The following is a 133251-nucleotide window of genomic DNA, read 5'->3' on the forward strand; positions in this document are numbered from 1 at the left end:
CCCACCTCCCAGCACAGGGCTGAGGCAGGTGCTGTCTGGGGGCGAGGCGGCCGCACAGAGGGAGCACTGGGCTGCACAGAGGGAGCACTGGCTGCACAGAGCGAGCATCAGCTGCACAGAGGGAGCACTAGCCTGCACAGAGGGAGCTCTGGCTGCACAGAGGGAGCACAGAGGCGGGCAGCTGCTGCCTGGGCCAAGGTTGCACAGTCCCTTTCACGCCTGCCTCTCTGTCAGCAGATGAGGAAAGGGGCACCAGAGAGGGGCACGGCTTCCCCAAGGTCGCTGTAACCCAGGACAGTGAGGGGCAGAGGGCAGGAGCGGCTCTGGGACCCTCCCTGGCGATGTTGTCGTGGGGGCAGAGGAAGCCACGGGGACCCCTGTTCTGGGGTCTGTTCTGTGTTGTCCAGAGTTGCTGAGGGGGGCAGGATGGCTTCTCCCAGCCCTGACCGCGGCCCCGGAGCACCTTGGGCTGATGGGAAGCCCCTGCTGCCCCTGCTCTCGTCTCTCTCAGGAGCCCGTGGGTGACTGTCCTCCCCAGAGCAGCGGGCACGGAGGCGGCGGCACAACGGCCATGGTGCGCAACGTGGAGGACCTGGACTTCCACCTGCCGTCGCACGCGCAGGACATGCTGGACGGGCTGCAGCGGTTGCGCACGCAGCCCAAGCTGACCGACGTCACCCTGCTGGTGGGCGGCCGGGAGCTGCCCTGCCACCGCAGCCTCCTGGCGCTGAGCAGCCCCTACTTCCGGGCCATGTTCGCCGGCGACTTCGCCGAGAGTGTCGCTGCACGCGTGGAGCTGCAGGGCGTGGAGCCCGGTGTGGTGGCGCAGCTGGTGGACTTTGTGTACACGGGCCGGCTGACGGTCACGCAGGGCAACGTGGAGGCGCTGACCCGCACGGCCGCGCGCCTGAACTTCCCGGCCGTGCAGCAGGTGTGCGGCCGCTACCTGCAGCAGCAGCTGGACGCCTCCAACTGCCTGGGCATCTGTGAGTTCGGGGAGCAGCAGGGGCTGCTGGGCGTGGCGGCCAAGGCCTGGGCCTTCCTGCGGGAGAACTTCGAGGCTGTGGCACGTGAGGACGAGTTCCTGCAGCTGTCCCAGGACCGGCTGGCCACCTGCTTGGCCAGCGACCTGCTGCAGGCGCGGCCGGAGCAGAGCCGTTTGGAGGCGCTGCTGCGCTGGGTGCGCCACGACCCCCCAGCCCGGGCCACCCACCTGCCCGAGCTGCTCAGCCTCGTGCGCCTGGACGCCGTGCCCCAGCCCTGCGTGCAGCAGCTACTGGCCACGGAGCCGCTGATACGAGAGTCAGAGGCGTGTCGGGAGGCCCTGTCCCAGGGCCGTGACGGGGTGAGCAAGGGCAGGGAGCGGGGCACCCCGAACGGGCACAGGCCGTGGTGCCCCACCTGCGGGTTCACCTGTTCTGCGTGAGGGATGTGCAAGGGCCCCGCTGTGCACCCCGCGGTGCCGCCCTCCCTGGCCAGGGCAAAGAGGACCCAAGCCTGCAGGTCCCGACACCCCCCCAGCCCCACAGGAGCCCACAGCTCAGAGGCACCAGCCTGAGAGCGACCTGAGCCCACGTGAGAAAGGCCAGCCTGGGCCGGGCACCACGCAGGGCACTGGGTGGCTGCGGGGGGGCAGGGACAGGCGCTTGGACAGCAGTGGCCGGGGACTGATGGAGTGACAGCGGCCGTGGCTGGAACGGGAGCCTGTCTGCGGCCCGATGCCCGCTTGGCCTTGCTCCCGAGGACGCCTGGAGCCAGCCCAGGGGGCACTGGCCTGGCTCGGGCGGGTGGTGTGTGGCGGCAAACTGCTGACCCAGCACCCCTGGGCTCTGCTGGGCCCTGCCAGCTGCTGGGGCCGGGGCAGGCCGAGCTCTACTTACTGACCACAGGGGACCCACCCAGCCCTTCCACCACAGCGGGGCCAGCCTAGTTGGGGCGCTCCCTGCTGGCCCAGGGAAGAGCAGTGTGCAAGGGGCTGGGGGAAGCTTATGCGGAATTGGGGAGACCACCAGGGGGCCATTCCAGGAAGGTGGGTGCAGGACTGTCTCTGAAAGGTGTGTGGTGGCAGCTGAGAGGGGACCAGCTCTCACACTTGGGGTGCACAGTGGCCTGCTGTCCCACCTCCCCTTTCTGAGCTTTGCCGCCGTCAGTGGTCCCACGGCGACCATGGTGGGTGTGTGTGCCCAGCTACACACGGGCACACACAGGGACACACATGTGCACACGGACACACTCCAGCACATGGCACACTCCAGCACATGGCACTCTCATGAACCCAAGCTGGCCCCAAACATCCAGCCCCCACCTGCCTCAGACCACCCGAGGCTGCCCACACCCGGCTGGACACCAGCCCCTGCTCTGAGCCCGGCCTCTGCCCACAGGCCCTGCCGGCCCTGCCGCGGAAGCTGGAGGAGGTCCTGGTGGTGGTGGGCGGGCGGGCGCTGGAGGAGGATGAGGAGGGCACGGAGGCGCCCGCCCCCCTGCCCAGCAACTTCGCCTTCTACCACGCCCAGGCCAGTGAGTACCTGGGCCTGCCCCACGGGGCCGCCAGTGCCCACCCAGTGGGGGTGGCAGGAACAGGGCCCACCCGAGCCCCCCGCGCCGTGTGCTGGGTCGCCAGGGGTACAGGGAACTGGGGGGCACACGGGGGAGGGGAGGCTGATGGTGGGGAGCATTGCAACCCCAAAGCCACAGTACCCGATTTCCAGGGCCCCGCTGCCCGAGCCTTTGCGGGGTTGGCTGTTGGCCCCTGTGGGCCGGGGCTGCTTCCTCGTGGAGAGCCCCGCCCTTGCGTGGCCCCCGAGAGCAGAGGCTGGGGTGCGGCAGCTGGGTGAGCGCTCAGGCCCTGGGCCAGCCCGGGGGGCTCCTCACAGCCGTGCCGGGCCAGCTGGTCGCTGCTGGGACACGGTCTCCTGCTGCGTCCTGCCCCCGTCAGGGAGGAGGGCCCTGCGCGGGCTTTGTGGGCCGCCTGCCCCGGCGCCTTTGGGAAGCAGCTCAGGCTGGCCGGGCGCCGGGCCTGCCAGGTCGCGCCCACCGTGCGTCAGTGCTGGAGGCCCGAGGAGGTCGGGGCTGCCTGTCCTGGGTCAGGGGTGACGAGGGGGGATTTGGAGGCTGACGTCAGATGAGCGGAGCTCCGCCCGGAGCAGCTGTCTCTCGGACCCGCGGGGAGGGTGGCGGGGAAGCTGGCAGCGAGTGGCTGGTGGGCAACCCCCCTGGGTGACACAGACATGAGTCAGGGGGACAAGCCGTCCCTGGCGCGGCAGGTGGCCAGCAGGCCCGGAACCTGCCTGCCCTCAAGCTCCTGGCACGCCCAAGGCTGGGGCTCCCCACAGCCCCACGAACCCAAACATGGGGGTACATGAACATCCCCACGCTGGTGGTCTCCTGGTGATCCTTCCAGGAGCTTCCCTATTCTTGCCTCAGTTTACCTCCCGGCCTCCATGATGACAGGTCCTCCCTGGGCTCACTAACCTCGAAATAGTGACAGTGAGCCCGTGGCCTCGTGGCTGAGCAGCTGCGTGCCCGTGCGTCCTTATCACCCCGCGCTGCCCCGACTCTACAGACGGGAAGCCGAGGCTGGAGTCAGTGCGAGGCATGCAGCTGGCGCATAGGGCGTGCTCTGACCATGCCGCCTGCGGGGGCCATGCCGGCCCGCTCCCCACTCGTGGCGCGTGGCCCGGGTGCCTGGACCAGGGGGCCGTGGATGACTGAGGACTGAGCCAGTGATGCCCGTGTGCCCGCCAGTGACAGCAGACCAGGCCCCTGTCCAGCCCCTGCCCAGGTCGCACCTGCCCGGTGGGACCTGACCAAACAGACACTCAGGGTCAGTGGGTCAGTGGCCGCTCACGGTGAGGCTGGCCTCTGGAGCCTGGGGGGGAGGTGGCCCCAGAGCTTGGCCTGATAGCTGTGGGGGTGCTCCAGGGCCCCGACACCCTGCCCACCAGGGCCGCCCCACCCCCGCAGCCAGCAGTTGCCCCTTCACCCTCCTGCCAGCGAGGGGACATCTCTGTGGCCATGGGGTGCAGGGGCCCTCACCCTGCTCTCTCCCCAGAGAAGTGGATGGCGCTCCCCGACTTCCCCGACTACCACAAGTGGGGCTTCTCCCTGGCGGCCCTGAACAACGTCGTCTACGTCACAGGTGGGCAGCCGGGGCGCGCCCTCGCAGAGCCCCAGCAGCGTGGCCGAGACTTCCAGAGCACTGATGTGGTGACGAGGGCATTCCCGTCCCGGCAGAGCCGCCCGAGTCCCCGCTCCGTGGACGCCCGGCCCGGCCCTGCCCGGCTCCCCAGCCTGGGTCTCCCCGGGGGAGCTGTGTCGTGGGGTTACGTGGTGCTTTTATGGCTTAGAAGTTGGGGTCCTTGTATGAATTGGCACAAACACCCACTGGTGGGGGTTTAAAGCCGCTGGCCCTGTCGCCCTCGATGGTGGCACATGAGGGATGCCCCACTTCACACGGTGCCCCCACCTCTGGCAACGGTGACCGGCACAGGGAGGGGGGACCAGACCCGGGGGTGGGGGGAGGGAGCAGGGCCTGGGGAGGACATGGGGCCCCGGGAGGAGGACGCGGGGCAGGGGTGGGGGGACCCGGGGTCCTGGGGGAGAGGACGCGGGGCCCCAGGTGCCCGGACCCCTCTGGCCCGGACACCCAGGCTGGGGGCGCCAAGCAGACACACCCTCCCGGCAGGAGGCTCTCGGGGCTCCAAGACGGACACCTGGTCGACCACCCAAGCCTGGTGCTTCCCGCTGAAGGAGGCGGCCTGGAGGCCCGTGGCCCCCATGCTCAAGGCGCGCACCAACCACGCCAGCGCGGCGCTCAACGGGGAGATCTACGCCGTCGGCGGTGAGGCCCCCCCCGGCTCTCCCTGCTAGTGGCCCGGGAGCCCCAGTCCTCACCCGGACCAGAGAGCCGCCGGCCGGCCGGGACCTCGAGGGGCGGCCGCCCACTCCGGCCCTCGAGAGGGCACGTCTGGGGTGAACGAGCCCCAGACCAGGGTGCCCCGCGGGCTACACGCCGGATGCTTGCCCTGGGCCGCCCGCCTGGCCGTTCTGGGGGACGCCAGGCTGTTCCCAGGCTCCGGAGCAAACAGGACCCGGCAGGGGCCTTGGAGGCGCTGGGCCCACCTGCCCAGACCCTGGGGCCCGCCCTCCGCCAGGGTCGAGACCCCGGGGTGAGATGACCCCCGCGGGCCCCTGCGAGCCTACCCAGCCCAGGTTGGGCCCCCCGGCCCCCGCAGGGCTCCCCGGAGTGGCCGGGTGCTGATGGCTGGAGGGCGGACATGCGTGCGGCGGGGGCGTCCCAAGGACCAGCCCCGACTGCCTGGACCCAGCGTGTCTGCCCCGGGGCAGGCCCACACCGCCGGCGCCTCTGACTGCTGGGGTGGCACGTGCCTGCACGACCCCTGGGCTGGGCTGACCCCCCCAGGCCCAGCCCCCGCTGGGGCTCCCACCAGGTCCTTTCCAGGGGCCCACCCCAGTTCATGCCTCAGGTGACTCACCTGCCCCCTGGGTGCTCTGGCCCTCCCGGCCACCCCGACCCCCGCCCTGCTGCCCGCAGGCACCACCCTGGACGTGGTGGAGGTGGAGCGCTACGACCCCTACACGGACGCCTGGACGCCGGCCAGCCCGGCCCTCAAGTACGTCAGCAACTTCTCGGCCGCCGGCTGCAGCGGCAGGCTCTACCTCGTGGGCTCCAGCGCCTGCAAGTACAACGCGCTGGCCCTGCAGTGCTACCACCCCGGCACAGGTGAGGCCCGGCCCAGGCGAGGCCCCGCGGTGCTTCCTGCCCAGCGCAAGCGGGGGGCCCGGGGAGCAGGAGTGGGGGTCAGAGGTCGCAGGTTCCTGCCTGCTGTGCTCAAGTGCCAACAGGGCCGGGGCTTGGAGGGAACCAGGGACAGGGGACCCCAGGCCCCTCTGCTGGCTACAGTCCTCCCAAGGGAGAGCCGGGGGGCGCCCCGGCCAGGCGGAGCGGGGGGCAGGGAGGCACAGCCCTGTCCCAGCCCAGACGGGCCGGGGGGGCACGGGCCACACCTGCAGGAGCCGGCCCGGCGGGGGAGGGCAGGCGGGGGACGAGGAGCTCCGGGGAGGCCCCCCGGCTCGCCCCCCCGGGCGCCGCCCCCAGTGAGTGCCCGTGCCCCGCAGATGCCTGGAGCGTCATCGCCTCGCCCTTCCTCCCCAAGTACCTGTCGTCCCCGCGCTGCGCCGCGCTGCAGGGCGCCCTGTACCTGGTGGGCGACAACACCAAGAAGGTCTACGTGTACGACCCGGCCGCCAACCTGTGGCAGAAGGTGAGCCCACCCGGCTCTGCGGGGCAGCCTGGGCCGCTGCGGGGCGCTGGCGGGGGGCAGGGAGGGAGGGCGGTGCTCAGCCGGGCAGGCCCCTGGGACTCGGACAAGCGGCTGCGGGACACCGGGGTGCCGGCCCCCGCGGCCAGGGTGCATCAGGGACGGCGTGAGCGCGACGCCGGCACTTCCCCCCTGGCCAGCCAGGCCCAAAGGGAGTGAGTCTCCCGTCCCCAGGAGTGGTCAAGCGGGACCAGGGTCCCTGGGTGCCCCGTTTCCTGGCAGCACCCGCCAGCCACTCCCTTCCCCACCCGACGCCCACCTGCCCGAGACGCTGGGTCCCTGGGGGCGGGTGCTGGTACCGCAGCCCCCGCGAGGCCCCACCCGCCAGCTTGGGGGGCAGGGCCTGGGCCACCCGCCGCCACAGCTGTCCCCTGCGTCAGCACTCAGCTGACCGGAGGCCCGGGACGGCCGCAAACAGGTGCAGGCTGCACCCCGCCAAGCCAGCTTGCTTTGGGGGCTTTCCCAAGCTCAGGTCATGGTTATGAGTGGGGTCCCCCAGCTTGTGGGGGTCCCAGCCAATGAGACTCCTCTGGGCCCCTCCAGGCCTGCGGGCGGGCGCCTGCCGCCACCTCACCTGCCGGTCACAGGCTCTTCCAGACACACACGCCCCCTCTGGCCCCTGGGAAGCTCCTACCCTAACTCTGTGGCCCCCTGGCGGGCTCCCAGGCAGTGGGCCCAGGAGAGGGGTGCGGGGAAGGGTGAGGGGCTCATGGGACAAGCGGCCCCTCGTGTGCGTGCATCAGGGCTGGGGTCACATCTGCCCCTCCAAGACAGCCCCATGAACGGAGGCCCAGCCAGCCTCGCCCACCCATCGTGACTCCCAGCGTCAGATCGGGGCACATCTGGGCCTCGGAAAGCAAGAGGGCCTGGACACCAGGGGCAGCTGGAGAGGGGGCCGCAGGGACACCCCACAAGAGGGGGTGCCTGAGGGACCCTGGAGGGTGCGGGCAGGCCTCAGCCACTCGGCCCTCATTGGACCTCGCCCGCAGGTGCAGCCCCTGCACAGCCTGCATGAGAACGGGGCGCTGGTGCCCCTGGGCGGTGCGCTGTTCGTGACAGGGGGCCGCTGGCAGGGCATGGAGGGCGACTACCGCGTGGAGATGGAGGCCTATGACCGCAGCCGCAACGCCTGGGTGCGCCACGGCCCCCTGCCCCGCCTCTGGCTCTACCACGGGGCCTCCACCATCTTCCTGGACGTGTCCAAGTGGACCCAGCCCTTCGGGCCCGCGCAGGAGCACTGAGCATGGGCGTCCGACCCGGATGATGGCCCCCTTGTATTCTTGCCCGTCCACTCAGCGCCGCTGGCCCCTGGGGCACGACGGGCCCTGCAGCAGGGACACCCCAGGACGCTCCGTCACAGCTTCTCACCAAACTCTGAGCCGAGGGGTACAAAGGGCTGGGACCCCGGTGCACTCCTGCCCCCGCGGCAGCCTCCGGGGAGGGAGCACGCAGGAGACACCGCCTTCCTGCCTCGGCCCCATGCACCGGCGCGGGCGGCGGAGGGCTGGGGCTCTGAGCTGGGGGAGCTGGGGGCCGACAGGGGCACACTGAGCGGACGGCCCGGCGGCCTGCCTGACCGAGCTGTGCGGCCATGGCCACGGCCTCTACTCCCAGGCCAGAAGAGGAGGCCTCGCTCACCTCTCCCACCTCCTTGTCACCCCCTGGCAGCACCCACACGGGCCCTGGAAGCGGTGGGGGGCAGTTTGCTTCCGAGCACCCCCGGAGTGACAGGCCCGGCAGAAGGACCTCGAGACGGGCCTCCTGCAGCATGTCTGGCTGGCTCTCGGGTGTCCCGGCAGCTTGTCTCCTGAGGCTTTGGGGCAAGGGGACGCCCGAAGGACCATCCTGCCAGCACATGGGGAGCTTCAGGGTGGGGGGCTCAGGGCAAGCCCCCGGTGCCAGCTCAGTGCCCCTGCCTCGCTCCTGCACGCGGCCCGTGCTGTGAACCTGGGGGCAGCGAGGGCCTCTGGAAGGGGCGACCCTGCCTTGGCCACACTTTCACCAGGAGCCGGGACGCAGGGTGGGCCTGGGGAGCCAGCTCCTGCCCGGTACTGCCCGGACGCTCCTACAGACCCCGGAGCGGGCAGAGGGGGGAACCAGGCGGAGGAGTCCGGATCCCTGGCTCTTTCTGTATGACAACGTGAGATGTTTCTAGACAATTCTTAAAGGCACTCGGCCAAGTGCTGATTCAACCTACGGCCTCCGTGTCAGATGCTCTAACTAGCTCACAGGCGGGCGGTGGAGGCCATGTGCCGGCATAAGGCCTGCCTTCTGCTGACCCTCATGGCCACGAGGGGGCGGTTCCCGGGCTGGGGGAGCAATCCACTCCGGGGTCTGTTCCCCAAACGTGGACGCCAACAGCCCCTCCCCGCCTCAGCCCAGCTGCCCGTGCAGAGATAACGGTGCCTGCAGGCACCGTTCTCTCCATTATCGGAGGAAAGAGACACCCCGAAAATAGGCCACGGGAGAGACTACAGACTTTCCACAGGGGCAGTGCCACGTCCCCGGGCCACCAGGGACAACGCGCCGGAGCAGACGCCCCCAGCCTCCGGAGAGCGCCTCCCGCTGGCCAACCCAGCAGCATCAGGGAAAGAGCCCATGGATGCCCCCAGCACCAGCCCAGGGGCCGGAGGGCGGGCGGGCACCGGGCGGGCATGGGGCCAAGCGCTCGGGAGTGTCCCGAGTTCACACCAGGACGTCTGTGCTCCTCCCTGTCAAAGCCCCTGAGGAAACCCTGGCTTGTGAGACAGCTTGGGGCTGGTCCCCTAAAAAAGGAGGTTAGAACCAGGGAGCCCCACAAGGCCCCCCCACCCGCCAGGCGCTGGTCTCGGCCAGGTGCACTGCCTCCCCCGCAGGCCTGGGGGGCGCTGAGACGCCGGGACAGCAGGGCGGCAAGGAGCCACGGGCCTCTCCCTGCACCACCCACCGGCGGCCCTGGGCTCTTGCCTGCCATGGCGCCATCGAGACCACGAGACAACCAGCAGGAAGGAACGGGGGCGGCTGCCGAGAAGCGCAAATAGAAAGGGGAACCTCGTCCGGGTCATACCCGCAGAGTCACAGCCTAACCCCGGCCCCCCACCCTGCCCCGGCCTGCACCAGGGGCTCAGCTAGTGTTCGCGGGGTTGAAGTGAGTTTGGGGGTACCCCGAGCCGTGGAGGCTGCACCTGGCTGTGTCAGGTGCTCCGTGGCCCGGCCGTCCCGAGGCGCCGGCCTCAGTGTCCTCATCTGGGCCACGGTCCCGGGATCGGGCCATGAGATGACGTCGTGAGCCCGGCGGGCCTGGCCAGAGGAGGCCACGCTGCGGAGGCCACACAAGCTGACCTCGGGCTCCCGTTGTTTTCGGGTCCGGGAGCGTTCGTTCCCATGACCTCACCGGGAAGGCCCCTCCTCTGGAGGGAGGGGTGGGAACAGCTTGAGCCATCAGGGCCCGGCCGTTTGGGCCAAGAACGAGGATCGGGAATCGGATGTCAGCCAGGCTGGAGGCACGTGGGGCGGCCCCTGGAGCATGTGGGGGGGCCCTGCTGTGACCCCAAATCGTCCCTCCACCCTGGGGCGTGAGGTCGGCCGCCACCCCACTCCTGAGTCCCCGGGCGGGAGCTGCGGGGAGGGGCTCCGGCGCTCTCAGCCTGTTCCGGGGGGGCCCTCACCTGGGTGTCGCTCCGCTCAGCTCCCCCTTTTCTGAGTGGAGGATGTTTTTGAAATATGACCCAGAAACAGGCAGGGAGCCCCACCTGCCGGCTCAGCCCAGTCCGTACCCTCCTGCCAGGGCCAGGCTTAGGTCATCCCCGGCAGAGCTCCAGGACGCTCGGCAGCACCAGGAACGATTTGATCCGGGTGCCGGGGCCGGCCCATGACCTCACCAGGCTGTCGGCTGTTTGGGAAAATAACGGCTTTCACATGGCAACAGCCCCGTCCTCGACACGGGCTCCAGGCAGGCAGGACCCACGGTGAGGGGGGGTGATGTCACGCCCACACCCCAAGGATCAAGTCCCTGAGTCGGGTCCCTCCGTCCACGCACGTGCCCAAAGGTGACCGAGCCCGAGGTCCCCTGCCGGGGTGCAGGTCAGGCCCGGAGCTCACGCCCCGGAGGGCAGGGTCCAGGCGCCACCCGTCCTGGGGCCCCGCAGCCTGGCCTCCTGCTGGGCGTGAGCACCACGGCCACCTGCCCCTGGCCTTGGCCGAGTCTGCTCACACCTGGGGGCGGGGCTCCAGGCGTGGACACGGGCTGCCCGCTGCTGCCCCCGGGACCAGCCAGCAAGCAGGCTCGGAGGGCTGAGGCCCGGGCCCTGGACGTACCTCCTACAAAGCCTCATCTGGCCTCCACCCAGATGGCCAGGCAAGGGCCTGACCTGCTGGACTGTCCAGGGCTCCAGCCCTGCACGTGCATGGCACAGTGCTCACAACCTCGGCCAGGCCCCTCACCCTCAGGGAGCCGAGAGGCCACCAGGCCCACCGCTCCCCTACAGCCCAAGGGGAGTCCTCAAGGCTCCGGGAGTGGGGAGGGGCTGGCCACCCTCAGGGACAGGGCCCGTGAGCCCCTGTCCTCCCACCACGTCAGGACTCCCCAGGGCCTTCCTACCCAAGGGGGGATCCGGGGACAAGCCCCCGCCTTCCAGAGTGGCCGGTGAACGTGTGTCCCAGGCTTCCCTCAGCCACACCCACACAGGGTCCCACACGCGGGAAAGCCCAGGGTCGGGGAGCAACCTCGGGCGGCGGGAGGGCCTGGCTGTGCCCCAGCCGGGCCGAGTGTCTCGGCCGCCACAGCTCTGGGCGCGGACGCAGCCTGCGCAGGAGCCGCGGGGGCGCCTGTGTGCTGTGCCGGCCCGAGGCGCCACCACAGAGGCGCAGGTGGGAGGCGCAGGGTGGCCGGCCGCTCGCCTTCCCGCAGAAAGCAGTGGCGGGAGCATCGCACAGGTCAAGGGTCGCCGAAGACAGCCCTGAGCCCACCCGCACGGGGCCGTCCCGAGCCCGGCTCCCGGCAGTGCTCATGGGACCAGGGCAGAGAGCCCAGAGCCCCCCGCAGGCTCCCCAGCGCCGCCTCTCCTGCAGGCAGGAGGTGGGCCACGAGGGTGTGGGCCACGAGGGTGTGCTGGCAGGCGGGCGGGCCAGCGCTCACGCCAGGCTTCCCGGGGGGCTGGGAGAGCCTGCCGCTCAGGGGGCCTCTCCCCACCGGACCCCTCCTCTGCACCAGCTCTGTTCACCATGGAAAGACCCCCCGAGTGAGCTGTGGACACGCTGCCCCTGCAGGCAACTGATCTGTCTTTAAACACTTCCCCCGAAGACATAAGCACCCCCCTGGGCCTCCTGGAGGAAAAGCGGGTGCCCCGGGCTCAGTGGGTGCGGGCACAGCTCCCCACAGTCCCTGCTGGGAGGGGCCTGCGTGGTCCGGGGGACCAGGGGGTGCCAGTGAGCTCCCAGGAGGGTGGCCCTGCACACTGCCCCTGCTGGGGGAGGTGGTGCCTCCCCGACCTGGAACCCCCTTTGGGTGGTGGTGCCCCTCTGAGAGAGAGGACCAGGGCTGCCCCCCTCTCAGCACGGGGGCCCTGGGGAAGCGCATTCCAGGAGTCTTTTCACCCCCCAAAGACAAGCACAAGTGCCCCCCTGGGGCCACTGCTTCCAGCCGGAGGGGGCCGGCACCCGGAGGAGAGCTGGCACTTCCGCGAGGGGCCAGGGGCCGGGCCTTCGGCTCCCCTCACACTGTCCAGCCCGGCGCCTGCACCGACCCGGTGGGCAGAGGCGGACTGGACCCTGGCGGTGGGCAGGTGTGGCCTCCTGAGGGTCCCGTCTGTGCAGGGCGGTGGCACCTTCTCAGTGGGGGGCACTCCCGGCCCTGGCCTGCAGGTGCCCCGGGGTGGGGAAGGGCCTGCTCAGTGCACCCCAGACACCCTGTCACCCCCACCTCCCAGCGGGCTCTGCTGGGGAGGGAGGGGGCTCCGCTCCACTGGCTGGGCCGTGTGGGGAGCCTGGAGCTCCCGGGGAGGGGCCTGGGGCCGGCAGAGCGGGGCAGGGCAGGGACCAGGGGAAGGGGCGGGATGCGCCTCCGGGTGTGGCCAGGAGGGAGGCTGCGGGCGCCCGGGGCGGGGCGGGCCGGGAGCTGGACGGGGCGCTGGACGGGGCGCTGGACGGGGGGCTGGACGGGGCGCTCCCGCGCGGCCCCTCCCCGCGCCCTGGCCGTGCGCCTCCTCCCCTCGCACCCCTGCCGCGGCCGTCCCCTCCCCCCGCGCCCCCCCCCCCCCCGCGGCAGGGCGCGCCCCTCTCCCCCCCCAAGCGGCGGGGCGCGCCGGCAGGGGGCGCGGGGCGGGGTTCTGCGCCCATAAGGGCCGCCCGCCGCCCGCCCGCCGCGCCGCCGCCGCCCCATGGCCCGCGCCCGCCTGCTGCTCGCCTGCGCGGGGCTGCTGGCCGCCGCCGCCCGCCCGGCCGCCCCCGAGCCCCGCGCGCCGCCCCGGAACGCGCTGCCCGCGGGCCCCGCCGCCCGCCCGCCGGTGAGAGGCGCCGCCCGACGGGAGGGCCGGGGCGGGGAGACGCGGCCCGGCCGCCCCGCCCCCCGCAGCGCCCCTGGAGAGACCGAGGCGCCTCCGCCGGCGGGCGCTGGGGCCGGGGCGCCCTGACGGGACCCGCGCGCGGGGTCGCTCCGCGGGGTGAGGGGCCGGCGGGAGGCGCCGCGCGCCCTGCTCGGGTCCCCGGGCCCCCACCCCGCGCCTGCCCTGGGCTGCGCCGAGCCGCCCTCCCAGCCGGCGGCCGGGGCGGGGGGCTCCTGTCCCGCGGGGCGCCGCCAGCTGGGCCTGAGCGCCTCTCCCCGCCCCGCAGCCGAGGCCGGAGGGGGGGAGCAGGGCCCCGGCAGTGGGGAGCAGGGCCCGTTGCCCAGGGAGATGTGGGGGTGCCCGGACAGGGCCGGGACACTGCAGGCCTGTCTCCCGTGGATCCCAGTTTCTTGCCAGAGGGGACGCCCCTGCCCCACAGCGCACGGTGGGGGAGGCCCCAGGCCCGCGGGTGTCTGGGGGCCCCCAGGAGGGCAGGACCACCAGGCTGAGCTGAGCTCCAGGCTTCCCGCAGCCCCCCGGCGCCCACAGCCTCAGCCAAGCCTCCTTTCCCGCTGGCAGCCTGGCCGGGAGCCCAGGAATCCAAGCCCAGTGGGCCAGAGGCCTCTGCCCGCACGGTGCCCCGGGACTGCCCTCGGTGGGGGCAGGATGGGGAGCGGGCAGGGGAGTGGGCATTTCTGGAACTGGCAGTGCCCTTGCGTGGGCCAGGCTTCCTAGGAGCCCTGAGAGGAGCAGCTCAGTCCCCACGAGGGACCGGAGCTGGGGCAACTCTGTGCCCGGCCGGCCTGTACGCCGCTGGCAGCCCTGGGGTCCCCAATAATCCTGAGCCCCTGTGGGTCCTGGTGACTCCCTGGAGGGTGCTCACGGGGCTCCGGCGCAGCGGGTTGGAGAGGCCCGGTGGCCCAGCCGCGGCCTCGCCCCCACTTCCTCTGCCCAGGCCCTTCCCGGCAGGTGCAGCCGCTCCCAGGGCTCGCCGCCGAGCGCCAGGACACCTGTGTGAGAGCCGGGGCCGGGGGCGCCGAGGCCGGCCATGTGCCGTGACCGCCGTGGCCTGTGTTCCAGGAGCCCAGCGCCCAGCGAGCGCGCGTCGACCCCCGGGACGCCTGGATGCTCTTCGTCAGGCAGAGCAACAAGGGCGCCAATGGCAAGACGGCGGGCAGAGGCAGGGCCAAGAAGCTCAAGGTGAGCAGAGAGCAGGGGGGGTGTGCGGGGGGGGGGGTCCCCCTTCGCGTGTGCCTGGGGGGATCTGAGCGAGGGCCTGCACCTGCAAGCTCCCCTGGGCCCCAGCCTCAGCGCCCGCCCCGGCCAGGCCCCGCCCCTGCATAGCCTGAGCATCTCCCGCAGACCCTCGCCCTCCGCCGGGGGCCGGAGGTCACAGAAAATGCCAAGCTGGGGGCCCAGGCAGCCCTGAGCTTGGGGGCTGGCTGTTCTCTCCACTTGTCCTGCACCCCTAGAGTGCCAGGCAGCCCGTTGCTCCCCACTTTGTCTTGCCTCTGCATAACTGCGTGGGAGTACACTCAGGAGCCAGGCTGCAGGGGCCTGCAGCAGCCTGAGTGGGCCACTGACCTGCTCCCCAGTGGGCAGGGAACATGGGGCGTGGAGGCGGTGGGGTGACCACTTGCAGCCTTGGGCCTGGCCAGGGCCCTGGTCCCCACAGCTCTCTTGCCGCGAGCCCAAAGAAAGCACCGTGTCCTCTGGGGGGGAGCGGTGGGTCAAGGCGGGGCCTTCTGCATGAGGTTGGGGTGAGTTCACCGCAAGGGCTGACCTCCGGCCCCTGGAGACCCAGGAGAGTCCATCTGAGGAGTCTGAGGCCCTGGCGGCTGGCCTCCCCCCTGGAGGTGAAGGGGAGCCCCTCTCACCTTAGTGCAAGAGTCAAAGAGGGTGCAGCTGGCACTGGCCTGCCTGCAGAAGTGTCCTCACTGTGCGGATTCCCGTCCAGCTTGGCCTGCCAGGGCCCCCAGGGCCCCCCGGGCCCCCGGGCCCCCGGGCCCCATCATCCCCATGGAGGTCCTGCTGAAGGAGTTCAAGCTGCTGCTGCAAGGTAGGGATCTGCCCCCGCTTGGCACACCCCCAAGTGCGCAGCGCCCAAGGAGGCCTGCCCAGCCGACCAGGGCCATGGCTGGGGCTGGGAGGGGTGCAGTGGACTGGGAAGGTGGACTTGGCCACTCGAGGTCCAGAAGGAGCTCCAGGACCAGCACCCACGCCCCAGCCGGGAGTCAGGAGCTCCCCGAAGGCTCCTCTGACTGCCATGAGGACACCCTGGAGATGAGGCTCACCCCAGTTACACCAACACCCCCATAGTGCCCCCCACCCCGGCGCCTGCCTCCTCCGGCGTGGCACAGCAGGGGGTGGGTACGGCTGGCCGGCGGCCCTGGGCTGCTGACCTCAGCTAATGTGTGATGACCCCGGGCGCCCCCGGCCTCGCGGTCACTGTGCTGACACCACCTACGCCCCGAAGGCCCGGGCTGCGCCCAGCGTAGCCACGGCCGATCTTCCCCAAATGACAGGCTGGCTCGCGGGCCAGGGCTGCTGCCATGAGCGTGTGGAGGGGCCGGGGGGCGGGGGCGCTGGTGCAGGACTGGGTGTCGCGGGGCTCGGCCTTGGGCTTGGGCCCCGAGAGTCCCGGCGACCCGCGCGGGGCCCCAGGACGGGGCGCTGGGCCGGGCTGGGGGCGGCGGGCGGGGCGCGCGGCCACGGCTCCTCTGTGCCAGGCGCGGTGCGGCAGCGCGAGCGCGCCCCGGGCCCGGCCGCCGCCCGGGAGGCCCTCGAGGCGGGGCGCGGGCCGGCGCTGCTGGCCCCCCCGGCCCCCGGCCCCCGGCCCCCGGGGGCCCGCGGCGCGTCGAGGCCGCCTTCCTCTGCCGCCTGCGCCGGGACGCGTCGGTGGAGCGGCGCGCGCTGCACGAGCTGGGCGCCTTCTACCTGGTGAGGCCGGCGGGCGGCGGGCGGCGGGGGGCGGGGGCCCCGTGACCGCTCGGCCCCGGTGACCGGTGACCGCCCCGGCCCCCAGCCCGACGCCCAGGGCGCCTTCCGCCGCGGCCCGGGCCTGGACCTGACCAGCGGCCGCTACTCGGCGCCCGTCGCGGGCTTCTACGCGCTCGCCGCCTCGCTGCACGTGGGTGAGGCCCGCGCCCGGGCTGGGGGGGCCCGACGCGCGCCGGCCCTGACCGCGCCCCGCCTCCCGCGCAGAGCTCGGGGAGCCGCCCCGCCGCCGGGGCCCCGCGCGCCCCCGGGACCGCCTGCGCCTGCTCATCTGCATCCAGTCCCGCTGCCGGAGCCACGCGTGAGTGCGCCCCGCCCCGGCCCCGGCCCCGGGCGCCCCGGCGGCCCCTCCTCGCGGTCCTGCCCGGGCCCCGGGGGCACCGGCGCGCCCCGCCCCGCCCCGCAGGCTCCAGGCCGGCCCTTCCCGGAGGACCCGCCCCAGGCGCCCTCGGAGGCCTCGGGAGCTCTCCGCGCCCGCCGGTCCGCCCCCGCCCGGGGAGCGCCCTCAGGCTGCCCTGCGCCAGCCTGCAGGAAACAGGCTCCGAGCCCGGCCCCGCGGGCCTCGCGCCGGCCGGGACCCCTCCCGGCAGACAGGCCTGCGCTCAGCTCCCCCAGCGCTGGGCCCGCAGGCTTTGCCCGGCACCCTGTGGGCCACGCGGGCTGCGAGGGTGCGTGGGAGCGGGTGGGGAGCTGCTGCAGTGGGCGCAGCCTGTCCTGCCCTTGGCAGTGCTCTGGAGGCGGCCGTGGGCCTGGAGAGCAGCGGCGAGCTCTTCACCCTCTCGGCCAGCGGCGTCCTGTACCTGCAGGTGTGTGGGGCGCCTGGGCGGGGAGGGCGCTGGGCGGCCCTCAGACTCAGCCGGGGCGGGCCGGGGCGCCGGGGAGGGGGGATACTGCTTCCTACACAAAACCCTAAGTGACCGCCTCTCCAGCGCGCGGGCACTGGGCAAGTGGTGAGAAATTCGGGTCACAGTGGGGTTTCCTAGGAAGCGCCCTGACCTGCAGCATGGACCCCGCCGCTCCGTGGCACGACCATGCGGCCGCTCTGGGCGCGGCGTCAGCCCCCTACTCACCTGGCGATGCTGGGGTGCCGCCGCTGCCTGCTCTCCCCGCCAGGGGCTGGGCTCAGCGCTCAGGGCTCCCAGGCCAACTGGCCCCCGGCTCCGCGGCGGTCACTGGAGGCCTGGCATCACCTGCTGTGTGACGCCAAGGTCACGCTGCCCATCTGGGTCTTTAGAAAGATTCTGCATTCTGGGGTGCCCAGGGAGCGCTGACCAGCCAGGCCTGAGTACTGGCCAGGGTATCTGCCGGAGGCGGGGCAGGGCTGGGGAAGGAGCGTTTCTAGCCCAGGCCCAGAAGCCTGCTCCACCCTGGGGCCCCGACCGGGCCCTGCGCAGGGGGTCTCCCCACTCAGGGGCTGTAGGGAGCCGTCCCCGGGGGGAGGGGGCTGGGAGACAGGGGTGCGGCTTTGGGGGTGAGGCCGCCACGCCCTGGCTCCCTGCCTGCAGACCGGCCAGTACGCCTCCATCTTCCTGGACAACGCCAGCGGCTCCTCGCTCACCGTGCGCGGCGGCTCCCACTTCAGCGCCGTCCTCCTGGGCGTGTGAGTGGCCACCAGGCCTTGGTCTCGCTGCCGGGGAAGCGAGCTCCGGGCAGCACTGGAGGGACAGGCCACATGCAGGAAGAAGCCAGTGGAGCTGCCCAACCTGGCCACCACGGGCAGCCCCACAGCCAGAAGCGGCTTCAGGACGCCAACCCTGGGGGCACCTGCTGGACGTTGTCGGGGAGGCTGCCTAGTGGGGGGCGGTAGGGCCCTTGCCAAGTCAGGCCTCCAGGCCCCACTGGGCTGCTTACCTGGCCGGCCTCAGCTGCTCTCTGCTCTCTGGGGCCCAGCCTAGTGTTCCTGTGACTGACCACTGGGGCGCCAGCCCACTGGGCGGGGGGAACATCCCACTGAGGGCCCAGTGCATGGGGGAGGGGCACCCCGAGGGGGCTGAGCCTCAAGGCCAGGCGGGCTTGATAGAGCGAAGCTGCCACGGCCCACGTCCTGCCTGCTCCTCCTCCAGCTATGCCTCGGGCCGGCCCAAGGACAGCGGGGGAACCTAGGCCGGCTTCCAGGAGCCTCCCGAGTGTTGATGCTCAAGTTCATCCGCAGTTCCGGGTGGGGGTGCTCTCTGTGGCACCGGCCCTTCCCCCCCCCACCCCAGGGCCCACCCGTCAGATGGAAGACCTAGAACATCCCTGCAGCGCACAGGCAGCCGGCCCTGCCCACCCATCTGCACAGATGGTCAGGGGCGCCCCACGACAGGCCAGCTCCTGACGCCCACCCCTGCCCGGCGGCCCCGCCAGCCCTGGGCTCTCCAGAGCCTCTTCTCCTGGGGGATGGCGGCCCCCAGCTTGGCCGGTGCAGAGCAGGAGCTGGTCTCGGGAGGGCAGGGGCCCCCGGGAGCTGGGGTGTCAGCCTGCACACACGTCTCCGGGGGACAGGTCTACCCCAGAGCAGTGGTCCCTCTAGCAGGGATTTCGCCCGACCCCCACGCCACACGCAGGGCAGCCCCCCCTGCTTCAGGAAGCGGCCCTCGCCCCACAGGCAGGTCAGCACCTCCCTCCAGGCGGCCCCTCGTGCCCTGGCCAGGTCCGGCGCCCATTCTCAGTAGGCCTGGCCCCCCCCCGGCGGGAAGTGTGGGCTGGCTGCGCCCTGCCTGCCCGGGCTCCCGATGAGGGTGGGCCTGGGGAGCGCCCTGTGTATCTGGGGGGCCGAGGTGCCTCACGGAAGTTATCTTTTACCCTGGAACAGCCGCAGACCTCCCATTCCCCCGTCCTAAGTATTATGTAGCGGTTGCGACATATTTATTGTACCTGGCCGGGCGGGATGTAGTTATGTGACGGGGAGAATCGCGCGCGGTGACTGTACAAGTTGTGACAATAAAAAGGGCAGAGCTGGGAAACTCCTAACCACTGGGCCGGGCTCAGGACGGTGTGAAGGAGAGGTGGGGTGGGGTGGCGGCCAGCCCCTGGGGACCTCAGACCCCATGACTCAGATGGGGGCTCCCAGGGACGCTGCCCCCCGAGCCAAGGCCGCCCGCTCTGGGACAGTGGCACTGGGGGACTCGGGGGGTGTCACAGACCAAGGCCTGGCTTGCTGGAGGAAGCTGTCCGCGGGCTCGGCTGTCCTGGCCTCCGCCTCTGCGGCGCTGCGTGCTTTTCTCAGAGGTGCCTCCCTGTGCAGTCAGACCCCAGAAACAGAAGCAGCTCTGCTGGGGGGCTGGCGTGTGGGACAGCCCCTCCCAGGGACCGCTGAGGGGCCAGCCCGCTAGCCGAGGTGACAGGCGCTAAGACCCTGGGCAGGTCCAGCAAACACCCAAGCAGCTTCTTCAAGGCAAATTTCTAGACTCTTACATCATCGCAGGACATCACACAGCCAGGAGCTGCTTCCCCAAGACTAGCTGGCGAGGTGGGGAGCACCATCTCCCAGGAGCCTGGGGGCACTTTCAGGGGTGCTGTGGGGAGCTGGCCTGCTTTTCTCCCTCGAACAGAAAAGCGCCTGCTCCATGCAGCCCTTCACGCACAGCCCCAGTGCGAGCCGGCCCGGAGGCCATGCTGAACAGCAGCCCAGCTGCTCCCACGGTCTCACGTGACACCCGGGAGCCAGGGCTGAAACCCAGAACCGTGGTTCTCCCCACAGCCTCGGCCACTTGCACCCCGGGTGCGTGGAATCAGAACGCGAGGTCCAGCTGTTCTGAGGGTGGGCCAGACGCACAGCGCTAGAGGCACAGTGTGTCCAGTGGCACCTGCAGGGGACCACGTGCCGGTCGGTGGCTCGTTACACAACCACAGGGCCAGGCCCTTCTGGGAGGGAAGGACACCAGAGCGCAGCCGTCGGCTCCGGCCCGGCCCATCTGGCTGCGCAGGTCCCCGCAGGGCAGCAGCGGTGCGTGCGCTCCAGAGGGCGACACTGCAGGCCACGCGCAGGCTGCACTCCCAAGCCAGGCCTCTAACCAGGACGGGCTCTGCACAGCCCCCGCAAACACGGCCTCTGCAGGCCAAGAGAGGCGCTAAGTGCAGTAAGGCAAAAGGACTAGAAAAAAGAAAACCCTTTATTTACACCGGAGCCCAGGGCGCGCAGAGCGGACGTGCTGGGCACTCACTCCTGCGCCGGCTCCGCCCCTCAGCGCCCGACCCGCACCAGCATCACCGTGACGTTGTCGGCGGAGCCCCGCTGCACCGCCTTGCTGGCCAGCCTGTTGCAGGCAGCCTCGTAGCGGGCATCGATGGCCGGTTTCCCCTCCCGGCTCTGGATCTTCTCGTCCTGGAGGGCAGGACAGTGCGGTGAGCAGGCACGCAGCCCCAGCCCGCCTGCCCCGCAACAGTCCCCAGGTCTATGCCATGGGCCCAGGGAGGCCGGGAACCTGGCACGGCCCCGGCCTGCGGGCACCTGCTCAACCTGGCAGTGCCCGGGAGTGCACACAGGCCTGGCTCTCGGACCCAAGAGGCCCCGGCAAGTGGCCTGGCCTGGCCAGCACCTGGGGGGCACAGGGGCTGCCCACCCACACCCCCGGGCACAAGGGAAGGTGGCAGGACTGCCTCGTTGAGACCCAGGCGAGCTGGAACGGGCATCCCCGGCAGCCGTCTCACCTCCAGGCAGGAGAGGATGAAGTTCACAGCTTCTTCTGGGGTGAAGACCTTGAAGAGCCCATCACAGGCCAGCAAGATGAACCTGCAGTGTGGGGCCAGAACACAAGCGGCTCAGCGGCGGACCCGGCCGAACGGCCTGATGGGACACACCTGTGCATGTGCGAGGCTGACCCACAGGGCGCAGCAGACTCTGTGCCCCGCTGCCCCCTCAGCAGTGGATTTCAGCGGATCTGCCTGTTCTGCTCCCCACTGTGCTCTGGGGAGTCCTCTCACCCCGCACCTCTGGCCTGCACCCCAGCTCTTGTAGCATAAATAAATAAATCTTAAAAAAGAAAAAACAAAACCCTCCGCGATGGTCTGACCTAAGGGGACCTCAGCGTCCTGTGCACCGAGCAGCAGACTCAGGCCCTCGTCTGCCCCGCCTGAACAGAGCCCGGCGCCCCCTCTGCCAGAAGCCCCCCCTGCTCATCAGGGTCGCCTCCCTGGCCATCCCCACGCACAGCAGCGGGTGGAAGCCCCCACCCCCTGCGCTCCCCGACCAGGCCGAAAACAACACCGCCCCCCAACACCACCGAGACCAGCTGTCCCCGCCCTCAGGCCGGCTTCGCGGGAGACAGGCCCGGACCACAGGTGGCGATTACCTGTCGTTGGGGGTCAGCTGGCAGCGCCTGATGTCTGGCACGGAGGTGACCCCGCAGCGCTTGTACTGCCCGTCCCCGATGGAGCGGGACACCTCCAGCACTCCCAAGACTCGCCCGTCCCTGAAATGAGGGGGACACGCAGACGTCACCGCAGAGACCCCTGCAGGGCCGCGGGCTCGGGGCTAAAGCAGAGAACGGGGCAGAGAACGATGCAACTAGGGCCACGATCCACAGCTGGAGGCACAGGGGTTTGGCCTGGGCTGGGTCCAGCAGTGCAGGGAGCCAGTGCTCCGCACAGCACCGCACCTGCCTGCCGTTTCCAGGTGCGGGCAACACCCCGGGGTGGGGGCGACGGCAGGCTCAGCTGGGGTGCCAGTGCCGGGCTTCGAGGACCCAGAACACCCTGGTGTGACCTCGGGCAGCCTCGTTCACAATGAGCCTCAGCCCCTGCTGGGGAAGCTGGGAGCGCCCACCGGCAGGTGTGTTTGGCAACCCCAGAACTGCACGGGTGGCTACACGTGGCAGGAAGTCCTTGCTGGGGCACCGGCGTGCAGCCAGAAGCAGCCCGGCCTCCCCGCAGACAGCCGTGCCGCCGCATGGTGTGTTATGGAGACCACAGCAGAGCAGCCAACACGCAGAGCCGAAGGTGGCTGGAGGGCCCCTGCGCCCCAGAGCGCCCTGCACAGGCAGCTTAGGGCTGCCCCGCCCCACACCCGCTGGTTCTGGGGAGCCTCTGGCCTCTGCTCGGCAGGTCTATGCCGTGGGCCCAGGGAGGCCGGGAACCTGGCACGGCCCCCAGCCTGAGAGCACCCGCTCAACTTGGCAGTGCCTGGGAGTGCACACGGGCCTGGCTCTCGGACCCAGGAGGCCCCGGCGAGTGGCCTGGCCTGGCCGGCACCCGTGCACCACTAGGACCGCACGTGCCCCCCCGACTGGGGGCCAGAGACCGTCCTTGCTGGGCCGGGATGAAGCCCACACAGGCGCCCACCACGCCCCCCGCGGGAAACAGCCGGCCCCACCACCGCCGCGGAGAGCCCACAGGGCGCAGACGCAAGCGTGGATGTGTTTTGTCAGAGGGTCAACACACAAGGATGAGGGGACAGACGTGAAAGCCTCTCCCAAACACGCTTTTTATTTAATTTAGATATTTACCACGTAAAAGAGTTTTTTGGTTTTTAAGTTGTGACAGAAACTATGACTTACTGGGCCTCCCTGGTGGCGCAAGGGGTTGAGCGCCGCACTATGAAGCATCCGCAGCCTCTGCAGCACGAGTTCCATCCCTGGCTGGCCAGGGAGCAACCCACATGGCACAGCAGACCCCTCCTGCCTCCCTGCTGCTCCCCTCAGCAGTGTACTTTGGTCCATCTGCCTGTTCTGTTCCCTGGGGAATCCTCTCACCCCTGCATCTCTGGCCTGCACCCCAGCTCTTGCGTGCATACATAAATAAATCTTTAAAAAAAAAAAAAGAGGGCCTCCCCAGTGGCGCAGCGGTTGAGTGCTGGGTAGTGAAGCTGCCCGAAGCCTCTGCGGCGCTGGTTCGATCCCCGGAGGGTCCCACATGGCGCGCAGACCTCTCCTGCCGCCCGCTGCTCCCCTCAGCAGTGTCCTTCGGTCCTTCTGCCTGCTCTGCTCCCCGCTCTGGCTCTGGTGGATTCTCTCACCCTCCCGCACTTCTGACTGTACCCAGTGCTTGCATAAATAAATAAATAAATCTTTAAAAATAAATAAACAAACTCGTGCCTGAGTGGTGTTTGTGAGCTTGACCCTTGCCGGATCCGGCCTCCCAGCACCAGGTGCTTCAAAGGCCAAGGCAGAGTATCCACGGGCGCAGGCCAGCCCGAGCGGTGCCCATCACCCACAGGCCCATCTGAGGTGACAGCACAGCACAGATGCCGCAGCTCTGATCCGACCAGAGCAGCCAGCAGAGGAAGCCCCTGCACCAGGGAGCAAGGAGGGGGGAGGTGGGCAGGGAGGCGTGGTTGCGGCGATGCGGACCCCAAGGGGTGGCCCCCTTACTCTGCAAGCTGGCACGGAATTAAACACCTAGCCTCCTTCCGGGGAGAAGCTGGTTGGCCCCCACCGTGGAGGAAAGCCTTTCTAGCAGGCCTGAGGGTCCCGGAGGACGCGGAGCACTAGCTGGAGGGCGGCAGGAAGCGCGGCGGCCCCAGGCGCCAAGGCCCGTCTCCCCAGCCCACCCACTGCTTCCCAGCAGGCGTGTCCTTTCCCTGGGTCAGCTTCGCTGCAGAGACCGTGCGCACCGATGCCGTGAGGGACGACCAGGTGCGTAACAGCTCCCGTCAAATATTTCCGCTAAGAAACGTTTGCTCTGAACCCGAAGAAGCCTGTGGGCCCAACCTCCCGTTTGTGGGCACACGTGCCAACCTCGCATCCAGGACCATGGAAACATGGCCTGAGTCACACACAGGGGCCGCCAAGCTCAGGCTGGGGCTGCCGACACAGCGGCCAGTGCGGGGAGCCTGTCTGCACCCCACCCCGTGCTCAAGGTGAACAGGAGGCCAACGGGACCCTGGTCTGCAGTGAAGACGCTCTGGGGGTGGGGGCGGGGGGCTGTGTGGAACCCAGGGATCCACCTCAGGCACCATGTGCAAGGAGCGTGCCAGTACCGCAGCCTCGCCCGCCGCAGCACAAGCCCGGCAAAGGCCGACCACTGGCACATTCAAAACGTTGCTAGTAGGAAGGGGGTGGGGGGTGGCGGTGCAGAAACCGGGCCACGGCGCAGGCAGGAGGAGCGTGCCCGCCTGCACATCCGGCTGGCACCCTCTCCCCTGATGGGCGCGCCCGGGAGCACTCACGGCCTGGAACTGGCACAAGGTGGACTGGGACGAAGCACAGGCCATGCCCGGGTGTCACCACCCCAAGGGGTCAGGCAAGAAGGCAGAAGCTGAGTGTCTGCAGAAAAGCCGCAGAGCTCACAGGCCCCCACGCCCGGGCGCAAGCGCCACAGCAGTGCTGGGGGCCGCCCCCAAGACCATAATTGGGACCAAAGTCCTCCTGCCGCCAGGGGGCCCCTGAGCGCCCCAGGAGCGGCTGCCCTGCGGCAGAGGTCCCGGGCCACACCCAGCCTGCCCCCCCACCCCCCCACCCCCGATGAATAAGAGGCACAGCCACCCTGCCAGGACCAGGCAGTGGTGCGCGGCTGCTTCTCTCGGCCCCGCAGAAGCAACATCTCAGGCCACTCTAGGACGTGAACCAGGAACACCCAGTCAGATGCCACCAGTGGTGACTTTGGGCAGAATCTGCTGCGGTGAGCAAGGACACAGCCAGCAGCGCCTCAGCAGGGCAGAGGGCGGCCCAGCGAGCGGCCGTCCACACGAGGGGTGCCCAGGAGCCCGGCCACGGGCCACCGCCGGCTCAACTCGAGGCCCTGAGAGAGCACTGCGCATGTGCCCGAACCCGGGCTGGGCTCCCTCCCTCTGCAAGTGCAGAGGCTCATTCCTCATCCGCCCTGCCCCGCATGGACACACAGCGCTCACCCTGCTGGCCAGGCCAGAACTCCACCCGCCTCCGTGGGAGCCAGCAGAGCCGGGAAAGCTCCGCCTGCCCGTACCTGACGTTGCCCCCTGCCTTCTGGATCCTCATGCGCTCCTCGTACTGCGTGGGGTTATGCTCTCTGCTGAGGCTTAAGGCCGTGTGCTTCTGGCTCTCCTCGTTGTAACGACACAGGATGGCCTGGGAGGATGGAAACAGCAGAAAAGGTGAGGTTCGGGCACCAAGACGAGGGCCTGAGCCAGCCTCTGGCTGACCAGCAGGTGCTCAGAGGCTCAGCAGCGGGCCGCGTCACACAGCACAGGGCCTGCAGAAGCAGCCGCAGGGAGAGGAGCCCGCCAGTGCCCCCTCCAGGCTGCCGCCACCCTCTCCCAGAGAGCAGGGAGGTCCCAGAGTGGCCACCCCCGAGTCTAGCGTGCCGGCCACGCGGTGCGCAGGCCTCAGTGAACTGTCTCTGCAGAGGAAGCCGGGCCGGGGGAAGCCTTGTGCTCAGGCGCTTGGCGGGCCCGGGACTCGAGTCTGCGCCTGACTACACAGTCTGCGCTCAGCAGTTTTACTCAGGCTGCTGTGAAGCCGTCTGGGCTGACCCCCACCTATCGGGGACAGTCCACGCTGCGAACTCCACCGGGTGGACCTCCAGGGACATTTGCTGCCGTGCCCCAGGGACTGGACCCACCTCACGGCAGGGGAATGACCGCCCAGGAGGGTGGGGCGGGGCAGAGCCCTCCAAGTCTGAAGCTGCTGCTGGAGGGGAGGGCGGCCAGCAGGGGGCAGGAGGTGCTGGCAGAGGGCGGCAGGCGCTCACCCGCGGGGGCCGGCTGGGCCGGAGAGCTGCCCGCCAGCTAAGGCGTCCCCACGGCGGCGATGGGACATGGTGCCACCAGCGGGGACGCTGGGCTGGACAAACACCACACCACCCTGCTCTTCCCAGGTGCAGCTTTGCAGTTTTGAGACCGAAATGACTTTGAGGGCAGGGGCTACTGCCTTTATCCGCCACGTCTGAGGTCAGAGAAACGAAGTCAAGGCTGTGATGCCACGTGCGGGCGACCAGGCTCTGGCCCACAGCGCCGGGCAGACGCGCGCACACAGGGCGACGACGGGCAGACGGCCAGGGCGGTAAAGCACAAGACGCCAGTCACGTGACCACCCAGACCCCAGGCTGCAGCAAGCCCCGCAGCCGGCGCCCGTCGGGGCGTGGCCCCCAGCGCAGCTGCCCGAGCGGGCGGGCGCATACCCTGCTGTCTCCCAGGTTGGCGATGTACAGAACGTTGTCCACAGCCAGGACGCAGGTGGCCGTGGACCCGTCTTTCCAGGCAGGCTTCCTGGGGAAACAGACCAGACAGAGTCACCCCTGCACCCGCACTGGGCCGCCGAGCTGACGGGTGGGGGGACACTGTGAAACGCCCGGGTCCCCAGAGCTCGCTTCTCCCGCGCGGAGCAGGGTGACCGCGACAGGCTCATGCCCTGCCGGAGCTGCAGGCAGCCGGAGCGGCGGGGCTCCACGCGCGCCCCCCACCCGCGGCCCCACTTACTGGCTCGAAGCTTGCTTGAGGAACTCCTCGTCCGTGTGCTTGAACGTGTCCAAAAGGCACCTCTTCACGGTCTTCTCCACGCTGACCACGTCGCCTGTGGCAGCAGGAACAGGGGAGGCGCGTCCTTACCGGGAAGGCGGCCCCCCAGCGCCGCTGTGGCTTGGCCACCTTGCCAGCTGCTGCCTGAGCACACTGGCCACCTGCCCTCCCTTGTGCGAGGGGCACCGGAGTCTGGGCGTCTCCCTGGCGACATCCCCCACCCCCACGCACCTTCCCCAGGGGCCCTCCCGGAGACACCAGGCCCTGGCCCCAGGCCCACCCTGCTCCTGCAGCCGCCGCGGCCGGACTGGGAGAGCCCCAGACAGCGCACCCGTTCCCAGAGGCGAGGGACGCGCGCCCAGTCTCACCTTTAGGAAATTTCCTGATTAAGTTTTGATGCAAATTCTGAGCAGCAAATTTTGAGGCTCGAATTCCTCCATGGCCATCAAAAACAGCAAAATAGGAAACCCGTGTGCTGGAAGGAGGAGGTCAGAGTCGAGACCCTCACAGAAGCCCGCGCCTCCGAAGGCTTCCAGGCTTCACCTCAAACGGTGACAGTAATTAAGAGGAAGCCCCACTGGTCAGAACCCGCCACCTCGCCACAGACGGAAAGACGGGCCGTTAACCGAGACACGCTTAAGTAACTTCCGGGGCATTTTAAAACTACACATTGAAAACTCACGTTTCAAAAATCAGGCTCTGCTAACTAACACCGGCTTTCCCACTGGTGAAACACCAACACACAGAACCTTCTCCTCTCTTAGCCAGACGAGCTTTACCCCTAACACACCGGCGAGGCGCCCGGCCACACCGACCTGAAGACCGCCCAGCTGTCCCGTCCCCAGCCCCCTCTCGTTTTGCCAGAAGAGTCACCAGACAGGGCCTCCCCGGTGGTGCAGCGGGTTGAGCGCAGCGCTGTGGAGCTGTCCGCAGCCTCTGCAGCGCCTATTCGATTCCCGGCCGGCCGGGGAGATGCCCACATAGCACGGCAGACCCCTCCTGTCTCCCCGCCGCTCCCCTCAGCAGTGTCTCCGGTCTATCTGCCTGTTCTGTTCCCCGCTCTGTCTCTGGTGAATCCTCTCACCCCTGCACCTCTGGCCTGTACCCCAGTGCTTGTATAAATAAATAAATCATAAAAAAAACTGGAAAAAAAAAGTAAATTATTAAAAAAAAAAGTCACAAGACAGAGGACGGCAGATGATAAACTCGCCCAAGAAGGAAAGAACAAAATGCCCACGGGAAGGGACGTACTCTGCAGAGCTGCTCGTTTCCCTAACGCTTCTGGATCTCCTCCTCAATCTGGGACACCGAGTTTTAACTTGGGACGCGCCGAGTTGTAAAAAAACAAGGTCCACGTGACCTAAACCGCAGGACGCCAGAAGCATCAGCGCTGCCGGGCCAGCCCTGAAGGCCGCCTAGCGGCTCTGGAGCCCGCCTCAGGCTTCACTCTCAGCATGGGGTGGGGGGTGGGGGGCCCGGCGCCCGAGCAGTGGTGGGAGCCGTGCCAGTGCCGGCCCAGGCCCAGGCCCAGCCTTCCTCATGACTGGAGGCGGCCGGCTCTCCCCCGCAGCACCCCGAGGCCCCGCTGGGCGCTTAGCCACTGGTCTCATCCTAGTTCCCAGACATTTGCAGGGAACTTCTATCTTCCTTCCCATTGATGCCATTTCTGCTCTCGCTCTCCCTGGTGGCCACACTGCTCCCTCTGGGAGGAGAGGGCCGCATGAAGGCCCGCCCGTGGGGAGCCACCTTCCGGCCGGCAGGGCTGGCCACCTTGGCAGACTGCGAGCCTCGGCTGGGGCTGTCTTGTGTGCTGGAGGCTCCTCAGCAGCGCCCCGGCCCCCAGGCAGAAACCCCAGGTACGCGCCCTCTGGGGAGAGGCCGGAGAGTCGGCCAGTCAGCGGACACCACCAGTGGGGACAGGCGGCTGGCGGCCCGTGTCAGCCCCCCGGGAACCCCCAGAGACTGACACCACCGGCCGGCTGGGGTGGACACTCACATGAGGGAGGACGGGGGGCCGCACTCCTCCGTGATGTCGTTCAGGATGACGTGGGCGTCCTGCATCTCCTCCCGCTCGCCCTTCCGCTCGGCCACGTAGCCTTTCAGACCAAAGACGGCTGCGGATGCTGAGGGGAGGAACGGAGCCAATACAAAACTGTGCCCTCCCCAGCAGCCCCGGCCGAGCAAGCAGAGGGGCTGCGGCTGCTTCGCTCAGCGGCCCTTGTGGGCGCGCACACAAGCTGGCCCGGCCCTCCCAGAGCCGACGCGGGACAGGCGGCCTCGGGCCGCACAGCAGAGAGCAGAGAGAGCAGGCAGCAGAGGCCTCGAGCAGCAGGGCCGGGGCGTGCAGCTCCCCAAGGGAGGAGGACTGAACCCCAGGGAGGAGCGATAGTCTAGTCTTGCCAATAATTTTAATGCGACAGGTAAATGCCTACTTTAGAGAAATGCAAGTAAGCGGTTTCCCCAAACGCCCATCAGACTCCCTGGAAACGTCTCCCAGCAGCTAGAGCTGACGAAGGAGCGGCCGAGGGAGCCGACTCAAGCTGCAGCAGGACGGGAGTGAGGACCCCGTCCGGGTGGAGACCCGTGGGCCTGGTGGGCAGACTAGGCCTAGCCCCTCTGACACTGGGCACCTGCTGACGGGTGGCTGCTCTGGCCTGGAGGCCGGAACCAGCCGGCTGCGGGTGGGCGCTCTCCGCAGAGCCCAGGGGCCTGTCCCTTGTTGCCGTGCCCACAGCGCTCGGCCAGGTGGCCGGCAGGGCCGTGGAGGCCACTGCTTTTCCTTAGCTGATACTCTGTGCCCTCCCAGCCTCTCTGGCAAGTACAGAGCCGGCTGCAAGTTCCAGCTGCTTTTCCAGCTCTTTAGGGAACAGCCGCTGAGCTGCTCGGGGTTTCAGGTGCTGGTCAACAGGTGGTCAACAGAGGCGGGAAGGCAGGTGGCCGGCTGGTCCTGTGCCTCCCACCGCGACAGACGCTGAGTAACAAGTGCCCAGGACCCGTGGCCCTGGGGACGACCAGGCTTCCCAACTGCCCGAGGGTAGGGCCAGAGACGTGCACGCAGTGTAGAGCGGAAGGAAGCAGAGGTAAACCCGGGCAGTGTTTGCGCCAAGAGAAGCTGCCCGCACCTTAACCGCGGGCATGAAAAGGGGGCAGCAGCCCCGGGAAGCGGAGCTGGGCGCTCAGGCGGTTCTGAATAGGAGATCTAGTACATTTGTTTTCAAACTGTCTGAAAACCTTTACAAACTTTCTTTTCCCCAAGCTCTTCGCTGCCATTCTTCTCTTCTTCGGAGGTTTTTCTCTTGGCTCCTTTCCCTTCATTCTTTGCCGTCTGGGATAGCGAAGTCTCAAGAGAACCTGGAAGGAAAGCAGAAGCCAGCAGAACACAGCTGGAGGCGCGGACACGAGCGCCCTGACCCCCCGCCCAGTGCTGAGACAGGCCGGCGGCGACCGGGACGCGGCGCCGGCTCGGAGGGCGGGAGCGCGTGGGCTGAGACCGGGCCTCCTCCGGCCCCACGGGCAGCCCGCAGAGGCCTCTCAGCAGTGAAAACGCCCGTCTGTGTTTGGGCTCCCGCACAGACAGGTTTCACAGCCACAGGCCCTTCTTTATAAAGCTTCCCCAATCTGCACCGGGACATGGCCTTGCCTTGAACGGGTTCAAGAATAAGTTCAAGAACAACTGCCAAGAAGACTCACGTGAGGTAAATATCAGGCTTTAAGAAGTTGTGTCCTGAAAGGCAGAAGAGGCTGCCGGCCACTCCCACAGAGGGGGTCCCTGTACCCCGGTCAGGACCGGGCACTTGAGGTTGGAATCCCCACGCCACCTCTCAGAAGAGGGGTGCCCCTGAGGCAAGCTGGTTAGCCCGGCAGCCTCTGCGCCTTCATCCACAATGTGGAGGCCAGCTAGGCCTTCAGGGGCTGGGCGGAGATGGACGGGGACAGGTGTGCAAGGCACGGGGCTGGTTCCTGGTCCGCCAGCCGCCCGATAAACACGACCTGAGCGCATTGCACTGAGGTAGCAAAGCACAGGGCCCCTCCCTCAGGTCCTCCCTGGCAGACAGCTCTGCGTACAGGAACAGGAAGGAAACGCCTCCTCCCCAAAGAGTCAACTCCCCACCGTGACCCTCACACACATGCCCCGGCCCCTCGACAGGTGCGTGGCCTCCGATGTCAGCCGCCCGCCCTGTCACTGGTTGTGATCCAGTTTTCCCAACGTGTACGGAAGAGAAACCTCCCTTTCTTTTAAAGTGCAAAACAAGAAACGATGAAAGTTTTGTTACTGACTTCTGACTGAGTCACGCGAGAGCCAGTGGCCACGGGCTGTCCGTGAAACCCACTCTTAACTGGGACTTACTTTCTGGCCTAGAATGTAGTCAATTTTCATAAGGTTCTTGCCTGCTTGAGAAGAACCTACTTCTCAAGAAATTCAAAATATTAAATGCAAGACTGGATTCTATATTCAAAATAAACCAAAGCTGCCAAACGTTCTAATAATGGTGCTGGAATCTTCTAAGTTGTTACTAGTTTTTTCTTGTCTTTTGCTCTATGGCTAACCGAGATGTAGCTACTTTGAAATCGTCCTTTTATTAAATTTGTTAAAAGGCCTGTCTGCACATATTAATTCCCATAATAAAGAAGAACACTGTATTTATTGGAAAGGTTTTAGGCTAAAATGAATGAGATTGCATGGATCCGCAGCTCCGAAAAACCTTCCAATTTTTATGTAAGAAAAGTATAATACTAATTCCAGCAACTTTATGGTAATGAGCTAATAATCCAAACAGCGCTCTTGAATAGCAGCATGTGCTCTGACAACAAAAGAAAGATTTTATGCCAGAAAATAAATGCTTGTGAAAAAAAGGCAGCCTGCATCCCCACGCCCCCCACCTTAGGGGAACCCTGGTGCGTTCTAGTGAGACAGGATAATAAGTTTGAATATGATAACCTAAAGGAAGCCGCTCTATTCCTTTATGCTTAACTGGGACATAAAAAGACAAGTCAGGGCCTCCCTGGTGGTGCAAAGGGTTAAGATGCAACCTATGAAGCTAACTGCAGCCACTGCAGCACGAGTTTGAGCCCCAGCCAGGGAGCAACCTACAGGGTGCAGCAGACCTCGCCTGTCTCCCCGCTGCTCCCCTCAGCAGTGTTTTAGTATATCCGCCTGTTCTGCTCCCCGCTCTCTCTGGGGAATCCTTTCACCCCCACAACTCTGGCCTGTACCCCTGTTCTTGTATGCATAAATAAATCTTAAAAAAAAAAAGTCAAACATTTACCAGAACGGGCAGAGCCAACGTTAATAGGCCTGATAAAAAGGAAAGCAAATCAGTCAAAGGCATCTTGAGAGCAAAGGGCTGACTAGAAAATAACTAAGATCTCGACTTTCAAGAAAATTCCTGCAGGGCCTCCCTGGTGGCGCAGGCGGTTGAGTGCAGCGCTGTGAAGCTGTCCGCAGCCTCTGCAGTGCTGGTTCCACCCCTGCCGGCCGTGGGGTAGCCCACACGGCGCGGCAGACCTCTCCTGTCTCACCCGCTGCTCCCCTCAGCAGGGTGTTTCAGTCAGTCTGCCTGTTCTGCTCCCCACTCTGCCTCTGGTGAATCCTCTCACCCCCCATACCTTTGGCTTGTACCCTGGCTCTTGTATAAATAAATAAATCTTAAAAGAAATAAAGATCATGTTCTTTAAAAAAAAAAAAAAAAAGAAAATTCCCACACATGATCTGCCCCAGTCTGTAAACTGGCATCACTCTGATTTCACTTCCTTATGAAGTTCTTTTTCATGTAACGGCATAAAACTGAAGACCTATTATTTGTATTTGTGGGTTCAGGATATTGAAGACACTAACTATTTTACATTTTCAGACACTTCTGGATACATCTCGGTCTGTCAGGAACATAAAAGGCAAACAAGAATAAGAGATGAGCATTTTTTAATTGTCAGTAACAAACTTCAAAGTAAATCACTACATTTGCAATTCCCAAAGTCTGCTGCAAGAAGCCGCCCTGGTGGTGCAGCGGTTGAGCGCTGGGTTGCGAAGCTGCCCGCAGCCTCTGCAGCACCGGTTCGATCCCTGGCCCCCGGCTGGCGAGGGTCCCACATGGCGCGCGACCTCTCCTGCCGCCCACTGCTCCCCTCAGCAGTGTACTTCGCTCCTTCTGCCTGCTCTGCTCCCCGCTCTGGCTCTGGTGAATTCCTCACTGTCCCCCGCTTCTGACTGTACCCAGTGCTTGTATAAATAAATAAATAAATAAATCTTTAAAAAAAAAAAAAAAAAAAGAAAAAGAAGCTGTACCACAAGCAGCAAAAACCCATCATCGAAGTGACTGGCTCGTGAGAATCTACACTGCCCCCCCCTCCTTGTCGTCCCAAGGCTCACGCTATGCTGTGCGCTGGCGTCACCAAGTCTGTTAAAGCTACAAATAAATGTCACGTAAGAGTAAACGTGGGTGATTGCCGTGAGCACCCTGACTCCCCAACCACTTACCTGAATCGCCGCTGCTGGCTGGTGGGAGATCATCAAAAAGCAAAGGTCCCCCCGGTCCTGAAACACAGTAGGACGCACCGTCAGCCCAGACCCCGGCCGGCAGGCCAGCAGCCCCCCCCCCGGGACGCCCGAGCAGGACGCCTGGAGACAGCCTGGACACGCGTGTGCATCCAGCGGCGGCGCCCACCGCAGCGCCTGACGCGTGGAAACCTATTTTCACTCCGAGGCCTATTGTTCCAAAGGAAGCAAAAATCTGCCTTCAAGAGTTAAATCTTATTCCAGCAGGTAAAACAGACACTTAAGAACCGGAGAAAACCGCTCAGCCATCCGCGCAGCGTCTCAGGGCTAGTGACCGGTGGCTTTTTCCGCCTTACCTGAGCCATGGATTCAAAACTTAAGACGGTCCAACGCCTACACATCTGTGCTGAGAGCGGGGGAGAGGGAGAAAGACGGAGACCACTACAACCCCAGGGGACACGCTGACACACACCTGGGCGCCTGCAGACTGTACCTGAGTCAGCACTGCTGGCCGGAGGGCGCGCGTCAAGGAGCGGGGGTCCCCGCGGGGCGTCTCTCCCTGGAACAGGGAACACCTGCTTAGAGCGGGCGGGAGCAGCCACGCCGCCCTGCCGCGGGTTCAGCTTCCTCACCCCCCTAGGACAGAACTTCCTTCACACGGTATTTTCCTGACGGTGGTTAATATGGACGTTTGTTCCCAACAGCGAGGCACCGTAAGAGCAACGGAAGATGACCCAGCAGGCATTTTGAGAAAAACAAACATTTTTGATAATTTTCTATTGAAAGCAGCAAACACTTAAAATCTTTCTTTAAAAGTGAATCCTGGGCCTCCCGGTGGCGCAGCGGTTGAGCGCTGGGTTGCGAAGCTGCCCGCGGCCTCTGCGGCGCCGGTTCGATCCCCGGCTGCTCCCCGGCCACCGGAGGAGGGTCCCGCATGGCGCGCAGTCCTCTCCTGCCGCCCGCTGCTCCCCTCAGCAGTGTACTTCGGTCCTTCTGCCTGCTCTGCTCCCCGCTCTGGCTCTGGTGAATTCTCTCACCCTCCCGCGCTTCTGACTGTACCCAGTGCATGTATAAACAAAACAAACAAACAAACCAGCAAACAAATAAATAAAGCATGCCTCTATAAAAAAAAAAAAAAAAAAAGTGAATCCTGGGAAGAAACAGACTTCAGGGCAAGAAGATAATGATTTGAAACCTCAAGACAGGGGCCTCCCTGGTGGCGTCAGGGGTTGGGCGCAGCACTGGGAAGGTACCCGCAGCCTCTGCAGCCTGAGTGCCATCCCCGGCCGGCCAGAGTGACCCACAGGGCACAGCAGACCCCTCCTGTCTCCCGCTGCTCCCCTCAGCAGTGTGCTTCAGTGGATCCGCCTGTTCTGCTCCCCGCTCTGGCTCTGGGGAGTCCTCTCACCCCGCCCCCCTGGCCTGCACCCCGTTCTTGTATGCATAAATAAATAAATCTTAAAAAAAGAAAAGAAACCTCAGAATAGAACTTCAGAGACAGGGAACTCGTCAAAGACCTACAGGTCTAAAAAAGGCCCGGAATCAAGCACCCCACAGAACCTTAAGGCAGACGCGCAGCGCCGGGGCGGCCTGGCGCCCAGCACGGCAGCCCGGTCAGGAAGTGTCTGTGGAGAAGACGCGGATTTTCAGATGCGCCAAGACAAGACTTAGGACGAAGCCTGGAGACTTTGTATTAAAGATCTGAAGACGCACGCGCAGAAGCGCCCTGTCTGAGCCGTTCTGGCTTTCATTGTCCCTTTCCCCGTGACACTGACCCGCCGGGCCTCATCTCCAGCCCCACGGGAGCGGTGACTGGGGCAAAGCCGGCAGGACCTGCCGGCTTAGGGCTTCACCCCACGGGACATGGCGCCGTCCGGGGGGACCCCCAGAGCCGAGCGGCGGGGCTCCGCCGAGGCTCACCCGCTCTCTGCCTCTGCACGCCAGAGCTGGGTGCCGAAGCCTGAAAAGCAAGTTTCAGTCAGAAGCACCTTAAACGCCCGAGAAGTTCTGGGCAGGAAGGCGCCCTCCTCACTCCTACTGCCCGCCTGCCACCCCCCCATACCCCCCCCCCCAATCAGGCCCCTCTGGCCATGGCACAGGCCCGCCCGAGGCTGCATCGCCAGCACTGGAAATGCAGCGGCGATGCCTCCAGGGGCCGTGCTGGCTGGGAGCCCCGCACACCAGGGGGTGCCAGTCCGGGCCAGAGCTGCCCCCATCGGCGCCCGCTGCTCTCCTGGCAGTCGCAAAGGCCAAAGACTGCAGCGGAACCATCTTCAGCGGAGGCCGCGCTGCGCGTGGAAATGCAAGCAGACACCCTGCGACCACCCCATGTTTTTGCTGGTCACACGTGAGCGTGGCTGACAAGGACGAGAACGGCTGCTCGAGGCCACTAGGCCATGCTGAGCCCCTGCAGTGACCTGAGGCAGCTACAGGCCGGCCGCGGCGCGTGGGGGTGGTCGGAGGCTCCCGCTGACCAGCCACCCGAGGGCTCCGGGGGCACTGGAGCCGGCAGCCGGGCCTCCCCGACCTCTGCGGCCGGCACCCTCAGGAACTTGACAAAAATCACCTCGTTCAGCCCTCAGGACCCCAGAGGACTAAGAGGCTCTGTGAGACCCGTGGGCGACCTTTCGCGTCAGGAATCTCAAGGAAGCAAAACAGCAGCCTGCAGGGGACGGGCACCAGGAAGGGCACGTCTGATTGGCCAGAACCTGACGCCCTATTTGGGTAAATGTAACGCCAAGTACTCGGGGCTGCAATCACTGACTTTGGAAGACGCCCCCTCATTCGTAAATATAAGAATCCTAATAAAGAAACAAGGCCAAAGGCTGTCTTCATTGTGAATCTCACCGAAGCCAAGTCACCCCAGGTGGGCCCGGCGGGTGGACCCGCCCACCAGGAGGCTGCGGCGGGGACAGCAGAGCAACAAAGAGGCTTGAAAGTACCTGGCCTCGATTTTCTACCCCCGAGCGTTCTCTTCAACTGGAGTCCACGTTTGCAGAGGCCACGCCTGGCCCCGCCACCAGCAAGCACGCCCGCCAAGCGCGCCCCTTCTCAGGCTCCTGGACTCTCGGCCCCGTGGCTGCCACCGCACAAACCGCAGGGAGGCCGCCCGAGACAGCTCGGGGTGCCTTCCACCCGACAGATGCCCACCGTTCTCCCCCAAACCATGGCACCCCCACGCTTCCGAGGGCATCCAGGCCCTAGTCCTCGCCAGCGCCTACGCTGTCTGGTCTCGGGTCTGACCAGTGAGAAGCGCGGCACACGGGGGCCGGCGGTTCTCCCTTCAGAGACTGGGAGTGAGGGGCTCCGGGCTGCACCCCACTGGCGCCGGCATCTCCCCGACGCACCCCGTCACCCCTTCCCTACTCACCCGTGTGGGTGCCCTCGCGGCTCTGCCTGGTCGTATCTCATCCTGCAGAATTTTATTTTAATTTTCACGCAGTTAAATCGATTTTCATTTTTCTGTCTTGGGTTTTTTTCTTGCCTAACCCCCAATTCTGCGATAAGGGAGCCCCACTCTATCGTCTAGGCTGTCTTCTGCGTGGGGCGCTTTCACCCTCCCTGAAGACGGCCGCAAAGCCGCCCCGCCCCACAGCTGGCCCCCAGCCTGCCGGGAGGACCCACGAGGACGCGGGGCGCCACACGCCCCTGACCTGTGCGGCTGTCCGGAAGGCTGCCCCGCGGCGCCGGCGTGGACACACCTCCCGTGCCCGCACGACCACTCCCCTGCGCTCGGCTCCCCTGACCGAAAGACGGAGGCGGCTTGGGGCCGCAACATCGGGGGTATGATCAGACCCAAAAGCACGGTGAGGCGGGCTCGGCACACGGGCGGTGCCGGTGAGAGTTCCTGGAGGCGGCCGCTCACTCAGGGTACACAGGTGCCTTGGTGCTGGCACCGGCTCGCCTGCCCGGGGTACTGGGCCTGCAGCGAGCAGAGCTGCCGTCCAGAACCAGTCTGGGCACATTTCTGGGCTCCCAGGGACCCGTGACGCCACCGCGTCCACCGCTGCTCCTGCCCTGAGCTTGGACACCCACGGCACCCGGCTCGGGCCAGGCGCACGAGCAGTTCAGGCTCTTCCATCCACGTCGTGAAACCCCCACTTTGCTGTCACTGACCCCATTTTTAATTTCTCAGTACAATCCATTTACTGAAACAAAGCCGGCACTTCCGCGCTCCCCAAGTCATGGTGTTCCCAAGGGTGTGAACTGAGACCCCGTTCCTGCACAGGTGATTTCCTTACCTGTTAAATCTCATCTGGTCCAGGCCACTTAGCACCCGAGCCAGCCGCCACCCTGGCGCCCGGCTGCTCGGCCTCCTGGCATCCTGTGCCCTCAGGACGCACGCCTCCTTTGTTTCAAAGCTACTTTAAAAAATACACTCAGTAGGCAGGGCCTGTGCCCTCCGGCTGCGGGGGCTGCTCACCACCCACTCCAGGGAAGGGGTCTAAACATCAGGCAGCCCTGTCACCTCGGCCAGGGTGGCCTCGCCACTGCACCTGGGGTCAGGCTGCCAGGTGCCAGCTTGTAAGTCCTATTTGTATCCCCTCAAGGGTGCCTTCCCCTAAGGAAACCCAAATTAATTTTGGATAAAAAGTGACAGAGATTGAATAAACCAATGTGGCTTATAGCCACACCAGCCCATCCAAACAGCCAGACACAGACAGTCGTACTCTATGGAGCAAAAGCTGCACAGCCAGGCAGCCATGACCAGAACTGACGGCCTATGGACACCTGGTTCAAGCAGCGGGGAGGCTTCTGTGCCGCCACAGGGGCAAAGAAAGAGCCATCGCTGGGGTTAACGCCCGAAAAAAGCTGGCGGCTCTGCACCGTGAGAAGCCAGGGGCTGGTCCTGCCAGCGACACCCCTGTCCCACACTGCCCTGCCCACGCCCCACTCTGGCCAGCTGGAGAGCGACATGCCTGCGAGCGCCCTGTCCCCTGCCTGCAGTCCCGGCGCACCAGCCCACCCCCTTCGGAGGCCAACCCACTCCAGAGCATTTCCTGCAGCCCTCAGCTCCACCGGCTTCGGCCACAATTGCTCGTATTCAGAATTCAGCTCCCTGGACACAGAGGCTGGGCTGTCCACGGGGTACTCCCTACCTCAGGGCTTCGCAGATGGGTCTCCAGGGCCCCGCCAGGCACAATGCCCTGGGGCCTGACAACATGGACTCAGGACCCCGCTCCCAGGTTTCCGGATTTGGTGGCACTGAGGTGGGCCTCGAAATCTGCACGTTTTCAAGTTTTCCGTGTTTATTGCCCCTAAGTTTCCAAGCAAGGCTTTCCACGACTGCATCCTGCTGGAAGTCGGCCGGCAGCACATTCACGGGTCCTCCAAAATAAACCTGGCGGGGCACCCACTGGACGCAGGGGACTACAAAGCCAGGGCCCCGGACATTGGGACATTGGTCTGGAGCACACAGACCTGGGCCTACAGGATCGCTGGCCAGTCGGACATGCTGGCCTGGGCAGTGCCCAAAACTTGGGGACGGGAGACTTCCCGTGACGCGGAGAGCGCGAAACCTGCTGTCCAGGGCACGGTCAGGGCACAGGGGACGGGCTCCAGGGGCGGGATGCCCTGGTCGCTGCTCCCACGGGGCAGGAAACAGCAATGTAAACCCGAGCTCCTGGCACGGGTGTGGGTGTCACAGAGAAGCGTGTGAAGGCGCTGGAGAGCTGGGGGGGCGGCACCCTGCGAGGCCAGGCTGCCCTCAGGCCCTGTGGACGCAGCCCGCCAGCCCCGAGATCCAGCACAGCCCCGCGCCCCGCATGTGGACGCCGCCCAGCCTGGACGCAGCCAGAGCCCCCAGCCCGCGGGGGACCAGCACCAACCCCCGCCCCGCAGGTGCGGCCGCAGCCCGGCCTCCCCGTGGACCCTGCCCGGACCCCCAGCCTCGCACGTGGACACTGCCCGGCCCCCCAGTGGATGCAGCCTGGCCCCCCCAAGCCCCGCGAGTGGACGCTGCCCGGCCGCCCCCCCCCCCGCGCGCCCCGCGCCCCGCCCCCCCCCGCGCGGCCCCGCCCCCGCCCCCCCCGCGCGGCGCACAAAGGCCGGGTCGGGCCGCCGCCCGCGGGAAGATGGCGGAGGCGCGCCCCGTCCGCCCGCTCCAGGCCGCCGCCCGCCGGCCTCCCCCCTCGGCCTTCCGGGCGGCCGCTTACCGGCAGCCGGGCGCGGCGAGCGCGCGGGCTCCGGCAGGTCCCCGAACAGGTCCATGGCGGCGGCGGGGGACACGCGGCCCGCGAGGCGGCGCCTCCACACCCGGCGGCGGCGGCGGCGGCAGCGGCGGGGCGGCGGGGCGGTGGCGGCCGGCGCCGTCAATCACCCGGGGGCGGGCCCGAGCGCCACCAATCGGCGCGCGGCGTGGCGGGCGCCCCAGGGTCCTGCGCGCGGGGTGGGGCGGGGCGCGCTGGCGCATGCGCGCCGGGCCTTTCCCGCGCCGGGTCGAGCGCGCGCCGAGCGGGGAGCCCCGGCGGCCCCGGCCCGGCCCGGCCCGCGGGGGAGAGGCTCGGCCGGGCCGGGCCGGGCCGGGCCGCGCGCAGCCCGCGCCGGTGCCTCAGGGCGCGAGCCCCACGCGGGCGGGACGGGGCTGCCCCGCCGCGCCCGCCCCGCCCGCCCGCGTCTCCCCGGGCGCGGCTGCCCCTCGGGGTCGCGTCGGGACCCGCGCCCGGGAGAGCGGCCCCGGGAGAGCGGCCCGGGAGAGCGGGCCCGGGAGAGCGGCCCCGGGAGAGCGGGCCCGGGCGGCGGCCTTCCGCCAAAGACGCCCGTGGGTGCTGCAGAGCGGCGGGCCCGCCGGCACGCGTGCTGGGGAGCAGGGGCGGGGGCCCGGGGTCACTCCCTGGCCGGGCGGAGCTGGGCCCGGCCCCGCGCCCCCAGGAGCCCAAGCGGCCCGCTTTCCAGCCGGGTCCCCCTGACTCGCGACCGCCCCTTGGAGGCTGCGCGCGGGGGAGACGCGGGGCCGGCTCGTCGGGCAGCTCGAGCCTCGGGGCAGCTCCAGCCCGGGGGGGCAGCTCCAGCCCGGGGGGGGGGGCAGCTCCAGCCCGGGGGGGCAGCAGCTCCAGCCCTGGGAGCAGCTCCAGCGTGGGGTGGGGGGGGCAGCTCCAGCGGGGGGCGGTGCGGGGGCGCAGCTCCAGCCTCGGGAGCAGCCCGGCGCGCGCAGCCACCCGCTCTGGGACTAGTTCCGGAGAGTCAAGCTGGACAAAGCAGCGTGGACACTGACTTCTTCGCAGTTTTCCCAAAGCGCACTTTAAAAGTCATGATCAATATCATGCAGCAAATTGCATGTACGTGTTTATTTTTTCATAAACTGTTTCCTGAAGGACACCTCAGGAGCCTTGTTTAGACGTTGTATTTTTACTGTTTATAGTGTAAGGGGGAGGCAGGGGCAGAGACGGGGTTCAGAGGGGGGACTTGGAACTGCTGCCACCTGCCTCCCGGAGCCTGACGGGCGGCGCTGAAGGAGCAACCGGTTCCGGGAGAACTTTGAAAGGCAGCTTCCACTCTGCCTTCTCCACCTCCCTCCAAGGCCAGACCCCGCGCTGTGAAAGCTTGCCCGTACCCCCTCCTCGGGGCCACTTACCCCGCGGGGGTCCCCGCCCGGAGCAATAAATTTCCCGCCTGCGGGAAGCTTAGCCTGGCCTGGCCTGTGACCTCCCAGCCTTTCCCGCGTCGCTTGGCGCAGCAGCAACATGCAGGGTGCACCTTTGTATTCTCACCCCGTTTTAGAGGTAAGAACTTTTTCGTCATCAGAAACTGAGATTCTATGCTCTTGAAGTTCTGTCCACACCCCCACCCGGCGCTCAGACGCCTCCTTTTTCCTTTGTCTTTGTATGGCTGAATAATATTCCACTGTCTGAATAGACCCCATTTTGTTCAAATATTGACTAGGTCACGAGTTGTTTTCCATTTGGCTATTGTGACTAACCCAGCTATGACGCTGGTGTCCAGTTATCTGCCCCGGTCCATTTTCAATGCTTTGAAGTATACCTAAGAGTGGAACTGCTGGGTTGTATGGTAATTCTACATGCAGCTTTTCTACAGTGTCTATTCCCATTTTATATTTCCAACAGCAAATATAAATTTGATTTCTATATATTTCTTTAAAGATTTGTTTATTTTTATACAAGAGCGGGGGTACAGGCCAGAGGCGCGGGAGGGTGAGAGGATTCACCAGAGACAGAGCAGGGAGCAGAACAGGCAGATGACAGAAATACACTGCTGAGGGGAGCAGCGGGCGAGACAGGAGGGTCTGCAGTGCCATGTGGGACTCTCACCAGCTGGCGGGGATTGAACCCTCACTGCAAAGGCTGCGGATAGCTGCACAGCCCCGCGCTCAACCCACTGCGCCACCACAGAGGCCCCTGATTTCTGTATTTTTGATACAAAATTTTATGTACACCTACTTGATAAATATAACCCTTATTAATGTACTGAAATGCATTTGTTATTATTACATTACTGATAAATTTTTTTAAGACTGATTGATTTATGCATACAAAAGCTGGGTTGTAGGCCAGAGATGCGTGGGGTGAGAGGGCTCACCAGAGACAGAGTGGGAGAACAGGCGGATCTGGGCTTCCCTGGTGGCACAAAGGGTTAAGCACCGCACCGTGAAGCTGTCTGCAGCCTCTGCAGCACGAGTTCGAATCCTGGGAGCTACCCACAGGGCGCGGCAGACCTCTCCTGACTCACCCACTGCTCCCCTCAGCAGTGTGTTTCAGTCAGTCTGCCTGTTCTGCTCCCCACTGTCTCTGGTGAATCCTCTCAACCCCTGCATCTCTGGCCTGCACCCCAGCTCTTATATGTACAAATAAAGAAATCTTTAAAAAAATTTTCAGAAACGAGTGCATGAGTGTGAGCAAAAGATGTGGTTGGCAGACATGTCGATAATTCTCCCGTCGCTGCTCCCCCATGATAAAAATTATTTTAATAGAACATAGACCCAACAACAGGCAAGAGGCTGATTTTCAAACACCTATTTTATGCGACAGCCAAAGATTTTTTGAACTTTATTTCTAATGGCAAGTGAGTTCATTGTGACTGGCTCTTTTACTCTGAAGCATCTCATTTTTCATGTCCCTCTGGCCACAGTAATCAACAGAATGAAACTTTTGCAACTCGGAAAAAAACAAAGATCAGAAAAAAATTAAATAGAATATAAGGTTATAAGATGAGGTGGTAGCAGAGGCTGCTGCCTGTTGGGGGGGGCGGTTTGCTCCAGGCCAGGGTTGCAAACCCCTGAGGGAGGCCTCAGCCAGAAGGCAGAAGAGAAGGCTCCGGGGCCAGCTTGGACTTGGGGGCCCTCTCCCTCCTCTCCCTGGCTGGAGACCAGACCCAGTCCTGCCTCACGCCAACTGCAGCTGTGAGGTCCTGGCGGCAGGAACACGGGGCCAGCAGGATGGCCCCCCGGGATGCCTGAGCTGCAGAAACGGAGAGATAATGAAGCTTTGCTCGCCTGATGAGCGGGGCCAGTCTGTCACCAGGCCCGGACAGCTCTGTCTCCCCTTCTGTGTCTTGTCTCCACAGGGAGAGCCTGGGGGGCAGCTCCTGCAGCCAGCTGCACACCCCTGTGGGGAGCCGGGCACCCCCTCTCCACTGCTCTGGGGCTGCCCCCCAGGATTGACAGGTGGGGGAGCTGCTCACCAGGAAGCCGTGTGAGTCTGGTGCCAGGCAGGGGTGTCTGGCTAGCATGAGCTCTGCACCCAGCAGGGGAGAGGGAGGGAGCGGCCAGACTGAGGCCACTGAGGCCCAGCACCCTCTCAGGGCGCGCCCCTGACCACAGCCAACCCCCCACCCCTGCAGCCCCTGTGCTCTACGTGCCCCGCCTGCCCGTCTGGGTTTTCCTCCCTAGTCCGGCCAGCGGTCCCGTCAGGACAGACTCAGTCAAGGTCGGGAGTGCAGTGACCTCTAGGATCTGGGAGCCAGGCCCCCTCTGCTGCCCTCCCTCCGCCGGGGCTGGCCTGCAGGGTTCCCATGCGCCTCCTCCAGGAAGCCCGCTGCCCGGCCCGGGCGCGCGCTGGCCGTTCTTCCCGCAACGCCTTTGCTCCCGCCACATGAGGCCCAGGAGACGTCTGGCGCCTCAGAAGCTGCCTCTCCCGAGGGCAGGCCCGGGAGCCCTCAGGTGGCCCCGGCGTGTTCTCGGCTTCCCGCTCCCGACCCGGCCCGGCTCCGCGGGCGCAGGCCACGGGCAGCGCGGCCGGAGCCAGCGGTTCCGGCCCGCTCGGGGGCTGGGCCCGCGGCTCGGAAGCGGCGCCAGAGGGACCGTCCTCGAGCGCCCGGCCGGCCGCGGCCCTGGCGGGGAGGGGGCGCCGACCCGAGCGCCCGGCGGGGAGCGGACCCGGGGACGAGCGGGCGCGGGGCCCCGACAGCCGGACAGGGGCGGCTTCAGCTCGGCCCTGCGCTCGCCCGGGCGGGGCTGGAGGCCGGAGTCGGGCCGGCGCGGCCGGCGGCCCCAGGCCTGGGCCCCAGCGACGCGGGGCGGGGGAGGGGGCGCCGCGCCGCCCGCGGGGAAGGTGGGGGCGAGGCCGCGGGCCGGGGGGCGGGGGCGGCCCCGCGGCGGGTCTCGGGGAGGCGCCGGCGCCGGCTTGGCCAGCCCGGCCCGCGGGTGCTGCCCGGCCGTGGACGCAGCGCGGGGGGCGCGGGGCCGTCCCAGCGGCCGCGGGGAGCCACTCGGGAGCGCGCGCCCCTCGGGGAGCCTCACGCGGGGCGTCGCCAGCACAGCCCGGCGCCCGGCGAGGCGGGGCAGCCCTGGGGGAGCGGCGGGCCGGGGGGGCGGGGGCCGGAGGGCGCCGGTCGGGCCGGAGCGCGGGGCCGGCAACCGCGCGCCCCGCGGACGGAGGGAGATTCCGGGGCCTCCCCAGCGCCGCGCCGACCCGGCAGCCCGGCCCGCCCCGCCCCGCCCCGCGTCGGAACCGCCGGCGCCGGGCACGCGACGCCCCGGGCGAGGCGCCCCGCGGCGGGGGCGGGGCCTCCGGGGTCGCGTCGGCCGCGCCCGCGGGCCCGGACTACAGCTCCCAGGAGGCCCCGGGGCGTGCGCCGCGAGGTCCCCCGAGCGCTTCCCGGCCGACTCCGGGCGCTTCCGAGCGCACCCGAGCGCCTTCCGAGCGCACCCGAGCGTCTTCCGAGCGCACCCGAGCGCCTTCCGAGCGCCCTCGAGCGGCGCGGAGCGGCCCGGGCGCGCTGGCGGGGCTGCCGGCCCCTCCCTCCCGGCCCGCGGGTCGCCGGTCGCCCGCCGAGGCCCGCGCGGCGCGCAGTGGCTCGGACGGGGCTGCGCGGCCGCCCGGGCCCGGGAGCGCGCTCGGGGAAGGCGGGGCGAGGGCCGCCTGGACTCGAGTGGAGGCGGGGCGCGGGGGAGCCGCGGTGACCTCTGCGCTTGCCTCCGGCGGGGCGGCGCGGGCTGGAGGAGGGCGGTGGGGCGGCGCTGCGGCTTCTCCGGGGTGTGGCGCCCGCCAGGCACCGAGGGGCCGCGTGCACGGGGCGGAGGGCCGGGCCCGGGGGGCGCGGGGCGGGGGAGCCCCGGGCGCGCGCGCGGCCTCCAGCCGGGAGACAGGCCGGCGCCGGGCGCCGCACAGGCGGGGTTCTGGGGCCGCGCGGGGCCGCACCCCAGGACCGCGCTCTAGCGGGGCTGCGCCTGGAAGCAGGACGCCCCGAGGCCGGCCGGGCAGATCGCGGGGGGCGGGGGGGGGACAGCGCTGTTGCTTTCGAGCAGAGAGAGGCAGAGCCGGGGGTCCGCTCCAGGCTTGCCGCCCCCCTTCTGGATGGACGTGGCTCAGCTTGTGGGGTGCTGAGAATGGTCCAGAAGGGAGGGGAGACTAATGGTGGGGGCGGGGGCAGAACCCGCGCGCTGGGGGGCTGGCGCACGCGCTGGGGGTGTCGGCAGAGGCGGGGCGGCTGGTGTGGGCGGCAGAACACGGGCGCCCCGAGCGGCCACACCCTCAGGCCAGGGCCGGGGGAGGGAGATGGCGTCAGGCTTTCGGGATGGACCCTAAAAGGAGGAGGAGGGAGGCCGAGGGGGCCCGCGGGCGGCGTGGGGAATGGTCCGGTGGCGGCAGCACCGTTGCTGGCCTTGAAGATGGCGGGAGCGGCTGCGGCCGAGCAGGGCGGGCAGCCCCCGGCGGGCGAAGGAGAAACGGACCCTCCCTCAGGCCCCAGAACCGCGCGGCCTGCCTGGATGTCCGCCTCGGGCGGGGCAGGCTGCCCATCCACAGAATGCGGGAGAACAATCGTGTGACGCGCAGGTTTGCGGTGACTGTCCCGGGCCCTGGGGAGCAGCCGCAGCCGGCCAGGGGCCTGGGGTGGGGGAGGCGGTTCTCAGAGAATGGCGAGGCCAGGCCGCCCCGTGCCAGAGCGAGGCCTTCGGCGCGGGGAGCCGGTGACAGGGGTGTCTGGCAGAGCGGGAGGGGCGTCGGAAGGCCTGCGGGGAGCAGGCGGGCCCGGCGGCCCGGTGGGCACGGCTGGCCGCGGGCACTGCCGGAGCCATTTGTGAACCCGAGAACGAGGCTGCGCTGGGCGGTTGGAGACGAGAGCAGAGGTGGGCGCCCCGCCTCGGGCCAGAGCGTGGGGTGAACCCGCTGCCCTTGGGAAGGCCCTCGTCCCAGGGGCCTGCTCCCCGCTCGCCTCCTGCCTGCCCCTGGCCCGCACGCGTCCCGGGCTCCCTGCCCGTCCCCAGGGCTGCTGCGTGGAAGGACGAGCGTGGGCTTGAGAGGAGAGCTGTTCCTTCACGGCCGTTCCGGTGGCTGGTGCTCCCCGCATGGCACCGGAGCCCACCAGTGGCCTTGGGGGCTGCGCGGGAGAGCTCAGGCGGGCCTGCCTGGGGCACTCCGGGAGGAATGCGCCCCCTCGCCCCCCCTACGGGCCTGCCTCCCCCACCCCACCTCCTCTGGCCCCAACTCCTAATATGAAGCCCCGTCTGGTGGGGGGGGCGCTTGAGGGTTAAGATGGGATCACAGGGCGCAGCACCCCTGCAGGGGCTTTTGTCGGGGAAGAAGCCCAGGCACCTGGCGGCAGTCCCAAGTGTCTCGCCCAGTCTGGGCACTGCCAGCCCAAAGTGAGAACAAGCTGCTCTGGGGTCCTGGAGCGGGAGCTGGTCCCCGTGCAGTGACCACCTGCTGCCTCTGGCCCTGGCCCCGCCCAACAGGGCGGTCTCCCCTCTCTCCTCCCAGACCTTCCACCTCCGGCCCACCTTGCCCTTGAGCCTGCTCTGCCTGGGGCTACGGGTTTCTGAAAGGAACTGGGGGCGGAGAGGCAAAACCCCTCAAAATTTCCAAACCACGGACTAGCAATTAGGCGCTCGCTTCAGTCCTGGAAGCTCAAGAGCCAGAGGCCAGTCCTGGCCGGACACTGCCCCTCTTGCTCGGTCACGTGGACACACCTCTGCCGGCGGCATCCGCTCCCCGCGGCCTGCGACTCCGGGGAGGGCAGGCCAGGCCCAGGCCAGGCGCGGCGTCCGCCGTGAGCCGGGCAGCGGCTGTCCTGTGCCCAGGCCATGGCACTAGGCCGACGGGGGGAGGCTGGAAAGCCTTCCCCGCAGTCCACGCGGCACGTGTGACCCCAGGGCACACGGACACATCAGACACCCCCCACTCAGGAGCCTCAAGGGGCAGCTCGCGCTCCAAAGTCCTTTATTACTGGCGCTGGGACGTTCCCCGGCCACCTAGTGTGAGCCCAGGTGTGCTAGGCGCAAGCGGAACCGGGACCTCGCTGCTCCCCACCAGCCCTGGACCCTCAGGCCGCCGCCTCCTGCAGCCAGGCTGAAGGGAAGTTCAAGCTTCTCAGGCCAGGGCTGCTGCCGGGGATACCAGTGCCCCGCAGCCGCTCTGCCCGCCGCGGCCCGCGCGGTCCCGCCCTTTTATGGCGCCCCATTTGCATCCCAAGGCGCCCATCGGCCCGGGGCCCGAGCGCCGGCCGCGAGGCGAGCTCCGCTCAGTGGCGGCGGCGCCCTTTGTCCGGCCCCGCCGCGGGTCGGCCGTGGCCCCCGCCCCGCGCCCCCCGGGTGGGCGGCGCCCGAGGACCGCGCCCGCCGCGCAGGTGCCCTCCCGGGGCGCCCGCCGCCCGCCCCGCGCGCCCCTCGGTGTGTCCGCTCGCCGCGCCCCGAGACGGGGGCGCGCGGGCCCCGCGGGCAGAGCCGCCGTCGAGGCCGCTGTCCCGAGTGGGCAGCGCCCCCGGCGCGCGGCCGCGGAGCCCGCGAAGGGGCGGCCGGAGGGAGCGGCCCGCGGCCTCCGCGCGACTCGAGCCCCGACGCCCTCGCCCCGCGGGGCGCCCTGCCGCGGCCTCTCCGGCTCCCCACACGCCCCTCTCCCGAGGCCTTCCCCGCCCCTCGACCTCCCTTCCCGTCCGTGCCCCCCCCGCCCGCCCCGCGCCGCCCCCCCCGCGCGCCCCCAGCCCGCGCGCCCCGCGCCGCCCCCCCCGCCCCTTCTGAGCTGCTGCTGCTCCGGACCCGAGCCCCAGGGGAGGGAGGGGGCGGCCGGGGGAGGCTCTGTTTACAGCCCTGAGCCTGGGCGGTGGAGCGCTGGGTTGCGAAGCTGCCCGCGGCCTCTGCAGCGCCGGTTCGATCCCCGGCTGCTCCCCGGCCACCAGAGGAGGGTCCCGCATGGCGCGCAGACCTCTCCTGCCGCCCGCGGCTCCCCTCAGCAGTGTCCTTCGGTCCTTCTAGAAGCCTGCTCTGCTCCCCGCTCTGGCGAATTCTCTCACCCTCCCGCGCTTCTGACTGTGCCCAGTGCTTGTATAAACAAACAAACAAATCAATAAATAAAAACATGTCTCTATTTAAAAAAATAAAGAAATAAAGAAAAAAAAAAGGAAACTGTCTCACCAGCGTGCAGGTGATGCCCAAGGCAGACCCTCGCTCTCTGCCTCACAGACACCCCGGGGCGTAGAGACACCCCAGGAGGGGGCGGCCTGCTGCAGTGACCATCACAGCTGCAGGGCAGGACTTGCAGCTCAGTGCTGGGGTGGGGGGGCATGCGTGGAAACTTGACTTTGACGGGTGCCTCCACCACCCGATTGCAGAGGCAGGAAGCCTGAGGAACACCTGCGCTCGGAGCCCCCGGTGCCTGCCCCTCGTGCCCTCCTGGAGACGCCGGCCCCTGGGAGGGGCGCTGAGCTCCTGGCAGTGCCCGACCTGCGCCTGTCAGGGAACTTGGAGCAACGTTCAGGCCTAAAATGCTTTTACCATGAAAGCCTGGTGGGATGCTTCACTCTCAGAGAAGCGAAATCATTCCTTTTAAGTCTCGACGCACTGGGTCCAATTTTAGTTTAGCTTAGTTTAGTTTTTTTAAGAACTGGGGTACAGGACCTCCCTGGTGGCGCAGGCGGTTGAGCACCGCACTGTGAAGCTGTTCGCAGCCTCTGCAGCGCGGGTTCGAGCCTGCCAGCCGGCGAGAATCCCACATGGCGCAGCAGACCTCTCCTGTCTCCCCGCTGCTCCCCTCAGCAGTGGGTTTCAGTCCATCTACCTGTTCTGTTCCCCCACTCTGTCTCTGGTGAATCCTCTCACCCTCCTGTGCATCTGGCCTGTACCCCAGATCTTGTATAACTAAATAAATAAATCTTTTTTTAAAAGATTTATTATTTATACAAGCACTGGGTACAGTCAGAAGCGCGGGAGGGTGAGAGAATTCACCAGAGCCAGAGTGGGGAACAGAACAGGCAGAAGGACCGAAGGACACTGCTGAGGGGAGCAGCGGGCGGCAGGAGAGGTCTGCGTGCCATGGGGGACCCTCTTCTGGTGGCCGGGGAGCAGCCGGGGATCGAACCGGCGCTAAAGAGGCTGCGGGCAGCTTCGCAACCCAGCGCTCAACCGCTGCGCCCCTGGGGAGGCCCATTAAATAAATAAATCTTAAAAAAAAAACTGGGGTACAGGCCAGAGTCGCCGCTGCAGCCACAGCCCTGCTGCCTGGGTCCAAGGCTGTGCGGGTGCTCAGGTCCTGAGGGCGCGCTGCTGCCTGCCCCCAGCCCCCTGCCCCCTGCGGCTGACCCACACCAGGCCACGCCATGTGGATCTGGGGGTGGGGATCTGCTCCGGGCCTTGGCCTGGGGAGTGGCTGCTTCTCAGGCAGGGGAGGCAGGCCGCCTGGAAGGCCACCTCACCTTGAGGGGCTCCCCCGCCTGGGGTGAGTCACTCCCGGGTTATCTTATTCATTCATTTAGCAACTGCTCACTTCAGAACCATCTCCTGCCAGCCTGCTGTGTTTCCCATCTTTCTTGGCTGAGACTTTCCGCAGTTGTTTAATCGATTATCTTTCCTTTTCCCGAGTGACTCTTTTATACTCTCAGCCTTTCCCTCTAATCCTTTCATTCTGGGAGGCGTTGGGGAGCAATTCAGGTTACAGCCCCCCCCGCCCCCCCCACAGAGCCCAGACTGGAGGTTGCAGGGCGGCCTCTGCACCCCCACCCGCGGCCTGGGCTGGTCTCTCTTGGGGTCTGGGGTCCCGGGTCTTTGAGGACTTGCACAGGAGCAGGGGAGGCCTCGGGAAGACGCCCAGGGCCCCCTCAGCCACAGGCTCCCTGGCTGTGTACAGGCTGCCTCCGGCGCCTCGGTGTGCCCTGGCTGGGGCCCTGGGAGGACCTGAGGCAGAGGGCTCCCTAGCACACATACGTACACATACGTACACACTCGTGCACATGCACGTACAAGGCTTGGGCTGGCAACCACAGATGGCTGGCCGCCACCACGCGGGTCGACCGCCCTGGGCCCCAGGGTCTGCTGTGGGGGGAATGCATGCCTGGCGGAGGCTTCTTTGGAGGAGGTGGGGGGTGTCAGTGGAGAAGGTGGGGAGCTAGAGTCAGAGGCCCGGAGCAGCAAAGTCCCTGAGAGACGCCTGCCCTCTGGTGTTGGGGGCTCAGAAGGGGGTGCTCCTGCCTGGAGCCTCTGGGCACCCAGCTGGGCCAGGTGGTCGCTCAGGGGAGACAGCAGGGCCGGGTCACCCCCCTCTCAAACACTGTTGCATCTTCGGCATCTGGTAAATGAGAATCCCTCCACCCCGGCACCCCCGTCCCAACCCCTGGGGCGCAGGCACCCCGGAGCGTGGGCCTGCCTTGTGAACTGAGGCCCAGCCCCAAGAACTGCAGTCTGGCTGTGGCCACAGTTTTGACGGGCCTGCGGTGGAGGTGGGTGGGGCACTGCCCTGTGTCAGCACCGACGTGCACAGGCGCCTGGGCGCAGGTAGCAGCAGGGAGAGCGATGCCCCCGGGACCGCGGGCGCGACGGTCCAGAAGGCACGCGGTTCCCACGTGCAGTCCCGGCACCAGGCAGCCCAGCGGTCAAGGGGCTGGATCACGCCGGGACTCGCCCCCGGGGCTTTCTCCCAGACCCACCTGCCTGTCCGGAGAGCGCGGGGAGAGCCCGTCGCGGGAGGACACGTGGAAACGGAACTGTTCGCGCGCGCCGGGCCGGGCTGCCCCCGGCGGGGCTGTGGAGCAGCGTCGGGGCCCTGGGGGCCGCGTGGGGGCCGCGCCTCGAGTGGCCGGTGTCTGGTCCCCGGTCCACAGAGCCCCTTCCCAGAGCCCCGGGCAGCGAGGGCTCCCCAGGCCTGCGCGGGGCGGTCTCGGCGGCGCCGCCCCCACACTCCAAAAGTGGGAGCCCCCAGGCCCCAGACGGGCGCACAGAGGGCTCGGGGGCTCGGCCAGCGGCGCGGCGACGGCCGGCAGCGGCGGGGCGGGGGGAGCGGCGGGCGCCGCCCGCGTCCCGGTCCCGCGAAGCCGAAGCCGCGGGAGAGGCGGGATCCCGCCCGCAGGGCGCGGCGGTCGCGGGGGGGCGGGGCCGCACCCCGCGGGCCGTGTCTGGGCGCCGGGGCGGGCGCGGCGCTGGCGCGCGGGGGCCGGGCCTGCACCCTCGCCGGGCGGCGCTCGGGGTGGAAGCGCCGGGGGCGCAGACGCGGCCCGCGCCGAGCACCGCGGCCAGGCGAGGCGGGGCCGGGGGCGCGCGGCTCGCGTGGGGGCGCGGCGGGGCTCCTGCACCGAGGCGGCGCTCGGGACCGGGCCGCAGCGCGCCAGCAGCCCGCGGGCCTCGGCGGGGAGGGGCGCCCGGGCGCGGCCACGGGGCCGCGAAGCACCCGCCGGACCAAGGCCGGCGCCCGGGCCCACAGCGGGCGGGGCGGGGCGGGGCGGGGCCGAGGCGGCGGGGGCGGGGCCTGGTCGGGGGCGGGGCCGAGACGGCAGCGGCGGGGCCTAGGCGGGGCGGGGCCGAGGCGGCGGGGGCCGGGCCGGGGCGGGGCCGAGGCGGCGGGGGCCGGGCCGGGGCGGGGCCGCTCCCGGGAGGGGCTGCTCGGGGAGGGACTGCGTCGTGGGGAGGCTGCGCCGGGGCGGGGCTGCGTCGTGGGGGGGCTGCGCCGGGGCGGGGCTGCGTCGGGGCGGGGCTGCGTCGGGGCGGGGCGCCGCGGCGCGTCCGTTGCTAGGGCCGCCGCGCCGCCCTGGCGACGAGGCGGGCCGCGCACGCGCCGTGGCGCGCCGGTGCACTGTGGGATGGGAGCCGGGCCGGCGCGGCCAGGCCGGAGCGGGCGGCGGCGGGGCGGGCGGCGGCCGGGGACCGCGGCGTGGGCGCGGCGGGCGGCGGGCGCGGGGGCGGCGGCGCCATGAACGCGGCGGTGGTGAGGCGCACGCAGGAGGCGCTGGGGAGGGTGATCCGGAGGCCGCCGCTGACGGAGAAGCTGCTGAACAAGCCCCCGTTCCGCTACCTGCACGACATCGTCATGGAGGTGGGCCGGGCCGGGCCGGGCCGGGCCGGGCCGGGCTGCGGTCGGGCCGGGCTGGGCCCCGCCGGTCCCGGGGATCGGGTCCCGCCTGCCGGGCCCCGGCCTAGCGGCGCCTCCGCGGGGTGCGGGCGGGCGGGCGGGCGGGCGGGGCGGCAGGGTCGCCGGCGGGGCCCCCACCCCGCGTTCCGGGTGCCCGGCCAGCGCCCGGCTGTTTGCGGCGTCTCCCGGGTGAGCGGCCGCGCGGGCCAACACCGGTGTGGCCGTCGGCCGGTGCCTGGTAACGGGGCGCGGCGCGCGCCCGGGGTGGACTCGGGGCGCGGCCCGCCCGCGGGGAGCGGCGCCGGCTGGACGTGCAGACTCCAGGGGCGCCCGGGCCTGGGGCCTCAGACCTCCGCGCTCGCTGCTTTCAGCAGGTCAGGCTGTGCGGCTCCTGCGCTCTGCTCGCGGCCCCCTGGGTCACAGTGCCGGACCCCCGCCTGGGTGCCGTCTTGACCAGCTCGGAGGCCCGGGCGGCACATCCACCCGCCCTGAGGCCGTCAGCGGTGGGGCGGGGGTGTGCAGAGCTGGTGGGACCTGGCCGTGTGCCTCTGTCCTCTGCCCAAAGCCGGCAGGTGGCCACCTCCATCCCAGGAGGGACAAGCGAGGTTGCCCGGTCACGAGCCCGCCCCGCGGCTGCGCCTGCCAGCACGGCCTGGCCTGTCGTCTTCTGTGTGTCTCGTCCCCCACTGATGTGGAGTGCTGGGGGGGCTGAGGACACACTCAGCCGGTGGTTCTTGGGGGGCGCTGGGCTCCTGGCGGCTGCTGCCCACCTCCCGGCCGCAGTGGGGACAGGAGCATCGACCAGGAGGTGCCTGGGTGGGGCAGGCGGCTGGGACTGGTGGAGGGAGCTCGCTCTCCAGTCGGGAACCACTGGTCCGCTTTCCCTCCACGCACTTCCCAATCTAAAGCTCAGCTCCTCTCTCTGCCTGGGCGAAGATGAAACAGGGGCCGTCCCCTGCTTGGTAAAGATGTTGGGACAACTCATGCTGGGGAAAGCGCTTGCAGGCAGCAGGTGCAGAGCCTGGGGAGGCGGCACCGCCGTGCATCCTGCGAGAGCCACATCCTGCTTTGGCGGCGGCTCCTCGCCAGCTCTGCCCCTTCTGCGAGTCGGAGCCCTGGTTCCGTGACACTGGCTTTTCTTGTTGCCTAAAATGATTGTGCCCAGTTGTAACTGCCAGGAACTGGGAAAATCTCAAAAAAGATGAAGCGAGGAAGTGCCAGTAAATGCAGGCTGCCCAGGAGCCCGCCTGACCTGGAAACCAGAGCCAGCTCCCGGGCTGGGTGGGGGTGAGAGCGGGCCTGCCAGCGGCTCGGGGCCTTCGGGGCCGGGGTCAGCGCCGGCCGTTGTTTCACAGACACGCCCCCAGCGTATCTGCCTGCAGCAGGCCGGGCGCACGTGGGCCCTGTCTTCCCTATGCGGACAGCGGGGCCTTTCTCTTCTGTTTCTTTTATTTTCAAATGCCCGTCGCTCCCCAGTGACCAGCCGCGTTGGAAAGGCTGGTCTGACAGACCCCTGGCTGTGGGGGGCTGGGGGGACAGAGATCATCACCACCCTAAAAGCTGGTGCGAGGGGTAATTGGAGGTCAGGTTGCCGGAGTGGGGGAGCTGACGTGATCTAGCCGGGCTGCCCCCCTGTCCTCAGCAGTGAGCAATGGTGGAGGACCGCGCCTTTCTGGGAACCCCAGCTGAGAAATCCCTTTTCGTTCCCGAATCCCCTGCCTGCTGGGCCTGAGCAAACTTGTAAGAGGCCGTTCCCGCCCTCGCACCTCAGGGCCTCCTCCTGGCCCTCGGGTCAGGTCTGTGCCCGAGCGGCCACCCGGCCCACCTGCCTGTCTGGCTCAGCTCCCTCCATCCCCAACTTCTGACCCCTGGGATGGGCCCCTTGGCCCTGGGCCTTCCAGGGTCTGTTTCTTCCTCCTGGCAGGTGCTTCCTAGGGCCATGTCCCCCAGGTCGTGCGAGCTCCAGCTCTTGGGTGCAGGTGCACTCAGGCCTGTGTCCTGTGCCGGCCCCGCCCCCATCCCTCCGCCGCGCTGTTCACCTGTCCCCGCAGCCAGTGGGTGCTGCGTGAGCTGGGCGGGGCCGCCTGGCACAGGCCTCGTGTGGGGGGCTGAGTCTTTGTCCAGTGGCGAGTGGTTGCTCCTGGGTGGGCGGGTTCTGACAGCCCCTGAGTGTGGGGTGCCGGGGCTGTCGGGTGCTGACCGCTGCCTGGCTTGTGTCTCCAGGTGATCCGGGTGACGGGCTTCATGAAGGGGCTCTACACAGACGCCGAGATGAAGTCGGAGAACGTGAAGGTAGGTGCGAGGGCCCCTCGCCCTCGTGAGCAGGTGACGATGAGCCTGCTCTGCGCCTGCCACATGTCTGCTGGTCGCTGGCTGGGGGCGGGTTGGGGTGCTGCATGGTGCGTGCGGGGCTGGGGCACGGGTCACGCCCTTTCTTATTTCAAGCTAATTGTCTCCGCCGAGAAACAGGGTGAATGTTTCAAAGGTCAGTGTTTGCCCATCAGTGAAGTCCAGCGGCTGCGTCCTAGCGCGTCTCTGAAGTGGACATAGCGTTATATAAAAACCGCCTTGTGGGGCCTCCCCTGGCGGCGCGGCGGTTGAGCACTGGGCTGCGGGGCTGCCCGCAGCCTCTGCAGCACCTGCTTGTTCCCTGGCCGCCGGCGAGGGTCCCACCAAAAAACAAACAAACAAGCAGAAAAAACCGTGCCTGTCGACGTGACAAAGGTAAAGCAGCACTTTTTGAGTATTTCAATGTGAATCTTTCAGGAGAAAGATGCCAAGATCAGCTTCCTTCAGAAGGCCATCGACGTGGTGGCGCTGGTCTCAGGGGAGCCCCCATCGGCCAAGCCCGCCCGCATCGTGGCCGGGCACGAGCCGGAGAGGACCAACGAGCTGCTCCAGCTGATCGGGAAATGCTGCCTGAGCAAGGTAGCGCGGGGGACACGGGGAGGGGCCGGTGCTCGGGCTGCTGCAGAGCCTGATCCCGCCAGTTCTGGGCAGCAGAGCTCCGGGGTCACTCAGGCCAGTGAGTCCGATCAGGACCGTGCCAAGGCGCGCTGTGGCCGCCGGGACAGGGGCTGGAGGCTGCGAACGGCTCCCGAGGCCTTGCGCCTCTTTTTGGGCCTCCTGGGCCGGGTGGGAGGAGCTGCTCGTCTTCTTCCTCGGGGCTTGTAGGCTGACTGTCCTCTGCCTGCCTCTCCCAGCTCTGCGGTCTGTCCTAGCCGCCCGCCCCTGCCTTCCCGCCCCCGCCCCCCTCTTGTTTGCAGAGCTACGCTGCCCTCAGGGAAACCCGTTTCCTCCTGCTGGCCTGGACTTGGCCGTCCCGGGCTTCTTGCGGAGGCCTAAAAATTTGGCCTCTCGGGTTAGATCCTGCCATCTTCCCAGGACGTTGGAGGAGGTGGTCCCCTGCCGGAGTCCAGCTCCGGTGAGCAGGGTTGAGAGAGGAATCTGATCGAACCGAGGAAATTATAAACAGACACAAAATCATGACAGACACAAAACAGAGTTTAAGAGACGTGGGGCCCGAGGACGCAAGGCCCTCATTCCTGCTCAGGCGTCCCGAGTGCCCGGTGCAGCTCGTGTTTATTGATACAAGGAGCCCCCCCCCCCCCAGGTTAGTTCCTGGACAATGAGGATTCTCTGCGCGTTTGGCCTCGTCCGGGCACACGTTCCCCACCCAGGTTCTGCGCCGTCAGGTCATTCTGTTTCTTTGTCTCATCGAGTCCTCCCCCCAGGCATAGCTTCGCAGACTCTGTACAGCCACGACCTTGTGGTCTTCCTTGTCTCAGCATTCTGTAGGGGTGTCCCACAGTCCCTGGGGCCTGCCCTCTTTGTGGGACTGAGGAGCCCCCTGGGGGAGAGGAAGAGGACCCTCCGTGAGCCGGCTGTGGGGAGGGCTGGGGGACGGTGGGTTCTGGCAGCACTGTGCGGTAGTGGGGCGGGCAGGGAGGGGGCCGGGAGTCCTCGGGAGCCTCGCCTGGCCTGGTCCAGCTCTCTGGCTTAGAAACCATGAAGCTGTTCTCCCTCCCCACCCGCGCACCTTGCTGAGCCGCAGATCCGACTGCGGTCTTCCCTACCGAGGCCTTCGTCAGCCTCCTGGGCCACCTGCACCCACCCGCAGGGCCCCCAGCTCCCTCGAGCTGAGCTCACATCTTCCTCTGGTTCTTCTCCCTGAGCCTCCTGTGTGGTCGCCCTCCCCTGCCTCGTCCCGTAGTTTCTCCTGCGGAGCCGCTGCCGCCTCCCGTCCTCCATCGACGACAATGGGACCGGTCACCCTCCCTGCCTCCCGGGCCAGCCCCGGTGCCCTGGTCATGTCCCCACAGCAGCCAGGGTTTCACTTGGCTCCCCAGATACTGGGCGCGCCCCAGAGGCCCTCATGCCTGGGGTGTGGGGCCGAGCGGCGTGTGCCGGGGGCTGAGGCTTGGGGGTCCCCCGAGGCACGCCGAGACCGGAGGGCAGGGGCTGGCCTTTGTGGCGGGAGCCTCTCCTCCGAGCGCTTTGTCCTCCGCGCCCTGCGCTCACGCGGGGCCCTTGTTCTCCTTCCTCTCGCGCCGCCCAGCTCTCCAGTGACGACGCGGTGAGGAGGGTCTTGGCGGGAGAGAAGGGGGACCTGAAGGGAAGGTCCTCGCTGGCCCCCAAGTCCAAAGAAGCGGACAACAAGCACGCGAGGGAGGAGGAGCTGCGGGCGCGCAAGGACAAGGAGGTGCCTCGCGCTGCGCGTGCTGAGCCGGGCGGGCGGCGGCTGGGCTCGGGCTGTGTCTGGGCTCGGGCAGCGTCTGGGCTCGGGCAGTGCCCGCGGGCGGGACCACAGCTGGCCTTTCCCTCCAGGACAGGAGGAGGGCCGGGCCCCACGAGCGCAGTGCCAGCCGGGACCCGGAGCAGAAGGAGGAGCCGACGGAGGACGGCAGAGCGACGGGGGAGCAGGCGCGGGAGGACGGGCGGGGCCGCCACGGAGCCGCCGACAGGGAGAAGCCCCCGGAGGGCGACCGCGACAAGAGCAGGAGCCGGGCCCGGGCCGAGAGGGAGCGAGGCGCCAGGGACCGCGACAAGGACGCGGAGCGCGAGCGGCGGGGCGAGGGCGGCAAGGAGAAGGGCCGCTGGAGAGACAGGGACCGGGACCGGCGGCGGGCCAGGAACGGGGAGCAGCCCCGGGACCCCGACAGGGAGAAGAGCAGAGAGCACGAGAAGGCGGAGAAAAAGGTGACGGGCGCTCGCCCCCCGCCCGCGGGATCCTGGGCGCGCTCGGACACGGCCGTGTCGTCACCGTGGTCGGCGAGCCCGGAGGCCGGCGCCACGGCTCTGTGGGCGTCGGGGACTCCCAGGCTCCTGCAGTGTCTGGAGCCCCCCGCCCTGCCCTGGGGGGGTCTGTGCACGCGCGTGTGCGCCTGCAGGCTGGCGAGCGGGGCGGCTGCGGCCTCGCCGTGGCGGCTCTGGGACGTCCCGGCGTGTGGTAAGGGCGGCACGCGCGGCGCAGCCAAGACCTTCACGGTGATCCTCACGAAGCTCCCAGGCAGCCGTAGGGCTGGCCGGAGCGGCCTCTCGCCTCCACACGCTTTTCTGGTGGGGTGGGTCCCCGGGGCCTCCCGTGGGTCTGGCCCCGCAGCCGCTGCCGCCCTGGGGCATCGGTCCCTGGCAGGCGTCCTGGAGATGCCTGGCCTTGACTGTGAAAAGGAGAATTCCCAGGGGTGGCAAGAGTCCAGATCTGCATGGGTGGGGACAGACCTGGCCCCTGCGTCTCCCGTGGGCTGAGCCAGTGGGTCCGAGGGCTGTACCCGCAGGAGTCCTGGAACCCTGTTTGTCCTGCCGGGTCAGAAGCCACCCGTAGGTGACAGCCCGTGTTCTCGGGGGAGGGGCGGCGGGCGTCACTGTGGAAAACACTGTCCCCCGTGGGCAGCCTGCGGCAGCGTGGCCCGGCCACGAGCCAGAAAGCCAGGCCCGTTTGGGCGTTTAGAGACAGGCAGGCCTGTCCGCTTCTGCCCCTCACTGGGGGCCGGCTTTTCTGAGGTGCAGGTACATGCCTGGGGAGCTCTCTTGGCAGGAGGGACCTTTGGGGTCCGGGCAGTCACGTGAGCCTGCGGGCCATGGGGGCCCCTGGGACGCTGTCTGGTTGCGGTCAGGTCCAGGGAAACAGCTCGGCACCTGTTACCTGTTGCAGACGCCGTCATTCTGGAGGTCCCATAAGAGAATGTTCTCTTGTGTGTTTTTTGTAGTCAGCAAGCTCTGGGGAGATGCCCAAAAAGCCCTCAGAGGGAGCTGTTAAGGATTCCAAAGCCGAGGCCGAGGTAAATGTGTGGGCGGCGTGAGCGTGAGGCCGGGATGTGTGGGTCAGACGGGACGGGCCACACACCTGGCCCTGCTCGCTGCGAGGCTTGCGTGGCTCCGCCCACCTGTGTCCTCGCCTTCATACGCCAAGTGTGGGTGAGGGGCCGAGGGGCTGGGAGCCCCGAGAGTGCTGGGCGGCACAGAGCGGGGTCCAGTGTGTCAAGTCACCGGGTAGTCGGGAAGGTGTGGCCAGCGGGAGGCCGGATTGTGTCCACACCAAGCTCCCTGTATGGCCTTCCCGCTCTGGTGGCTTCTCAGAGGGCGGGTCAGGGCGGGTCAGGCGGCTGGGGCAGGTCAGGGTGCTGGGACAGTCGAGGGCTGGGGTGGCTGAGGATACAGGGCAGGTGGGTGGGGGCCGGTTTCCCGCTGCGTCTCCCACCGCAGTGTGTGTGTGTGTCCACAGGGGCTGCCCACGGGCGCCAGTGTGCCCGGCCTGGTCCACACCCCATGCTCTGGGCCCGGCCATACTGCCAGGGTTTTGCTCCAGCTGTGGTTCTGGGCCCTTCCCAAGCCGAGCGCCAAATGTGCTCTTGGCATAGCTTATGCTGTGTCCGCTAATCTTCCCTACTCTTTTCTTCAAGATGGAGATCTCTGCTAGGACGTCCCGGTCAGTGGCGACCAAGCTGTCCAAGCGGCGGTCCAAGCACTCAGTGGAAGGTACTTGCAGCCCGTAGCAGGGCCGGGGCTTCTCTGCCTCGCCACGACGCCTGGGAGAGGGAATGCGCTGGAGAGCAGCTGTCCTGGGCGGGGGGCAGAGACTGGACGCCTCGGCACCGGGGCCCTGGCACTCGGGCCGGCACTCGGGACCCGGGAGGCCACGCATGGGCCTCTATAGATCCGGGTCTAGAAGATGCCATCAGTTGGTGATTCCTGCGAATGGTTCCTAGGCCTCTGTTTGTGGCCTCTTGGCTTTGAGTGGGTGGGGGGCGCAGGGCGGCCGTGGGGGAGGCGGGCCCTGCACAGATGACAGGTTCTCCTGGGGCCTTGCCGGGGGCTCAGGGCTGAAGTGGGGGCTCACACTTGGCCCAGCTACTGAGCAGGGGCCTTGTCCCGATGGGGCGTCAGGAGGCCGAGCAGGAGGCCCGGTGCAGGGACGGCCTGATCAGGCTGTCCAGTGAAGCAGGAGAACAAGCAGTGGCCATTTCTGGAATGTCATCCTTCCCCTGTGCTGTAAAGGTCACGGTCGCACGTGGGTGGCAGTGGGGTGTCCAGGCCGGGGGGCGTTCTGCTCCATCACAAGAGTCGGGGAGACTCCCCGGGCTGTCTGGACTCCCGGGCAGGTTCCCAAGGCAGTGACGGCCGCCCTCCCTGCTGTCTGCCTCGGAGGCGTGCTGGTTTTGGTGAATGAGAGGCAGAAGCGTCACGCCCGGCTGTGGTGGGCGGCTCGTGTCCTGCATGCGGGTGTCTGCCCCGGCTCGCGGGTGGCCCCTGGTGTCCAGCGCCCCGGCAGGCACCAGCTGCCGGGCCTCGCCGTCCAGCCGTCTCTGCTGACATGCGGTTTGCACAGAGATGGGAGAACTAAAGATTGGCGTTTTGTCTGACATATTCATGTCTCACCTTTTTAGTTGTTTCTCCAAATTCACGGTGTCGGGGATCCAGAGCCATTTCTCCAGAATGACTCCCAGCTGCCGCATCTTCGGGGCGAGCCCCGGCTGCTCCCTGAGCCGCCCGCCCCCACATTCTGGGTCTGGGTTTTGTGTATCTGCTTGCAGTCGCCCGGCTGGTAAAACACCTGAGCCGTTCTGTTGCTTGTTTAGCTCGCAGTTGTGCTTACAAATCACTTCTTGGTGAAAGACTTGGCCTCCCACAGCAGGTGACCTTCTTGGGACGGGATCGGACTCGGCCTCGGGCTTGCCCGGTGCAGGGAGGCCGGTCCTGCCTTCCGGGCCGTGTGGGTGGTCTCCGCGCTGTCCCGAGGGCCCTGGCACCGGCCAGTGGGGTCTCCACTGCCACTCAGAGCAGAGGAGCCCGAGGTTTGAGAGATCAGCTTTCTCGCAGACTGACTGGCCGGGTAACCCCGGCCTCCTCCCCGTCTAAGAACAGGGCTGGGGTTGGGTAGATTTGGGGGCCAGCCTGAGAGCCGAGGAGCTCAGGGTTATTGGCCGAGAGGCAGGTTGAGCAAGGACGTGTGGGCTGGAGTCTGTAGGCTGGTCCAGGGCAGGCGTGACCCGTGAAGAGGCTCCCCGGGGCTGCAGCGCGGGCTCTGAGGCGCCCTCTGTGTGCTTGGCGAGGGCTGGGGGTGGGGGAGGCCAGCCCGGCACCCCGCTCAGCCATCGCGTTCGCCTCTGTGGCTCAGGCCGGCCGGGAGGTCCGGCTCTGCTGGGGCACGGGCGCACCGGGGCCTCTTCGGCCCCCATGTGTTTTGGGGACCGGCCGACGTCTATAGCCTGTGCTGCCTCGAGCCCTTTACTCCTCCCTTGATTTTTTGGGTTTTTTAGGCTGAAATATTCTGTGTTTTCTGCGCACTGGGGTGTTCGCTTCTGAGCCTCGAGAGGCTCGGGAGGCTGTGTTCTGGCCTCGCCCCGCTGCGCCCCTGGCCGGCTCTCCGCCTCCCGCGCCACTGACCCTCCCGACTGGCCTCCTTCCTGCCGGAACATGTGCTGTGGGCAGATGTGCAGGCCCGGGCGGCGCCACCAGCCCTCGGTGACGGCGTGTGACTGTGTCTGCCAGGCTCAGGGCCTGGCACCAGCCCCGCGGGCCCAGGTGTGTCCGCGTGCGTGCGGGAGCGGCGTCTCTCGCGTCCTCAGGCAGATGCGTGGGGCTGCTCACTGCATTAGCAGGGCCCTGAACGCCCTCTGCTGGGCCTGCAGCACCTGCTTCCAGCTTGACGCGTCTTTTCCTTGTGTGATTTCACGTCAGGAAGAAGGGGCTCTAGAGCCAGCGAGAATAGTCTTTCCCCCGAGAAAGAACGTAACTCCTCCTACAGCAAGGTTAAGAAGGAGCGTCCCGTGAAGCCGCTGGGTAAGGCCGCGGGGCCCGCAGGGCGGGGTCGAGGCTCCCGTTGCCAGCCCCCTCCCCTGTGAGCGCCCGGGCAAGGTGGCCGCAGGGGCCGGCCGGCTCGTGGCCCTGGCCCGGCCTGTGGCTAGTGGGAGCCGGGCAGTGGGCACAGGCCACACCAGAGCCAGGGCCGCCCCAGGCATGGGCCCTGAGCCCGCCGCGGGCTGACCGTCCACTGCAGGTGCATGGCTGCCTGCCCTCCAGAGGTGCAGCCCGAGGGGGAGACGCGGTCAGGGCTGCCGCGGTCACCTCAGTCGGCCTGGAGGCTCTCAAAGGAAGAAGCCTGGAGCTGTGGGAGGGCTGGGAGCCCAGGACAGCTGGCTGGGCGTGGAGAGGGTGCCGGGAGGAGGCCAGTGAGTGGGCAGCTGGTGCTGCTGGGACGCCGCTGCCTTCTCAGGGAGGGGGGCTCAGTGTCCTTTCGGGAGCAAGATGGGGTGACGTGTGTTTCGAAGCTGCCCCGCTAGGAACTGCAGAGCGATGTGGCTGGGCGGCCGCGGTGCCTCTGGTGAGGGGCCATGGCCGGGGTTCACTGCCAGCTCAGGGCGGGCCAGGAAAGTGCGGGGGTGCTGGTGGGGAAGGAGGGGCTGGAAGCAGATGGCCCCCCAAGGGGGCTTGGGGAAGCCGGCTGGTGGCAGGGGCGGCTCCTGGCCTTGGTCTGCACCTGGGAAACGGCCGGGAAGAGAGGTGCGGGGCCGGCTGGGCGTGGGCCCAGAGTCCAGGGTGGGGGCTGCAGACGTGGAAGGTGAAAACCAGCACAGCCCAGTGGGAGGAGACGAGGGCGGTGAGGGAGCGAGTGGGACCCCTTGATGACGAGGGTGTCATAAGCCCCGTAAGTCCCAGGGACCAGATGCCCACACCTTGGCGAGTTTTAATCTGTTGTTAACTATTTCACGTCAGGAAGAAAGGAGGAAAATATTTCAGCTAAAATTTTAGACTCCGTAGCCTCTGGACTAAGTAATGAACCAGATCAGGAAGCGACACCTTCAGAAATTGGTAAGAAAATGCGCGCGCTGGTTAAATCCCTCTGTGCGCTGGCGTGAGCCTGCGCAGCGCCCGGCCGGTGGCCGTGGACTGGACGTTGCTCTGACTCCGTCGCCCTCAGGGGCTGGCCGGCCGCGAGCGGGCCGAGGGCGCCACCTGCTGGGGTAGTTGGCCGACTTACGGCCGGGATGCCCGCTCAGCGCTCGGCTCACCTGCCGGGCCTTCCCTCGGGCCTGGGCCTAGCGCTGTCTTCCTCTCCCGGCCGGCGTCTCGGATCCGCGGCTGGCTAGAGGGTGATTCGCGCCCCCACCCGTCCGCTGCGTGGTCTTGAGAACGCGCTGGGCAGGAGCTGGCCGCCGGGCGGTGTACACAGGCCTCTTGCAGGCTCGCCCTGCCACACAGGCCCTGGCTGTGCTCAGGGACGGTGGACTCCTTGGGGGCCCCCGAGGAGCAAGACGGCATCAGTCTTGCTCTGGGGAAAAATAGTCCCTTTCTCGGCCAACCTCGCCTCACGTCTGCGGGGCTGCCACAGATCGGAGCCTGGCCGGGGGTGACCTGCACATCCCCCGCGAGTCAGGAGGGCCTGTGCGTGGGCTTCCTGCCCCGGGTGGCCCCAGATGGGCAACGTGAAGGGGCCTGTCCATCTAAGCCTGTCGGTCAGGTTAGGGGGGAGGTGGGCAGCGGAGGCAAACCAGCGGGCGGGGCATCCTCGCAGCCCTGCACCCCGTCCATAGGCGGGCCCCCTCTCCTGCCTCCGCCAGCCTGAGCAAGGGGTGTCCTCAGAGCCACTGCCCTCACTGGTCACTGGGGCACCAGCCGCCAGCGTCAGTGTGACCCGCGACTGTCCCGCCTGCTTAAGGACTGACCAGCAGCTGGTTCCCGGGGCGCGGGGCCTGGCTGCGGGCTAGTGCAGGTGCAGCTAGCGCCACCTGCTGGCCACGAGCGGTCATGCACACGGTCCTGAGGTCCCACGGCCCCGCCCCCTGGGGTCCTGTGGCCCCTGCACCCCAGATCCCTGCCACCCCCGGGACCCTGCCCCCTGGGGCCCTGCCTCCCCGCCGCCCCCAGAGTCCCTGCCGCCACGTCACACCAGGCACACGTGTCTTCTTGCGCAGGTGGTCACTTGGCTTGGAATTTGGGGTTTGTCACGGTTCAGCTTCTCGGTTGAGTGTGATGTGCAGGTGGGTGCCCTGGGAAGGCACCTCCCCCCGTTCACGCAGCGCCCCACCCCGGTCTGCCTCAGGCTCTCCAGAACCACACTGGCCTTTGCTGTGCCCCTGGGGCGGGCAGGACTCAGCTGGGGGTTTACCCGCGTCTTCCCCCGTGCGGGACTCCCGAAGGACTCGAGTCCCGCAGTTTGTGGCCTCCCCGTCCGAGGCCTGCACACGCTGTCCCGGCTCTCTGCCTCCCTGCCGGCCTCCGAGCCCGGCACCCTGTCATGCCTGCAGCCGTGCTCTTACGAGACACTCAGTGCGTGTTGAATACAGAACACAGAGCAAAAGGGGTGCCCCTGCGTGTTCCCGGCCTGGCCGTGCCGCCCGAATCCTGGCTCCCACGGCGGCTGAGACCCAGACGGGGCCATCGCATCCGAGAGCCTTCATTCTGCCAGGGCCGGGTCCCTGCACGGTGAACACGTGTGTTGCCCTTTTTCACTCTTTCGCTTTTTGAATCCAGAATGAGTCCCCCCCTTTTATTCCTGGGCCTTGACTGTCTGGGATCAGCTGCTGGTCTCTGGAACTTTTTGCCTTCTGGGTCTGGACTTGTCTGCTGTTTCCTGGGGGGTGTTTTGTTTACCCCCTTCTGTTGGATCAAATGCCTGAGCAGACGGGCTGGGTGAGCCCCTCGCTTGTGCTGTGCCCCGTCCCCCCTCGCTTTCGTTGCCTGTGTGGACACTCGGCTCTGGCCGCAGCCTGTGGTGCATGGGCCGGGCGGGGAGCTGCTCGCGTGGCCGTGGGCTGTGCTGTGGCCGCTGGGTTCCAGGGACGGTCACTGCCCAAGGGTGGCCCTCAGCCAGCCTGGCACGGTGCTTCCGCGTCTGCTCCTAGTCTTGCCAGCCCCCCCCCCCAAGGGGCAGGCTGGGCACAGGGAGGGAGGAACCCACCCAGGGCAGAGGCTGGGGGGTGGGCTGCCTGCGGCCACCATCCCTACAGGCTCACCACGGCTGGCAGCGTGGACACAGCGTGGAGCCTCTGATTGTGCATCGTCTGCTCTTGACAGCGGGCGTTGACCTTGGCAGCGGCTGACCCGCCCTCGGTGGCAGGTTTGTGGAGACTCTCAGGGTGCAGACTCTCGAGCGTGCTGTGCGTGCTTGGCTCAGTGGGCGCATGCTCACGGACAGACTAGGATGGGCCTGGGCTGTGGCCTCGAGCTGTGCCGGCGAGTGGCGCTCCGGGGTGTTCTCCGTGCGGGTCTGCCGGGCGCGGGTCTGCCGGGCGCAGGAGATGCCGGCTTGCGCCGATGCCCACGTCCAGATTTGCCTTCGAACCCACTGTCTCCCGGGGCCTGTGGGCGTCCTCTGTAAAGCCCGGACCACCAGCTGCTCGGGTGAAGCCGTTGAAGGCAGCGCTGCCCTCACAGGGGGCGAACGTTTTCCTTAGGGAATTGCACGTCATCTGCCTGATCTAGCTCTGTGACGCGAGTCAGCCGAGGTTTGATGGTTGGTGACGGACCGAGGGGGATGGACGTGTTCGTTTGAACGCTTTTAAGAAACTCTAAGATTGCGTTTCAAGAAAGGGGACCTTTTCCCAACTTTATTTTTGGCCCCCACTTCTCTCTGGGCTGGGTCCTCCACGGTGGAGCCCCCCGCTGCTCACAGTCTGCGCTCCCCACCCCCGAGCCACGGCGGGCGTCCCGGTGCTGTCCTCGGTCGGCCCCGCGTGCCCTCCAGGGGCGGGCAGCCTGGGGAGCCCCCGATGACGGGCGCTGACCTTGTGGCCAGGGGGCGCCGCCCTCCAATGGCCAGCCCTGCTGACTTGCTTCAAACTGTCTCACGTCAGGAGCACAGGCCGCGGCTGCTAGCTCCGCTAGTGTCCCAGAGGAGAGCGCGAGTAGTGTGTGGCGAGAGCGCCTCAAGCCAGAGGCCACAGTGACACAGAAAGGTAAGCGGCGCCTGCCCCGCCGCGGCGCCGGGACCTCCGGGCGGGCCCTCAGCCCGTGTGGCCGGTGACGCCCCCTCCCTCCCCGGGGCTGGAGTGCTGCCGGCACACGGCTCAGGCCCCCCGTACCCACGATAGTGCCCGATGGCAGCCTGGCCTGGCTGGGAGGGCTGACGTCACATCCAGGCGGGTCTTCTGAGCCGCGCAGCGCCCGCCTGCTGTCCCCGCGGAGGCCCTCGGTCTCAGTGCCCGCCGGGGCCTTAGTGGATCTGAGGCAGGTTTTCTCTCGGCGTGATTTTCCTTGTCGTGCAGAGGAAATGCTGGTGAAACACACATCCAGCCTCTGTGTCCTGGGGCCCAGGCAGGCCCAGGGTCGGCCCCTGCTGCGGGCTGGCCGGGGGCAGCCAAGTGAGGGCGGCTGTCTGTCGGCTCGGCCGGCCAAGTGCTTATGGGTGGCCGCCGGGGCACGGGTGCCACAGAGGTGGCTGGGCTGGTGCAGGGGGAGGCGTGGGAGGGAGGACTTTGGGGGCAGTGGTGGCCCCGACTGGCGTGTCTGGGAGGACCTGTGTCTGCAGGCACCCTCCGCTGGTGACGGGTTCCACACAGGCGGGTGCGTGGGGGCCCCATGGGTAGGGCTGGAGTCTGTGGGGGCACATTTGTCCTTGTCCTGGGCACCGTCCAGGCCTCTGCCCTTCTGTGCACGTGAGCGTCTGCAGTGTGGGAATGAAGGCCCCGCGGTTTCCGACCCACCCACTGTGCTTCTGCTCGGCTGCTGTGCCCCCAGTCACGTTTGTTTCCAGAAGCAGCAGGGTCCCGGGAGGACGCGCCTGGGCAGCAGGAGGCCTGCTCCTTATTGGCCACAAGGAGAACCCCGAGTGTGCGGGGTCCCGAGGCCTGGTGGTAGCTCGGAACCGCTCCCGGCCACCCACCTCCGGCCCCTGGGAGCCGTGCTGCATCACCCGCAACACAGGCGCTCTGGGCCCTGCTCCCTGTCTCCCTGGGGTGACACTTCACCCGTCCCGACTGTTCTTTGTCTTTTTTGTCTTTGAGAACAACTGGGCAGGAGGGAGCTGGCGGAGGCCCGGGAGGAGAGGCCACTCCCCTGGCAGCCCGCTCTGCTCCTCTGGTGTCCAGAGTTTGACGGGCAAAAACTAACTTTCTTGGGCCTCCCTGGTGGCGCAGCGGGTTGAACGCTGCGCTGTGGAGCTGTCTGCAGCCTCTGCAGCGGCAGTTCGATCCCGGCCGGCCAGGGAGCTACCCACATGGCACAGCAGACCCCTCCTGTCTCCCCGCTGCTCCCCTCAGCAGTGGATTTCTGTCCATCTGCCTGTTCTGCTCCCCGCTCTGTCCCTGTGGAATCCTCTCACCCCCACACCTCTGGCCTGTGCCTCAGCTCTTGTATAAAAACAAATAAATCTTTAACAAAAACAAAAAACAATAAAACTAACTTTCTCATGTGCTTTTCCTTTCAGGAGACTCACCCAGCGACGCAGGTGAGGACGGGCCCCTTGCTGTGCTGGGGAATGGCGGGCGTGCAGACCGGGCCGGTGTGCAGACTTGGGTGGGCGTGCAGACTCTGGCGGGCGTGCAGACCGGGCGGGCGTGCAGACTCGGGCGGGCGTGCAGACCGGGCGGGCGTGCAGACCGGGCAGGCGTGCAGATCGGGCAGGCGTGCAGATCGGGCGGGCGTGCAGACACAGACACCTTGTGTTAGTGAAAGCGACTCACCTTAAGAAGGGCCTTCACGCCAGCGTCTCCCTCGACCGCGGGCTCCGTGAACGCGGCTCTCCAGATCCCCCGTCTCGCGCGGGTTTCCAGTGTCTAAGTTGGAATTTCTCCTCGCTGTTTCCTGAAGCGTGAGAAGCCCTTTCATTTCACATCGTGGAGCAAGTTCACGTGTCCCGCTCTTTGGGGCTGATCCAACCTTTTTCTCAAATTGAAGAGAGCAGTTATCCAGGTCCCGGCACGGGCGCGCAGAGGCCTGGCGGGGGTTCCCGGCGCGGAGACGTGGGAACAGGCGGCGGGGGCACGAGTGACGGCGGAGCCCGCCCGGCCCGCACGCGCCTCCCTCCTGCCCGGGCTGTCCCCAGGGGCTTGGCAGGGAGGTCGCGTGTTCCCCTGGGGTGTTCCCTGCGCTGACCAGCATTTGTGCTCCTTCCTTTGCGGGCCACGGCTGCATGGTCACCTCCAGAAGGAGAAGCCGGCCCCCCCGCCCAGGAGAAGTCTGAGGCATCAGAGAGGTCTGAGCCCCCGAACGAGCTGTCCCCCAGCATCAGGTCCGTGCTCACCCCAGCCCCCGCGCCTGCCTCCTGGCTCCAGCTCCGCTCTGGGGAAGCATCTGTCCAGGGAAAGCGAAGCCCCCATGGGCTCTCCCTTGTGGGGCCCCCACCGTGGGCTGTCCCCTGGTCCCCCCCATGGGCTTTCCCCTGCCCCCCGTGGGCTCTCCCCGTTGGACCCCACTCCCTGCAGGCTGTCCCCTGGGGGAGGCTGCCTGGAGTGCGCTGGCGAGGTGGGAGGTGCCGCGGGGCAGGGACGCATGGAGTCTGGACTGTGGCCGGTCGCTCTGCTGGGCACCCCCAGTCAGTCAGCGCACGCCGGAGCGTGGCCGCTTTGGAGCTTGCTGGGTGCCAGGTGGCCTCGGCCTGCGCCACTGCCCGGGGTGCGGGCGGGCTGGGAGGCGGCGTGGCGGGAGCCTGTGCTGCCTGCTCTGCTGGACCCGTGGCTCACGCACCTGTTTCACTTTTCCACCGTTTGGGCCCAGAAGACTCCCTCGGCCCGGGAGTGCGAGACCGGCCCCGCCCCGGGTCAAGCGACAGGAGAGCGTGGAGGCGCTGGCCGTGGACAGGTGAGGCGGCTCCTCGGGCGGGCGGGGGTGGGGGGCTGCGGGGCGGTCAGCACGGGGGTGCGGGTGGGGCCGTCCCTGGCAGCCCCCGCAGGGAGGCCTGGAGAAGTGGGCGCGCGGCCGGGCTTACGGCGGTGGTGTGGCCGTGGGCCCCGGGTCTGGCCGGGTGGGCTGTGGGGCCGGCTGCCGCGGCTGGGACCAGGTGACCGGGGTGTGGGCAGGTGATCGGGAGGATCGATGCTCAGCCCTCAGCCCTCAAGGGCCCGGCGCAGTGGCCGGAGCCAGGGTGCAGCGGGCAGGGGGCAGGCGTCCCGGCAGTGACGGGGCAAGGGGGGGCAGCCCGAAGCCTGGAGATTCAGCGTCGCGGGGGGCCACGGTGAGCACGGAGGCGTTGCCCGCCCTGCTGGCGGGGGTGAAGGGCTTCCGAGGTGGGGAGGGCACATGGAAGGTGTCAGGAGGTGGGATGTGGGCCAGAGGGTGTGAGAGCATGGCCCAAGGGGACCGGGCATCCGGGGCTACCAGTGCACTTGGGGTGAAGGGCAGGATGAGGCCGGTGGACTGAGGACAGTCGTGAGGGCCTGGTGATGGGGCTGGTGGGGGGGACTGGCCCTGAGTGATGATGGGACCTAGTGGAGAGGTGTGGGGTGAGGCCTCGGTTGGGGTGGAGGACAGGGTAGAGGCCGGGGCCCCAGGAGGCGCTGTGATCCCATGTGAGGCTGAGGCCCTGCGGCGCCACCTGGTCACTGCAGCCCTGGGGGTCACGACCTGGGAGAACTGGCCCTCTGGGAGGGCAGCAGGTGAAGGGCCGGTCTCCCTGAGGGCCTGACCAGGGCAGGGGCTGCTTTGAGGGCTGTTGAGGTGGACACAGCAAGAGGGTGGGGCAGGAGGGAGGCTAGAGCAGGCGGGCCGGGGGCCCTCGGCCTCCTGTCCACTGCGCCTGCGCTGCGCTGTCCCTGGGCTGGCCGGGCGGGCCTGCTCGGGTGACTGTGGATGGCCCTGGGTGCAGGGGCAGGCGGCGTGCATTGGCCCTTCTGCCCAGGCGCGTCCCTCTGTCCAGGGCGGGGAGCAGCAAGACTGTCTCCAACGTGATTGTGGACTCGCGGGCCTCCGACGACGAGGACGACGGCCAGTTCGTGGTGGAGGCAGCCCCGCCGCTTGCCGAGGCGCCGGAGCTCGAGGTGCTCAGCTGGCTGGGCGGGTCCCGCAGACCCCGGGCCGCCCCGCGCGCCCCCTCCCCCCGGCCCCAGGCCCAGCTCGCGCGCGCAGATTCTCTCATTTTTCAGTTTTCCGCCCACTTTGTTTCCGCCGCCCCTCTGGTGGGAGGCCCAGGGGCTCGGCCGAGGCTCAGCAGACCTCAGTCTTCCTTTCTCCCGCTCCCCTCGCTCTCAGGTCCCGGCGGTGGAGCTGGAGGAAGATGAGAAGCACGGTGAGTCCCGGTGTGCGCGTGCGCGCATGTGTGCATGCCGGGGTGTGTGTGTGCGTGTCTGTTTGTGTGCGCGTGTGTGTGTGCGTGTTTACAGGCCAGGTACAGAGGAGCCCTCCCAGCCGGGCCGGGGGCAGGGCCTGGACATGGCACGGCCCCCTCCTGTACCCTTGCTGCCCATCTTTGGGGCGAGGCTGGCCAGGACCGAGGGGCAGGAGCCCCTTTTCTTATCCACACCCTTGCCTCGGGGATCCCCAGCCCCTCAGAGCCACAACTCTGTGATGGGGTGTCTTCTTCCCCAGGGCTGCGCCTCCGCACGCTCTGCGCCGGGTCCCGCATGCGGCCCGGTGTCCTCAGAGCGGCGTGGCCTCGCCCTGGCTCTCGGGTCGGGACGGGCTCCTCTGGAGAAGCGCAGCGCAGGCCACCCTTGTCTGTAGGGAAACAGCTGCTCCTTAGCATCAGACCCCCGTTTCCCCAGCGTTTCCTGGTGTGTTTGAGTCAAACGCCAGACCAGGCCCTGACGAGGCCCCCCCGGCCCCCGGTCTCCGTGGAGCATGGCTCGTCCTGCGGCATTTCTCACCTCTGGGCGCCGCCTGTCACCCCCGTGCAGAGCTGTTCTTGCACGTGTTCCGCTCCTGTGGGTTGAGCAGGACACGGGGTCAGACTCGGGGGCAGAGCAGCAGTAGGTGGGCTGCCTCTGCGCACCACCCCGGGGGTCAGTGGGGCGTCCTGTGGGCGGGGCGGGGAGGCGCCCCTCGTCCTGCTGGCTTTCATCGGAGTTTGTTCCCTGGCGCCACTGCGCTGAGGAGGGCTCCGGGTCTTTCTGCGGCTGTTTGGTGCCTGTGACTCTGTGGTGGGCTGTTTCTGACACGTTGCAGTGCTGTTCCTTTTCTTTAAATCCGATCTCTGGTCCTCCACAAAGCTCTGTCCCTTGGGGCACCCCGCTGCACTCCTGTTGCACGGCCCCGCCCTCCCCATGGCAGCTCCCCGGGACCTCAGCCGAGGGGTCTCCTGGGGCCTTTGACACTCAGGCCCCTTCCTCTCTGTGACCGAGTCGGGCTCACTCTGCTCCTTTGTGCCCAGAACCTGCCATTTCGCTTGGCCCGGCCGCTGCTGTTCCTGGATTGGCCGCTGTTTCTAGGTGTTTCTCACAAAAGAAACATGCCCTGGGCTCACCCGGCGCTTCCTGTCGGATCCAGGGCCGGGCCTCTCCTCGGCTCGTCTGCGGCTGGAGGCAGGAGCCTGGCCTGGTGTGTCTGTTCCTCCCGTAGCGGGTCCCAGAGCGCCCCAGAGCGGCTCCTTGGGGCAGGACTGTGTGTCTGCTGAGGCCCACCCCGCTGCTCTCCACACTCTGCCGCGTATCGGGCGGGAGTGATTCCTCCCCGGGCTCCGCGTGCAGGGCACGCCTGTCCGCCCGTGCGTTCACTTTCAGCCTTAAGCATCTGCTGAGCTTCATTCATGTGAGGTGTGGACACGGCTCCCCGGTCCCAGGCGCGGTGTCTTCTGGGTGCGGGGCCACCCTCCCCACCCTGGCCTCCCTCCCTGCCTTATGCGCCTGTTGTTAAAAAGCCGAGGTAAATGCCGCGTGAGTGTGCTTGTGAGCGTGTGTGCGTGTGAGCCTGCCTGCGTGTCTCCATCCTGCTGGGCCAGCTTCACGCCGACGCCGCGCAGTCGGTGGCTGACCCTCCCCTGGGGCTCGCGCTCTGGCTGACTCAGCTGGGCACAGCAACATTTTCAGAAAAGGCTTTTTCTTCCCCCACGGGCAACTCCCATTTTTCGTTGAAGACTCTTGTCCCAAAGTAAGAAGCGCTGCTCCTCGGAAGAGCTGGAAGTTCTCTGTGTGTCCCGTCGGTGGCCATCGCTCTGAGTGTCGCCGTGCACTTCTGAAACTTGGGCGCGGGAGAGAAACCTGCTTCTTTTCTAAGGTGCTCAAGGAGACGATTTCCTTGAAACACCTGGGGCAGGTGCCCGCTGGTCTGTCCTAGGCTGTCTTTCCTGCAGTCAGCGGCCGCGAGGCGGCTCTCAGCACAGAAAGAGCAAGCGCAGCGCCTGCACCCCCGCCACGCGCCCATTTAGGATGCTTGATCGTAGGGCAGAGAATCACTTTAACACAAACCCACTGTTTTCAACAGGAGGACTTGTCCAAAAAATCCTGGAGACCAAGAAAGATTACGAGAAGTCGCAGCAGCCACCCACTCCCGGCGGGAAGGTACCAGCGCCGTTTCTTGAAAAGCCTTAGCTGCGTCCTTAGAGGCGATGACCCCGGTGTCCGCCGGAGGGTGTAGACACCTGGCCCCTTTGACCGGGAGGGTGGAGACTCGGGAATCCCGGGGCACCCGCCACCCTGGCCCACAGCCTGTGCGGGGAGGGGCGGCGTGTCCCTTGAGGGCTCAGGGCCCCTCGGCCCTCGCCCCTCCCGGCCCTGCTGGCAGAGTGGGCAGGCTGACCCCCAGCCCTTGTGGATGGTGAGATGTCCAGAGGGCATGTGCCGTGTGACCTGGGCACGCGTGTGCCATGGGCCTGCCCCGCCGCCGCAGCCGGGCCCGCGTGCACCCGCCCTCACGCACACTGGGTTTCCGTGGACGCTTCTAAAAGTACGAGCCTTCGTTTTTGGCTTTTAACAAGACGTCTCTTGGTTTATGAACTTTGTTGGTGGCCAACAGTTCCGAAGAGCTCGGTGCAGGCCCTCATGCTCCGGCCCCTGCCCCGCCCCGGTAGATCAGAGGGTCTCTTCTAGACGATTCTGCTTAGAGTGACCTGGTTTGTCACGAAGAGGTGGCCTGGAGTAGCCACCAAGGAGACCGGGGTGGGGAGACTGAGTCAGAGGAGCCCTGTTAACACCCAGCACCCCTATCCCTGCCTGCTCTTTGGGGGGCCTCCCGGGTTCCTTGTCCATGGCTGCTGTGGAGCTTGGGGCGTCGTGCTTCGCCCGTGCCTGAGCGTGGTCCTGGGGTCCCCACGCTCCTGCCGCCCAGACCCGGCCACTGTTCCCGCCAGGCTGGAGCCTGAGTCCCCAGAGCCGCCTCCGAGCACCTGGCAGGGGAGGGGCCTTTTGACTTCAGCAGATAAAAGGAGAGAATGTGGTGTGAGGGTCCAAACATTCAGTGTGAGTGCTTGGGGGCCTGGGGGGAGGCGGGGGCCTCAGCCCTGCCCTGGAGGGCATAGACTTGGGGGGGGGGTGAAGTGAAGTCTACACGGAGGGGGCCCGAGGCGCCCCAAGAGTGCGGTATTGTGAGTCAGTGACGGATGAGCGACGTTTCTAAGGGTTAAAAACTGCCGGGCGGGCAGATGTCGTGTTGTGTTTTCAGGTTTTCCCCCCCCCCCCGAAAGATTTATTTATGCATGCATGCAAGAGCTGGGGTGCAGGCCAGAGCTGCGGGGGGTGAGAGGATTCACCAGAGACAGAGCGGGGAGCAGAACAGGCAGATTGACCAAAGTCCACTGCTGAGGGGAGCAGCGGGGAGACAGGAGAGGTCTGCTCGCCATGTGGGTTGCTCCCTGGGGATCGAACTCCTGCTGCGGAGGCTGCGGACAGCTTCATAGTGTGGTGCTTAACCCCCTGCGCCACCAGGGAGGTCCCCGTTAAGCGTTTTCTTTACCACAATAAAGAGTGTGAAGGATGAAAGGAAGGCACGGGTCGAGAGCGAGGCAGGGTGCACCCCTGGCGCGCGTCTCAGCTGCCCCTTTCCTTGGCTTGTTGATTACACGCCAGGCTCAAATCGCTGGTCCGAGTTACGTTTTTTTTTTTTTTTTTTAAATGTTAGCCCCACTTTTTTTTTTTTTTTTAAAGATTTATTTATTTATTTATTTATTTATTTATTTATTTATACATGCACTGGGTACAGTCAGAAGCGCGGGAGGGTGAGAGAATTCACCAGAGCCAGAGCGGGGAGCAGAGCAGGCAGAAGGACCAAAGTACACTGCTGAGGGGAGCAGCGGGCGGCAGGAGAGGTCTGCGCGCCATGTGGGACCCTCCTCCGGTGGCCGGGGAGCAGCCGGGGATCAAACCGGCGCTGCAGAGGCTGCGGGCAGCTTCGCAACCCAGCGCTCAACCGCTGCGCCACCGGGGGGGCCCGAGTTACGTTTTTTAAAATAAAAGGGCCGAGATCAGCCAGGAGTGGTGGATGTCTCGGCGCCCTCTGAGCTCGCAGGGTATCTGGCTGCTACCCTCGGCCGCCGCGGAGACCCTCCCTGCCTGGGTGCTCGCGGCCCTGGAGTCCGGCTTTGTTCCTCTGGCCACCGGGCGGTGCGTAGGTGGTCGCTGCCGTTTCCTGCGGGTTCGGGCCCCTGGGTCTCTGTTGCACCTCGTCCACATGGTGGAGGCGGCCGGGCTGGGCACCAGTGCCCGGCCTGCAGCCCCACAGCCTCCACCCATGCTCACCTCGAGGTCGCCGGCCTGAGGTGACTCCAGGGTCTTCGCAGCCCCCTCCACGGGGCCTGTCTATGTGCGGAGCCCGCGGCCAGCCGGGCCGGCCCAGGCCCTGAGTCTGTCTCACGGTCGCTTCCCGCAGGTGCTGGGCTCTGTGCTGCTGTTTTCTCGCGGGTGTTGGCGTCAGCGGCGGCTAGGGCCAGCGTGAGGGAGGGAGGCCGAAACCGACAGTGGCTTGGAGGAGGGGCCGGCGCCGTGGCCTGGGAGCCGGGCTGGCGCGGCCGTGCCTGCACGCGTGGGCCGCGGTGGCGTCTCAGCGCCCGCCTGTGTGCCGGTCCCGCTGGCAGGAGGGAAGGGGAGGAGGCTGTGCCCTGCCTTGGTCCCGGGGCCGGCGGGGCCCCCTGTGCTCCAGGCACCCCTGCCGAGTTGGCGGGGGCTCCGCGGCGCAGAACGGCCCCAGCGCGCCCGGAGGAAGGTGGTGCCTGCCTGCGGGGTGGGGCTGCCGGGTGGAGCGAGGCCTGGGGGGCTGCAGGCCGGCGCAGGGACGGCCACCAACTGCCTCTTCCGCCCTGTGTGTCGGTAACATCATTTCATGCTCATTTTCGGAGGTGTTTCAAGTATGCTTTTATGATGGAAAACATAGTGGGGGCAGGGCGCCGACACCCCACCCCGGCGCGTGAGGTGGCCCCCGCTGGGGAAGGCCGCAGGGAGCCCTCGGGGAGCCTGGCCGGGGCCACGCAGCCCACCCTGCTCGAGGCCAGCCCTGGGTCTGCTCCGCCGGTCCTGCTGGAGCTGGTCTCGGGTCCTTGATGAGAACCCGAGAAAGCTGCCGAGACTCGCCCCCTAGTGAGGGGCGTTGACTTGTTTGCATGCCGTTGGCTTCTACGCTTCCTTCTCTTCTGAATTTTGTTTAGAATTTACTTTTTTTTAAAGATGTATTTTTATTTATTTATGCTACAAGAACTGGGGTTCAGGCCAGAGGTGCGGGGCGGGGGGCGGTGAGAGAACTCCCCAGAAACAGAGTGGGGAACAGAACAGGCAGATGGACTGAGATACACCGCTGAGGGGCGCAGCGGGGAGGCAGGAGGGGTCTGCTGCGCCCCGTGGGCAGCTCCCTGGCCGGCCGGGGATGGAACCCGCGCTGCGGAGGCTGCGGACAGCTCCACAGTGCCGTGCTCAACCCGCAGCGCCACCGGGGCGGCCCTCAGCCTTTACTTTGCCAGCCTCTTCCTTAGCCCTTTTATTTTCAGCCTTTGTCCTTCTCAGCATAATTGCATTTCAGGCTCCACGCTCCCCTGAGCATGCTTCATTTTTTAATTTTAAGTTCCTAGAATATTAAGTTAATATTAAATATTAAAGTCCTTGAGTTTCATGGGGAGCTACTTTGCTGTTTTTTAACAAGTGGGCTCTTCGGGACTCTGCTTTTTTGCTTTCAAACATGAGGGTTTTTAAATCGCTCCTGGTCGGGAGGGTGGCCCGCCTGCCGTGGCTGCTCTGCCCTGAGGACTCTGGACAGTGGGGTCGGCGGCCGGGACCGTCTCAGCGTCTGCGAGGCACGCCCGCTCCTGTGTCAGGCTCTGGCTCGGCGCCCCGTTGGGTTCCCAGGGAGCAGCAAGGCGGGTGCCCGCCCCGAGGCCACCGCCATGTCCGGCCGGCCCCGTGCTCGTGCCCGGGCAGCCGTCCCGCGGCCCCAGAGAGCCGGTGCCCTCCCCTGGGTGCTGCTTCTCTCCAGGCGGGACGGTCCCGTGGGCGCGGAGGAAGCAGATGCTCGTGACCCGGCGTCTCTCCCTGGCTTTGGAGTGCCGCGGGGAGAGAAGCCATTCCTCTGTGCTGACAGACTTGAGCGCGAAGCCGTAGGCTAAATGCGCGTCAGGTCGCTGCGAGCACTTTCCTCATTACCCTGGCGTGCCGGGCGCTCCTCGAGAGGAAATATAAACTGTTAATAGTAAGACATTGGCTCGCGCCAGCATTTTTTCCTTCAGATTTATGAAGAAGTTTTTGAAAACAACCAGAAAAGCAGTTTTATGGCGTGTTTCTCATGCTTTAAAAATGCTTCTTTGTAACCCTCTTAAGCGGCGTCGCCAGGCCAGCAGCAGGCAAGACCCGTCCCACGTGCTGGGCTCTCCTGCCGGGGCTGCCCACGGGCCCCCCCCACCCCCCCACCCCCTCCTCCCCTGGGTCCCCACGGCCGTCAAGGCCTTTGACTTCCTACCCGAGGGAAGGGCACAGGCGCATCGGCTGCGGGGTGCACGCGCATTCGCCAGGACCGGCTCCAGACCATCTTCACCACGACAGACAGGCGGCTCTGGGGGGGTGTAAACAGGGTCCCCAAAAGGCAGGGCTTTCTCGCCCTGGTCTCTCTGGCCGCTGCTAGGTGGCGCCGTTTCGCCGCGACGCCCCGGCCAGCTCCGAGGCCAGGCCAGGCCCGGCCAGGCTGGTCGTCCGTGTCCTAGGACGTGGTGGTTGTGGAGGAGGCCGGGGAGGGAGCCGCTCTCCCCGCAGGACCTGGGTGATTCTAAGGCAGGGAATCACGGGTTCGTGAGAACACCCCGAGGAGGGAGCAGTTTTCCGGCCCCAGGGCTGCGGCTTCTCCCACGGGTGTCACCCCCTGTGGGCCCCGTGGGCCGACTGAGCAGCCCCCTCCCCGGCCTGGCCCCGGCCCGTGTGTACCCTGCGTGTACCCCGCGTGTGTGGGACGCGTGCGCCTTCCGGTGGCACAGACGCCCCCGGGCTGAATGTTCGTCATCGGCCCTCATTTCTGGCACACAGCTTTGCCAGACAGGGAATTCCTGGTTGGCGGTTTTTGCCTTGAGCGACCCCCGCCCCGGGTTTCTCCGGAGGGAGCCGCGTCCTGCGGGCCCAGGGGCGGCACCTTGCCCTCCTCCTGCGGTCTGGAGAGTCTCCTTTGTCTGTGGGCCGGTGGCTCGGCTCGCGTGTCCTGGGGAGGCCTCTTCTTCGCGCTGCGTCTGGTGGTGAGCGCGAGCGTCGCGGCCGCGGGCCTGCAGGCCTCTCCCGCACTGGGAGGTTCCTCGTAGCTTTTCTGGACTAGGCTTCCTGCCCCTTCGCCCGCTCCTCCCCCTGGGACCCGTAACTCAGGGACACCCCAGGCGCTCTTTCCTCTCTCCGTTCTGTGGCCCCTTCTCCTCAGGCCGCGCACGGTCACGGTCACGGGCCTGTCTCCACCGCGTGGTCGCTGGCTCCCTCCCTGGCCTCCGGGCCTCCGGGCGCCTGGACCTCCTCCCCGTGATCTGCGTCTCTGCTCACCTTCTGGGGCTTTGTGGATATTATTTTCCTGATTTGCCGAGTTGCTTCTCTGTGTTTTCTGTGGCTCTTGGAGCTTCCTTGAACAGCTGCGCGGACCCCTTCCCCGGGCGGCCCCGGCCTCCGTGTCTACGGCCAGGGCTGGAGGCGACGGTCTCCTCCGATCTCTCGTCCTCTGGTCTCCACTGACCTTGGGCGGGAAACCTGCCCCTGTGCTGGGGCTCTGGGGCATCTGGGCTTCCCTGAACCCCACCCCCACGTCCTGCGCTGGGCACCAGCGTTTCTGAGCGGGCGAGCGCCTCGACCCTGTGCTGCCTCCTTTGACACCCTCCTTTTGGGGTGTCGGTGAGGGCCAGGTGTGTCCTCCCACCTGCGCGTGCTCACTGGCTGCCGCCCAGAGCGCTCTCCCCGCAGCCGCAGCCTTCGTGAGCACCCGGGGCCAGCCCCAGGCTGGGAGGCTCGTGGGTGAGCCCCAGGGTGCTGAGGGCCTGTGGCCAGCCATGGGCTGGGCTCGTTCAGAGGCACCAGGTGGGTCTCTTGCTGCAGTGCGCTCGGGCTGAGGGGGTCTGAGTGGCCCAGATGCCCTCTAGGGCCGTCTGCCCCGCACCTCCTGCCCCCTGCCTCGGTCAGTGCTCGTAGGAAGCTGGGTGTTTGCTCGCCCCCCCACACCCCGTGGAGACTGCCTCTCGTGACCACCCTGGGCTTGGCCAAGTCACACCAGCCTCTTACCTGCTGCGGCCCACGTGCGTTTTTTCTCCCCGGTGCTGTGCTGGACGCCTGGGTCTCCCCAGTGGCCCTGCTGTCCCTGGGGTTGGTCTGCGTATTCCCCGGTTCCAGCGAGTTGGCTGCCCGCAGGGTCCCCTGCCTCCCTGCCCCAGGGGCAGCGCGTGGCCTGTGCTGGTCAGGAGACCATCCCTGACAGCGAGCCGGTGCCGCGGGCTGCCCCGGCTGCTCTGGGGCTCTCGGGCCACGCGCCTCTGCCTCGGCCGCGGCCGCTTGCCCCTGCCCCCGAGGCGCCCTGCTTTGGTCCCGTTCGTCCATTCTGGCCGGAATCTGAGTGTCTTGAAAAGAATTCCAGGGGCCTCCCTGGGGGTGCGGGGGGTCGGGACGCAACCTGTGAAGCTAGTCGCAGCCTCTCCTGACTCGCCCGCTGCTCCCCTCATCAGTGGATTCAGTGGATCTGCCTGTTCTGCTCCCCACTCTGTCTCTGGTGAATCCTGTCACCCCCCACATCTCTGGCCTGCACCCCAGTTCTTGCATGCATAAATAGATAATCTTTAAAAAAAATAAAAGAACTACAGAATCCTAAGGATCTGTAGCTACTCTGGACCTTAGAGATGTAAATAATGGTAAAGAAATAGAAAAACAAAAGTTCATGGTCAGGAATTGCTAATCTTTTTTCTAAAACATGTGTTTATTATATAATTAATAGTGAAATAGAATCTTTTCCAGGAAAAAATTCTACAAAAAATTTATAAGATGACTGGTGACAAAATAAATATATAAAAGTTGGCATTTCCCTCTGAGTCCGCAGAACCAGTTGGAAACAATGTGTGTAGAGTTCCCGTCCAAGACTGGAAACAACAGCGCGGGGCCTGGGGACAGCCGCCGCAGCTGTGCTGGGAGCCGGCCTCGCTGGGCTGGGGAGAGGGCGCGGCTGAGACGGACGGGGCGCGGAGAGGGCCTGTCCCTCCGGGTAATCCATGAACGTGCCCCGATTCCTGTAGGTGCCCAGCGGTGTTTGGAGGGGTGCGGGGGGTCTCACGTTCACCTGGGAGAGGACACGAGCGGCAGAGCCTTTCAGAAACGCCCGTGGGGCGTTGCAGGGCCGCCCGAGGGAGCGGAGGGCCCTCCAGCCCAGCACTTGAGTCCTGCCCCACAGCCCGTCCATGTCCATGCGGTCAGGTCTCTGTGTGAGCGACTCCCAAGCGTGTCCACCCCCGTGTGCAGGAGGCGCCTGAGGTCGCCGTCTGTGTTCCGCACACCGGCCTTTGGCTCTGGCTGCAGGGACCCTGGGTCTGGTGCTCAGCGCCCTCGCTCTGCTTCCCTCGGGGCACCCAGAGGCCCGCCCTTCGCGGGGGCTGGTGTGCGGGGCACCCGGTGGCTCCTCTCCAGAAGCCTGTCCCCCACGGTCGCAGGCCGGCGGCAGTGTGACACTGGCTGACAGTCCAGCTCCCCAAAGGCGCGGGGCTGCCTCCCTCTGTGCAGGGTGCTTGCTGCGGCCGTGAGGCCGTGCGAGCCCAGGCTTGATTGAGGCTGAGAAACCCGGCACAAGCGCCTGCTTTCCAGGGCTGGGTTGGCACCACCCAGGGCCACCTGGCCTGGCGTGGGTGTCGGTGCAGGCTTGTGAAGTTGTTTGGGGCAGGCACTTCTGGGTGGACAGGACCCCCAGACCGGCCTTTGTCCCGCCAGCCTCTGCTTTCCACCGTGGTTGGGGTGCCAATGCGGCTGGGCGTGGGGGAAGGCGCCTCTCAGCCGCCAGCCCTCCCAGCGCCAGCCCGGCGGTGGCTGCGTCCTGCAGGCAGCCCTGCTCAGGAGGGCGCCTCCCGCCCCTGACCCCGCCCCCCGCTCTCACAGTGCTGGGGGCCCGGGACTGAGGTGCTGTTCAGAAGTCACGCTTCCTTCTGCAGCAGCGTGTGGACGTGTAAAGAAATGAGTCCGTTAGGTAAGCAGCCTTTGTTTGACCTCAGTAAGGCCTCGTGACTCTGGAGATACGGCCAGCGCCGTGCTCTCGTCTGCACAAGAGCAGGTGGTCGAGTCCCTCGAGCGACGGTTCCCTGGGAACCTCACGTCCTCTAAGGTGCGCGTGCCTGTGAGAGCAGCCGAACGCTGGACACTGCCGGGCGGCTTCCTCCAGAAGAGCCGAGGCCATGGCCAGGCAGGGCAGGCGGGTGCCCGTGTGCCTGGGCACGTGGCGAGGGTGGGCAGCGGGTGCCCAGGTGGGCTCATGTGGCCGTGTCTTCCACGGGCACCTGATACAACACCGGGCCGGCGGTTTACGATAAGGGGATGGGGTTGTTCAGGTGAGAGGGTGGGGCGTGCCGGGAGGACCTCGCGTGGGGTGGGGCGGGCAGGCGGCCTGGGCAGGGGAGCTGGGCCAGGCCCTTGCACGCGTCCTCTCCTGGCAGGGGCCCTCGCTGGGCACCCTGGTGGGCTTGGAAGGACTTCCCGGCCGAGCGGGTGGGAGCTGGCCACACTTCCCGGGAAGCTTGCCGGGCTGCGGGCACCCCGGGGCGCACTCGGCGTAGGGCCTCAGCGTCCCCTGGAGGCAGCCGCAGCGCCACGGCAGGGAGGGTGACAGACGCCCTTGAGGTCTCGACTGGCTTTCCCCTGCTCACAGCTTGCCAGGCGGGTGCCCGGGAACCCATCGGGGTGCAGGACGCGCCATGCCCCCGGGCCCCTCGCCCGCCCGCTCCCCCACACTCCTGCCCGTGGTGCTTTGTCTCCGGAGCCTTGTCGCAGCCGCGGCTTCCTCCCTCCTGCCCCCCGGGAGCCCCTGGGGACTTGGGCCGCGCAGGCTGTGTGAGCCCAGGCGGGCTCCCCTCTGCTTCCCCTTAGCGGACGGCGCTTGGGTTTCAAGTACAGCTCCTCGCTGGCCCGGCCCCAAGCTTTCCTCCAGGTTTTTCTGAAGTGTTATGCTCTGTATTGAGGTCCCCGCCATCCTGAGCTGGTTCCTGTGGGAGCTGCGCGTGGGCCCCGGGAGTCCTTTCTCTGGCCTCTTGTTGGTGTATCTGTGGGGGCCTCTTTCTGGCCTTCTGTCCCGCACCAGGTCTGTGGGTCTGTTCTGCTCCCCGCCACCCACACCAGGGCTCCCCCTGCCACCTCCAGACCCACCTGCCCGACCCCGGGCCTGGACCCCGTGCCCGCCCTCCGCCGGAGCCCCTCCCTCGGTGGGCCTGCTGTGCCCCAGCACCCTGCCCGCTGAGGGGTCGGTCCCCTTCACCAGTCCACGGGGGCGGAGCCTCGCTGTCCCCCGCTCCCAACTCCCAACGGGGAGTTGGTTGGGTCCGGCCAGTTGGGAAGTAAGACCTTGCTGTGTAGAGGTGTGCCTCCAGGTGCCAGCCCTGGCCTCGCGGGGGACCGGGGGGCCAAGCCGGCAGACCCTAGGCTGGGTTCCCAGCCCGTCCCTCCTGACGCACGAGGCTGCGTCTCTCCTCACGTCTCCACCTGCTGCAGGAGAAGCTTCCCGTCTTCGAGTCGGCGTGGAAGAAGGAGAAGGACATCGTTGCCAAGGAGATCGAGAAGCTGCGCACATCCATCCAGACCCTGTGCAAGAGTGCGCTGCCCCTGGGCAAGATCATGGACTACATCCAGGAGGACGTGGACGCCATGCAGAACGAGCTGCAGCTGTGGCACGGCGAGAACAGGCAGCATGCGGAGGCCCTGCGGCAGGAGCAGAGGTGGGCGGCCGGCCCTGCAGTGGGGGCAGAGGTGGGGGAGCAGGCCCTGTGGCAGGAGCAGAGGTGGGGGCCGGGCCCTGCAGTGGGGGCAGAGGTCGGGGGCAGAGGTTGGGGGTGGGGGCACAGGTCAGGGGGAGGGGGCAGGGTCATCCTGCAGAAGGCGTGCAGGTTGGGGGAGCCCCCACTTCTCCCAGCCCCTCTCTCCTTCCTCCCCCACCAAGGGCACGGACCCCTTGGGACCAGGTGCATTTCTTGCAGCTGTGACACTCAGGCCCAGGTTTAAACTTTAAAAATCGAGGGAGTTCCACAGGGGCCTTTAAAAAAAAAAAAAAAAAAAAAAGATTGGGCCTCCCAGGTGGCGCAGCGGTTGAGCTCTGGGTTGCAAAGCTGCCCACGGCCTCTGCGGCACCAGTTCGATCCCCGGCTGCTCCCCGGCCACCGGAGGAGGGTCCCACATGGCGCGCAGACCTCCCCTGCCGCCCGCTGCTCCCCTCAGCAGTGTCCTTCGGTCCTTCTGCCTGCTCTGCTCCCCACTCTGGCTCTGGTGAATTCTCTCACCCTCCCGCGCTTCTGACTGTACCCAGTGCTTGTATAAACAAACAAAACAAACAAATAAAGAAAGAAAGAAAGAAAAACATGCCTCTATTAAAAAAAAAAAAAAAAGATTTATTTATTTATGCACACATGAACTGGGGTGCAGGCCAGAAGTGTGGGGGTGAGAGGACTCCCCAGAGACAGAGCGGGGAGCAGAACAGGCAGACTGACCGAAATCCACTGCTGAGGGGAGCAGCGGGGAGACAGGAGGGGTCTGCTGCGCCCTGTGGGTCGCTCCCTGGCAGGCCGGGGCCGGGGATGGAACTCTTGCTGCGGGAGCTGCGGACAGCTTCGTAGCGCGGTGCTCAACCCCCTGACTCGGGGTGCGGGCGGGCTCTGGTGGAGGCGTCGGCCCTGGACACCCCCGGCTGCTGACCCGGCGCTTCCCGCAGCATCACGGACGGCGCGGTGGAGCCGCTGAGGGCGGAGCTGGCCGAGCTGGAGCAGCTCATCCGCGAGCAGCAGGACAAGATCTGCGCGGTCAAGGCCAGCGTCCTGCGCAACGAGGACAAGATCCGCAGGATGGTGTGCGGCGTGGGCCTGAGCGCCCGGCGGTGAGGGGCGCCTGGAGACAGGGCGGGGGGGGCCGCCCACCCCCTCTGCCCCCGCACCCCCCAGCAGGCTGTGAACGGCTCCCGGGCTATAAACGGCTCTCGCCACACCTGTGTGAGGCTTTCTCCCCGTGCCCGCGGCCCTCCCTCCTGAGCGCCCAGAGCCCGCTGGGGTCCCTGCGCCCCCCATGGAGGCGGCCCTGCCGCTGAGGGGCCCCGTGCAGGAGGCGGGGTCACTCCGCAGACCTGGAGGGGGGCCTGGCCAGCCGCCCTGGGGCCTTGGCCTGCTCTGGCCAGCCGGGCCCTGCAGAGCTGCGCCCCGACCCTCGCGGGGGGCCCTGCGGGGGTGGGGGGGCGGCACCGATGCGGATCCTTTTGATGTTGCTTTTTTATTTTGGAGGAAAAAGTTAAGTTTTGTGTTAAACGCGGTTTGTTTCGGTTGCTCACTGACACGTCACCCCGCGAATGCTCGTGCCTCGAGCGTGGGGGGCTCACTGCTGGGGCCCCGGGCCTGGGCTGCGCCTGGGTCGCCGGCACTTTGAGCATCAGCACAAACGGCACGTTGAGGTTACTTTGAGTGAGATTTCCAAAATCAAATCTTTGCTAGGGTCGTTCTGACTGCTAAGGTGAGTGGGGTTAAGGGGAGACTGTTCAGGGGCCCGCGGGGGGAGGGGGACCGCTCTCTGCCCACCGTGCTGGGGGCTCCCGGGGCTCCCTCCTCCAGCCTGGGGGCACCCCGTCCCCTTTGCCAGCCCGTCCAGCACCACCACCCCGAGTCCCGAATGGCCTGCTGGCTCCGAGTAAGGTGTCGGCCTTTTGTGCGCTCGTCCATAGACCAGACTTTCTGTGCTCGTGAAATCGCGTCCATTGTGTGCCGGTGAGATTTTGTGTGGAGCAGTCTGTCCAGTTGTATCATAAAATTTATTTTTCTTTTATATGCATAAATCATTAAAAAAGAATCACCTATTTTTTCTATAAGCGGACGGGTGGTGCACTTGAGCTCACACCTGAAACATTGCGGTTGGATTCTTTTATTTTCAAATTGTGCATTTTGTTTCTTTGTGGAAAAAGTTGGAGGCATATATGTCTGCATCCACGTTGTGACCCCCCGTAAGTCGAGGTTTTATGAGACGGGGTAAGCGCTCACCAGATTCAAGCTCAGTCGGGTGATTACCGCGTGTTATCAGTGACTCCTTAATCCTGATGTTATTTATTACTTTGAGAAAATACACAAATGGGATTATTAAATGTTTTCCTCTACTTTGGTTTAAAAGTTTGTCTTAAGAAGTCGGCGCTCACCCCTGGCCTCCCTTCAGCCAGCCGCTCCCCAGCGTGCGCCCGCCCCGAGAGGCGCCGTTCCTGGTCACTGGGTTCAAGTTGTCCCAGTAACTCACTTCCCGGCCGGGGCCGCCGTGCCGTCCCGGGGCCGGTGGGGCTTCTGGGGGCCCCTGCTCTCCTCCCACGCCCTGCGGCAGGTCCCTACTTCCCTCCCGAGTGGGTGTGCCCCTGGCAGTGGGCGTGGGGGGGCCGCGGCACTGAACGCACCCCGTCTTCAGCTCTGCCCTGGCCCGGCCCCTCCCTCACCAGCCCACACCCCCGCAGGGCCCTGAGGCTGACGTGCCCCGGCTCCCTCTCACCGCAGGGATGTGCACCCCTCGCTGGGCTGGCCTGTTCCCAGGTCACACGTCTGGGGTCTTCGGAGAGGGCAGCTGGGAGGAGAGGGCAGCCTCCAGGCTCGCTCCCTCTGTCCCAGGCCTGCCGAGCCCCTGGGCCCCTGGCACCTGCTCTCCAGGGCCCTGGGCCCCCCGTTGTCCTGGGGCCTTGGCTCCCAGCCCAGGAAAAGGTTCCGATTCGTGCGGCTTTTTTCCTGGGCAGAGAGTCCTAAGCGGTACCTGGGAGACTCTCTGACATGTCCCAGGCTGTCACCAAACGGGACAAGGAAGGCCCTGGGCAGATGAAGCCAGGACCGGCCCCTGAGGGCCCCTCATTGCCGTCTCCACACTAACCAGGTCTTCAGTCAGCCGTGGACGGAAGCCGGCGTGGGCCTCCGCAGCAGCGCCGAGGGCCCTGTGCCCAGGCACCTGTCCTGCAGCCCGCCCCTGGGGCCTCTGGGGCGCCCTCGCCCGCACTTTCGTACCAGGGAAGACAGTGGGCCCTGGGGCCCCACCCCGAGCCTGCTCTCACCCCTACTGGGAGGAGGAACAGAGAAGGGGGGGCTGGAAGGAGGCTGGGGAGGCACAGCCCTGGCCTCTCCACCCCGGCCAAGCCCCGCTCTGCAGGGAGCATGGTCCCTGTGGGGCCCGTCTGGTGACGGCACACATTCCTTTCCCTTAAGCCCCATGGCAGAGAGAGGAGAAATGGGGAGCAGGCCACGTGGCCCGGAAGAGCTGGGGGCCGGGGGCCGTGTGCCCGATGCCCCTCTGCAGCCCTGCACCTCAGTTGCCCAGGGTGGGGCTGCCGTGGCCGCCGGGAGGCTGTACCGCCGGCTCACGGGAGCTGGGCGACGGCGGCGTGTGAATGCGCAGCCTCGGTGCGGCCCGCCCACCCAGTTCTTCAGGCAGAGGCGACCCACCCTGTCCTCACACCTGCCTTCCCACCAGTGGAGAGCAGCGGGTCAAAGCGCCTCAGAGTCGAGGCCAGAAGCGCTGGCGTCCGTGCTGAGCCAGTGTTGTCCTGGAGAACAAAGCCGGAGTTGAGGGGGGCTCTCGGGTTGCCCCACGCAGGCCTCAGGCGAAGGGCCAGGCAGAGACTCGGGCCTGCGGACTGGTGGCGAGTGGCTCTGAGCCGTCGGCGGCCCCGCCGGGGAGCCTGACCTGCAGGGACCCCCGCCCAAGGGGCAGCCTGGCCCCCGGCACAGACCCCAGCCCGAGACAGGGCCGTGAGTTCAAGTCTGACAAACGTGCGATTTCCAAGCGGAAGCTTTTCACTCCAAATCAACGGAGCCCGTGGTTATCCATGTGGCAAAAATAAAGTCCTATCACGTCGAGAAAGAGAGTCCAAAAAGATGAGGGAATTTTTACGATGCAAGAACACGGGAAGGAAATGAACGCAGAGCCCTCCGCAGCGCTTACATCCTTGTGGGCGGCCCTGTTTGCGGCTGAGCCCTTAGCAGAGAGCAGGGGAAGCGCGAGGCGCGTTTCAGGCTGGGGAATTATTTCCTGAGAAAAGGTGATGATGCCCGGAAGCCGCAGATGGCGCGGAAGACACAGCCGCTGAGCACACGGGACGGCCGCGGGAGACGCAGCTGTTCGCCCTCGCGACGGGGCTGGACGGGGAGGGGGGCGGGGTGGGGAGCCCGCGGGTGCCCACGAGCCGCGCCTGCACCGGTCCGGCCTGGGCCGCGTGAGTCACCCCGGACCGGGGAGCGTGGCCTGGGTGAGCCTAGCGGAGGGGCCGCCCTCGGCTGCCGGGGACTGGGCACTGGCTTTGACTTGGGGCGAGCGGCCCAGCTCCCGGCCCAGCTCCCGGCCCAGCTCCCGGCCCAGCTCCCGGCGCCCGCTGCTCGGCCGCCCAGAGCGCGTGGGGCCGCTGAGCCCCAGCCGGCGGCCGTGACTGGCGAGCCGAGCGCTCTGGCTCGTGTCACCCGGGCGTGTTTTCAGTTGGCAAAGGTAAGAAGATGACAGTGTGGGGTGGCCGAGGAGGCGGGCGTCCTGCTCCGTGCTCTCAGAGGGCGTTTGAAAGCCCCCAGGCTCAAGAGCAGGATTGTTCTGCCAAAAGCGGAGGGACTGGAGCAGGGACGTGGCCGCTGGCCCCACCTGCAGGCTCTGGTGGGCGGAGCGGGGGCGGCCCCCCCGGAGGTGCCCGAGCTGTCCCTGGGGCTGGCGGCCTCCAGGTGTTGGGCCTGCCGTTGAGGGCGGCACTGGACACCCGCCCCCGCTACTCCAGACCTTGCCACGCACCCCACCCGACCCAGCGGCCCGCCCACCCCCTCGCACAGGGAGACTCGTCCCCCGACCAGGTGAGCGACCTTCGGCTGAGCCGCTGGCTCCTGCCCTGGCCCCGGGGCCTCGGTCCCACTGGGGCTGCCCTGTGGGCCCGGCCCTCCATGTGCCCTCCGCCCGGGCGCTGTCTCCTGCTCGGAGAGCTTTCTGGAAGCGGGATGCTGTCACCGCAGCCGGCAGGGGGCTCGGGGGGCGGGGGCAGGGATGGGGAAAGCGCGCCTGACAGTTCCCTACTTCACCTCTGAGCAGCTCTCTTGAGACCCTTCAGGGTTTCGGAAACGGTCATTTCAACCCAGTTATCCGCTGCCGGCGTGTGCCTGGCGCTGGCCGCGGCTGCCCGAGCGCTTCCAGGGCTGGCTCCCCAGGCTGGACCTGCAGCTCCTGCCGCTGCCTGTGGGGCTTCAGGGGCCGGAGGCAGGGCCTCCTGGCGTGAGGCTGGCTGGGAGGTGCCTCCACTTTCCGGGCAGGCGGCCCCGTGGTCTCAGCCACCGAGGTCCGAGGCTGCGGCAGCGGCTCCCACCGGCTCAGCGGGGCCCGGTCCTGGGCGCATCTCCCGGGTGGGGGAGCAGCAAGGAGTGGCTATTGGCCCCGTCCCGGGCGCCCCTGCGTTCCCTGTTGCCCACGGAGCTAAGAAGCGCACGCCGCTGGGCTCTCGTGGTGGGGGCGGTGAGGGTGCAGCCAGGGGTGGGCCAGTGGGTCCTGGACAGCAGCCGTGGGCCGCACCGCCCTCCCCCGCCTGGCACGCCGGGCCGACCTGTCAGGGCCAGGGCCTCTCGCACTTCCCGGGGCGGAAACAGTGTTTTATTTTATTTTATTTTATAATCAGAGGGAAAAAAATGAACTTGAGGTGAAAGTAAATATTTTAATACACATATTAATAGACCTGCCTTGCCGGGCAAGCGGCGGAAACTGCAGCTTTGGGGCAGGGCCTGGGGCTGTGCGGGCTGAGCGCCCCGTGGCTGGCCCCGCCTGTGTGGCCGGGCGGGCCTCCCTCGGCGCTGACCTCCCTCTGCCCCCTCCCGCCACCCCCTGAGCTCAGCCGACCCCCGATTCTCCGCCGGGTTTTCCCCTCGCGGGGATCACGGCGCAGAAGGAAGCGTCTTTGGGGCAGTTTCAAGACAAACACGGGCCGCATTTAAATATAGAACTTTCAAGTGAAATCCCGTCAACAGGGCTGAGGCGGGGAGCTGGGGGGGGGGCGGGGAGGGCTGCGGAGTCAGAGCCTGAAGTGGGCTTGGGCCCCGGCTCTGCGGCGCCCTCAGCCCCTCGGCCACGGGCTCCAGCGGCCACTGCCGCACTGGGCCTGCCGCCCGCCCCGCGCCCCACGGAGCTGCACGCCCACTGGGGCCGCCCTGCCGGCCACCCGGGGAGCTGCAGTGAGCGCCTGGCTGTGACTTACAGGCGCAGAGTGGCCTCGGGAGCAGCCGGCCTGCCCTCTGGCCCCGGCCTGTGCCCCCGGGTGACGTGGTCGCCTCCGGTCCACTCTCGGCTGCCCCGCCGCCCCCCAAAGACCCCTGGACTGGAGCCGCCTGTCCCAGGCGCGGCTGAACGCCGAGGATCAGGCCCCGGCGTGCTGAGCAACGGTGTAAACGCGGAAAACTCAGCGATTTCGTGGCATTTTCCTTCGACCTGAGCCCGAGGCGAGCTCTGCTTGTCTGTGTGGTGGGGATGCCCCTGCCGCGTCTCTGGGGTGTCCCCACACCAGTGCAGCCCTTGGCCGAGCCGGGCAGGCGCCCCGGGAGTGCCGAGAGGTGGCGCGGGGTCCCCTCGCTCGCCCACACGCGGGCTGACCTGTCGCCCCGCTGCTCCTCGCCGCTCACGTCACGCTTGTTCAGGAGAAACGCTCGCAAAGGAGGAGGGGGGCTGGGCGGCCCCACGGCCTCGGCGCCACCGATGCGGTCTTCGATGCACACGGGTTGCACTCGCGCGCCTTCCCGCTGAAGGTCTGACACACGAGAGCATGTCTTGTCTGGATGCAGCAGACGGCGGAACCCATTTAGAATGGGCAGGTTTTGGGGGTTCTGGGGTGCCCCTCCCCTGCCCTGTAACAAAACGACTTTCCTTCTCCTCAAAACCGATCATCCTGGCGAAGGGGAGAGGCCAGGATTCCCGGGAACACGGGCTTTGATATCCCGAGTCCCCGCGCCTGCCCGTCTCTTGTGAGCGGGTGCGGGGGGTGGGGGGGGGCGGCCAGGCCTTGTTTGCCCGGGAGTTGGCGCCGTCCGGTGCGTTGCGCCAGCTTATCAAATGGTCTCTTATTTCCCACTTCTTGTTTCTTATCCTTACGCGCTTGATTATTTCTTGCCTTGTTTTGGAAATCGAAAGGCTTTATCCCATTTTTCTCTTTCGATTTCCCCAGACCTGTGCAGCTGGGAGCGGGCCTCACGCGCTGGTGGCCGGGGCGCCCTCCCGCGGGTCCCGTGGGCCTCGGAGTCCGAGGCTGAGCGTCTCTCTCCCGCCACCTGGCCCCGCGCGTGTTCCAGTTTATCCCCCCGCGGCTCAGGCGCTGGATGCTGTCTTGCTGCGAGACCGCCCCCAGGTCAAAACCATCTCACGCGTGGACGCGCCTCTCGCCTCCCCTTCCTGCATCTCGGACCTTCCATCGAAGGCCCCTCTTTCTAGAAGCGATCCTTTAGCTCTTCCCTAAGGAGCCCCGGCCCCGCAGCTCCGGGGAGCGGCTGCCGCCCCGCCCGGCCCTTGCACACACGGAGCTCAGAGCTGGGGCTGGAACCCAACAGACCTGCAGGAAGCGCCAGCCACGCGGCTGCCAGAGGCGCTTTCATGGGCATTTCCCCGAGAAAAAGTTCTCTCTGGAAAAACAAACGTGCAGGATGCAGTTAAACCCTCACGTGTGCGCTGGGCTGGGCTGGGCTGGGCTGGGCTGGGCTGGGCTGGGCTGGGCTGGGCTGGGCTGGGCTGGGCCGCCCTCACGAGGGGCCTCCAGGGAAAGACGCGAGGGCTTCGCGCGCCCTCCGCAGCGACGCCCGCTGACCGCGACGCGGCTCCGCTACTCCAGGCCGTGGACAGCCCCCCTGGCCAGCCCGAGCCCTGGGCCCGGCCCGTGCGCCCGGTGCCACCCGCTGGGGCCATGGGCCGGCGTGCGCCCCCTCCTGTTGGCGCTTCTGCGGCTCACTCTGAGAAGATAGTCCGTTCCTCTTGTTTTCCAACATCAGAAAACTTCATTTTGGGGAAACACACCCGTTACCCAAGCGATGTGCTTGTGAGCCCTGGGGGGGAGGGCGTCGGGCTGGGTGGTCGTCTTTCACCCCCTTCCCATCCTCCCTTGGCCCTTCTCGCGGGGACCCTCCCTCATTCCAGGCGCCGGTGGAGCCTGTGGAGCCTGTGGAGCCTGTGGCCTGGGCTTCCTGGGCTGGCTGCAGTGGCTGCCCCTCCCGCAGGGCCTGGCGCCGGCCTCTGCCCCTCCCCGGGCCCTTTCCTCTTCGCCCCGCATGGCACCCGCCAGCCGGCTCCTCTCCAGACCTGGGCTGGCCCCCGCTGACATGGGGGAGGTCAGGCTCTATCGGGAGCCCCTGGGCCAGGAGGGGCCTCGGCCTCTGTCTGTGGTGAGCGGTCGCCCCCCAACCCTGCAGCAGCCTCCTCCCGACCCCCGACGCAGCGGCAGACTCTGGCCGCGTTTGTTCCTGACAGAAGACTTGGCACCACAGGAAAGAATCCCGCAGGGTCAGAGGACAGAGCCCGAGGCAGAGACCACAGCAAGCTCCCCCTGGGGCTCCAGAGGCGGGTCCTTTCAGCCTCTCCAGCCTCCGGCAGCACCTGCGTCCCATGTGTCTACATCTCAAGCCCCTGCCCCCCTTCTCATAAAGACCCCTGTGTTGGATTTAGCCGCCCACACCCAGGGGGCTGAGAGCCCCAATTCCATCTGCAAAACCCTTTTCCAAGCAGGTTCCATTCACAGCACATCTTCTGGGGCCACTCTTTGCCCCTCCACACTGGACCAGGGTCTGTGGGCAGCACCAGCTTTCTCCCCCTGCACCTTGGACCAGGCAGAGGCTGGAGGAATGCCCTGTGGACTCTGCTGAAAGGGGGAGCCCTAGGGGAACCCCACGTCTGGCGGCAGAGATAGGATGCTCCCTGCAGTGGGAAGTGAAGCGGGAAGAGATCAGTGTGACCTGGTGTGGGTGGCGGTTGGGGGGAGCTGGGAGGCAGGTGTCCCTGGTGGGGAGTGGATTGGGGACATCTCTGGTGAGCTGGAGGGGCCTCCTGGGCAGTGCGGGCAAGGAGGGAAGGGGCCTGGTGTGTGCTGGGTTCCAGAAGGGGGTTGTGGGAGCTGTAGTAGGAGGAATGCCCAGCCGGGGACCGAGAGTGGACCCCAGGATCACCATGGACTGGGGCTGCTGGACTGAGGGGGGCTCCGCAGGCCGGAAACACTGACCTCTCCTTGTGTGGTAAGGGAGGGCGCTGGGGTGAGATCCCAGTAGTGGGGTCTTAAAACTGGAAGTCCTGTATTCTAGAACCTTCTCAATGGGCGAACTGGGGTGGCTGTGACATGGAGTGTTATTCTCTAAGAAGTGTGACCTCTGCTGAATGTCACTGCTCCCTGGGGCCTGGGGCCAGGCCTTCGCACCTCTGAGTCCCCGTCCCCCACCCCAGGGGCCAGCTGGGGAGGTGCAGGACATGAGTGATAAGGGCAATGCGGGAGGGAGGAGAGAGCTACGCCCCCCAGCCCTGGGGCTGGGCACGAAGGTGGGGGGGCTCTGCCCGGCCCACAGCTGGAGCTACCGCCTCTGGACCCTGCAGGCCAGGCTCCCTCCTCCCGTTTTCTTCAGCGGCTGAGCTACACTAGTAACCATGAAGGTCAGCCCTTCCCAAGCGTCCAGCTGGGTGCATCTCTGGGTAACCACCCTCGGAGCTCTTCATCTTCCCAACTCACATGCATCCTCCGGGCCCTTTCTCCACCCGGGGGCCGGGCTCCTAACACCGAGGGTTAGTGTTTCTGTGGCTAATGTCACCGAGGGCACCAGGAGCACCAGCCGGAAGCCCTCCCCTGTTGAGGGCTATCAGGGTCCCACAGCCAGGGCTGTGGCCCGGTTTATCTCTCCAGCCCTGAGCGTGCACAGCTCAGTGCCCTGCCCTGCTCGGGTGGGGGTGTCTGGGCCTGGCGGCCCCTCCCTCTGGCCGCCTCGGCCCTGCTGTTATCAGGTCTGGACAGTGGCATGGGAGGTGCCTCCCCGGGCCCCCTGGGCTGCAGGGTGCCAACTGGGCCCAGATGCCTCCATCCCCGTGCCTCCTCCACTGGCACCTGCCGGGTCCCACTGGGGCGTGTGGAGGGCATTGGGGCGTCCAGGCTGGGGAACCAAAGTGCGGCACGCAGGGCCTGGCCGGTCTCAGCAAGCGCGTGCTCTCGCTGACCGCTGCCCCACGACGCTGTTGTGGGCACAGGCTGGCACGGGTCCCTGCCGTCGTGGAGGGGACTTTGGGGAGGCAGGGCACGCCCAGCCCCGTGGGGCCCCTGCAGCCACCTGCTTGGAGGAACCGAGGGGGAAGCCGCACCTTCGCGCTCACGCTCGCCCGGGGCCGCTCGCCTGCACGCCGCAGCAGGGACACCCCGGGGCTTGAGCCACTGCTCCCGGGTCGGACCCGGGACGCCCCCATCCCACGGTGCAGAGGTCGGGCTCGAACCCGCTCCAGCCGCCTAGGCCCGGCCCCGCCCACGACTCCCGGCGGGAGGCCACGCCCCTTCGAGGTGGCCCGCCCGTTTCTCCGCGGGAGGCCACGCCCCCGGGCGTGGCGTGCCCGGCCAATCAGAGCGCCTCGCGCAGGCACGTCCGCGCCGTCTCCAGGTGAGCGAGCTTTCCCAGACTGCTCCGCGGCCTCCGAGGCGGGGCCGCGGGCCGGCGGGCGCGCCCCCGAGAGCGCGGTCCGGCCGTGGCGCGCGTCCGCCGTCGCGTCTGGAGCCGCCGCGCGTGGGGCGGGCCCGGAAGTCGCGCCGCCCAGCCCGGCCGCCGGAAGCGGTCGCGGCGTCGCTCCTTCCGGCCGGCGCTCGGGCCGGGCCGGGCCGGGCCGGGGCGCCCATGGCGGAGGGCGGCGGCCCCGAGGGCCGCGCCGGGCCGGGGCCCGCAGGTAACGTGCGCGCGGCCGCCGGGCGGGCCGGGTCGGGCCGGCGCGCCTCGCGGCCTCTCGCGGTGGGCGGCCGCCGCGGGGCCGGGAGGCGGCTGCGCAGGCGCGTCCGCGCGGGGCCCGGCGGGCGCTCCTGTGACGTGCGGCGGCGCCTGCGCGGGGGCGTCTCGCCGGGCTCGCTGCTCCGCGGCCGCGGCCAGGAGGGCCTGGCCCCCGACCCAGCTTGTCGCACTGCGGGCGCGGCGCCCCCTCCCGCGCGCCCCGACCCGGCCTGGCCCTGCGGCGTGGGGACGCCGGCCGGCGAGGGTCGGCCCGCGGGCTCCCGTCGGCGTGCGCTCTGCCCCGGGCCCGCCGGCCGCGGGTGCGGGTCTGGGACGAGGCCGTGGGGAGAGGGCGGGAGCCAGGCCCGGCTGCGGCGAGCGGGCCCCTCCGCGACAGCCCCGGCCCCTCGCTGCCTTCGGCCCTGGCGCGCGCAGAGGCCCCGGCCGCGGACTCGAGCTTGTCTTTGGGCCGCGGAGGCCGCTTTGCGCGCGGCTGGAGTGGGTGGGGAAGAGGCGCGGGGCTCCTGGGCTCCCACTTGCCGGTCAGCCGTTGCCCCGCCCCGCTGAAGCGCGCCCCCTCCTGCTCTGACCTTCGCCCTGCGGGGTGAGCTGGGGGTGATGGCAGTGGCGCATCGGGTGGACGCCAGGAGGGTGCCCCGGGTCTGGCTGCCCGCCGCTCTGGGCCCGGGAGGGGACATTCCGGGGCGCTGGGTGTTGGGGAACCTTTGCTGCCCTGCCCACCTGCCCGCGGCCATGGAGTCTCCCCTCTGCTAATGGACTCAAAGAGCAAATCCTGGGGGGGCAAGGGAACTTGCTCACTACCCCCTTGTACTGTGGCCAAGACTTGTAGACAGTAGGTGCCCAAAAGGGATTTGACTTGAATCCAAAAAGCGACTTCCGTTATCACAACGGGCCCAGACACGGCGGGCAGTGCGGGGTGGGTGGGGCGGGGCGGTCCGGGGGTGCCGAGTTCATCCTTTGCCTTTGCTCCCGTCTCTGCAGTGTTGTCTCCAAAGCGGTGAGCTGTTGGGGGGCTCCAGTGTGCATGGAGGCGCTCGGCTGCTGGCAGACAGGTCTCTAGGTGTAGGAACGGACTGTTCACATCGTGTGGGCTGCGGTGACCGAGCCGTGGCCCGTGCAGAGGAACAGCACAGGCTTATTTTCAGTTCCGGCCACTGGCAAGGCCGCAGCCAGGCGCCAGCTGGCCCTTCTCCCCTTCTGGCTTTGTTCTCAGCACAGCAGGGCAGAGCGGAGCGGCCTGTGCACCTCTGCTGGGGTGCTGGCCGCCCGCCCCGCCCCTCGCAGACGCTGGTGTCTGTGTCTGTTGCGCTCAGGCCAATGGGTCCCTGTGGGCACCACCCCGGCCTGGCGACTGGCGGGCTTTGGTGGGCATTGAGTTTTGCCCATTTCCAGCGCCTTTGGTGGTGGCGGGGACTTCCCCAGGGGAGACAGTGTGCATTTGGGGAATAAAGTGGAGTGATCTTATGATGGACTTTCGATGTGATTTTACTTTCACTTTGCTGTGCGCCTCATTGACCCTCCCCAGCCCCCAGCATTCAAAAAATGTTACTGGTGTTAGGAATGAGCTAGCTTGGCCCAGGGGGACGTTCTGCATTTCTGGAGGTGCTGGAGTGTGGGGTGACGATGCTGGAGTTTGGGAGGAGGAGCTGCAGAGGGGGCCATGCAGAGGGCCCCGCCGCCCGAGCTGAGGGAGCCCCTCTCCGGCTCAGGTTCCAACCTGAAGGAGTGGCTGAGGGAGCAGTTCTGCGACCACCCGCTGGAGCGCTGCGAGGACACGCGGCTGCACGACGCGGCCTACGTGGGGGACCTGCAGACGCTCAGGAGCCTGTTGCAAGAGGAGAGCTACCGGAGGTGAGCGTGGCTGCCCTGGCCGGCTGGGGCGGGGGCGCCCCTGGGTTTGGCGCTTCTGAGGCACGTGGCCCTCTTCGGTTTGCAGGTGACGACCCTGATGCGCGGAGGGTGCCTCCAGGGTCAGGGGCGGGGAGGGAGTAGCCGGAGAAACTCAGGCAGCCACTAGGAGACAGCCTGGGGGGCGCGCGCCGAGTACCGTCGCTCTTTTCCGGCTCCTTTTGGGCGCCGGCTTCCTCTTCGCTGCTCCTGGCGCTACCACTGCACCCTCCAGCGGCGGCCCCAGCCTTGCTCTCGCCCCGGAGCAGCACAGAAGGCACAATAAGGCCACCTGTCTTGCCTGTTTCATCTGTGGGCCCAGACGGCCCACGTGCCACCCCCGGGCCCCCGGTGTCCACGCCTCTCCGCTTCGTGGGCGCTCAGGGGCTGGGCGCAGCCTCGGGCCAGCTGACTGGGCCATGCTGGGAGCTCAGCCTCTGCCCTCAGTCCCTCGGGCCCCTGCTGCTGGCTCCGCCCTTCCTCACGAAGGTCCCCGGGTCTCCCTGCTCCTCTCCCCTGGGGACGCGGCGGGGCGGCCAGTCCTTGCTCCCTGGGTGTTCTCCGTGTGCCGGGCTCAGCTTGAGTCTCGGCTAGACGGGAGGCTCGTCTGCGAGTGGAACCCACTCCACGCTGCCTCCCCCCCCCCCCCCCCGCAGCCTGGCAGCGGGCAGGCCGTGCCTTCTCCTGCTCCTCCCGACATCACGGCGTGCTCCCGGCGTGCTCCCGAGAGGAGACGTCAGCATTTTCACGGAGCTCCAGCCGCGCAGAACAGCTTGTCTTACAAAGACCTCAGGCCTTAGGGGTGAATATTTCATGGCGGACCCCAGCCCAAGGAGATCCTCCCTCGCCCGCGCAAGCGGACCCCAGCGTGCGGCCGCCGGCTGTGTGTGCTCGGGGTGCTCCTGGGCCGCTTTTTCGCTGCTGGGGCCAGGGAGCGCCCCGTCTCGCCATCCTGGCTTCCTGTTCCTGTGTTTTTTTGGCGACAAGTCCTTTCTCGGCTCCTTGGCTGAAAGAGGGAGCCCAGATCTCCTGTGTTTTGGGGGTCACTGTTCAGGGCTCTGGGTCCCCCAAGTTTTGTTCAAAGCTGCATGGGGAGTTGAGGTGAACCTGCCTTGGTGGTTCAGTGTCCTGCTCGCCACGGCAGGTGCTCTGGCTCAGGTGGTCACTCTGGAGAGCTGTCGGCTGGGAGTCCGCCCCGAGGGGTCCCTGACTCCCCAGGCCGTCCTCTCCGGGTCAGCGGCGGAGGACCGCGGTGTCGCGGGGCTGTCACATCCGCACCGGCTGTGCTGTCCGCTGCCCCCTCTGCCTCCCGGCAGACCCTCCGCCAGCAGCGCACTCTGGCCCGGCTCGGGGCTCGCCAGGTCTGGGTGCCAGAGCCCCTCCGGGCCAGCCGGCCTTGCGCGGTGGACGCTGCTCATCATGGGCCATGGCCTGCGCGGGTGCTGCAGCCCGCACCTGTGCCGGGCGGACACGCCGAGACAGCCCCACACGGAGGTCGGCGCGGCAGAGCCCGTCGTGTGTGGAGATGGTCGCCCACGCGCAGGGAGTGGGACGCAGCCCCTGGCCACTCGCCCGCGCCCTCACCCGCCCTCTCCCGCCCTCGCCCGCAGCCGCATCAATGAGAAGTCGGTCTGGTGCTGCGGCTGGCTCCCCTGCACGCCGCTGCGCATCGCGGCCACTGCGGGCCACGGCCACTGCGTGGACTTCCTGATCCGGAAGGGGGCCGAGGTGGACCTGGTGGACGTGAAGGGGCAGACCGCGCTGTACGTGGCCGTGGTGAACGGACACCTGGAGAGCGCGCAGATCCTGCTGGCGGCCGGCGCTGACCCCAACGGGAGCCGGCACCACCGCAGCACGCCCGTGTACCACGCTGCGCGCGTGGGCCGCGCCGACATCCTGCAGGCGCTCATCAGGTCAGTCCCGCGGTGCCGCTCCGGCCCCTGCTCGCCTGCCGTCTGCGTCTTGATTCTTTCCCGCTTCTTTCATTTCACGGGATTTTCCCCAGGGTTCGGATGGCTTGTGTTTTTCTTTAGCGGTCAAGGCTGTGGCTGGGCCTCAGCGGCTGGCGCTGGCCGCAGCTGCCGAGCCTGGGTGTGAGCCGGCGTCATGACGCTTGAGCTCCCCGTTGTCCTGAGCGCCGTGGAGGGGAACGTTGTGATAAAATGCTTAGAACGTCCAGTCGTCGTGCATCGTGCATGGGTAACCCGGACCCTATGTTCTTTCCCGGGGACTCTGATTTTCCCCCAGGCCACCCTCTGCTGTCGAGCTGCCCTGTGGCGGTGCCTGAACCGGAGCACCCGACGGGGCGCTGTATTTGCACGGGAGAAGGTGGAGGCCCACGTACTGTGGCCCCGGGGCCCCCTCTCTTCTTGGCCTCTAGCTGCCCCCCACGCTCGGGGCCTCTTGCGCCCCTCAGGGCCGGGACTCGGCTTCCCCGGCCTGTGCTAACCGAGCTCGTGCCGGGCTGTGGCCCCGGCCCTTGTGGCCCGGGCTTTATCTTAGGGCTGAGTCTTCCTCGTGTGCTGCTTCCACGGCTGCTCTGGAGCCTGTCTTCTCTTGGAAACACGCGTCATGCTGGCTGTCGCCGGCCTCTGTTGCGCCCCCGGGTCTCAGCTGTCCTCTCCGTGGCCCGTCCGCGGGCTGTGCTCTGCCGCGCGTGGCGCCGTCTGCTCCCGCTTGCGCCGCCGGACGCCGTTATCACGGTTTCTGTGGCTCCACGTCGCCTTTTAGTTTCCCGAGGCCCCTTCCTCGCAGGGGTGCTTCCCTTCGCTCTGGAGGCGCCGCCTTCTGGCCGAGTGCGCTTCCGGGAGCCTGTTCGCAGCGTTGGGAAGGCCTAGGCCGAGCTCCGGTGCGCCCGCAGTGTGTCGGTGGGGGCGGAGTGAGCCGCGAGGGCCAGGCCTTCCCTTCACCCGGCGCAGAGCTGCTTTCGCGTGAGCGCGGGGAAGGCGTTTGTTCCGGCAGGAGGTTTTGTGTGTAAGCGGTGGTGAAACTGCCGTGGAGCCGACCGCGGGTGCCGAGGCGGCCGTGCGCCCTCCCCCGCTGGCTAAGGGCTCCCGCTGATCCTCTGGCCACCTCCTCCCCGCGTCTTGAGACCCGGAGAACGGGAGCCGCTGGGTCGGACATGCTGGCGAGTCGGACCACTGATGAAATTCCATCCCTTTCCAGAAAGCCCCCGGGCGTGTCCGGCAGCTCAGGTCACGGCTGCAGGCTCCACGGAGCAGCGCCGCCGCGGGACATGGCCCTTGCCTCGCGGGCAGCTGGAGCGCGCGGGCACCTGGTCTGTGGACGGGTTGTCTGTGCTCCAGCCCGGTGCTCTGCGGCCTGATCTGGGGAAGGGGCTGCTGGGGCTCCGTCGCCGAACAGAGCATCACGTCCCGGCCCGCCCTCCTCCCTGCGCTCGTCTGTGCAGCTCGCTGTCCCTCTGTGAGTCGCCTCTGCTGTCACCCCGGAATTCCTGGTAGCACCTCGCTTTTTAAAAAGCAAGGAGGGGTGTTTCTGTTGGTGCAAAGCCAGCGTGATTTGCGGTGCTGTCCGGGGGGCTCCTGACCGTGGCCTGACGAGCAGCGGGGACGGTGGACACTGCTCGGGATTACAGGGAACTGGCTGCCGTCCAGCGTACTTCAGGAGGGCTGTGGGGCCTCTTCCCACGCTCGGCCAATGCTGATTGTCCTCTCGCCCAGAATCACCAACGTCTGGGGACACAGTCCCGGGAGCGAGGAGGGAAGCCACGGCTGGAAAGCCCGCTCGGCGCGGGTGGGAGCTGAAACTCTGCTTTCTGCTTGGTGGGCCTCAGCGCGTCCCTCGTCATCCCGGAGAAGGCGGCGCCCCTGCATCTGCGGGTGGGTGACTGGGAGCGGGGCCTGGGTGCCGGGAGGTGGGGTGGTTCTCCTGCCCGGGTGCTGCGAGGGGCCGTGGCCACCCCCCCTCCCCCCGCGGGGACTGCTGGCCTGACCAGCCCCTGCCTGTCCCGGCTTCCTGGCTGGATGGGGGGCCTGGGGAGGTCCGGGGGGGCCTCTGGCGCAGCCCTCTCCTCCTCGGCCTCGGGTCCCCTGCTCCCTGCTGCGCTCTCGCCCGACCGCGCCCGACGCGCTGCCGCCCTGGCTGGGAGGCCTTTTGGGGGCGGCACGGTTCAAACCCTTGCGCGCCCGTTTCTCGCTGTAGTTTACTTTCCTCGCTTGTCTGCGTCGCTGCCCCCCCCCCCGCCGCCCCCGGCCACTGTATTTTTATTTATTTATTTTTAAAGATTTATTTATTTATACAAGAACTGGGGTACAGGTCAGAGGCACAGGAGGGTGAGAGGGTTCACCAGAGCCAGAGCGGGGAGCACAACAGGCAGACTGATGAAATACACTGCTGAGGGGAGCAGCGGGCGAGACAGGAGAGGTCTGTGCGCCATGTGGGTAGCTCCCAGAAAATCGAACCCGCGCTGCAGAGGCTGCGGACAGCTTCACAGCGCTGCGCTCAACCCGCTGCGCCACCAGGGAGGCCCGAGATGTCTTACCTAAACCGCGCTACCACAGCGCTCTTTTCGATTTTATCGTTGAGTCTGTTTCCTTCTGTGTGCTCCCGTGAAGACTGTGGGTTTTGCTGCTGTAAGAGGTTCTCTCACTGCCTACTACAGTTTCGTTCATCAGGTAGGACTTTCTGGATGGATGGCGTCCTCCAGAGGACCGTCTGCCTCGCCCCTCCAGCCCTAGTCAGCCTGTGACTTCTTCTGGCCAGTTGTGCTAATGCTTTTACTTGCAAAGCCTTTAAACATCGTGGGCCTGAAAATCGGGGCGTGGGTCTTGGCCTGCTGTTGGCAGGAAGCTGCGGGTGTCTTCCCGGTAGGTACGACGCTGGCTTTGGGGGTGGAGGGAATCGTTTCCCTAGGTCGAGGACCTCACACCCCTTCCTGTTCTGGTAGCTTAAGCAGGTGAGCGCTGAGTTTTGCCCCGTGCCTTCTTGCGCCCGAGGAATAATCGCGATGCTCCCCTCGGTTCTGCAGGCGTGATGGATGGCGCTGAGTCCCGGCGCTGGCACTGGTGTTCTTGGAATCACCCCCGCGAGTCGTGGCATGCTGTTTTCATAAGTGCTTTTGGGTTCTCTTCCCTGACTTTGTGGCCCGGGTCATTAAGTGGGTACTCACGCATGAAAATAGTTGGTAGCGTTTCTTCTTGGTGTGGCCGTCGCCAGATCGGGTTTGCAGTTACTGTTTTGATAATTCACAAGGTGAGTTTGCAGTTTTCCTGCCTTTTTTTTGCCCTGAAATACCTGAAATAGCTCTGGGGATGGCGGGCTGTCAAAGGCCTGAGAGAATTCTCTTCCAGGTTTGTGTGCGTGGAGGGCGGTCTCAGCTGCCGTCTCACCTCGCCGGAGCCCCCGAGGCCTGTGGCCGCTGTTGTCTCGGGGCTCCCCGCGCGACCCGAGCGCAGGCTGCTGTGTGGGCCGCGGTGCGTCTTTGCAGGCTCTGACTCTCCCCGTGTCTCCTCGGCAGGTACGGGGCTGACGTCGATGTCAACCACCACCTCACCCCGGACGTCCGGCCCCCCTTCTCCCGGCGGCTCACCTCCTTGGTGGTCTGCCCCTTGTACATCAGCGCGGCCTACCACAACCTCCAGTGTTTCAAGCTGCTCCTGCAGGCTGGGGCGAACCCTGACTTCAACTGCAACGGCCCTGTCAACACTCAGGGCTTCTACAGGGGCTCCCCGGCCTGCGTCCTGGATGCCGTCCTGCGTCACGGCTGCGAAGTGGCCTTCGTGAGCCTGCTGGTAGAGTTTGGAGCCAACCTGAACCTGGTGAAGTGGGAGTCCTTGGGCCCCGAGTCGAGAGGCAGAAGGAAGGTGGACCCTGAGGCGCTGCAGGTCTTCAAAGAGGCCAGAAGTAAGTGGACGGTCCCTCTCGGACTTGCTGCCTGTTTGGGGCAACTGAGTGATCCGCGTTGTAGCAGTTGAAAAACAAAACCTCTTCCGCCAAGGGTTCGGTCGTCGTCATTAGGAATAAGAATTTCCCAGAATGCTCTTTCAGGTCACCCTTTAAATTCCTCCACACTGAGAGTTGACGCAGGAGATCTGTAAGCGCGCGTGTTCGCCAGGTTCCTGCAGAGCATTTTCTTTACCCTCTTGCTGTTTTTCGGCCTCCTCACCCGGGCCCTCGCCTTCCTCTCTTCTGTCCCGCCCAGTTCCGTTCTGTGGGTGTGCGCTCCCTGACTTTCGTGAGACTCAAGTCCGTGTTTGGGGCTCCTGAAGGAAGATTTTCCTCACGAGTTCACACCCCAAGGCCAGGTTGTTGTGATTCCAGGACCCTCTGCAGGCGCAGGACCCCTCCTGCCGGGCCTCAGAGCCTGAGTCCACACCTCCTCTCCAAGCCCTTGCCTCTCACAGAACTTTCTGGTTCTTTGTGTTTCTCTTACTGCGTTTCCCGAGAGCGCAGTGATGGCCCCGGGGCCGCGCTCCCGGAGGCACCAGCAGAGCCCTGCCAGGCCGGCCTCCTCGCGCACTGCTCAGCCCGCCGGGCGCTGGGCTGCCGGGGGCAGCTGCTGACAGCAGGTCAGCGCCCATGGCTCCCCGCCCATGGCTCCCCGCTGGGCCTTCGGTGCGGCTGAGTTCTCTGCCCGGGACTCGGCCCTGGGCGAGGCGCCCCGGGTGACGCATGTCCCCTCCTGCGGATGGGCAGTTGCCGGGTCTCCCCCGCCAGCCGCTCCTGCTTAGCTCACAGCCTGCCCGCGGAGTCCAAGGAGTGGACCCCTCCCGCATCTCTCCTCTCTCCCGCTGCTCCAGGTGCCCCCCGGACCTTGCTGAGTCTGTGCCGCGTGGCCGTGAGAAGGGCCCTGGGCAAGTGCCGGCTCCGCCTCATCCCCACGCTGCCGCTGCCGGACTCCGTGAAGCGGTTTCTGCTGTTCGAGTAGCCGGGAGCACGTGTCTGCCCTGGGAGGACGTCGTGCGCGTGCTGCGCGGGACCCGTGCCTGGGGGCAGAGGCGCCTGGCTCCCGACCGTCACCGCCTGTCGCTGCCTGTCGTTCTCCCTCCCCCGCCTCTGTTGGGATTTGCACGGCTGCCTGTGGTAGAAGCAGGTCTGGGGTGTGCCGTGGGCGCCGAGCCGGGGCCTCACCCCAGCGGGCAGGACGCCCAGCCCACCCCAGAACTCGGCTCCTGCTGGCATTTACGTCGAGTTCTGTTGTTCGATTAAATCCTCTGACAACGACGTGGACGGGCGTCCTGGGGAGGACAGAACACGGAAGCGCGGCTCCCGAACTTGCTGGTCTGTCTGCTGTTCCTGCCTGGCGCCGAGCTCCCTGGTGTGATGGTCTCGGGCGCGCCTTCGTGCAAGGCTGGCTCCCGGCCCGGGGACTGCCTGTGTTTGCGCCACGTTGGTGTGTGCAGAGCTCCAGCCCACTCTACACCCAGCTGTGCCTGCACCGGCCGACAGGTCTGTGCGTCTCTGCCCTCTGCTGGGGCCTTCTGGACACTGACCTGGAGGCCCGCCCGCCTTAGCCAGCAAGTGCCTGCTGCGGCCCAGGACCTTCCGCAGTATCACTGCCACTTCTGAGAGGGATGTGCCTATGGCACCGTCTTCCACGCCTGCCCACGCCAGGGCTGGTGCTGGGCGTGGTGACCTGCTGGCCGGCGGGCAGTTGGTTGATTGATCTCACTTTTTGGGGCCTGATGTCCTGGTGGTTGGTCCTAGAACCCGAGCAGGGGTGGACATGAGGGCGCAGGCTGTCCCTGACCTGCCCGGAGTGGTGGTCTGGGAGCGGGATGGCTGCTCGTGACCCCGGCGTCCTCGGCCGTGGGCTGGCCCCCACTCCGTGGGCTGGCCTGCAGGTGTGGGCTGGCGCTTAGGTCTGGCCAGCCTTCCAGGACCGCGGCTTGTGGTGATTCCAACCTCAGGGAGCTTGGGGACAGGCAGCTTCCGGATTCCTGTTTAGAGTTTCTGTAATAGGAGGAATTAGCTAGTGGCCCTTGAGCTAATGAGCGGGCCTGTCGGCTCCTGAGCGCCTGGTGTGTCGGCAGCCAGGGCTCTGTGGCCAGCGGGTGGCCTGCTAGCCGCCTCGTGCGAGCCGTGAGGATATAGCCGGCGCGCCTGTGGTCTGGGGCTGTGCTGCCCTCCGTGTGCTTGTGTGGGACGGGGGCGGCTCCCCGGGATCGGGCTGGGACCGGGGCTGTGCGCCAGGAAGCGGCATCTGCAGGGCTGCTGGAGTGGCTGTGGATGCGCCAGCCGGTTTCTGGGGCGCTGCCCTCTCCCCCTGGGCCCAGCTTCTCTTTTTCCAAGCCAGCCTTGGCTGGTTTTCCCTGAATCCCAGATACTTGGGATGTGGCCTCTGGTTTGGAACGTCACAGCCGTCAAACCGAATGTGAAACAGGAGCTGCCCGAGATGCTCATTCTTCCTGCTTTGAGCAGCGCTTTCCCCAGCTCCCTTCTCGTGTCGGCAGGGACAGGTCGGGGGAGGAGCGGGGTTTCCACGGAGCACTTTATAGACTTGTTTCTAGGCCCTGGGGTGCCCAAGTCCATGTCACAAGGAGATGTAGTGACCCCGAGGCCGCTCTGCCACCCGCCTCACGTCCACCGGAGGGCGGGGAGCCCAGCCCTGGAGCCCGACGGGCCCCCCCAAGGCGCCTGCAGGGTCTCGGCCCTGGCTGCTCGGGCGGGCTGGGCCGGTCCTGCCCCCGCTCCGAGTGCAGCTGTGCACCAGGGTCACACACGGCTGTGCCTTTCCGCGTTACTTGTGTTATTTATATATTTATTTGCTGCACCCGCTTCGTTGGGAAGGATTTGAGGCAGGAAGCCTGGTTTTTGATACTCTTTTGATATTTGGTAAGTTGGCAAACAGGTAATTTTGTAAAAAGACAAGAAGCAGTTTGCACGGGTAAACATTTCTGTTGTCAGGCTCTTAAGTGCCATCGTTTTACGTTTTCTTCTTCCCTGAGTTGGCCCTTCAAAGACAGGGTGCCCGCAGGTCTGAGCAGGGAGGAGCTGTGCAGACAGCGCGCTCTGGCCCGTGTCCCTGTCGGCTCCGGGGGGCGGCGGGGGGCCGTGGGGCAGCGTGGCTGCAGCTCCTCCGGAGGGCGGCTTCTGGCCCTGCCCTTCCCGCGGGCGCTGGGGGCGCAGCGGAGCACGGCTGTGGCAGTGCTTCCTGCAGAGCCGTCCCTCTGGCTCGCCACTGTCCTCGCCACTCCTGTCCCTCCTCTAGGGTGTGCAGGAGGTGGTGGTGGTGCCTCGGGGTCAGCATGACCTTGGGTGCACGCAGAGGCAGGGAGGGAGTGTGCTGGCCCCCCGCACAGGCCTTGGGCGCCGAGGCCTCCCTGGCGGCGAGAAGAGCGTGTTGGCCGAGTGCTGTCCGGCCTGTCCAGGGTCAGCCCCTTCCGGGTGGTGAAGGGGACAGTGGAGGGCCATGTTTTTCTCGTGCCCTGCCCTGCCCAGCATCTCTCTCAAGTTGGCTGGTCTTTGAAGTCCCCAGTGGGCCGCCCCCCAGCAGTGGCTCGTTTGTGCAAGGACAGGCGCCTCTGGGCTAGCTGGGGGAGGCTGAGGCGGGGGAGCAGCCGGGCTCACCCCTGCGCTGAGTCTCTGTGGTGGTGGCCCTGGCACCCCGGCCCCGAGAGGCCCGCCCAGGAAGTGCCTGTGGCCTGCTCTGCGAGGCCCCACCCCACTCTGGGCCTGGCGCCCCTCGCCTGGTGGGGGCTGCAGGTGTCCCCCTTCCCTGCTCCACAGGCTCCCCTCCCCCGCGGGCCCCCTGGTGTGGGCACAGTGACCGACGGGCGCGGGTGAGTGTGGTGGTGACCGGGGCCGGGAGTACCGTGGGGGCCTGGCTGCCTTGAGCCTGGCCTCGGCTTCCGGCTTCCCGCTCCCTCCGCCGTGCCGAGTGCCGTGACTCGTGGGGTCCGAGTGGGCGTTGTGGGCGCCGTCCCCGAGGCGCTCCTGCTGCCCACCGCTGCCGCGGGGCTCTGGGCACAGAGGCGTGAGGCTGGCGGGCTGGGGCAGGGGATGCGCAGGCCTGCTGGGTGGCCTTTGGGCCTCGGCGAGGGCCCGGCCGTCGGGCTCCGAGTGGGCTCAGAGCTGTCCCGAGCGGGGCGGACCCCTGCCGCGGTGCCGTCCCTGCCTGAACGCGTCCTGCCCGCCCCGAATGCCCGCGCCCGTGGGCTGTCCCGGGCCGGCGGCCTGCCCGGAGCCGATGCGCGCGTGTTCCCGGGAGAGGCGCTGGCCCTCTGCGGCGTCGCTGAAGATTCTGCGAGAAGGATGTGTGTGGCCCGGGCCTTCACGTCACCCTGAGGGGCCCGGCGGTCCTGGGAGGCACCCGAAAGTGTCTGAAGCCCAGGACTGCGAGCCTGGCGGCCCCCATCGCACCATAGGGCGGGCCGGGGCGAGACTGTGGGCAAGACCCTGGCTTCCCGGCCCCGGGCCTGTGGCTGACTGTGCGGGAGGGTGGACTTCAGGGGGCCCAGGAGTCGGGGGCCCAGGAGCCCTTCTCTGGAGAGCATCGGCGCGCGTGTCTGTCCGCTCTGCAGACCCTTCAGCCTCGCCCTGACCACCCGTGCCCCCCCCCCCCCCCGCCCCCAGCATCGCGCCAGACGGGAAAGTGGTGAATGGGTCCAGCTGGGAAGCCCCTGAGAAAGAGTAAACGAGAGACGAGAGTGAGAGCCTCCGACCGGTTATTGCCGCGCCGCGGGGCGGGAGGGTCCCGCCCTCCCTGGGTTGGCCGGGGCTTCCCCCACCCGCAGGGCCCGCGGTCAGCCCTGGGCTGGGCAGCCTCGTCCCGGGACGCCGGGAGCCTGGGTTAGGAAGATGCTCGGGCTCCAGGAGACGCGGGGACCGGGTCAGGAGCCAGGGTGGCCCGGACTCACGAGGTGCCACTGGCCGGGGCGGGGCCGCCCGTGTGCCCCGGGGAGCTGCCCAGCCGGTTTGAAGGTCGAGCTCAACGCCTGGCCTGGATAGCTTAATAGGTTGCGTCCCACACGCCTTCTCCAGGCCGGGGGACAACACCCCATGGGTGCGGCCGTGAGGACCCCACCCTGAGGGGGCTGGTCCCAGCGCAGGGGGGTGGCCCCGCGGGGGAGGCTCGCAGAGGGCAGGGGCTCCCCTGATGGCACAGCCTCTGCGCCTGCTTTTTTTTTTAATATGTAAAGAGCAGGTTTATTAGGGGAGGGGCGGCCGCGCGAAGGGCCCGGCGCGCACACCGCGGGCAGGAGGCGCTGCCCCGAGGGCCAGGTTTGCCGAGAGGCCCGCGCGGCGGCGGGCGCGGCCCTGGGGAGAGCGGCCTCCGCCGAGGGGTCAGTGAGGAGAAGCCCCGGCGGGCGCGGCCCTGAGGAGAGCGGCCTCCGCCGAGGGGTCAGTGAGGAGAAGCCCCGGCGGGCGCGGCCCTGAGGAGAGCGGCCTCCGCCCAGGGGTCAGTGAGGAGAAGCCCCGGCGGGCGCGGCCCTGGGGAGAGCGGCCTCCGCCGAGGGGTCGCGAGGAGAAGCCCCGGCGGGCGCGGCCCTGGGGAGAGCGGCCTCCGCCGAGGGGTCGCGAGGAGAAGCCCCGGCGGGCGCGGCCCTGAGGAGAGCGGCCTCCGCCGAGGGGTCGCGAGGAGAAGCCCCGGCGGGCGCGGCCCTGGGAGAGCGGCCTCCGCCGAGGGGTCGCGAGGAGAAGCCCGGCGGGCGCGGTCGCGGGGGCAGGGGCCGTGCTGCGGGGGGCGAGGACGAGGAGGCCCCACGGTCACCAGCGGGCGGCCCCGGAGCTCCTGCCCGTGCGCTGCTGAGCGGGGATCGCGCGCCTGGACACCGTGGACGCGGCTTGAAGGAGGACGGGGGGCGGGGCGCGGAGGGAGTTACCCCGGGTGCGCGGGGCCCGGGGGGTCAGCATCGCCGATCGAGCCCGCGGGACCAGGGGCGGCGGGCGGCGGGCCTCGTCCCGCTATCCGCGAGGCCCGGGGCTGCTGGCGGCGGGACCGAGGCCGGCAGCGCGGCCGGGAGGGGGTGGCGGGGGGCGGCAGCGTCGTGGGGGCGGCCGGGCAGCCGCGAGGCCAGGCGCTGCTGCTGCTGTTTTTCCTAAAAAGATGGTTTTTAGCTCATGCAGCCGTGACGGGGCGGCCCTGGCACACAACGGGCGGCCTGGCCGCGGGTCCCCCCTCCCCCCCCCCCCCCCCCGACTCGGCGGGCGCGCGGGGCCCCGAGGCGCATCTGCGCGGGAGGCGGGGGAGCAGGTCTCGAACGCGCCCTGCCCGATCCGCGCACCCGGAACCCCGGTGGCCTCGAGAGCCGGCGGAGCCGGGGCCGCGGGGAGCCCGAGGGGGACCCCGAAGGGGACCCCGAGGCCACGTGTCCGCTTCATACCACGCCGGGCCCGACGCGCGCTCAGCCCCGCACCTCCCGGGGCACCTCCCGGGGCACCTCCCGGGGCTCGGCTTCCCAGCGCCCCGAGGCCCGGGCCTGGGGTGGGGCCGCCGCGCCCGCGGGGAGCAGCTCAGCCCCGCTCCCCAGCGCGCGAGCCGGCGCGGCCCGAGGGAGGCGCGGCGGGGCGGCCCCGGGGCGGCGCGGGCGCGGGCGGGCGGCGTCTGCATGCGGCGGGCGCGCCTGAGCGCGGGCAGCGTGGGCCCGCGGGGCGGACGCCCGGAGGGGACGGGGTGCCCGGGAAGGTGCGACATCTAATGCGAGGGGCCGCCCGGCCCCCTGCACCTCAGCCCTGCGCGGACAGCTGGGCGCGGCTCCTTTAAGAGAGCGCGGAGCCCCGCCCCTCGCGGAAACGGCCTTTACCGACGCTCCTCCTGGGCTGGACGTCACTACGGGGCGGGGCCAATCAGGGCCCAGGGGCGGGGCCGGCCGGGGGCGGGGCGTCCCGGCGCGTGACGGGGCGGGGGCGGGGCTTCCGGGGTCGTGCTCGGGGCGGGGCTCCGCGCGGACCCGGCCGCCCTCGGGCCCCTCGGGGGGCGGCGGGGCGCCCGGAGGCCGCGCGCCGGGCCCGGCCCAGAAGGCGGCGGCCGTGGGAGGCGCTGCGCAGGTCCGGGGTCCGGCGCCGGGAAGCCGCGCGCGCCCGGACGGCCGAGGTCGGCGCTGCCCGGCCCCAGGGAGCCGGCGTGGGGCGGCGCCCTCGGGCCCTCGGGGCCGCCTCCCGCCCAGCCCGCCCTCCTGCGGGGAGAGCCCGGCCCGAGGCCGCCGCGGCGGGCGGCGCGAGGGCCCCCCAAGCCCCTGTGTGCGGGGCTCGCTCAGTGGAGAGGGCCTCCCCGTGGCTGAGGATGGGGGTGGGGTGGGGGGAGTTGCTTTCTCCCCTGCAGTGCCCAGCCCCTCGGCATCCTGGCGGTGTTTGTTCGGTCAATACTTTGTTTAAAATTGAAAAATAAAATCAAACAGATTTTATAAATATTTGAAGCCCAGCCGTGTGGCATTGTCCCATGTGTGGATTTCCGGTCCCATCCCCAGCCTGAACCCCAGCCCTGCTGTCCGTCTGCCCAGCTGCCCGGCGTCTCCCTCGCCCCTCCTGGCCACTCGGCCTGTCTCAGGATTAAGGTGCGGCCACCCCTCCCCCCTAGTGTGCTGGGTGGGCTGGGGATGAAGACCCTCACCTCGGGACAGCTGCCCGCCTGAGGCCGTGTGTTCTAGAAGCGCCGGGGAGCGCGCACAGGACTGGACTCACAGGGCGAGAGGAGGGTCAGGCGTAAGGCTGGCCGGTGGGCGGTTATGGATTGGGGAGCCTTCTCCTGCGACACAGAGCGAGCACTCAGGCGAGGACCTGAGGGGCCGTGAAATTGCCCAGGCCCAGCGTGGTGGGGGTGTGAGATTTGGTGCGGCTGGCGGTGGCAGAGGGTCTGGAAAGTGGGAACCCGGCGTAGATGCGCCAAGTATGGCCAACCCCCACCGATAACCCACTCTGTGGGGAGCCCTGGGGCACAGCACATGTGCTGCTGGGGGTCCAGTGGCCCCCTGGGCTGGGGGCCTCCACTGAGGTCAGCGCTGACACCAGAGGAGTGGCTCACAGAGAACAGGGGTGTCGGGACCCTGAAACCAGGAGGCCGGGGGGCCCAAGCCAGGGACCTACAGTGCAGAATGAGCGGCCGGTAGAGGGGCCTGGCTGGGCTCCAGTTCCAGGGTGGTCCACAGGACTGAGTGGCGAGGACCAGCGGGAGGGCAGGTTTAGAGGCCACTTCAGAGGGTGTCCGGGGAAGGGCCGTCCGGACGCAGGGCTGTTGCGCCACCAGGCCAGGGGCAGTCCTGAGGCAGTTTTCAGGCTGGGGCCACTGGGGGAAGACAGTGGCCAGGAGGCTTCTCCTGGGCCTTAGTCCTCCAGGCGCCGCCTGGGACTGTCGTGCCTTTGCGCTCGGTCCCACCCCTGCGTGGAGCCACCTCTGTGTCCACCGGTGGGCGCCTGCCCTGCGTCTCTTGGGCTGTCGTGATGGGTCAGGGGCGTGTGCCGGGGTGTGTGCGCACGTCTTTGCGTACATCTGCTCTTAACCCCCCTGGGGGTATGTTGGCGGCCTCGCTGGGTCATGCGGTAACTCAGTGTTAATTTTTGTGGACAACTGACCTGCTGTTCACATCCTACTAGCCGTGTTTTGATTTACAAGGTTTTGATTTCTCCAGGTTCTTGCCAACAGCTGCTGTTTCCATCTGTTGGTTTTGCTCACGTGGTGTGTGACGTGGCGTTCGGAACTTGCGTTTGCGGTCCCTTGGCCACTGATGATGCTGAACGTCTCTTTCTGTGCTTTTTTGTCATTTGTATATCTTTGGGAATGTATATCTGAACCCTTTGCCTACTAATTAGGTGGTCTTTTGTGGAGTTGGAAAAGTCTCTATATATTTTGAGTATTATTCCCTTATTTGATATATGGTTTGTAAATATTTCCTCCTATTCTAGGGGTTTCCTTTTTTTTAAAGATTTATTTATTTATGCATACAAGAACTGGGGTACAGGCCAGAGGTGTGAGGGGTGAAAGAGTGGGGAACAGAACAGGTGGATTGACTGAAGTACACTGCTGAGGGGAGCAGTGGGGAGACAGGGGAGGTCTGCTGCGCCATGTGGGTAGCTCCCTCACCGGGGAGTGTACTTGTGCTACAGAGGCCGCAGACAGCTTCATAGATTGCGTCTTAACTCCTTGCGCCACCAGGGAGGCCTCTGTGGGTTTAAACTTTCCTCATGGTGTTCAGTGTTGACGAGGTCCAAGTTACCTATTTTTCTTTTTGGTGTCACATCTAAGAACCCATTGTGCAATCCAAGATCACAACAATTTATTCCTCTATTTTTCCCCTAAGTTTTATATTTCTAGCTCTTACAGTTATGTCTTTGATCCATTTGAGTTAATTTTTGTTATATGGTGTGAGGTAGGGGGTCCAACTTCATTCTTTTGCATGTGGTTATCCAGTTGACCCAGCACCATTTGTTAAAGAGACTGTTCTTTTCCCCAGTTGAACTGTCTTGACATCCTTGTCAAAACCAATTGACCATGAACATAAGGGTTTATTTCCGGACTTTCATTCTGTTCCACTGATGTATAACTCTAACCTTATGCCAGGACCACACTGTCTCGATTACCGCTGCTTTGTAGTACGTTTTGAAAACAGGAAGTATACATTCCTCACGTTTATTTTTCTTTTTAAGGACTGTTTTGGCGATTCTGGCTTCCTTACATTTCCACATGAATTTTAGGGTTGGCTTGTCAATCTCTCCAAAAAAGGCAGCTGAGATTCTTCTAGCAATTGTGTGGAATATAGATTGCCCTGGGGGATGCATTTCCTTCTTAACAATAGTAGGTCTTATAAATCATGTACCCACGCTTATTACCCAATTCATTTAGAGCTTTGTAATTTTTTGAAGAATGTTTTGTAGTTTTTGGTGTACACGTCTTGCATTTCTTTTGTTAATTTCCTAAATATTGTATTCCTTTTAATACCATTGTAAATGGAATACTTTTCTTAATTTTTGATTGCTGATTGCAATAGAAATAAATAAACTCATACACAGTGAGCTTCTATTACACAAACTTGCTGTGCTTGTCAGCTGTAATAGTTTTCGTAGATTTCTTAGGCCTTTCTCTATATGAGACCCTGCCACCTGCAGATAGAGTTAGTTTTTTATTTCTTTCCTTCTCATCCCGATGTCTTCTATTTATTTTTCTTCCTCATCACCCTGGATAGAACCTCCAGGGCTTTGCTGAGTAGAAAGAGGACATCCTTGTCTCGTTCCTGATCTTGGTGGGGAGACCAATAAGTATGATGCTTCACGTGATCTTTGTCAGGTGAAGAAGTTCCTGCCTCCCAGCAGGTGCTTGAGGATACTCTTGGGGATGGATGATGTGTTCAAAAAGAAGAATTCACTTGTAGATTGAAACCGCCTCCGGAGAGCCCGGTACTGAGGCCCTGGTGTACAGGCCTGTGCGATGGGGCCAGTCCCCTGAGGTGCCTCCTCCCGCCACGTCTGTACCCGGGGCATCTGGCGTCATGTTCAGAAGTCCTGGGAAGGAGGTTTGGAAAATGCACATTTATGGCCTCCAAAATCCAAATGGGCTCACTCTGTTTTGTCAGGGGCCCCAGGCGAGCTATGGCGAGTTGTGGGTCTCCAGGGACTCCTGAGCCGATGGGCCTAGGCCCTTCACGGGGTGCTTGTGTTTCACGGCCTGCAAAGCCTGAGAGGAGTTCCAGGTGTGAGATAAAGACACACTTAACGCAGAAGGTGACACAGCACTGTGAGGCCTGGGGGCAGGCCCTGAAGAACTTTGTGGTCAAACTTGGCCAAGCCCAGCCTGCTCCCCGCTAGCTCGCCTGCTACTGCTGCGGGGATGGGGTGGGGGGTGGGGTGGAGAGTGGGGGCTGGCCAGGCCCAGGGCTGGGCTGCCAGCCAGTCCTCCCAGCCGTCCTTCACTTGACCTTAACTGTTTGGAGGCTTTTTCACAGTCTTTTCTTTGGTATTTGGCAGAGATTGTGTCACCTCCTTCTGGCTGTCGCGATTTCCGACGAGAAATTGTGTCATTTGGATCATTTTTCTCATAAAAGTAGAGCATCATTTCTCTTTTTCAAGGTTTTTTCTTCCTCCTCAGTTTCCAGAAGTTTCATTATGAAGTGTTGCAGTGTGGATTTCTTTGGATTTTTCATATTTGGTACTTACAAGTTTCTCAAATCTGTAGCTTTGTGTTTTTTGCCAAATTCGGGAAAATTGCAATTATCATGTCTTCAGCGGCCTTCTCAGCCCCTCCTCCTTCCTCTTCTCGTCCCAGAACTCTGCTGACAAGCACGTTGCCTTTTCACTATGGCCCTCCAGGCCCCCGGCTCAGGGCCCCTTCCCGCTCTATTTTCTCTCTCTTGTTCTGCCTCCCCCTCACTCACTCTCTCCTCCGTCTTCTCTAGTCTTCTGTGGCGCCATCCAGGGAGCTAAATTCTTTAGATTTATTTTTGGTTATTGTATTTTCCAGTTCAAACATTTTCATTCGATTCTTCTTCATGTCCTGTATTTCTTTGCTAAGCTTTCTGTTTCTTCATTTATTTCAAATGCGCTCATAATGCCTCATTGAAGGTGCAGTGATGGCTGCTCCACAGCCCTTGTCAGATCACTCAGGGCGTGCGCGATCCTGGTGGTGGCATCTGCTCTCGCTCCAGTTGAGCTTTTCCTGGGAGCTGCGCAGGGGTCAGCTGGCGCAGCTGTCATGGCAGGGCGGCTTCCTTTTCAGCACTTTCAGAGTCATCTCAGTGGAAGGCCGCAAAGATCCATCTCCCTAAAGTACCTGGTTTGCCTTTGTTCCATTGAGGGAGGGTCCTTCTGTGCCCACCTTGTTTAGAGTTTTCACTACAAATGGGTGCTGAATCTCACCAGTGCTTTCTCTGCCTATGATTATGCAGAAAATGATAAGATTTTTATCTTTACTTTTTTCTATGTGATGTATTGCATTGATTGATTTACGTGTATGAAATCATCCTCGCGTCCCTGGGATGTATCCCACTTGGTCTTGTGATGCACTGTGGAATTTGCTAGTGTTTTGCTAAAGGTGTTTGTATCACTGTTCATACATTGGTCTATCATTTTCTGTTTTGGTGCTGTTTGCACCTGTTTTTGGTACTCAGGTAGTGCTGACATCGTGAATTATATCAGGGAGTATTCCCTCTAATCTCTCCTTTTTGTTCTTCCTTTATACTATGATTCTGCCTCCCCACAGCAGCAATACCTGCAGAGGGAATACTCACTCTTACCATATCTTGATTTCCTGCCTTGACATCATGAAAGGTCCTGAATAAAAAGACCAGAGAGGAAGGGCTAGTAGTGATTGGTTAATGTCACACCCGGCCAGGTAGAGACGAGACTATGCAGCCCACGGACTCCTTTGCATGATTCTCTGGTGGTTCCCGAGACGGGCTCAGCCCCATCAGAGGAGGGGGCCATTGTAGGTCATCCAGGCCCATTTTTCCCAGGTAACGTTCAGCAAGAAGCATGTGACTTCTAATCTGGTTGCAAGACATGGTAGAAAGGACAGCTTTCACCGGGAAAGAGGGCTCACCCTGGCAATGCCCCTCCCCTGGTGGAGAGGGGCTGGACGAACACCTGGAGCAGATGGTTTGATCCTCGCTGTGTGGGGGGGGCACTGAAGTTTCGCATGGGGCTGAGCAGATCCCCTTGTGAAACTGAATGAAGTATAAAAGTCTTACTCATCTCATTGCCTTGACCATACCCTGATGATAATATCATTGCCTTAAATATTTGCTTTAACTATATTTAGAGCCACGTTTCAAAAAGCAAACAGAATTCAGAAACCCCAAGAGGACCCGAGAGCCTGCTGCTCCCCACTTCTCTGCCCCACGTGTGCTTTTCTCCAGGCGTCCTTCTCTCCTAGTTTCCTCTCAGGCGCGGCTGCGGGCGGGTGTGACGGCCACACGGCTCTCAGATTTCCTCCGTTCCTGCAGGAGCTCTTCCCCGGGAGAGCCTTCTGGGCAGTTCGGATTTGTAGCTGTTAAATCCTCGTGCGCCGCCTTCTGGACTCATCGGTGGCTCGCGGGAGCTCCGCCGCCCGCATCGGCTGTGGTCAGAGGGCGTTTGTCTCCGGCTGCCTTCCGCGCTCTGGCTTGGCTCTCGCTCGCCGACTTGGGATGCGTCAGCCTGGCTTTCTTTGGGGTTATCTCTGGGGTGTGCTCAGCTTTTTGAATCTGCGGGTGGGTGTTTTTTGCCAAAGCGGTGGCGTTTTCAGCCACTGTGGATTTGACTATTTTCTGCCCCTCCCTCCTTCTCTCCTTCCAGGACTCTCAAGTCATGAAAATCTGACTTTTGGTTAGAGTCGCGCCGGCCCCTGAGACCCTGTCCCTGCTCCGCCGCAGAGGTGTCTGCCGCGCCCAGCCCGGTTCACCGGCGGTCCCCCGTTCTCCCCTCCGCTGCCGGGCTGTCCGCGGGCTGCGTAGCCAGTGTTGAAGCTGGTAATGTTTATTTCTTTTTACTGAAGTATCACTGACATGCAGTATTATGCTAGTGAGCCATTCAGCTCTTAAATTTCCACTTAAAATTAGGTTTTATTTCTGTTGAGTTTCTTTTTGGAGGCTTTCAATTTTTTTCATTGGTTTTAATCATACTTACAACTGCCTGTCAAAGAACTTGAATCCCAGTTGCTTTGAAGTCTTTGTCATAACCCTACGGTCTCTCATCACGCTCTCAGCACGCCCGCTCTCTCTCGTTCAGTCCGAGGTAGGCCTGGCTCTGGGCTAGATGAGTCCCGGTTGAACCCCGTGACTGCTGCCTGATCACCCTCTGGTGGAAGTGGAGGTCTGGGCGCCCCAACTTGCTGCTGTGGTGATGGTGGCTTGTTTCTTTTGGGGGGAAGCAGCTTGGGGAAGCGGCTGCTGTCTGGAAGTTTTCTGTCCTGCGGGCCCCCTTCTGGCCTGTGCCTGGAGAGAGCAGGCTGTCCTTGGGCCTCTATTATGGGCTCACGGAATTCCCTGGGCTGCAGCCTCAGTCAGTTCCAAGAATGGGAGAGAAAAGGGGGGTGACCTTTTCTCAGCTGGCACCTGGCAGGGCACAGCTGGCACCTGGCAGGGCAGAAACTGCAACCAGGGTTGGGGGTGACTCACTTGATTTCTCAAAGCCTATTGGGCTTTCTTTTTTTTCCTTTTTAAAAAGATTTATTGATTTATGCACATAAGAACTGGGGTGCAGGCCAGAGTATGGGTGGGGGGAGAGGATTCACCAGAGAGCAGGGAACGGAATAGGCGGATCCACTGACACACACTGCTGAGGGGAGCAGCGGGGAGTCAGGAGAGGTCTGCTGCGCCCTGTGGGCCGCTCCCTGCCCGGGGATCGAACTTGTGCTGCAGAGGCTGCAGACAGCTCCACAGGTTGCGTCTCAACCCCTTGACCCCCCAGGGAGGCCCCGCCTACCGGGTTTTAAACGCACGTAGGTGCAGAGAAGGATGGAAGCACCTGTGGTGTGACACTAGTCTGCTTCTTTCCCTGGGAAGGAGCCAAGAGGAGGAGGGGCGTGGAGGGGCGTCTTTCAAACCAGGACGTGGCCCAGCCCTCCCACATCCCTGGGGGCGTGGGTTGGAGCCTGGCACCTACCTTGCCTCCCGGTTTTGAAAGGGGTGGCAGCGGCCGGTTGGTGGGGGTCTGAGCCGGCGCCAGCCCCGCCTGGATAAGATGCTCAAAGAGAAGCCGGGTGCCCCACGGCCCATGGGTCCCAGGTCCGGCCCCTCTTCCCTCATCTTTCAGAGCATTTTCTGCCTGTTTCGCGTTCCATGTCCCGGGCTCTGGCTGCACCGGGTGGGAGACGCAGGGAGCTCGATGCCTGTAATGATGAGAAGCAGCACCTTGTAAGCGCGTCTCCCCAGCACGGCCAGTTGGTGGGAGGGGCCGGAGGCCACACGGGAGGCGAGCACCCCCCCCCACATCCTGCCCCACTTGGCCACGGGCGGGCGCGATGCAGCTTCTGGGAGACCTGCCCGCCAGGGTGCTCGGCTCCGGTTTCCCCGCCCTGACTTTGTCCTGGATTTCAGCTGAGCCAGCGTCCCCCCAAGGCCTGGGAGTGTCCAGCAGCCCCGGTGCCCGCCCCTCCTGCTGCTTGCCTGGCTCCTCCCGCGCGGCCTCCCCGGGAAGCAGGGACGCGGTTTCCAGACTCCAAGAAAATGACCTTCACCCTTTTATGCTGCTTCCTCTCCTGGGGTGCACAAAGGGGGCCCGGTGAGCAGAGAACAGAGCCGGCGCCCCTGCGGGCCTGGTCTGGCTTGGTCTGCCTGCTCCGGCCGGCTCTGTCTGCCGCCCGTCCCTCCTCCTCATCTGCCTCAGGTGCCTGCCTCGGCCCTGCTGCAGGACCGGTGTGGCGGGGGTGGGGCGGCCCCCCCAGGAGTGGGTGTCAGAGCGGGGGTGTTATCTGTTTTGAATGTCTTGGCGCCTCTGCGCTGTTTTCCGTAGCGACTGGGCCCTTGGCCTCCCCCGCCCACGCGCTGGGAGCCCGTGGTCTTGTGCGCCTTCCCTGCTGGCCAGAGCCGTGGGCAGTCCCGTGCCCGAAGCACCTGCTGTCGTCCTGGAGACGCGCCCGTGCGGCGCCCCTGCCTGTGTCCCGGTGGGGTCCCTTGCTCTCTGTTCCTGAGCTGCGCGAGGCCCTTAGGTCTCGGCTGTTGGGTGGGCCCTGGTCTGACTATGATGACCCCAACCCTCGCCCCGCTCAGCAGAGAGCGGCTCCAGAAGCGGGACCTCCACTCACTGCCCCTTGACAGCGCGGGGTGGGCACAGAGGGGCCTGTCAGCGAGCTGGGGCCACCGGGTCCTCACCCCGCGCTTTCCCTGAAGACAAAACCTCAGAGAAGCAGCGAGTGAGGCGGCAGACAGGTGGGCGGGCGGGCGAGCCGAGTGCAGCCACCTCGTCTGTGGGCTGTCCGTGCCTTTTTTTTTTTTATTTTAAAGATTTATTTATTTTTATACAAGAACTGGGGTACGGGCCAGATGCGCGGGAGGGTGAGAGGATTCACCAGAGACAGTGGGGAGCAGAACAGGGAGCCTGAAGAAATACCCTGTTGCCGGGAGCAGCGGGGAGACAGGAGGGGTCCGCTGCACCGTGTGGGTAGCTCCCGGGCCCGCTGGGAATCAAGTGAGTCGAACCCGCGCAGCAGAGGCTGTGGGCAGCTCCACAGTGCGGCGCTCAACCGCCTGCGCCACCAGGGAGGCCCCTGTTCCTTCTTACATTGTCAAGAGTGGCTGCCCGAGCCACGCCAGGGCAGTGCGGGGAGGCGGCGTTCACGCGGCCGCCCGCCCCACTGACCCGCCCTCCGAGCTCTTATTTCAGCTGTGACCCACGGAAGAACCACCAGCGGGCGGCGGCGGCTTTTTCGTACTGAGTTTTCGACGCCTGGTGTGTGGGGGATGCTGGTGGGGTCCTGGGGCTCGCGGCTCCGGGGCAGGCGGAGGGGGCCGGCGGGCTCTGCCGGGTGGGCCGGGGAAGGGGCGGCAGCGCCTCCTGTTCTGAGTGGACGGGAGGCAGGTGAGTGGAGCCGCAGCCACTGCCCCCCCCCAGCCCCCGCCGTGAGCTGTCCTGTCTGAACCATGTCCCGACCTGGGGAGATGGGCAGGACACGGGACAGCCCCTCCAAGGCCCCCAGAGCCCACGGCTACCCGGGGACCTGCCCACGGGCCTGCCCTGCCTGGACGCGTCCTCTGCGGTCTCTGCGCAGCCTGGCCTGGAGGGAGCAGCCAGGCCTCGTGCCTGTGGGTGGCGGGGTGGGGGGGGCGCCTTTGCCTGCTGTGACTTCAGGGCCCCGCTTAGGGCGGCGGGAAGGAGGTTCCACAGTGCACGGGGCGCCCCACTCAGGGTCAGCTCACAGGGGCGCGGGGCGTCCTCCAGAGCCCAGGGCGTGGAGAATGGCTCTCGTGGGCCGCCCGCGGCAGGGAAGGGCCGCAGCAGAGCGCTGAGAAACCACAATAAAACTCACTCCCGGGAACCACTGCAGCGAATCACTGCTGAGGTAATAAGAACCTTTTTGGCAAATGCACTTTCTCTGCCCCAAGCCAAAACACATGCGGCCACAGAGGCCACAGAGGCCCGTGGCGGGCGGGGCAGGCCGCCGGGTGGACCTTCTCACGGCTCTTAAATTCCAGGCTCGCGCGGGGCTGGGCTGACGGGGAATTTAGGGGACTCCGCTGCGTCGTGAAATGTCCTGGCCGTGCTTGTGGAACAGGCAGCTTCACGGGGGTCCTGCTCAGGGCACCATGAGCTCGGGAAAAATCTCCGTCTTGATCTCACTTACGGTTCACCTCAGGCACCTCTTTGTGGGCCGAGGGGCCTGAAGGCTGCAGGAAGCCGCGCTGGCCGCGGGTGCTGAGGCTACTGAGTTATTGATCATTTTCTCCGTTAAACTCAGCTCTGAGCTACATGGTCACTACGGGCAGTGGAGAGGCTCAGGGCTGCAAGGTGGTCTCTCCAGGAGGTGCGGCCCAGCTTCCAGACTGACCACCCGGCCCACGCGGCCAACTGCCACCTCCCCCCTCAGGGCGGACCCAGGGGCTTGCCCCACACTCTCCCCTCCCAGTCCGACCTTATCCGTGAAACTGGGGGAAGGGCCCTGGAAGCCGGCAGGGCGAAGCCCCTGCCTTCACTGCCCCTGGCCCTTGGGCTCCAGACTCACCAGGGCCACGGCCTGATGGAGCCCCGGGCTGAGTCTCCGGCCAGGGTGGGTGGGCCACTCACTGCCCTCACTTTATGACCTTCTGGGCTGTTGGGGGTGAGCCACACCTGGCTGCTGGCCCAGTCTGGGTAAGCGGGCAGTGAAGGCAGACGAGAGGAGGCGCCTTGGGGCCGGAGTGCCTGTGGGGACAGCGCCCTGGTGCAGTTCCCCAGGCTGGCGGTGGCCATGTGGCGCGGTGCAGAGTGTGGGACAGCTGCACTGCCTGCTGGCAGGGTGCGCGCGGTGCGGGGAGGCCCGTGTGCGTCCCTGCACGTGTACACCTGTGGTGTGCGTCCCCGTGCTTGTGCCGCCTGTGTTGTGTTTCTGTGCTTGTGCATGCCTTTGGTGAGCGTCCACGCACTCTGGCGTGTGTGGTGCCAAGAGAGGAGCTGGCCAGGGACGGAGCCGTGGGTGTCGCTGGGCGCTGGCCAGGGCTAGCTGCCCCACGAAAGCTGGAGTCCTTCCCCTGTTTTCCAGATGAGGAAACTGAGGCACAGAGAGGTCGCGTGGTCAGCGGAGCCCAGCTGGAGCCAGTTTGGCTATAACTGTGCCCCCAGCCCCAACTCATTGCAGAAGACGAGGTCCACACAGAAATAAAAGGAATAAACCTCACGTGGCGCCCGCGCCCCCACCGCACTGGGCCGAGCGTGTCCCTCTGGGCAGCACCTGTGGTCCCTGCCCCCAGGGTCGGCCTCCCAGGCTCCCCGGGAAGATCTGGGCTCGAGGTGGCCGGCCCGCGCCCAGCAGCGCCGCTTCCCCCGCCGGCGGCGGCTCGGGCTGGGGAGTCCCGGGCCTCGAGCCAGAGGGAGACAAGGGCCCTTGTTCGCCGGCAGGAAGAGGCCCGGCCGCGCCCGCTGGGCTGCCCCTCCCTGGTGGGCCGGACGGCGAGTGTCCCCTGGCGGGGCCTGGGACAGCAAGTGTCCCCCGGCCGGCCGGACGGCGAGTGTCCCCTGGCGGGGCCCGGACGGCGAGTGTCCCCCGGCGGGGCCCGGGACAGCAAGTGTCCCCCGGCGGGGCCCGGGACGCGAGTGCCCCCCGGCGGGCCGGACGGCGAGTGTCCCCCGGCGGGGCCCGGAAGGCGAGTGTCCCCCGCGGGCCTCCCCCGGGGGCGGGGGCGGGCGGCTGGGCCGGCGCGGGGCGCAGGGGCGCAGCCCGGGGGTCCGGCCGGCGAGCCCGAGGGGCGGTCAGGGGCCGGGCCGGGTTCCCGCCGCCCGCCGTGCTCGGCCGCGGCCTTCGTGGCTCCAGAGGCCGCCGGGCCGAGCTGCGGCCGCCGGTCCGGGGCGCGGGCCGCGCCAGCTCCCTCGTGCTCGGCAGCTCCGCCCGCTTGTTCCGGGGCAGCCCCCGGGGCTGCGGTCGGCGGGGGTTCGGGCCGCGGACCTCCCGGCTGAGGCGGCCTCGTTTGGAGACCCGGGAGCCAGTCCCGCCCCGCCAGCAGCCGGCTCCCACCCCCTCCCCGACCCCGCAACCCCCCAACACGGCAACCCCCCGCCCCCGCCACCCCGCCCCAGCCCCGCCCTGTCTTGACCCCGCCCATAGCCCCGCCCCACCCACACATAACCCCGCCCCACCCATAGCCCCGCCCCACACGTAACCCCGCCCCTCGCCCATAGCCCCACCCACACCCGTCCTAGCCCCACCCATAGCCCCGCCCCACCACATCCTGGCCCCGCCCATTCCCCCGCCCCCACCCCATAGCCCCGCCCACCCCATACCGTCCTGGCCCCACCCATAGCCTCACCCTGCCCCATAGCCCCGCCCCATAGCCCCGCCCCGCCCATAGCGCTCATGGCCCTGCCCATAGCACCACCCGCCCACCTGCCCGCCCACCTGTCCAGCCGCCCTGCCCACCTGCCCGCCCACCTGTCCAGCCGCCCTGCCCCTGCCCCACCTTCGTTGCCAAGCTGTTCAGAGCGAGATGCCTGGGCAGCGCCTCGCTCCTTGGGGACCTAAAGTGGGGAACCCTGTCCCCCCGCCCCCGCATCTAGCCCGGCAGGCCTAGGTTGGTGCCTGCGGGTGCGCCTCCCGCCTCCCTGGGCGTCAAGGCGGCGGAAACCCGGCCTCAGGCCCCCCCCCGCCCCCCAGCAGGCGCGGCCGGTGGCCGCGGGCACAATGGGGCAGTGTGCGCCCCTCGAGGCCGCAGGCTGCGGGCGGGCTCCGCCGTCGGTGGCCCGGTCAGGGCTCCAGCCTGGGGGGCCGTCTGGGGTGCTCCAGTGTGGGGGGCTCTGGGCCCCCGAGGAGCGGGAGGGCGGCGAGGGCTCCAACCTGCTGTCATCAGCTGGGGCGCGGGGGAGCCCGGGTGTGGGGCGCGGGGGCTGGGCGGGGGAAGGTGTGGAAATCTGACACAGTCGCGAATGTTTTACCTTCTAAATCACCTCGGCCTTCAGGCCAATCCGCGGGACCCCCGCCCCCAAGGCCTGGGGCGGGCCGGCGCTTCTCGCTTTCCAAACTCGCAAGTCGTAATTCTTTCTGGGGCTGCAGCGGTGGCTGGAGGAGACGGCGTGAAAATCTCCGAGTGTTCTGGAACCTTCCACCTCCAGCTGCCGGGTGCAGGGAAGGACGGAGCCTCTCAACACTTTTCTAAGGGGTTTTGTTCTTCCAGGGGTCACGGCAGGCCTGAGGCCCGCCACCTCCCGCGGCTTCACCCTCCTGCACCCCACGGCTGGGCTGCTGACCCTGTCCTGGGCAGCCCGTCCACGCCCGGGGACCACAGGCCAGGGGCCCCTCTCCAGCGCGTTGTCGGATGGCCAGGATGCCCGGGCTGGTTGAGCTGGGTGACCACGTGCCGTCCCGCAGCGCCCACAGATGACTGGGTCTTCCTGAATCCGAGCCGCGGGGGACGTGGGTCCCCTCTAGGCCCTCTCCTGGGGTCTTCTTTATCCCCTGTCCTCTCCTTAACACCCTCGGCCCCTGTGGGCATGCCACTCCTGTCCCATGGGCACCTCTCTGCTGTGCCCCGTGGCCAACACCCCTTGGGAGTGAGACTAGCCACCGGCTACTGCAGAGGGGGTCTCACTCGGGCCAGCAGCCCCCCTCTGCTCCAGCTGCAGGGGCGCCCTGTGTAGTGGGGGGACTGGCTCGGCCTGCTGTCCGCTCCTGGGTGAGGGGTTGGCTTCTTGGGTCTTTGGGGCTGGCCTACGAGGCCATCCCGGTGACCGCACCTCCCCGCAGCAGCCTGGCTGGGCGTGGGGTGGGTGGCGCAGGTGGAGCGCTCTTGTTCCCAAGTCTTCTCGGGCAAACGCCAGCCTGACTTCATTTCTGGGGCGACCCGCTCCCGGCAAGGGGGCCGTGGCTCTTGTGTCCACTAAGCCATGGGTGGCACTGTAGGAGCCAGGTTCACTGTCCCCTCGACCCCTGCCCCTAGCATCTCGGTCACTCCCTGCTGGGGTGGGCTCAGAGGGCCTGAAACCGCTCCCCTTGGGGCCTTCCTATGTGTGTTTTCTCTTTATTTTGGGGGGGGGCAGTGTAGATACATCTATTTAAAAACTAGCGTCGTGTCCTCTGGCTGCCCCAGAGGGTGGAGTATTTACAATAATAAAAACTCTGCAGCTCCGGTCTGGCCAAGGGCGGCGAGGGCTTTGCGGGCGGAGTGGGCGGTTTTATGTTGTGTGCGCTTAGTCTAAACAAGCTGCGGGGCCTCGCCACCCGAGCGCTGTGCTCCCCGTTTATGACGAATGCTGACGGCCTTGTGGAAAAGCGGTGTTTTTACAATTCTGAAGTGCCTGCTTCTTTTCCCCCGTGTAAAATTTAATCGCCTGTTATTTATTGCCCTGGGTATTAACACTCAGAGTTTATTAAGGAATTTTCTCCAGGGCTGGGTGCACTGGGGCTGGGAAGGTAGCTCGTGGGGGTGGGGCTGGGAAGGTCACAATGACGTCCAGACACACAGGGCAGTGGAAAAATACGACCTGAATTCTGGGGGCCGAGCACCCCTGCTCCCCCGTTCCCACCCACACAGGCCTCACCTCTGACATTTGGATCCCAGAGCTGCCGGCTGTTTCCCAGCCCGCAGGACAAGGTGGCAGCCCCAGGCTGGCTCTGTGGGCGGCGCTCAGCCCAGAGCACCGGCGTCCAGCAGTTCCCACCAGCTCCATTCAGGCCAAGATGGCCAAGCCATGCCAGACCCCCACCTGGCAGGCTGGAAACCTCCGAGGTGGCTGGGCCAGGTTCCAGAATGGCCCATGCTCCTCACCATGGTGGATCTCTCAGAGGCCAGTTGGGCCCTGGGAGGCGCTGGGGACAAGTCTCCAGGCTGGTGGTGAGCAGACCTGGCATGGGTGCTGTTTAGGGTCAGGAGGCCCTGGCAGGGGTCACTGTCGGTCAGGTGGGGGTGTGGCTGGTTCTGAGGGCTCTGCGGGCTGAAGCCACATGGATGTCAGCAGGGGCTGGGCTCCTCCTGGACCCTATGGAGGGTCTGGGCAGGCAGAACGTCCTCCTGGGGCATGGAGTTGTATGTGATGACCCTGCTGGAGCTGGGGGAGCCTGACCTTGTTCCTGAGCTTGGGGAGAAACCTCCAGCCTCCCGCCATCAGGGACCATCGGCTTCCGTGGATGTGTTTTATCAGGCTGAGAAGTTTCCCTTGTGTTCCCAGTTTGTTGAGTGTTTTCATCACGAAAGCATGTAGAATTTTGTCAAATGCTTTTTCTGCATCTTTTGAGATGATTATGTGACTTTTGCTTTTTACCCTATCATATGATGCTTTATACTAATTGACTTTCACATGTTGACACAACCTTATTTGAGGGTGATTTGTTGCACTAAATTTGTACCATTTATATTTATTGTCATTCTAATGACCAGTGAAGCTCTTTATGCCTCAGTTGCCTCTTCTGTGAAGTGGAAAAGCTCAGTTTAAGGATGAAGTTTGATGGCAGTTGACACGCAGAGCTGCCCCACGCGGTCCGCCCCCATGCCACTGCCAAAGGCGGCCACATCTGTCATGTCCATCTGTTCTGTCACTACCCGGGAAGGCGAGGCGTTTTCCCCTGAACTTTAATTTCTGGCTGTGCTTGCAAATGTCCTCGTCTGCTTTTTTACTTGCTATATGTTGATTTTGAATTTTTTTGTAAGTTAAGATGTTCGATTTGTTCTGTTTGCTCATCTTATGCTGCAGCTGTCCTGAGGAGCTTTGCATTTGTCCCGGACCTGGGGACCCTGGCCTTCCCAGCCGGCCGGGGCTGGCGGAGCTCCTCCAGACCCTCGCGGCAGGCCGCCCGCCAGGTCCCTGTCCAGGTTGCAGCTTTCCTGGCTTCAGAGTCCTTGACCGCGAGCCCCGTGGGAGTGTGTAAGAGAGGGTCTCTGAGGCGTGGTTTGTGTAAGGACGTGAGGTACTTTGCTAAATGTGCGTGGTCATTCCACTTTCTTCCTTTTTCTATCCAGGATGGAGCCAAACCCCGGCTCTGCCCTGGAATTTTCCGGAGCCTGTTAACCCGAAGTCTCCCTTGTCTACTTGCAGGGCAGCCTGGCCTGCTGACAACCCCACCAGGGCAGTTGTGTCCCCCCAAGCTCCTGCTTGTCTGCAGGCCCCCGCGTGTGGAGAGCCTGCCCTGGAGTCCAGGAGGCAGAGTCCACTTTGGCTCAGAATCGTGGGACCAACAGTGTCCACGCAGCCGCTCTCCTGGACCCAGAGGTCTCCATGCAGACATCCACAGCTCGTGGCTTGTCCTCACCGGGGTGATGGTCAACTCCTTCTAGAAAGGCAGGAGCTGCAGAGGCTGCTGTCTGTCCGCAGGGCCGCTGATGGCGGGCGGGGCTGGGGGGGGAGGCTTGTTTTAATCAGGTCAGAATGTCTGTAGTTGGCAGAGCACCCCCCCCACCCCCCGCTGTTTCCACATGGCCACTTCCGCTCCAGGCGGCAGGAGGTCCCAGTGCTGGATGTCCAGACACACTCACTCACACGCTGGTGCTTACACAGACACGCACTCGCACGCACGCACACCCACGCGCATTCCTGGGTCCCATGTGTGGGGCAGATGCCAGCCCCCCTGCCCCCCGCCCCCCCGAGGGTCAGTCTCTAGCTGGGAGTGGGCACACACGGGCACACACATACACACACACACGCAGGCAGGCGTGCACGCAGCTCCTGGCCTGCCAGGCAGTGCCTGCGAAGACCAGAAGGCTGCGGGGTAAGGCCCCTGGGCCATGGTGGGGCTGGGCGGGAAACAGCTCCCAGGCCTGTCCGCTCCTGCCCGCCCGCCTGCCTGCCCGGGGCACCTGCTCAGCGGCCGGCGGGTCCTCTCCCAGTTTGCGGCATGGTGTGTGGTGGGGGCGGTTGGGCACCCCGAGCGGGGGCACCTGCCCACCCGGCTCTCAGAGCCCACCTGCCCTGTGCTGCCCTCTCGGGCCTGGCCACCAACACCCCCACACCCAAGCGTCCCAGCAGCAGGCACCCCTTCATGCTGCGCCCCTTCCTCAGCGCCCGCACTTCCCCGCAGAGCCCACAGGGAGAAGCGGGCGCTCGAGGCCCTTCCGGGGGCGAGGCCTTGCCTGGCAGCCCACGACCCCTGTGGTCTCATGGAAACTTCAGGGGCCTGCAGGCTCAGGAGGCGACCACAGCCCGCGGTGCCCTTCCAGGTGGCGCAGTCAGGGCTCCTCTCCTGGGGGGCACGTCTCAAGAATGGCAGGCGGGGCCTGTGTGCGCCCCACCTCTGCAGAGGGTGCCTCTGCCCGCCTCCCTCCGGCCGGCCCCTCCCAGAGTGGGGGGAGGTGGAGAGGCCCCCCCCAGCAGCCAGGCCCCCTCCCCCGCATCCCGCAGGGGCCGTCAGGGGAGGGCTGCACCGGCAGTAGGGCTGGTGACCCCCTGACCTTGCCACTGGGGGTTACAGGGAGCCGAGACGGGTGGGGCCGGAGGGAGAGGGGTTCGGGCCGGGGAAGCCCCGACAGCTGCCTGGAGACACTGAGGAACCGCGGGCAGCAGGAGAGGGGCTGGCTCTGCGGGGAGGGTGGAGGCTGGCGAGAGACCCGCAGGGAGCCAGGCTGCACGAAGGGGCGTTTGTGCTCCGTTGTCTGGGGGCCGCTCGGGGGCGCGGCAGCCCTTCCAGCAGCGGGGATGGCGACCATCTGTCGGGCTCACGTCATACTGACGATGCGGAAGAAGTTGCTCCTCAGCCCTCGCGACGCTGCCGCCCTCTGGGGACTGGCGGGGGGACCCCGGGAGGCGCAGAGCAGATGCCACCGTGGGCCCCGCAGAGCTGAGCCGCAGCCAGACCTGCTCTCCCTGCCCAGCGCTCTGGTGCCTTTGACCCCAGGGTGAGGGGAGGTGGCAGGGCCGGGGGACAGTTTCTGTGGGGCCGTCTGCAGTGCGGGCGGAGCCTGGGTCCGATGTCCCGGGGTCTCTCCCGCCAGCAGCACAGGCCGGTGTCCCCCCGGGCGGCCGTGTCGCCCCCAGGACCTCCCGAGGCATTCTGCCCGGCCTTCCGTTGTGCGCCTGGGCCCTGGACAGGGAGGCCGCCCGCGCCCCCGCCCAGGCTCGGCTTCCCCACCTGGCCCAGCCTCCTGCCCCCGGCACCGCCTGTCCACCCCGCCCCCTGCTGCCCACTGCCCTGCGCTCGCTAGGTGTGGACGTGGGGAGCGAGTGTGGGGTAGGGGCAGCGGGGTGTCCGGGTCGAGGGAACGCCCCGTCCCAGACCTGGGCTCTGCCGGCCACGTGCGGCGGCGGCTGCCCCCTGGGCCTCGCCGTGTCCAGCCACAGCAGTCAGGGCCGGAGCGAGGGCGCAGGACTCCTGCCTCGGGCCTCTCCCCCGCTGCGGAGCGGGCGGGGTGCAGACTGTTGCCTCGGTGGAGGAAGTGTGGCCAGGGGCTCCCCGTTGCTCAGGACCCCACCCCTGCTCTGGCCTGTCCCATCAGCAGCTCGTGCTGTTGCCCGCTTGTCCCCTGCCAGGAGGAAGACGCCCGCGCCGACCAGCTCCTTCCAGGGAGCGGGGGTAGGGGGGCTGCCGGCCCCGGGCGGTGATTCTTGCCCCGGGCAGACCCTTGCCCTGCGCCCCTCAGAGGGCCGGCTCGGGGCTCCGTGCCGGGCCCGCCCCGTCCCAAGGGGGGAGAATCAGGCCCCGCGCCTGCAGTCTGGCCGGGAAGGGCTGCAGGCCGCACCCAGGGCCGGAGGGCCATCAGGGCTGGGGGCCGGGGCTGGGGGCCGGGGCGGGCGCCCGACGCCACCTCTGGGGCTTGCACAGCCAAGGCCGATGCGCCTGGACCCAGGAGGGCGCCGTGACCCCCCTTTGCTGCGGGCGGCAGGGGCCTTCCGTCCCTGTCCCGGCACCCGCAGGCCCTCACTCGGGGACCCTGGTGCGCCCCAGCTCTGGGACCTCGCCTGGGAGCTCTGGGCTGAGCCCGGTGTGGGGTGACGCAGGCCCGCAGCCCGCAGGCCGGGTCAGCCATCGCGGCGGCGGAGCAAAGCCCGCCCCGCCCGCAGCTTACTGCCTGGCGCACGGCGGCCTCCCTTGGGCGGGCGCCCCGGCCGGGCCAGCGTGTCGGGAGTCCGGTGGCCTCGCCGCAGAGGCCCCACACCCTCTCGTTGGAGCACCGGGCGGGGGGCTCTCACGCGCCGGACACCCAGGCCCGCTGACTGCGAGCTCGGGGCTGGGCGCTGCGGCGGGGACACTGGCGGTCACGGGCCGGCTCTGCTCTGCTTTGGCCCAGAAGTGACCCAGGCCAGACCTGCCCAAGGCCCGCTGGCCAGAACCAGTCACGTGACCCCAGGGCGGCGCGTGGGCAGCTTCTGTCCACCACAGATGCCGTCGTGAGCTCAGAAGGACGATGCAGGCCGAGGCCACGCCAGGAAGCAGGGAGTGGAGGAGACGCCCGGCGAGGGCGGAAGGCTCTGGGGTTTGCCAGCCGCCCGCGGGGTCCTTCCCGCGGGGTCCCTGGAAGGACCCCGGGGGTCTGGGGGGGGCATGTTCCCAGAACCCGCTGTGGGCTCCAGGTCTTGGATGAGCAGACGGGAGGGGAACCGGGGCGGGCGGGCAGGGGAGGAGACGCCCCGGCCGCAGCCCGGCCTCCAGGCCTCCGGCTCTAGAGGGAAGCGGTGACCGTGGCGGTCCTCCGAGACGGTCAGTGTTGTGTGGCAGCTTGGCTGGGCCATGGTGCCCAGGTATCTGCGGAACGTCATTCTGGACGGGTCCATGAAGGTCCATGAAGGTCCATGAAGGTCCATGAAGGTCCATGAAGGTCCATGAAGGTGTGTTGGACGAGGCTGGCCAACACTGGATCGTGGGCGGTGATGAAGCTCCCTGCCGTCCTCCACGCGGGGAGCCTCGTCCAGTCGGCTGACGGCCGGGCAGGAGCTAAGCCCGCACCCCCCACCCCCCCCCAGGTGAGAAGGAGTCCCGTTGGGACTTGGGCTGCAGCTCTCCCCGGGTCTCTGGGGGGAGCCCGGGCGAGGCGAGAGGGAGGCCGGCGGAGGCGGCGGGGTGCCCTCTGGCGCCGCCCTGAAGGCAGTGCTCTCCCCGGGGCAGAGGGGCAGGGCCGGTGCCAGGGCCGCAGGCCTCAGGCCCCGCTCACATGCCCGGTGCGCGCCCTCTAGCCGGGGAAGAGCAGGCCCAGTTCCCAGGAACCGCAGACGCCGGCGCGGGCGCGACGGCTCACGGGTGTGGGCGCTGAGAGACACGAGGGCGCGCGGCCACCCCTCGGCCCCGGCGCAGAAGGCACAGTGACCGCAGGCCGTCCTCGGCCGCGCGGCCCAGCAAGTAGCCGCCCCTGCTCCCGCCACGACCTGGAGTCTGCTCCTACGTGCCGACACCACGCTGAAGTGCGGGGCCGGGCAGAGAGGGCCGGCAGCGGGCACGGCTGTGTGCTCTCGGCTCGGCCTTTCTCTGCGCCCCCACCCCGTCGGGCCTGCACCGGCCCAGTTGGGGTCACCTTGGCGGGAAACCTTGGCCTGGCCCAAGGCCCATTATGTCCAACTGTGGACACGTGGATGTGCCCCTTTATGTCCAAACCGGCCCCTTCTTGCCTCTCGCCTGGCCAGCCTCTGCCCCCGGGTCCCGGGGAGTGGGAGCCTCCCGGACCCTCGTGCGCCCCACGTCCGCCTCCAAGATCGGTGCCCCCAGCCCGCCCCCTACGGGCCAGCGGGCGGCCTGCCCGGACTCTTGGCCTGCAGAGGAAGTGGGGTGGGGGCTGGGGGAGCGGGGGACTCAGTTTAGGGTTTAACTGTGCCTGTAGGGATTATCGCAAGTGTTTCTCTCCTCTGGCTTTCAGATCTCGAGCAGGGGGTGTTAAGGCTGCCTCAGGGGTTCTCCGGGAGCCGATCGGGCCCAGCGGCGGGCAGGGCCGGGCCTTGTGCCGTCACCATGTCCTGGAAGCTGGACCTCCTGCTCCCGCCGGCGGGGAGGACTCGGCGTCCAGCCGTCAGCCCGGCGCTCGGCTGCCGAGAGAGAAACCAGAGCAGGCGAGAGGCCCGCGCCGGCTGACTGGGCCCGCGGGGCCTGCTCGGGCCTGAGTGCTTTCCCCTAAGTGCTTCAGGCTTTATGTGCTCGGGGACTCTCAGTTCGGGGAAACCTTTTAATAAGTCGTTATTAAAACCACTCGCCTTCCGAGCGTTGCGGACGTGATTGGTGAAATATCCCCTTCCTAATTGCCCGGGATATTGACACTCAGCAGAGCCCGCTCCCGCCCAGGCCCACCGCCAGGCCATAAGTGGGGGCTCAGGCAGGCCATCGGGGGGCGTGGGCTCATCCCACCTCCATGGTGCAGGGCCCCGGGAGGAGAGGGGCAGGGAGGGGGTCCCCCGCTGCCCGCCTGGAGGTAGGGAGCCCAGGGCCTGCGGGAGGCGAGGGCGGTGCCCAGACGGTCCGAGCCTTCTCATAACAGTGGGGGGCATAGGGGGGGTGGAGGAGGCCCTGCCCCTGCTCACCCTGTGCTGCGGCGGGTGCTGACCCAGGGCATTCGGGAGGAGGTGCTGGCTGGCCCCCAGGGCCTCGTGGCTCCCGTGATGGCACCTGTGGGTGCAGGTGCCCGCTGCTCAGCCCTGCCCGCAGAGGTGTGGTTGGATACACGGTGCAGGGGTCCAGGGTGACGTGAAGTGGGGCCCCTTGCTCAACAAGCCTTCGGGCTTCCAAGAGGGGACACAGCGCCCCACGACGAGTGGTGACCCCTGGGTGAGGACCCGAGACTGCCCGGGCAGTTACTGTCCCCCCGGCCTGCCCGCTCTGTGGGGGAAGGGCTGGGGGCAGGAGAGTCCAGGCCCCACGGCCGGGGTGTCAGAGCGCAGGGCTGCCCCCCGCCTTGGAGGGCGTGGGGTGTTCTTGGGAAACACGGAGGCCTGGAGCGTGACGCCCCCGCCTGGCTGGGGCCCTCCTGTGGCGCAGCCCTGTCTTCCTTGTCCACCGGGGTGTTGCCGCATCTTTGGGGTCATTTCTAGGGGACCTGCCTGGTGCCAGGCACGGCTGGGAGCTGGGCGCGTGGTGAGGGATGTGGCTGTGGTGCCCTGCCAGGCGGCTATGTCTCGGGGCGGGGGTGACGTGGGCCTTGGGCCTCATGCGTCTCTGCCGAGGACTGTGCTGGGGGGCGTGGAGGGGGCAGAGCCTTGGGCTGCCTCGAGGAGAAGGGCTGGCGGGGAGGGAGGGGCAGGGAAGGACGGAGAGAGCTGGGGCGCGAGTGGCCGGTGACCAGGAGGGGGGCGCAGCTCGCGGGTGTGAGGCTGGAGTCTTCCCGGGGCAGAGTCAGGCTGCGGGGAAAATGCTTTGCTTCAGAGCAGTGGGCGGTGGCCCCTGGTCACTGGCGGTGCGGGAACACTGCGCGGGCGCGGGCTGGGCGGAGAGGACGCAGGGCAGGAGCGCAGGGAGAGGAGCCCGGGCTGATGCGGGGTCCTCAGGCTGGGGGCGGGGGAGCCAACGCTGGGCTGCATCCGTCCCTCCGTCCAGGGTGAATAAATGGGAGCAGCACAGCGGGGCGCCCGCGGCGGGGCTCTGGGAGCACAGGCCCTGCACCCGAGGCGAGGGCGCCCGGGAGCGCTGGCCTCTGGCTCCGCGTGCCCGAGTCTGCCTCCTGGGGGGACGCACTTTCATTTAATGGCGCTCGCGCTTTGCTCCTCAAAAAGGCCAAACACCCCTCCGGCTGCGCGGGCGGCACTTTCTCCACATCCTTCGCAGCGACGCGTGCTCCAGCGTTTTATTGTTTTTTGTTTTCTGCAGCCTGGTGGGCGTGGAGGGCCCTGCTGCTCTGAGGAGCATCCCTTGGCGTCCGGCACGTCGAGCGGCGCCCGTCCGAGGGGCGGGGGTCACGTGTTTGGTCAGCGGCACTTCGGAGGCCGTCCCTATCCCTGCCCCCTCCCCCGGGCTGTTTCTTCTTGCTCGCTGCGTATTTTAGGCCTCCACGCTGCCCGGGCTTTGTTAAAAGGTGTATTTTGTGCAGCTCTTCCTTTCTGTGTGTGTAGTTTTGTGATGCCTGGGTTCGGAACACATGTAGCTGTACGTAGGTGTGAAAGTAAACTCAGGAAATGGGAACACGCGGGCCCGGGAGGGACATGTGTCTAAGCGTAGCTCTCCGGGTTCCGAGGCGTGGACGCGCCACGCCATCACAGGCGAATCCAGGGACAATGCCGCGGGCAGCTGCCCCCCCCAGCCCCGCCTCGAGGACGGCGCCTCGGCCCTGACCCCCGTCCCGCCCGCCGGCTGCGCGCCGCGCTCGCCCCGGTCAGCACAGTCACGGGGCCGGGGAGAGACTGCAGAGGGCGGTGACCACAGAGAGGGCCTCGGCCAGCGGGTTGCTGTGCCTCGTACCTTGATGGGCGCCCTCTGAGAGTTTCCCCCGCGAGCTGGCTGCGGGCCTCTGCGTCTGGCTGCCGAAGCGCGCCTTGAAGGAGTCAGCGAAAGTGTTTAAAAAACACCCGCGTCAAGACGCCCTTCATGGAGCGAGGGCACCTCCCCCGTGCCTCGCGCGGCCCGGGCTCTCTCGGGGCGCAGGGGCGCCACGCTCAGGCCCGTCTGTCGTCGCCATTTAATCGTTTCCGTTCTTCAAAAAATTTAAAGGTCTTTCTTGACCCTGAAGTCACTTAAATATTCCCTTGCGTTTTCTCTAAACGCCGTTACGGTTTCTTCTTTCTGTGAACAGATGCTCAATCTACTGGCAAGTTATTCTGGCGTCTGGTTTGGGGTGAGGCTCAGCCTTGCTCCCCAGAGAGGATGCTGAGGTCCCCGCTGGCCCTGCAGAGCGCGCCTCGGCCTGTCCCCTGGCCAGCAGCAGCCCCCTCAGGCCAGCCTGCACCCCACATCCACCTTCATCCAGTCACGGCTTTTATTGTAGTTCGTGCGCAGCCTCGCCACGCTGGAAAAGTGTCTTCGTTACCGTCAGGCCTTCCCGTCAGATGAGTCCTAGAGTCATTAGCCGAAGTCGGGAGAGGCCCAGCTCCCTGGGGTGCGGCGGGCCTGGCTTACCCGCAGCGTGGCCAGCGCGTCCCCGTCCTGTCCTCCTCCCCGCCCCGTCCCGGCCCCTCAAGGGCCCCGACCCCCGTTCCCGGCGTGGGGAGCGGAGCCCTCTGCTCCGCCAGGCAAGTGAGCCCCCACCCCCAGGTTGCTGCCCGGCCGCCCTAGGAGCGCGGTCCTGGCCCTTTGCCCCCAGCCCGCTGCCGCTCACGAGGAGACCCGGTGGCCGCCGGAGCTTCCGCTTTACGAGTGATTCTTGGGCTCGGGTCTGTCTGGAAACTCGTGCCCTGGTGCAAAAGGCCAAACCCTCGGTGGCGAGGCCGAGGCCGGCTGGGAGCGGATGTGGGCGCGCTGGGTGCCCTCCTGCAGCCTCCGCTTCTGCGCTGGGCGCCTCTTAACTCTTGGCAGGGATGGGGGGCACGCGGAAGTGGCTGCGCCTGGCTGTTTCACCGGCACATTCCTCGCTGAGTGGCCTCCCGTTCCCAGGGAAGGAGGACAAAGCAGCAGTGGGGGGCAGGAGGGCTGGCCCTGGAGGGCCCCCGGTGACGGTGACGGTGCTGGGAGCGTCCGGGCCGCCCAGAGGCCCTGTCACCCTGCAGGCTTCGGAGCTGAGCGCTGCCTGCCGAGGGGTGGGTGCCCTCGGCACCCGGTGCCCCCGCTTCTGCCCCAGGGACCCGGCGCTTCCTCTGGGGGGCAGAGTCCTTTTCCAGCCCTGCACTGAGGCAGGCGGGTGAGTCCAGGCCTCGAGGGGCTCGCTTTCGAAAAGAGAGCACCCCCTCTCGCTCTCCCGCAGCGCCCCCACCCCCAGCGGAGCCGCCTTTGCGCTGTGATTTCTCCAGGGACGTGGAAACGGCCGCGGGCGTCCCCCCCTGACCTTTGATCTAAACGCTCCAGGAAATAAAACACCTCAGTTGTGGGGTCCAGACAGGGACGCGTTTGCAGGGGTCTCTGAGCCACGCTCCTGCCCTTGCTCGTCCCCCGAGCTGTCCCCGAGCTGTCCCTTGGCGGGACTCCCGTGCCCGCGCGGTGGGGGGACGTGGGGCGGGTGCCTGCAGCTGAGTGGCCGGCGGCCAGCCCCGAGTGCGTGCTCCAGCCCCGCCGGGCAGTGGGGCTGCCCTGGGCCGTGGGCTGGTGGGCGCAGCTGGGCAGGGGCCCTCAGAAGCACCGGGGATCCGGAACACACGCTGTGAGCGCCCCGTCAGCACAGCTTGTCCTTCAGGGACCGCTGCCCCCCGGGGAGGAGAGCCTGGGCGGGGCCGGGGCCTGCAAGGACCCTGCCGGGCCGGAGACCCTGCTGGCAGGAGGACCCTCGCTCTGCCGCCGGGAGTGCTGGGAGCAAAGGAACCGAGCGGTGGCCTCGCGTGGCGGCGCCTCCAGGCTGGCCGGGTCAGCTCCTGCGCCACAGCCTCCCGTGACCGGGCACCTGGGCTCCGGTCCGCGTCGTGGGTGACCAGTGTGCGCGGACGCCGCCCTGTACCCGCGTCATGACCGTCCCCCAGGCCCTCGGGCAGCCCTGGGGCTGGGTGGGGCAGCCGTGCCGCTGGCCTCTGACCGCTGGCCTCGGGCCTATCTGAGCGGAGCCCCTGGCTGGTGAGTCGGTGCCAGCGGGGCGGTGACCAGCAGGGGCGGGGCCGGCGGGGCGGTGACCAGCAGGGGTGGGGCCGGCGGGGCGGGGCCAGAGGGGACACAGGCATGGGTGTGGCGGAGCACCCCGGTGAGCGAGTGGGCGGCTGCCCCCCAGAGCGCGTGTGGGTCTTCACAGCCCTCTCTCCCTCTCCCCCCTGCATCACCGCCACCCCAGGGGTGGGGCGGGGCGAGCCTTAGCCAGGATGAGTCCAAATTTTAATTTGGATCAGACTGGATGGGGGGAGGGGGAGGGCGGAACCATGGACCCGTGTGAGGACAGCCCTGGAGGCCCAGCAACCCCCCCCCCGGGGTCAGTGGCCCCCTGCGCCGGCCTTGTCCGGGCCCTCGGGGTCCAGGGACCAGAGACCTCTGCTGACCGCTAAGCCTCTGACGTCCAGAGAAGCCCCCTGGCTCCCTGGGCACACGCCTGGGGCCCTGTGCCTGTGGATCTGCGCCGACCCAGCAGGGCCCCGGGGTCCTCA

General features: G+C 66.7%; 5 protein-coding genes across 13 annotated transcripts; 4 read left to right on the forward strand and 1 right to left on the reverse strand.

Moving 5' to 3' along the window:
- The first annotated feature begins 571 nt into the window (after positions 1–571).
- On the forward strand, positions 572–7594 carry KLHL30 (kelch like family member 30). Its single transcript, XM_037524276.2, has 7 exons — positions 572–1345; positions 2382–2517; positions 4052–4138; positions 4685–4840; positions 5555–5743; positions 6139–6284; positions 7331–7594. The coding sequence occupies exons 1-7, from the start codon at positions 572–574 to the stop codon at positions 7580–7582; spliced, it is 1740 nt and encodes a 579-aa protein (XP_037380173.1). The 3' UTR covers positions 7583–7594.
- A 338-nt stretch (positions 7595–7932) lies between these two features.
- On the forward strand, positions 7933–22013 carry ERFE (erythroferrone). Its single transcript, XM_037522175.2, is given in 13 exon segments — positions 7933–8032; positions 10108–10288; positions 11875–12067; positions 12770–12823; positions 13943–14062; positions 14820–14853; positions 14856–14921; positions 15592–15704; positions 15707–15802; positions 15888–15996; positions 16067–16160; positions 16587–16665; positions 17365–22013. Coding segments are annotated over 13 exon segments (1338 nt in total). The 3' UTR covers positions 17464–22013.
- ILKAP (ILK associated serine/threonine phosphatase) lies at positions 19932–39025 on the reverse strand. Of its 3 annotated transcripts, none has more exons than XM_037524278.1 (12): positions 38859–39025; positions 33197–33262; positions 32686–32742; positions 29442–29561; positions 28207–28333; positions 26579–26685; positions 26172–26265; positions 25874–25961; positions 24701–24822; positions 21133–21252; positions 20492–20573; positions 19932–20165 (listed from the first exon to the last, which is right to left on the reverse strand). In XM_037524278.1, the coding sequence occupies exons 1-12, from the start codon at positions 38911–38913 to the stop codon at positions 20025–20027; spliced, it is 1179 nt and encodes a 392-aa protein (XP_037380175.1). In that variant the 5' UTR covers positions 38914–39025; the 3' UTR covers positions 19932–20024. The 3 variants fall into 3 exon arrangements, with proteins under 3 accessions (XP_037380175.1, XP_037380174.1, XP_037380176.1); XM_037524277.1 differs by having other exon boundaries at positions 33176–33262; positions 38859–38937; XM_037524279.1 differs by lacking the exon at positions 33197–33262 and having other exon boundaries at positions 19933–20165; positions 38859–38937.
- Positions 39026–51266: 12241 nt separating this feature from the next.
- TRAF3IP1 (TRAF3 interacting protein 1) lies at positions 51267–82291 on the forward strand. 4 transcript variants are annotated; one of them, XM_037524281.2, is made up of 18 exons: positions 51267–51389; positions 53649–53717; positions 54192–54353; positions 55984–56127; positions 56253–56624; positions 57635–57706; positions 58328–58403; positions 60606–60707; positions 61641–61736; positions 64721–64822; positions 66292–66312; positions 67011–67095; positions 67581–67664; positions 68719–68839; positions 69051–69087; positions 71217–71293; positions 80891–81114; positions 82101–82290. In XM_037524281.2, exons 1-18 carry the CDS (start codon positions 51267–51269, stop codon positions 82264–82266), a joined length of 2133 nt encoding a protein of 710 aa, XP_037380178.1. In that variant the 3' UTR covers positions 82267–82290. The 4 variants fall into 4 exon arrangements, with proteins under 4 accessions (XP_037380178.1, XP_037380179.1, XP_037380180.1 ...); XM_037524282.2 differs by having other exon boundaries at positions 67584–67664; XM_037524283.2 differs by lacking the exons at positions 60606–60707; positions 61641–61736 and having other exon boundaries at positions 82101–82291.
- Positions 82292–92232: 9941 nt separating this feature from the next.
- On the forward strand, positions 92233–118465 carry ASB1 (ankyrin repeat and SOCS box containing 1). 4 transcript variants are annotated; one of them, XM_037524286.2, is made up of 5 exons: positions 92233–92281; positions 94050–94191; positions 95838–96140; positions 99704–100089; positions 100986–104182. In XM_037524286.2, the coding sequence occupies exons 1-5, from the start codon at positions 92233–92235 to the stop codon at positions 101111–101113; spliced, it is 1008 nt and encodes a 335-aa protein (XP_037380183.1). In that variant the 3' UTR covers positions 101114–104182. The 4 variants fall into 4 exon arrangements, with proteins under 4 accessions (XP_037380183.1, XP_037380184.1, XP_037380182.1 ...); XM_037524285.2 differs by lacking the exon at positions 92233–92281 and adding an exon at positions 92797–92923 and having other exon boundaries at positions 93322–94191; XM_037524287.2 differs by lacking the exon at positions 95838–96140 and having other exon boundaries at positions 100986–104181.
- Positions 118466–133251: the final 14786 nt, after the last annotated feature.

Source organism: Talpa occidentalis, unplaced genomic scaffold (genome assembly GCF_014898055.3).
Source record: "Talpa occidentalis isolate TD23 unplaced genomic scaffold, MPIMG_talOcc4v2.1 talOcc4.3, whole genome shotgun sequence".
In the NCBI taxonomy this organism is placed as follows: domain Eukaryota; kingdom Metazoa; phylum Chordata; class Mammalia; order Eulipotyphla; family Talpidae; genus Talpa; species Talpa occidentalis.

What these genes read in the sequence shown, in the direction of transcription:
- KLHL30 (XM_037524276.2), top strand. Translation starts at nt 572, where the DNA reads ATGGTGCGCAACGTGGAGGACCTGGACTTCCACCTGCCGTCGCACGCG. An exon ending in GTGCTACCACCCCGGCACAG is followed by an intron (nt 5,744 to 6,138) that starts GTGAGGCCCGGC and finishes CGTGCCCCGCAG; the next exon opens with ATGCCTGGAGCGTCATCGCC. An exon ending in CCGCCAACCTGTGGCAGAAG is followed by an intron (nt 6,285 to 7,330) that starts GTGAGCCCACCC and finishes CCTCGCCCGCAG; the next exon opens with GTGCAGCCCCTGCACAGCCT.
- ILKAP (XM_037524277.1), bottom strand. Translation starts at nt 38,913, where the DNA reads ATGGACCTGTTCGGGGACCTGCCGGAGCCCGCGCGCTCGCCGCGCCCG. An exon ending in AGCCAGCAGCGGCGATTCAG is followed by an intron (nt 29,562 to 32,685) that starts GTAAGTGGTTGG and finishes CTTTCCTTCCAG; the next exon opens with GTTCTCTTGAGACTTCGCTA. An exon ending in AATCAGGAAATTTCCTAAAG is followed by an intron (nt 26,266 to 26,578) that starts GTGAGACTGGGC and finishes CTGCTGCCACAG; the next exon opens with GCGACGTGGTCAGCGTGGAG.
- TRAF3IP1 (XM_037524281.2), top strand. Translation starts at nt 51,267, where the DNA reads ATGAACGCGGCGGTGGTGAGGCGCACGCAGGAGGCGCTGGGGAGGGTG. An exon ending in TGCACGACATCGTCATGGAG is followed by an intron (nt 51,390 to 53,648) that starts GTGGGCCGGGCC and finishes TTGTGTCTCCAG; the next exon opens with GTGATCCGGGTGACGGGCTT. An exon ending in GAGCTGTCCCCCAGCATCAG is followed by an intron (nt 67,096 to 67,580) that starts GTCCGTGCTCAC and finishes GTTTGGGCCCAG; the next exon opens with AAGACTCCCTCGGCCCGGGA.
- ASB1 (XM_037524286.2), top strand. Translation starts at nt 92,233, where the DNA reads ATGGCGGAGGGCGGCGGCCCCGAGGGCCGCGCCGGGCCGGGGCCCGCA. An exon ending in CGCCGGGCCGGGGCCCGCAG is followed by an intron (nt 92,282 to 94,049) that starts GTAACGTGCGCG and finishes TCTCCGGCTCAG; the next exon opens with GTTCCAACCTGAAGGAGTGG. An exon ending in ATCCTGCAGGCGCTCATCAG is followed by an intron (nt 96,141 to 99,703) that starts GTCAGTCCCGCG and finishes TCTCCTCGGCAG; the next exon opens with GTACGGGGCTGACGTCGATG.